This window comes from Talpa occidentalis, unplaced genomic scaffold, assembly GCF_014898055.3.
Source record: "Talpa occidentalis isolate TD23 unplaced genomic scaffold, MPIMG_talOcc4v2.1 talOcc4.13, whole genome shotgun sequence".
In the NCBI taxonomy this organism is placed as follows: domain Eukaryota; kingdom Metazoa; phylum Chordata; class Mammalia; order Eulipotyphla; family Talpidae; genus Talpa; species Talpa occidentalis.
This window is the reverse complement of record NW_023601322.1, coordinates 69286846-69410565: the sequence shown is the minus strand read 5'-3', so window position 1 is coordinate 69410565 and position 123720 is coordinate 69286846. Positions and strand designations below refer to the sequence as shown.

Genomic DNA, 123720 nt, shown 5'->3' with positions numbered 1-123720 from the left:
GCAGTGTACTTCGGTCCTTCTGCTCGCTCTGGCTCTGGTGAATTCTCTCACCCTCCCACGCTTCTGACTGTACCCAGTGCTTGTATAAATAAATATACTAATGGGGGACTCCCTGGTGGCGCAAGGGGTTAAGCACAGCACTATGAAGCTATCCACAGACTCTGCAGCACGAGTTCGATCCCTGGCCGGCCATGGAGCTGCCCACATGGCACAGCAGACCTCTGCTGACTCACCCACTGCTGCCCTCAGCAGTGTATTCCAGTCAGTCTGTTCTGCTCCCCACTCTGTCTCTGGTGAATCCTCTCATTCCCTCACCCTCTGGCCTGTACCCCAGTTCTTGTATGCATAAATAAATCTTAAAAAAAAATTCTAATGGCCCCAACCCTCAAGGGTTGTTATGTCCTTCAGAATTTCGCCCTGTGGAACTTCTGGCACCTCACAGAAAGTACTGGATGTAAGCTCTTAGAACAAAGGCCCTGATGAAGCCCCCAGGGTAGAAAGTATGGCCTAGGGGGGCTGCTGGGCAAGGCTGGAGGATCGGATGACCACAGTACCTAGAAAAGCTAAAAATGTCGGAGGAAGGGAGGAAAGTATGCAAACTGACAGGAGGCAGATTGGAAAGGGTAGAGATGGGGAAGCCAAGACAGGAATCACCCACCAGGCTTAGATCTGACCCCAGGGACAAAGAAAGAGTGGTCATAGGAGGGAGGGGTCAATCCCTGAGTTGCTGGGCTAGGTTAGAGGAGAGAAGAGGGGAGGCTGCTGGACATGGGGTTTGAGCCCCTGGGAGGTGGAGCCCAAAACCACCAGGGTTCAAGGGCACAAGTAGCTGGGGATTAGCCCCTGAAAGGTAGAACCCCAGAGAAAGGAAAGGATGGTAAAAAAAGGAAAAGAGGCGGGCAAAGGAAGGAGGGAGGGAGGGAAAAGGAGCAAGGGCTCAGATTTGTGGAAGGAGTGCTGCCCCTGGGTGAGCTTTCCTCCATCCCACCCAGTTGGAAACAGATACGGGTCAGGAGGGGGTGAGAGTAAGGACCTAGCCCCAGCCTCTGGACCCCAAGGTTGGTAAAATGCCCCTACACCACACTTTCCTCTCCCTCCCCTGGCATCCCAAGGGCACGTCCTCCTGCCACCCTTGAACCAAGCTGGCTGAGAGCTTCCTGAACTGAGGTAGCAGGGGAGGCAGGTGTGGGAGACACCCTTTTCATCTCCCCTGGGATCCTCCACTCAGCAGCCCTCTGAAGACCATTGGCCTCTGAGCAGTTTGCCACTTTCTCTCACAGAAGGGAAAGTGTTAGGGTAGAATTTAGGAGCGAGACTCCCTTGTTCTAGAAAGATCTCTAGAGAGTAGGATGCTGCAGTCTCATGAGAACAGCTACCATACCGCCAGGAAATCAGGTTAGGCCCTCCCTAACCTAAATTCCTTTTGCTGCATATCACACACACTTAAATTCAGATACACCCTCACACCCAGTGTCCAGAGGCTAAGGAGGGCACTGCCAGATCCTGCACTGCCTGGCTCTCCCTGCACATCTAAGTTCCTCCATATCAACAGGAACAGGCTCAGATTGGTCCGTTGCCATGGAAACACTCAGTCTCCAACAACTCGGCACAGGGCCTGGCCCCTGTGGTGCAGGGGAGGAGAGGAGAGATGGAGGATGACAAAAAGAATGGGCGGAAAGCCTCTGGAGTGAAGGCTGGTGGGCTGTATCTGCATCTGGTGACCCCTTGGTGTCTCATTCCCTGGGATCACCAGCCCTTTGACGCCTGGCTCAGTAGACCTCTCTAGATGAGTGGGTTGAGGGAGATGTCAGAACAGAGGTGTATGGAGAGAGTTAATGTGGAGAGTGTGTGGTCACTGCCTGGGTCCCCACAGGCATTGAGAGATAACTTTGCAGTGGGGGCTGAGGTCTAGGCCTATATCCCACGCCCAGACCATCTTGGGAACATTGAGCTTCAGGGCTGAGGCTATCCTAGCCAAGGACCTGGGGCCTGAATCCGCTTCAACGGTCTCCCCCTGCCTTTCTTATGGGTGCCCCCACCTGGAGAAGCTGCTTAAAATAGGATTTCCAGGTCTTGATGTCAGGAAAGTCAGCAGCTCCAGTCTGTGCTAGTTCTTTGATCAAGAGAGCTGAGCCCAACCCTGTTCAACCTGAAAGAGAAGAGGGTGGGCAGAGGAGGGAGGGGCTCTGGGAGCTCTAGGCTGTGGTCCCTGAATGTGTGTGGCATCCAGGATAATAGGACGAGACTGTCTTCAGGTCAAGAGCTCCTGCTGGCTTACCCGCTGCATTAAATTTCAGCTACAACGTGATCATCTTCCTCCAGAACTCCCCCCAGTTTCTACCTCACTGAGCTGATCGAGTCTGCTTGGAGGAGGAGGGTCCCTCAAGTCTTAAGAGCTGTTTGGGTCTTGCCTGAGAGCCTGTTGCATAGATAGGCCCTGTGGCTAGAGGCAGGCATTGGTGGGAGGAATGCCTGCAAAAAGGAAAAAGTCCACTAGGTGGCGCAGCTCCCTTCCAGTGTGGGATTCCCCTGCCTTGGCAGGGGACTTTCCTCCAGTCAGCCGGCTTAAGATTTGGTGAGCAGGTGCCTCATGCTCCACTCTCTGGAGTAGGAGAGGCTGGACACGCACAAAGAAAACATTCTTTCAGGTGGACAGGATAGTTGTGGGTGCTGGAGCAATCTTCCTAAGCTCACACCTCCCTCCCCTTCTTCACAAGGGAGGGTCAGACCCAGGGAGCAGGCACTTTCTTTGGGTGAGCAGGAAAGTTGCCAGGCTGACCTTGGGAGGCCCTGCAGCCCAAGGGGACTAAGGAGAGCCAATCTGAAAAGGCATCAAGAGAAGCAGCTGGAGAGGTACCCAAGAGGCTGCAAGGGGGAGGAAATTTGGGAGGGGCAGCTGGGCGGGATGGAGGAAAGCTCACCCAGCTGTAGCACTCCCTGCATAAGAGCATAAGGACTCGCTAAAAGTCATGGTGGCAGTCCCAGATCTGTCCCAGGTGTCTCTGTCTCCTACTCCTTCCCTTATTTTCATCTGGGGTACAGTAAGGTGGAAAGAGCAAACAAGTCCCCCCACCCTTGAATCCCAGGGTAATTTTGCAGGAGTCAGGGATGGGGCTCTTCAGTGATCCACCTTTCTCTGACCTCTCTCCCAAACTGACCCCACCAGCCCTGCATCCCTAATGAATTACCCTCTCCTTTTGTCCCAGCCAGATGAGTGATCAATAAATAATGCTGCTGAAATATTGATGGTGAGTTTTACACCAGCATCCCTTAGCTGTGCCTGTCATTGGGGAACCCGAGAGCTGACAGAAATGCATCCCCCCACCCCTGGGATCTCATTCCTGTCTCTGCCAACAGAGGGTCTTTCTTTGCCAAGATTTTGACCCGTTCCATCTCAGCCAGAACCATGATTCATTCCCATTAGTAAGAGCGGAAAGGTCCCCCAGAGAGCAACTCCGAGGATGGGGAAGGGTTAACCAAGCAGAGACCCTTGCAGATACCTCTGTCTCCTATGAGACGATGGAGATCCCATTTCTTCTGTTCCATGTTCATATTGGACCTGGCACGTCCAGCTTTCTGAGTAGCAGCTCAGGAGACCCACAGCTTCCCCACACGCAGCAACTGGACTCTTTAGAGCCTGAGCAGAAGGGATTCAGGAGTTCACGGACGCCTCTGGCCAGGTCACTCTTACCTGTTTTTGTTCTCCTTGGAAGAAGAAGAGGAGAGGAAAGGAGGAGGAGGTAAAGCTCTTGAGCCCAGCTCACCCAGGGCCAGCTCCCTTTTTGGGGAATGACAGGTACATGCCAGTCTGTAGATGCAGACTTAGGGCCTTCCTTTAAAAAAAAAAAATTATTTATTTATGCATATAAGAACTGGGATATAGGCCAGAGGTGTGGGGTATGAGGTGGTGAGAGGACTCACCAGAGACAGAGTGGGGAACAGAACAGATAGATGGACTGAAATACATTGCTGAGGGGAGCAGGTGAGACAGGAGAGATCTGCTGCCCCATGTGGGTAGCTCCCTAGCAGGCTGGAGATCAAACTCATGCTGCGAGGCTGCGGATAGCTTCACAGTGCTGTGCTTAACCCTTTGCACCACCAGGGAGGCCCAGACTTAGGGCCTCCCACCTAAGTACTCTTCTCCTGCCTTACCTGGTCAGCTGCTGCATGCTCTTCAGTCTCAGCTTAGGTGAGACTCCCTCATGCCACCCTCTTCAGGTCCCTGTGGCATCGTGCTCTTGCTCCCTGATAGCAAACATCACCCTGTTTCCCCCCAGGGTCATTGGCATGGGTGCTGTGTGTAGTGACTCAGTTTCCTCAGCTTCTACTATGGGGCCTGGTATACAATAAGCACTCAGTATATTTTTGTGGAAAGTTCAAACAATGTCCCTATAGCACTCCTGGAAAAACACCAATCTTTAAACCTCAGTGTCTCTCTGCTGAGCTGTGTGCCTGCACCTGAGGACGGGTGCCTGCGTTGAACAGCAGCTGCCCACATCAGCTTCTCTCGCTCTGATTCCCCTGCATGTGCTCATGCTCACTTGCTCTCCTTTTCTCTCCCTCACACACACAGATGGGAGTCAGCTTTGCAGCCACATTCAGTTCTCACTTTAATTCAAAAGCTAAATTGGGAAGAGGAGCAGCTTCACACTCCCAATTTAGCCTGGGAGAGAAAAAGGGAGACAGCCTGGATGTTGCCAGGGAAAGGAGAAAGTTGGGTCTGGAGTGGGGAATGGTGGCAAATACACCCAGAGCCCAAGGGAAGACAACAAAGCCCCCGCCACTCATCTCCTAAAAATAAATCACCCAGAGCTATGACCCCAGGGTGACTCCTACAAAGCTTTTTTCTATACCTAGAGCAGGGGTTCCAGGCATTACCCCAATCTAGAAGGGAGTGAGGTAAGGAGGCAGTCTCTGGTTATTACAACTGTCCAAAAAATGAGATGTTTTGGTCACTGCTGTTTTGGTCACTGATAAAAGGAAGCTAGTAAGTTCTTCTTAAATCTAACATTAATCCCTTTGTGAGAGCTGAGATGGATGATGAATAAAAACAGCTATTTGCCCACTACTATTCATAGCAACATTATTCACAATAGGCAAAAGGTGGAAACAACCAAAAGCTCCTCAGCTGATAAACAGAATGTGGACTATACATACAGTGGAATATTATTAAGTCGTGAAAAGGAACAGAGTTCAGACACATGCTACAACAGAGATGAATCTTGAAAACCTGATGCAAAGTGAAAGCAGCCAGTCACAAAATTACAAACATTGTGATTCCACTTAGATGAGGTGCCTAGAATAAGCAAAAGCTTATTAGAGGTTACCAGGGACCAGAGGGGTGAGAACAGGATAAGGAATTATTGTGTTATGGCTACAGAGAGTCTGTCTGAGGTGATGAAAAAGTTCTGGGGGGGGATGGTGGTGATGGTTGCACAGCACTTAATGCTACTGAATTATACACTTAAATTGGTTAAAATGGTAACATTTATGTTAAGTACATTTACCACAATAACTTTTTTAAAAAGACACTGAGTCCAAAGTCAGCAAGACACGTCATCCTGCCATAATTGTGCTCTCCACAGCTTGGCCAGAAGGTAAGGGGTCCCGTAAATTGAAAACATCTTCCCAGCTGATAGGAGCAGAAGTGCTGCTTCTACCTGGAGTAAATCCAAGACCACCACCCTTGCCGCTCCCCCCCACCAAGGTTGCTCCCAGGGATCAGAGCTGACCTGTCCTCCCTCTGAGCCCCTTTGTGAGGGTGCTATTCTGGATGAACCCTCTCTCTCCAGTTCTGGGAACCAGCTTCCTCTCAGACACCCATTCAACTTTTCCCAAAAACAGGGTTCACAGATGGGTGGCACGGACAAGGGGATGGTTGAAGGAGCAAAAAACAAATAAACAAAAACACCCTTTCATGCAGCCTCTACAACTACCCTGTTGCCACTGTTCCTTGGGAAATGGATGTCCCTTTGGGCTGAGCTACATGTCAGTAAATTTGGAGGTGAGTTTTTCTTGCTCTCTGCTTCTGACTGGGAGTCCCCAGGGAGAGCAGGTGCTCAATCTAATTAGACTTCACTCCCTTTTCTGGACTCTTGCATGATTTCCCAAATAGTCTCATCACCAACCCTTCCCCACCCAGCCTCCTGCCATTATTTATAAATGGCCAGTTGACTCTGCCTGCCTGGGAAGCTACAGCTGGCTTAGGGGCTCCCAATCACTGTGCCCCCACCCCTCGATAGCAGGTATCACACTGTTGTGATTGTTTGTTGACTTATCGGTTTCCCCCACCAGTCTGTGATCTGCAGGAGAGCACCCTCCTACTTGTCTTGGTGTCTTTAAAGCCTAGAGAGAGTTACTGTTTGACAATTGTTGAATGAATGAACTGAAATGATCTATTCACAGCTCTATCACCCCCATCCATTTTGACTCAAGAGCCCCTTCAGGGTGAAAGTTCTGTCCTCTTCCTTCTGGGACCCCAAAGAACAGAACCAGAGGGTTCTGAAGCCAGATTGTCTGGATTGGAATCCTGGGCTTGCTATTTCCTCATCAATTGGGGGTGGAGGGGTGGGGGTATGGGGAAGGGGAGCGAGAATGGTAGCTACTTCCTAAGGCATTGTGAAGACAAATGCCTGTCAAGTGTTTAACACAGAGCGCGTCAGGTCAAAATGTGTCTTGGGGTTGCTAGGCACAGGGTCAGAGGTAGTGAAGGCACCTAGAGGTGAAGGAAAATCAGAGGAAACAAACATCATGGATATTATTGTTCTTGCTTGCTGCCTCCTGGTGTGTGGGTGTGGTGGAGAGGCCAGTGCCAGAGTGGGGTAACCCCAAGGGCTGTCTGTTGCCTCCCTCCCCCTCCCTCTCCCCCTCAGGTCTGCAGAGCCCCAGCTCACCCACCATGAAGCTGAGCAGCCCCAGCGCTGGGCGGTGGTGAGGGGCCAGAAATAACCAACGTTGCTATTCCTGCCTTTCTGGGCTGGATGAGAACGCTGCCTTTCTAATCTAAACGCTGCTCTAGACTTCCTGCACATCAGTGGGCTCTTATGTAACACTCCCCTCCCTCTGCCTGCCCAACGAGCTTCCAGAGATTTCTGCAGCCTGTTTTGCCGCACTCTTAGCTGGGGGTGGGAGGAGCAAAGAAGTCACCAGCTACAGGCTGGACTGTCCTCTGACCCTGCGATCCAGCCAACCCTGGGCCTTAGGAGAGGGGCTGCCCAGCCCAGGGCAGAGGGACTGATGTCCAAGGGCAGTGTCCTTTTGCATATGCAGGACATTCTGGGGCAGAGAGGATCCAGAGAGCCCTACCTAAGTGTTCACCTCCATCCACGTAGGCCCTTTTCTCTTAACACGTCCTCAATGCCAGCTCCGAGGTTGTTTCATCTCCACGGTGTCTTCCACTTCAGGTCTAATCTAACTCCAGTGCAGGACCTTTCAGGTTGACCCAGCCCAGCCCTCAATTCTCTTAACCCTTCACCCCAACCTTGGCTAAATCCTCCTTAGGCAGCCCCTGAATCCAGAACATGCCAGGCACCCTCTTCAGAGCCCAAGCAATACCCTCTGCTTGAGCCTCAGCCTCAGCATCACTGTGCGTGGGCCCTTCTCCAAACTTGCCCTGCTCCAGCTATCATAGGACTCAGGGTTCTCCTCTGCCACCCAGTTTCCCCAACTATAACTGCATAGAGGCCTCACACTCCAACATTTTGGGGTGATGCATCTCCCCTGTTTATCTCCATGTTTTATTTCTCCCACCCTCTCAGTGCACCTCTGCCTCCCCCATACCTGGCCTCTTCAGATTTCTTCTCATCCTTTAAGACCCTCCCTGGGATGGGAGCAGAGCTGCCCAAGGCTAATTGAAGGCCAGCCCCTCTGTTTCCGGCAGAGCCCATCAGCCGTTGGAAAGTGTGACAGACAACCCAGACTGAACCCAAGAGTCACTTCCTGAGCCCCAAGTTGGCTGCAGCTGTGACAAACCACGATCTGAGAGGCACTTGTGGGTGCTGACGTGGCCCCGGGGCTGAGGAAGAGGAAGCAGCAATGGAAAAAGGGACTTGTTTTCCCTTGAGAGCTGTAGCATGCTCAGCCCTCTGTTGGGTGTCTGATACTCAATGGTTCCCACAGGTTTTCTCCTGGAGCTTCAGCTGCCAAGGCCAAGCTCAGGTCTCACTCACCTCTGCCTCTTCCTCCTCTCTCTTTCACCTGGAACATCTAAGTACAGACCTGCTGACCCTCTGTAGGCCTCTCTTCCAGGGCTTCTGATACCAGTTGTCAAGCAGGCAAGATCTAAGAGTCTCAAATTCAACCCTGAGCACCCATGAGGCCTGGTAGGCACCCAGGCCAGGTGCAGGAGGGCAGAGCCTTCCTTACTCACCCCCTGCTTGCTTCCTTTAGGCCTCAGGCCCATCTGGATTGTTGGTCACAAGTTGGTTGCTCACAAACCCAAACTAAAATGTGACTCCTTGAGGAAGGACATTTCTTTCTTTTTTTTCCTTGTACATTTTGAAAGGACAGGTTTATTAGGAAAAGGAGAAAGAGGAGAAGGTCAATTTTTCTTTACCATGTTCCCCTGGTCACAGCAAAGAGAGGTATGCCATTGGCCAAAAGACAATCCATCACAGATGGATTAACTCAGATGCCCAGCCCTGTTGCTGAGAACTCAGGACAGCAGCAAAACCTTTCCAGGGCCTGCCTTCTCACTAGTTACCCCACTATCACGAGAAGGCTAAGGCCTGTCAGCCTGTGGGGGAATTTGAGCTCACCTCCCCTCACCATTGCTGGGCAGAAGCTGCTTTCCATGGGTGCATACCTTGGAGACAGGTTGGGGTTGAAAAAGCCACCCACTCATCTATGTGATCTATAGCAGTTAGAACAAAGGAGGTGCCCTTGAAGGGATACAGTTCAGCCCTAAACATTTCACTACCTACCCCTTAGCCTGAGGCCCTAAATTGACCAAGGCCAAGGCTTTCCTGTGTCCTTTGCCTAGAATGCTCTCCTTACCTCTCTTTCTACAGTGGATTTCCATTCATACTCTATACCTCTGCATAATGTCATCTCATCTGAGATGCCTTCTCTTGCCTGTCCAGTATGTTACACCTACTATAATCCAAAGTTATACTTTTTTCAAAAAAGATTTATTTATTTATTTATGCATACAAGAGCTGGGGTACAGGCCAGAGGTGTGGGGGGTGAGAGGATTCACCAGAGACAGAGTGGGGAACAGCACAGGCACATTGTCTGAAGTACACTGCTGAGGGGAGCAGCGGGAGAGTCAGGAGAGGTCTGCTTTGCCATGTGGGTTGCTCCCTGGCTGGCCAGGAATCGAACTCAAGTGCTGCAGTGGCTGTGGATTGCTTCATAGGTTGCGCCTTAACCCTTGCACCACCAGGGAGGCCCTATACTTTTTGTTTATATGTTTTTTTAGTTCTGTCTATCCCACTAAATGGTAGTTTCCAGGAGAGAAAAACTACATTTGCCTTCTTCATTGTGGAGTCTAGTCAGCTCCCAGGGACAGAACAAATATCCTACGACAAAGTACTGCTCAGTCCTGACATTCCCAAACTCAGGAACATTGTGATTCAGTTGGTCTAGAATATATCCTTTTGATTTCATCGCTCCATGGGTGATTCTGCTCAGTCAATGTTGAAAAATTTTGCTGTTAGAATTTTTCAGCAAGGAGATTCAGATTAGTTCTTCTGGTCAGTGTCCCTTGTGTTTAAATTTGAATGTTTCTCCCTTTCTGTACAACTTTTCAGACAAGGGTCACTGGGGTTTGCCTGGAGGCTGAGGATGGGTGGGTAGTTTTACGGGTGACCTTGTGGGTCAAAAGCCCCTGAAAATAACACTAGCAACTGCTTATTGACTGCCAGCTGCAAGGCAGGCACTGCACTTTGGGACTTCACAGATGGCAGTTCATGTAAATTTTAGTCATCACAACAATCCCTCCATGTGGGTATCATATTAGCTAGATTTTACAATTTTAAAAAGTGAGCTACAAAAAGCCTGGCCAAAGCGTCTCACCAGGGAGTAGCAAAATGGGTGTTAAGGTACCAAGACCACCCCACCCTTGCCTTTCTGCCCAGCAGGCCTCTCAGTAGCCGTTATTCAAGTCCCTAATGACAGTGGGAATGGGCCCCTCAGCTGGCTGCAGCCACGTGAGATGGGGAGCTCACACCTAGAGCACGGAAGCCCTGGTTCATTGCTGGATTCACTAATTGGATTTATAAGTGCGTGTTGGGGGGGTACAAAAGGATGAAGGCCGAGAGAGTTAGCCCCCTCCTCAAGGCCCCTGATCCCGGATCTCCTGAGGTTATTTGGGTTCACGGAGAGCCTGATCCTCCCCCAACGTGCCCAGCATTGACAGCACCCTCCTTCCACACACACATTCTGCTTTCTTTTGCAATTCAGAAGAACAGCACCTCCCCTACATTCAGATCTAGATAGCGCAGAAGCCTTCCTTTCCCGGAATCCCTATTTTCTTTGGGGTGCGCATTTAACTGCGGGGAGACCCTACAGGGAGGGCTTCCCCGTCTGCATGCTGCTCCCGGGAGACCTGCGGGAATCTTCCCTTCTCTTCCCCCCCCCCCCCCCCCACTAGGCCTGGCTCAGGGAGGGGAGTGTTATCCCGCCCGGAGTCTGGGCGCCTCGGCGGTGGCGGCTCCCCAGGGACTGCAGGGAGAGCCCAGACTGCGGCGCCTGCTCAGTTCGCGCTCACTGCGTCTAAGGCTCCCGGGGCCTGGCTCAGCGCCCAGCACAGGAGCCAGGAGGGGGGGCAAGGAGGCTGTGGAAGAGCCCACTCGGCCTGGGGCCGGGAATATTTAGCTGGAGAGGGGACCTCCAGGGGGCAGCACCAAGCAGCCAAGCAGGTCCTCTCTTTGCGCCAAGCCTGGGGTCCCCAGACAGCCCACAGGAAAGTCCTCTCCACATTCCCGCATTGCCCGCCCTCTCTCCACCTGTTCTGGATGAAGGTGGGAAAGTCTCCCACCACCAGCTCATGGAAACAGGACGCAGGTCTCCCAGGGCCATCAGATTTCCTCACCCGGGGAACGGCCTTTCCCTTTTGGATGGCGCAGAGGGATCCCCAGGCCTCCGCAGCCCCATTCCATTACCAGATGGAGAAGGAGGAGGTGGCCCACGGCAACGCACAGAGGCCCAAGAACCATCTGGTTCTTCTTTCCTAGCCTCAGTTTCCCCGGTGACACCTGGAAAGGCGCCGTGTCATTGGCCAAGGCCCCGCCTCCCTGGGCGGCCTCTGCCCCGGCCTGCCCAGCCGCTCCTCCCCCTAGATCCCACGGTCCCAGAGGTGGGCGGGCGGGCTCTGGATGACAGCGGCGGATCCCCGGCCCGACGCCCTCGCCCCCGCCCTGGTCTCGGGCTTCCCCAGCCCAGTCCCCGCCGGGGAGCCGCCAGCCCCGCGCTGCGCCTGGAGCCCCGAGCCCTCCCCGCCTGGGTGTCCCCCGCTCCTGCGCTCGTTCGGGCTCTCGGCTCCGAACCAAGGAGGGAGGGAGCCAGGGAGCAGCAGGCAGCGACCCGGAAACGCCATATAAGGAGCAGGAAGGATCCCCCGCCGGAACAGTCCTTATTTGGGCAGCGCCTTATATGGCGCGGCCAGATATGGCCCGGCTGCTTCCGGCTCCGGGAGGAGGGGAGGAGGCGGAGGGAAGGGGCGGGGGCAGAACTGGGAACTCCGGAGCTGCACGAGTCCCGGAGTCCCCGGCTGCGGCTTGAGCCCTGCGCTGCCTCGCGGCCTGGGCGCCCGGGGCGCGGGACCTGGCTCTGGGCCTGGGGTGCGGGATGGCGGTGCCCACCGCTCTGGGCGAGGGGGCTTCACGTCACTCCGGGTCCTCCCGGCCGGTCTTGCCATATTAGGGCTTCCTGTTTCCCATATATGGCCATGTACGTCACGACAGGGGCGGGGCCGTACCGCTCCAGACCCTTCAAATAGAGGCGGATCCGGGGAGTCGCGAGAGATCCCAGCGCGCAGAACTTGGGGAGCCGCCGCCGCCGCCAGCCGCCGCCGCCAGCTTCCGCCGCCGCAGGACCGGCCCCTGCCCCAGCCTCCCGAGCAGCGCCGCGTCCACGCCGGCCGGCGGCCGGGGCGAGCCTGGGGAGCCCACCTGCGCTCTCCACAGTGTGCCCCGCGCCCCGCATGTGACCCGGCCAGATCCCCGAGAGTGTGTCCCCTGCAGCTCTGACCCCGGGCTGCGCCCGCCCGCCCCAGTACCAGCTCTCCAGCCCGCCGGTCCGGGATGGCCGCAGCCAAGGCCGAGATGCAGTTGATGTCCCCGCTGCAGATCTCCGACCCGTTCGGCTCTTTTCCTCACTCGCCCACCATGGACAACTACCCTAAGCTGGAGGAGATGATGCTGCTGAGCAACGGGGCTCCCCAGTTCCTGGGTGCCACCGGGGCGCCGGAGGGCAGCGGCGGTAACAGCAGCAGCAGCGCGGGCAGTGGAGGTGCAGGGGGCGGCAGCAGCAGCAGCAGCAGCAGCAGCGCCTTTAACCCTCAGGGGGAGGCAGGCGAGCAGCCCTACGAGCACTTGACCGCAGGTAAGCAGTGGCCTACGCCAAGGATTAGCCCTTCGCCACCATCCTGGCGTCCAGTTTTTTTCTCCAGCGCCTTTGCAGCGCCCCTTTCACCGCAACCGCACTCCTGGACCTCAGGGGTGCAAGTGGGGTTTCCCTTCCAGTCCTCGCACCCTCAGGGTCATGTGTTAGACGGATGCCTGGGAACGTCCGTCCCCACCCCCACCCTCCTTGTCCCTAGCGGTGCGCAGAGGAGCGAGCTTTGTTTTGGATGGAGAGCTGTGGGGCTGCGTGGGTGGGTGGAGGGGGGGTTGTTTTGATGAGCTGGGCTGCGCCCCCACCTCCCTCCCGGGAAAGGCTTGCCTTGTCTGCTGCCTGTCCCCAAGGAAGGACTGTGATCCCTGGCCAGCGATGTCCCCGTAGTCTGGATTAGGGGGGCGCGCACTATCTGTAGCCCATGGGGTGCTGGCGGGAATCCCTTGCCCGCGCAGCTGCTGCTGCGGAGCTTTGGGAGCTGCAATGGAGGGGGATTCTCCGTATTTGCGTCAATTGTTATTGAAATGGGCTCTGCCGTTGGAGCGGGTCCAGGAACATTGCAATCTGCTGCTATCAATTATTAACCAGCTCGGGAGTCAATGGTAGCTGGCCCGACCTCTTGCCAGGCAGCTCTCGTCCTCCTCACCCTCCAGTGATTGCTCTCCAGTAACCATGTCTCCCCCCTCTCTCTCCTGCCAGAGTCTTTTCCTGACATCTCTCTGAATAATGAGAAGGTTCTGGTGGAGACGAGTTACTCCAGCCAAACCACTCGACTGCCCCCCATCACCTACACTGGCCGTTTCTCTCTGGAACCTGCACCCAACAGTGGCAATACCTTGTGGCCTGAGCCCCTCTTCAGCCTGGTCAGCGGCCTCGTGAGCATGACCAACCCACCTGCCACCTCATCCTCAGCGCCTTCTCCAGCGGCCTCTTCATCCTCTGCCTCCCAGAGCCCACCCCTGAGCTGTGCAGTTCAGCCTAATGACAGCAGCCCCATTTACTCAGCGGCGCCCACCTTCCCCACGCCTAACACTGACATCTTCCCTGAGCCACAAAGCCAGGCCTTTCCTGGTTCAGCAGGCACTGGCCTCCAGTACCCGCCTCCTGCCTACCCTACCGTCAAGGGTGGCTTCCAGGTCCCCATGATCCCTGACTACCTGTTTCCACAACAGCAGGGGGACCTGAGCCTGGGCACCCCCGACCAGAAACCCTTCCAGGGCCTGGAGAGCCGTACCCAGCAACCTTCGCTCACGCCGCTCTCTACCATCAAGGCCTTTGCCACACAATCGGGCTCTCAGGACCTGAAAGCTCTCAACACCACCTACCAGTCCCAGCTGATCAAACCCAGCCGCATGCGAAAGTACCCCAACAGGCCCAGCAAGACACCCCCTCACGAACGCCCCTATGCCTGCCCAGTGGAGTCCTGTGACCGCCGCTTCTCCCGTTCAGATGAACTCACCCGCCACATTCGCATCCATACCGGCCAGAAGCCCTTTCAGTGTCGCATCTGCATGCGCAACTTCAGCCGCAGTGACCACCTCACCACCCACATCCGCACCCACACAGGCGAGAAGCCCTTCGCCTGTGACATCTGTGGGAGAAAGTTTGCCAGGAGCGATGAACGCAAGAGGCATACCAAGATCCACTTGCGACAGAAGGACAAAAAGGCAGACAAAGGTGTTGTGTCCTCTTCGGCCACCTCGTCCCTGTCTTCCTACCCGTCTCCGGTGGCTACCTCCTACCCCTCCCCAGTCACTACCTCTTATCCGTCCCCAGCCACCACCTCATACCCCTCCCCTGTGCCCACCTCCTACTCCTCTCCTGGCTCCTCAACCTACCCGTCCCCTGTGCACAGTGGCTTCCCGTCACCCTCGGTGGCCACCACATACTCCTCAGTTCCTCCTGCTTTCCCAGCCCAAGTCAGCAGCTTCCCATCCTCAGCTGTCACCAACTCCTTCAGCGTCTCCACAGGGCTTTCGGACATGGCAACAACCTTTTCTCCCAGGACAATTGAAATTTGCTAAAGGGGAAAAGGGAAATGAGGAGAGAAAACACAGAGACTTAAAAGGACAGGAGGAGGAGAAGGTCATAGGAGGGGGAGCCTCTTAGGTCAAATGGAGGTTCCCAGAGCCAAATCCTCCCCCTCTACTGGACCCTAGGGTCAGAGTGGAAGGTCTGTTGGCCAACAATTCTTCCTGTCCACTTCCCCTTCCTCCCCAGTTCCTACTTCCTTTGAATTCAGCTGCCTGAAACAGCCATGTCCAAGTTCTTCACTTCTATCCAAAGAACTTGATTTGCATGGATTTTGGATATATCTTTTCAGTATCATCTCCATCATATGCCTGACCCCTTGCTCCCTTCAATGCTAGAAAATTGAGTTGGCAAAATGGGGTCTGGGCCCCTCAGAGCCCAATTCTGTACCCTTGTACAGTGTCTGTGCCATGGATTTCATTTTTCTTGGGGTACTCTTGATGTGAAGATAATTTGCATATTCTATTATATTATTTGGAGTTAGATCCTCACTTTGGGGAAAAAAAAAGAAAAGCCAAGCAAACCAATGGTGATCCTTTCTTTTGTGAAGATGCTGTGACAATTAAGTTTTAAGCTTTTTTTGAAACAGCAGTATTCGGTATTAATCAGAGCATGTGTCAGAGTGATGTTCCGTTAACCTTTTTGTAAATACTGCCCGACTGTACTCTCACATGTGGCAAAATATGGTTTGGTTTTTTCTCCTTTTTTTTTTTTGAAAGTGTTATTTTTTTTTTGTCCTTTTGGTTTAAAAAGTTTCACGTCTTGGTGCCTTTTGTGTGATACGCCTTGCTGATGGCTTGACATGTGCAATTGTGAGGGAAGTGCTCCCCTCTAGCCTTAAGGGGGGCAGAGAGTGATGATTTGGGGGGAGGCTTTGGGAGCAAAATAAGAAAGAGGGCTGAACTCAACTGCGGTTCTCCAGAATGTAAGAAAAAAAAATCTAAAAATTTGAAATCTCAGAAGTATATTTTTTTAACTGAAAATGTAAATTTATAAATATATTCAGGAGTTGGAATGTTGTAGTTACCTACTGAGTAGGCGGCGATTTTTGTATGTTATGAACATGCTGTTCATTATTTTGTGGTTTTATTTTACTTTGTACTTGTGTTTGCTTAAACAAAGTGACTGTTTGGCTTATAAACACATTGAATGCGCTTTATTGCCCATGGGATATGTGGTGTATATCCTTCAGCAAAATTAAAAGGAAAATAAAATAGCTGTGGTTGGGTGTGTGTTTCCTGGGCTGGGGGCGGACTCTGTATTATTCCCTATGGAGGGGCTTGAGGGGGCCTTTCATAGGAGCCTTCCCACTGTATGTCAGTGGGGTGAGTGAGTTCGTTGTAAGGACTGGGTAGGGGTCTTCTTAATACTGGGTCTGTTCTTGCCCATTCTGATAGACTGTGGTTGTAGTTACTTAAAGCTCAAGGAGGCCAGAGGGAGGGATGGACATGTGTGGTCACAGATAGTGCTATTTGCCTGGCCCCAAATGTTTGACCAGCCCTGCCCCCATCTTTACCTAGGGTTGGGAAAAATCTGTGTTTTTGGTAATCCCTTGGTGAATAGGGGTGGACAGATAAGGGAGACAGTAACAAATCTAGGGCTGACTCAGCCTCTCCCGTCCATCCTCCATGCCCCCAGAAACCTGAGGGAATTGAAGAAGCCTAGAAGAGGCAAGGGCCAGTTCTCAAGCCAAAAATCCTTCCAGGAAGAAATCTCATTACTTGCCAGCTGGAGCTGTGATCCTTGGCAGCTTCCTGGGACACAGGGCAGAGTGGGTAGGAAGCTGGCTGGGTGTGGAAGTTTCCCATCTAGACCAAGTCTGTCCCCGTTATGTAAGAGGCCTGAGGTGCTAGGTTCCTCTGGCCCCAGTCCTCTGGAAGGGCCCTCATGTCTGAAGACAGATGCTCGTGAGCATCTGCCCGCTCTGTGAGAGGCCTTGAGCTGGCTACAACAATAATGCAGATTGTCGGTTGGGGATACAGAGATGTAAGCCAAAAAATTAAAACCTGGAGTTAGGTTATATAATATGGACAGGCATAGGGCTCTATAAGAGCACAGAAAAGGGCACTCAGCCTACCCAGGAGCTTAGGAGAAGTGGAAAAATTGAGTTGGGAAGTGGAAGGGTAAGTCGGAGTCAACCTGATTGACTTGCTTTTGTGTGTGAGGCAGGGAGGGTGTTGGCTGATTCTTTGCTGGGGAGAGTGGATGGATGGATTACTGAATGGAAACATTACCTCCAACCCTAGTATGAGTCTTCCATGAATTAGTCAGACACCACCATCCACCGGGCAGAGGGATGCAATAGATTTGGTGTCCCAGGATTCCCAAGCCTTGACCCACCTCCCAACTCCTGACCCCCCAAATCAAAAACAAACCTCTATCCAGTAAGGTTATCAAGCACTGGGTGGAGCCCAAGTTAACCTGTCTCTACTCCTCTCTCTGAGGGTCTCCCGGGTTATGGACCCACACCCATTCTTGGGGCCAGGGCAATTCCAGCAAGCTCCTGGCAGTAGTCCAACTATTTGTCTTCTATTCTAATACTTGCTCACAGTATGTTGATCTCTGCCCTTTCCCATGATACCAGACTCAAGCCCTGGAGTGAGGAACCACGCTACCTTCATTAGCAAAGGGCACATCCTTGAGAGGCTCCAGGCAACATTGCCAAGTCCTGATGGGACAATATTTGTGCTGGCACATCTCTTGCCAGCCCCACCTACCCCTCCCCATTTCACTCTAGGCCCAGGAACACAAGTCTATGCCTGTTACACATTCTTAAGACTATCTCACCGCAGACTCTCAAGAAACAAAACATGGCAAGAACAAAATATGAAGGGAGGAGCAAAGGGACTCTCCCTCTGAGCAGAGGCCTCCAATGTTTCTACAGAACCTCAGAATCAGGTTCCCAGGCCACATTCCCAGAGCCTCTGATTCTTCAGACCAGGAAAGAGGCCCTGGAACCAGCATGGTAACAAGCACCCCGGGTGATTCTGAGGCAGATGGCTAGATGAGAAACGGTGCCAAGCCTGCTGGCTGATTTTTATTAGTCCTGTCACCAGGATTTCTTGAGGTTCAAATTGTTCAAATCAAGTTCCTTTGCATTATTTGAAATAGGGCAAGACTAAAAAATGGCCCCATTTTACAGTACTGTGGTAGAAAGAAAAAGAAAGTATTCCTTTTAAGTTTTGCTTCTGTGAGGGAAACCTGAGATCAAGGGCCCAGGGTGGTGCTGATAAAAGCGTTCATCCTTATAAAAGCTGAGGTTTGGGAATGGACCAGGTAGTGTTGAACAATTGATTGCTACCTGGGGACATTCTCTAGAGAGCTTCAGGGATGGGGACTTGGACAGAGAGTGGAATGGGAAGAGGAGAGAAGGGGCGGGCAAGGGGAGGCTTCTCCAGCTAAAGGAAGGTTTAGATTTTAAAGTAAAAGAAAAGATTCTAAGGACCCTTGACGCTTCCTCCTAGTACCTGAGAGGAACTCTTTTCTCTAGAATTTCAGGAATGTTCAGCTTCATCCATTTTGAAAGACTTTAAGCATTCAGGAAGGCCTGATGGTCAGGCTGGGTTTCAAGTATGTGTCCTTCTTCCTTTCCCCTCCTATTGAAGTCCCTCTTAGCCACCCTGAAAGAAATGAAATCAGAAATAGGTACTATAGGGTCAGAGGCCTTCCCTGCTATTTTCCCTGATTCCATTTTAGAAGCTTGAGCAGATTGAGATCACCATGTCCTAAGGAAAATGAGACCAAATCTAGAAGAATTAGATGTTGAGCTAATAAGATTTCTACATTTCACCCATAAACCTTTGGACAACAATAAAATTTTTGTACCCAGTAGCAGATCTAGCCCTCCACTTCAGTAATTTTATTTCCTGTCTCCCTTTTCCCATTACTAGAACTTAGGAGAGCCCTTTGTGTCAAAGCAGGCTTAAGAAGTTGTCTTAGGGGCCTCTCCGGTGGCACAGCAGTTGAGCGCTGGGTTGCGAAGCTGCCCGCAGCCTCTGCGGCGCCAGTTCGATCCCCGGCTGCTCCCCGGCCACCGGAGGAGGGTCCCATATGGCGCACAGACCTCTCCTGCCGCCTGCTGCTCCCCTCAGCAGTGTACTTCGGTCCTTCTGCCTGTTCTGCTCCCTGCTCTGGCTCTGGTGAATTCTCTCACCCTCCCGCGCTTCTGACTGTACCCAGTGCATGTATAGACAAAACAAGCAGACAAATAAATAAATAAATAAACATGCCTCTATTAAAAAAAAAAAAAAAAGAAAAAGTTGTCTTAGGGGCCTCCCTGGTGGCGCAGGGGTTAAGAACAGCGCTGTCAAGCTATCACCAGCTACAGCAGCACAAGTTCAATCCCAGGCCAGCCAGGAAGCTACCCACATGGCGCAGCAGACCTCTCCTGCCTTGCCTGTTGCTCCCCTTAGCAGTGTATTTCAGTAGATCTGCCTGTTCTGCTCCCCATTCTGTCTGGTGTGCCCTCTCACACACACACCCTGTACCTCTGGCCTGCATCCCAGTTCTTGTATCCATAAATAAAAAAAAAAAATCTTGGGCCTCCCCCGTGGCACAGCGGTTGAGCACTGGGTTGCGAAGCTGCCCGCAGCCTCTGCAGCGCTGGTTCGATCCTCGGCTGCTCCCTGGCCACCGGAGGAGGGTCCCACATGGCGCGCAGACCTCTCCTGCCGCCCGCTGCTCCCCTCAGCAGTGTACTTTGGTCCTTTTGCCTGCTCTGCTCCCCGCTCTGGCTCTGGAGAATTCTCTCACCCTCCCGCGCTTCTGACTGTACCCAGTGCTTATATAAACAAACAATCAAACAAATAAATAAATAAATAAAACATGCCTCTATTAAAAAAAAATAAAAATTAAAAAAAATCTTAAAAAATAGAGGAAGTTATCTTAGGTTGTTAGCTCAGCTCCTCAGATCCAAGTACATTATCTCATCTCCCTTTTAGGGAGCTCTCTCCAAAAGCCCGTTCTCCTCAGTAAACTTGGGCTTATTATTATTATTACAAATTTATTGAGGTATAGTTGATGCACAATAAACTCTCCCTATAAAGTATACAGGTTGAGGAGTCCTGACACGTGTACACAGGTGAAAACACAATTAAAACAGTGAACATATACATCACCTCCAAACATTTCCTCCACTATTATCCTTTCCAGATAGACAATAACAAGTGTTGGTGATGATGGGATGTGGAAATACAGGAATTCCATACATTGCTGGTGGGCATGGAAGAAGGTACGATCACTTTGGAAAATGGGTTAGCCATTTCTTATAGTTAAACATATGGTAACCATATGAACCAGCAATTCCACCCCTCTATATCTACCCAAGAGAAATGAAAACACATTTACACAAAGGTATGTGTGTGAACATTTATAATAGCATTCCTCATAATAGCCCCCAAATGGAAACAATCTAAATATCTATTCAACCGGTGAACAGATAAAGAAGAGGTGGTATATTCAAACAATTAAATAACCATTTTTCACTAAAAAGGAATAAAATACAGATGTGCACTACAATATTGATAAGCCACAAAACTGTTACAGTAAAGTTAGCTGCATACTGTATGACTGCATTTATATGAAATGTCCAGAAAGGGCACATCTATGGAGACAGAGGGCAAACTGGTAGGTGCCAGGGGCTGGGGAGAAATGCAGGCACTGATTCATTGCAAATCAGCTTGTTCTTTTGGGGATGATGCACATGCCCTTAAACTGGATTGCAATGCTTGAACAACACTATAAAGGTACTAAAAGTCATTAAATTGTGTGCTTAAAATAGTTCAACTTCATGGTATGTAAATTATATCGATGTCCCCAGGGGCCTTCTCCCCTGCTAATTTCCAGGGCCTATGCTGTGACCAGCCCCAGTGCTGGAAAAATAAAACCCTCTAGGATGGTGGTGCTGACTTGCCCACTGGAAATCAAAGAGCAGGCTCTGTGTGTTGAGGTGGTAGGAGTTGGGGGATGGAAGTCCTCTGGAAATTCTCTCTTGAGATTTATTTTGAGGGAGGGGAGGGCAAATGGGTGGAGATGAACCTATCCTGAAATGTCTCCATCCCTGTGACCAGCTAGGTCAGGTTGTCCACCAGGGTCAGGGTAACAAAACCAGAAGTCGCTGTTTTCACAGAACTAGCAGTGGGTGCCCGCTTTAGAGAAAACCACCTCAGCCTCCTCAGAAACTCATTTCTCCTTAGAACCAACTTCTCATCCTAGAACTTTTTCAAGCCTAGTGACCAAGTTCTTGAGAGCCAAACTGTGCCTCATTATGGAACAAACTAAAGCACGTCCAATGTAGGTCCATCTAGAATTCTTGGAGGGGGTCTAGGAGAAAGAGAAACAAAACCACCCCAACCTGCTGGCCACCTCTGAATCTCTTTGGAACCAACTTTGAATTCCTTCTTTCTTTTTAAAAAAAATTATTATTTTTTTAAAAGATTTATTTATTTATTGACACAAGAACTGGGATACAGGAGGTGTGGGGGGTGAGAGGACTCACCAGAGACAGAGTAGGGAACAGAACAGGCAGACTGACTGAAATACACTGCTGAGGGGAGCAGCAGGCGAGACAGGAGAGGTCTGCTGCGCCATGTGGGTAGCTCCCTGGCTGGCTGGGGATCGAAGTCGTGCTGCAGAGGCTGTGTTGCAGTGGCTGCAGATAGCTTCACAGTGCTCTCCTTAACTCCTTGCCCTACCAAGGAGGCCCCAACTTTGAATTCTTTCAGACTGGTTTCTCAGCATCGGTAATCTCCCCCTGGTGTCTTATCAGAATGAATTTTCAGTTCCCTCCTCACCAATTGTCCATCCCATAATGTCCTTTCAGAACCACCTACTTAATATTCTCAGGTCCACCTGACTTGGCCCATTTGTCAACAGATCTCTGAGGGGCCAAGCACAAATATCCAGAAATACTTTTTCAGTCTCCCTAGAACCAACTGCTAAACTTCATAAAGCAAGCGTTCAAGGTACTCCCCCAAGGGCCTCAGGATTCCCATCAGTTTAATGGGGAAAAAAAAAAAAATCACGCTTATTTTCTTCTTTTGGAAAACATGACATGAATTTTGTTTCTAATTACAAAAGATATGAACTATATATTCACTCTGGTGAAAGGAGAGAGAACAGTTTGATACACGAAGTTTATACATTCATAGAAAGAGAATAAACTGGTACAAGCTTTCCTGAGAGTAATTCAACAAATGTACCAAAAGCCTTACACCAGGTCATGTCCCCTGACCTAGCAATTCATCCAGAACTGCTGTTCATTATAGTATTATTCCTAATGGAGGAAAAGTGGCAACAAATAAATGTCCTATTGGTGATGACTGAAATACATTGTTAAACAATGGACTACTAGGCAGTCATTATAAATCATGTTCTCAAGTAATGATTAAACTGAAAAAGTGCCCACAGTATATTAGTGAGTGATAAAATACACAAAACTTCATATGGATTTATTCCAGTGTTTAACACACAAATATATTAAATGAAAATTTGTTATATCTGGTGGGATGGTGGGAATCATTTTATCTTTTCTACTTTTATATATTTCCCAATTGAGCAGGCATTTTTTTTTTTTAAGATTTATTCATTTATACATGCAAGAACTGGGGAACAGGCCAGAGGTCTGGGGGGGAGGGCAGTGAGAAGATTCACCAGAGACAGAGCGGGGAACAGAACAGGCAGATCTACTGAAATACACTGCTGAGGGGAGCAGCGGGTGAGACAGGAGAGGTCTGCTGCGCCATGTGGGTTGCTCCCTGGCAGGCAGGGGATCGAACTCGGTGCTGCAGATGCTGCGGATAGGGTCACAGTGCTGTGCTTAACCCCTTGCGCCACCAGGGAGGCCCTGAGCAGGCATTTTTACAATTAGAAGAAAATCATTCTATTTGTGAAAGAGGAAAAAAAATAATACTAGGTAAACAAATAATTTTTTTTTGGAGGGGTCTTTATGAAGGGCCACTGATGGAATATTCCACTCCCCACTTCCCTGCCCCTCCTCATCCCAAAGCGATCTTCAGGAGTAAGGTGCTAAGGAAGAATGTTGAAAAAATAAAAGGAGAAAGATTTTCTAGGGAGTAGAGTTTTAGGTTTTCTGCTGAGGGGAAGCATTTGGCTGTTTAATATTTCCTGTAGGTGGGATGTCTGCTGGGGCTGGTAGGATAGAAGCACCAGAGGGCTGTTGCTGGCTTCTAATTTGGGGGGCTGGAAGTGTTTTAAAAATCAGAAAGGGCCTCCCTGGTGGTGCAAGGGGTCAAGTCCCAGCACTGTGAAGTTATTGCCAGCCACTGCAGCTTGATCCCCGGCCAGGGAGGTGACCCACATGGCGCAGCAGACCTCTCCTGTCTTGCCCCCTGCTCCTCTCAGCAGTGTACTTCAGTAGAGCTGCCTGCTGTTCCCCACTCTGTCTGTGGTGAATCCTCTCACCCTCTGCACCTCTGACCTCCACCCCAGTTCTTCTACATAAAAGTAAATAAAATATTTTTAAAAAATCAGAAAGGGGGCCTCCCTGGTGGCTCAGGGGTTAAAGACAGCGCTATCAAGCTACTGTCAGCCTCTACAGCATGAGTTCAATCCAACCGGCCAGGGAGAAACCCACATGGCGCAGCAGACCTCTCCTGACTCGCCTGCTGCTCCTCTCAGCAGTGTATTTCATTTCAGTCAGTCTGCCTGCTCTGCTCCCCACTTTGTCTCTGGTGAATCCTCTCTCCTCCCGCACTTCTGGCTTACACCCCAGTTCTTGTATGCATAAATAAATAAATCTTTTTAAAAAATCGGAAAGGGTTATTTTATTAGCTCGCCAACCTCCCTCAATTATCTCTTGGAGAACTCTTGAGACTTTGCTCCCATCACTGCATCATCTCTCTATCCCCATTGCCAACACAGTACTAGGTTCAAGATCTTTTCTTTCTTCTGCTTATTTCTGAAATGGTATAACCTGATGGTCTTGTCTTTAAGGATCAGGCCATTGGCTTTGTTGTGCCTAGATTTAGTGGGCACATTTCAGAAGGAAGAGCTCAAGTTTGCATGAGTAACTTTCTTGGGGGCACAATGCACACCCAACCATCCAAGTGTGCTGACCTTCAGACACTCAGTCAAACTACTTTATGTCAGGCCCTGAGCTTGTAAAGATAAACAGGACTGAGTCCGAGGCAGCACAGAATAGGCCTGGGGAGATTTACAAACAAATAATTATTGGACAGTGAGATATATAAGAGATAGTATGGAACAGGGAGTACTCAAGGAAAAGGGTACAGGGTATAGAAGGCAGATTGGCAATTTTTAAGAGGATTTGTAGGCAGAGGGAAAAGCAAGTGCAAAGGCAAGGTGACTATGTTCAGGAACGAATGAATCAGTGGTGGTGTGGCCAGGAAACTAGAAGGGGAGGGGCAGGGAACTTGGCTGGAAAGGCAGGTCGGGGCTAGATTTGGAAGGCTGTACTTTCCCTAGAGGCACCAGGGACTAAAGTGGTATTACAGGGAAGGCCTACAACTTGACCTTGTTTCTGCTTCCTGCCTTCTTGGGACGATCTTGTGCTCCACTCCGCTTCCAGTTTAGTCACTGCAATAATAAGTGATAATAACAATAATTCAACTCGTATCTTTCTTTTACGTGTTTTTAAATTTGAGGTGACTCAAACTCAATTATTCACACTTAGCCCGTTTTTCTTCAAATGAGATGAGATATAACTTCTAAATATGTTCCAATCACATGGGTAAATAAGCCTCATAATTTTTATTGTAAATTTTCAAACATTTTCCAAGACTAACAAGGGACTAGAATAATGAGCTTTTTTGGTCTCTATCAGCCAGTTCTACAACTGTCAATTCATAGCCCAACTTTGTCTATCCCTCCATCCCCCTCCCTACTACCACACACTTGATTGTTTTGAAGCAAATTCTAAACATTGTATAATTTCATCCGTAAATACTTCATCATGAATCTTTACATGTATTTTTTTAAAGATTTATTTATTTATGCATACAAGAACTGGGGTACAGGCCAGAGGTGTGGGGGTGGGTGGGAGGCAGATTGACACAAATACACTGCTGAGGGGAGCAGCGGGTGAGTCAGGAGAGGTCTGCTGTGCCATATGGGTAGCTCCCTGGCCTGGGATCGAACTTGCGCTGCAGTGGCTGCAGATAGCTTCATAGGCTGAGTCTTAACCCTTTGCACCACCAGGGAGGCCCTTTACATATATTTTTAGGTTTGAATCAGAACTCCAAAAGACCACTTTTAGAATCTGACTGGTAAGGGGGAATCCCTGGTGGCGCAAGAGGTTGAGCACAGCACTGTGGGCTGTCTGCAGCACTGAGCTTGATCCCTGGCTGGCCGGGGAGCTACTGGTGTGGCAAGGCAGACCTCTCCTGTCTCGCCTGCTTCCCCCCTCAGCAGTGTATTTCGGTCAGTTCGCCTGTTCTGCTCTCCACTCTGTCTCTGGTGAATTCTCTCACCGCCCCACCCACCCACCCATCTCACCCAGGGAGGCCCCATCCTTGTTTTTTTCTGAAACAAATCAATTTATTTTCTCTACCCTAGTCCTTCCTTTTCCCAGTCTCTCAGGTGCTACATCAAATTCTCTCTAACCCTTTCATTCCCTCTACTCAGATTCTGCATTACAAAGATGCAGGAACTGGGCTGACAAAGAGCAAACTCTAAATTGGGAAATGGGATTGGATTCTGAGCTAGAAAGCTCCTGGTAGGTGGATAAAAGGAGACAAAAAAAGAAAGGAATACTCACACTAATAAATCTTTTTTCCATCACATGTATTTTCTGCAATGAACATGCATCACATCTAGTGGTATAAAAAATAAATCAAATGTTTTAAAAATAAAAGAGCCAGTAGGGAAGGAAATAAACCCTATTCCCTTTTACTTTCCAAAGCCCCTTCCTCTCCAGATCCACTGCTGCTTCCTTGACTTGCTGTTCCAGGGAAAGTGAAGTAAAACCTTCCCTCTGACTCAGGATTCCAAGTATTTCCACCCCCACAGCCCTGCAGCGGGGGCAGGAGCACTGGAGTGGGCTCCTGTCACAGAGCAGAAGAGCCTCTGACAAAAGCCGCTGGGAACCCAACACTGGAGAGGCTGAGGCTCCTGGAATGAAATCTCTGGGCTCTGTCCTCTTCTCCAAGAGCAAACTCCCTGAGTCTTAAGGAGACCGCCAAAGGCTGTCCAATTTAGTCACCTTTGCCTCTCATAGGGGAATCTCAAGGGGTGTGGAGGGTAGTGAAGGTCTCTCGAGATTTCCTCCTGCCTTGGCAGTCTGGTTTGGAGCCAGTTGGGGCCCAGGACACATGTTACCTGGGTCCATCTGACCAGGTCCTACAAATACTCAAATGCAAGTCTGAACTAAAGTGAAAGAACAGGCCTTCCCTGGTGGTGCAAGGGGTTAAGATGCAAACTCTGAAGATATCCGCAGCCACTGCAGGAAGAGTTCGATCCCGGGCCAGCCAGGGAGCTACCCACGTGGTGCAGCAGACCTCTCCTGTCTCGCCCGCTGTTCCCCTCAGCAGTGTATTTCAGTCAATCTTCCTGTTCTGCTCCCCACTCTGTCTCTGGTGAATGCTCTCACTCCCCACACCTCTGGCCTAGACCCCAGTTCTGGTATGCATAAATAAATAAATCTTTTTTTTAAAAAGTGAAAGAACACTGCTGGCCAAGTTCTCACCTGTGTAATGAAAACTAGGGAAATGGAGGAGGGGGCAGAACCCTGTGGTCTCAGCCTGTCTGAGCAGGAGCTGGGAAGGAGTGGAGAAGGCTTGGTGGCTGCAAAGCACAGTGGTCAAGGACAAGTGCTCTGGAGAGTCACAAAGATTGGAATTCTAACCCCTCACTCTACCACTCACATCAGTGACCACATGCAAATTCCCTACCTCTCTGAGCCTCAGTTATCACCTGGAGTAAATGGGTACGATGGTTTCACCTCATTGGTTTATGGTAAGGACTAAATGAGTCATGTCTGTAGAATGCCCGGTCCACTCCCATTAATTGGGAGCTGTTGTTACTGAGGAGTTCATAAACCTCAGTTTCCTTATCTCTAAAACAGGGATCACAGTGGCATCTACCTAAGACAGGGGATAAAATGCTATAATAAAAAGTGTGCTTGACATTAATACTATTAATGTAACAGGGTGGTCCCAGGAAAGGGGGAGGTTCCCTGCCCCACCCAAGGGAGGGTGGAGCTGAGCAGGAAGAGGAGAAGCTGCAGAGGAGACGGAGGAAGGAAGGAAGCAGGATGGAGCCAGAAGGAGACCTGGAGGAGGCGCATGGAGCCTAGAGACACGTGAAGAAACTGCGCTTGTCTTTTGGTCGTGGACTGGGTGACACAGATGTGGGTGAGACCTGTGGCGAGGTGACAATGGCAGCTTTTATCTTGATGTTGATTTTGCTCTTTTCCTTCCGGGCTTGTCCAGTTGTTTGTGACCCTTTTCTGTGGGTCCCCACTGGAAGATGCTTTAGACTTGTAGCAGGCTTTGGGGCCTTGTTCTGGGCCAATCCCATTTGGATGGACTTTTACCCATGAGGGGACGGGTAACTCTGGATGCTTCATTTAGAAACTAGACTAGAAACTAGACTCTTTGCCTTACCTGTATTGTTTCCTAGTTTTATTAAAGTTCCTTCCCATTAAAGTCTCCTATGTTTTGTGTTGATGCGGCGGATGGCAGAACCCATTTAGAATAGGCTGGTTTGCGGGGTTTGGGCTGCCCCTCTCCCTGTCCTATAACATTAACACCTCCCTTATTTTACTTGAGGCCACAACCTCCTCCTCCTGCTTCCTTCCTTACCCCTAGTCCAGTTGGCAGGATATGATTCTTCTCTGGTCTTCTTGGATAGAAGAAATGCAGAAAGAAAAATAATCCCTGGAAAAGAGCACATGTGCAGCAGAGCAGGAGTCCAGGGTTCCCTCCCCCACCCCAGACCTGCCTCAGTTTCCCTCCCACCACACTCAAACCCAATGATTTCCTGCTAGTGACTCTCCCTTTCCGAGCAATGCTCTTGCCCAAGGGCTCATTTTAGAGACTTCTATAATCTCAAGGGGATCAGTATTAATCTTCCCCACCTACAAGATGAGTGGCAGTTCGAAGCCAAGTGCTTCCCAGGCAGGGAAAGAAATGGAAGTTTCCTTTTTTCCCTCCGTGCCTCTCTTCGCACCCTCCCTTTTTGCGGGGGAGCTGAATGTGCTCACTCTGGAGGGACTGAGGGAAGCCGGGCTGGCTCTAATGCAATTTTGCCTAGATGAAGCTGGCAGCTGGGAACCACTTTCCCTCTGCTTGCCCTCTGCGGGGAAACTCCATGACGGAGACAAGGCAGCTGGCAGGGGGAAGCCTCAGATTTGAGGATGCAGCACTGCTGCAGTGCCAGGCGGGGCGCCGAGGACCCTGACACCATGGAGAACTGAGAACCGTGCCTCTGCCTTTCCTTCCTGGGACCTCCTAGAAAGGCAATACCGTGGAACCTGCAAGGAAGGATGTCTTTATCAGTAATAAAATAGCAAATACGAAGGAACACAGGACCCAGCAGAAATTAGGGGGCTGGGCACCCGAAGACTGGAGTGCCAGTCCTGATGCCACCAGTGCATGGTCGTATGATTTTTTTTTTTTGTCATGCCCCTTAAGATCTTTGTCCAAATTTGAGTTTTCCCACTTATGAGTGTTCTAGTACCTTCCCCATAGGACGAGTTGAAAAAATATCTAGAAAAATGGAACATGAGATATGGTTAACAAATATTCATTTATTCCACAAAGGGACTGAGGAGAGAGGAAATCACTGGATTCTGCAGGCTTTACGGTTTATCAGTTTATTCTACAGAATTAAGCACCGGGCATCATGCCATTTGTTTGCTGCCTGCTTTCAGTGAAGATGTGTGTTTATCACTCACCATGAGATCCTGAGAGAGGCTTCCTAAATATTCTGGGCCTGAGATCTGGTTTCCCTGGGCAGCTGAGGATTGACAACTCCTCGGGCAGAAGGAACCTGTTCCTCAGTGATCCAATCAGCATCTCCCTTAAGCCCTTAGCTGCCCTCCATGAACCACTCCGTCTTTTGTGCCACTGCAACACGTCCCCATTCTGGGGGAGGCCAGAATGACACAGCTACATGTCACCCTGTGATCTACAGCAGGGGGAAGGAGCTATGTCCCTGCTGGAATTGAAAAACATCCTTGAGGGCTGCAACTTTTACAGGGAAGGTTACCATGCCAACAACAGCCTCCTTGCCCAACAAGGATGAAAGGAAACAAGACCGTGGGTGACACGCATCTATTGTGTGTGTCCACAAATGCCTGGAACCTCTGAGGGGCTGGAAACAGCAGCTCAGCAGGCTGGGGTTGCAACTGAGAGGCAGGAAAATTCAGGTTAGATTAAAGAGGGACTCCAGGACAGGCAGCACTGATGAAGGCAAGGCAGGGCCAACAGGGGAGGATTGGGAAATGTTTTTCAGAGATTGATACCCATCTCTTGTTGAAATGTGTGGGTGTGGTACTGACAGCAGGCGTGGGAGGGGATGGTGTCCTAGATACCAGGTTCTGGCTGTGATGGGAACTTCAACTTCCTCCAGGTTCTTTTGTCCTTGGTAGACAGTCCCGGAGGTCACCATCCTCTGGGGTAGGTAGAGGAGAGCAGCAGGCAGGGAGGGCAGGTCACTGGGGTGGTGGCTGGACTTAAAAAGAGGGGGCATCAGGGCCCTAACATGCCTCTGGTAAAGGTGACAAATCTTGGCAACCAGGCCTTAGAGAGACCAAAGGAGAGATAATTTTCCTCAAGGGAAGCAGGGCTTTCAGGAAGAATGGCCAAGTTCTTAAGCCCTTCAGATCTTTCTCCCCAAGTGGGAACTACAGAGAACATCAATTACGCAGCTACTCTCTCTCTCTCTCTCTCTCTCTCTCACACACACACACACACACCCATTTGATGATCACAACACCCTACACATCAGGACTTATTACTCCGATGAGGAGACAGAGGTTCAGAGAAGGTATGTACCTTTTCCATTATCAATCAGCTGGTAAGGGAAGATGCTGGGCTCAGAACTCGTTCATTCTAAACCCCAAAACCTAGAAGGAAGAGCTCTAGGCCTTAAGGCTGCTTTCTTTTCTTCTGGAAAGATCTCTTCCCAGGCCCTCAGCTCAGTCACAGCCCTTCATTCAGGCTGCAGGAGCAGAGCCGGCCGGGAGGCGGCTAAACGCACCCGGACAGCAGGTGACGCCGCCATCCCCTCCCCCTCCAAACTGTTGGGGTGCCGGGGCGCCGCTGCGCGCCAGGCCCGCCGCGGGGGGTGCTCAGCAGCGTCCCCTCAGCGCTCCCCACCGCCCTCTGAAGAGGAAACCGAGGCTCAGAGACGGAAGCGCGGCGCCCAAGGTCACAGAGCCCGCGCGCGGCGGGGCTGGGCCTCCACCCCGGCGCGGCCAGGCATGAAGCGGGCAGGAAGCCCGGCCGCCGCCCGCAGTGCCCGGGCCGGGGCCCAGCGAGGCGGCGGCCGAGGAGGGGTCGGCGGGGCCCGCGGGCGGGCGGGGACGGGGCGGCGGAAGCGTCTCCATCCCGGGAGGCCGCCCCGCCCCCGGCCCGCCCCCGCCCGCCCCTCGCCATGTATGGCGCTTCCTCCCGGGCCCTACAAGGCGCTTCCTCCCTGCCCGAGGCCCAAACAAGGCGCTTCCTTCCCGGCGCGGCTGGCAGGCGGCCCGCGGGCGGCGGTGGGCGGGAGCCCGCCCTCTGGGTCCGCCCGCGCCGGGCAGCCAGCGGCCGGGGCACCCGCTGCCAACGAGGGGGCGGCCGGCGGGCTGGGAGGTCGGGCCTGGCCTCCCCCCAACCCCAGCGGCCCGGCCCGGCCGGGGCAGGCGGACCTGGGATTCCTCCGTCTGCAGAAGGTCTGAGGTGCCCACTGCTCCCGCCCCCGATTTCGGGTTGATCCCGCTCTCCTCCCCCACCCCGGGCGCAGCACACCTTGCTGGGGAGCCTTCCTCGCGCCCAGCCGGGGCCTGAGGCCTCACCGCCCCGCCCGTTGCATTCTGCAAGTTGGTTTTCTGTATTTCTAGCTCCCTTTTTGCTGTTTCTGTCCTCCCTGCCTTTGTTTAAGCTGGCCCTTCTGCCTGAAACGCTTTCTCCACCCCCATTCTGGTAGACTCACTGCTCAGCCTTCCCTTGCTTCAGACGTCCGACCATATCCAAATCCTTGCCACCCCCACCTCATAGGCCTGTTATGTTCTTTACACGGTATTATATATTATTTATTTATGAGACTGATTTGCTCCCATGATTGCCTAGTTGTTCTATCTGAGGAGGGGGACGAGGAAAAGGAGCCTGTTTTCAGGCCAACCAGTGACTTTTCACCTTCGACGACGGCGGTCCTTTATTTTATTTATTATTAAAGAGATTTGTTTATTTATGCACGCAAGAGCTGGGGTACAGGCCAGAGGCGTGGGGGGTGAGAGGATTCACCAGAGACAGAGTGGGGAACAGAACAGGCAGACTGACCAAAGACACTGCTGAGGGGAGCAGAGGGCAAGTCAGGAGAGGTCTGCACCATGTGGATTGCTCCCTGGTGGGGGATTGAACTTGCGAACTCGTGCTGCAGAGGCTTTGGATTGCTTCATAGTACGGTGCTTAACCCCATGTGCCACCAGGGAGGCCCTATTTTTTTTTTTTAAAGATTTATTTATTTATGCATACAAGAGCTGGGGTACAGGTCAGAGATGCAAGGGATGAGAGGATTCACCAGAGACAGAGTGGGGAACAGAACAGGCAGACTGACCAAAGACACTGCTGAGGGGAGCAGCGCGCGAGACAGGAGAGGTCTGCCACACCATGTGGGTTTCTCACTGGCCAGCCGGGGATCGAACTCATGCTGCAGAGGCTGTGGATTGCTTCATAATGTGGTGCTTAACCCCCTGCGCCACCAGGGAGGCCCAGGGGCCTTTCCTTTAGATCAAGACCTTAACATCTCCATCTGCTATGTACCCTGTGGTCTGGAGGTTCATGTGCCCCAGAACTCTATGTAAATAGTTTGACTCTAGGGGAAGTTAAAGAGGCTCAGGGAGCCTGAGCTGGCAGGTGTACACCAGAAGTGGAGCTGAAGTCTGCAGCAATGCCCACTGAATGCCCCCGCCACTTAGGGTATCCTCTCTTGCTCAGCTGAGGACAGTGGTTTATCTACAACTGCAGGGAGCAGCAAAGCCCCACAAGTCCTCCCTACAGGTCTTCAGGGACTGACACCTAACCTGGCCACATGGCTACCCTGATCTATCTTTCAGGAGTTCAAAGGTCGGAGAGAGGGACCAGAGCTCAGCAGTGACTAAACCAGCAACAGTTCCCTGCTCTTCCAGACATTCAACAAGGCTTCAGCGTCCCAGCTTTGTGCTTGACCAACTTGCGAGTCCTTAACTCTTCTGCTCAGGTGAGGCAGGGGAAAACGACAATGCTCGGACTGAGCTGGCGGGGAATAAGGGCCTTCTAGCCCTAACTAATCTCTGGGCTCAACCCAGGATAAAATCACTCACGAACATCCTGTCTCTGGGGGCACGCATCATATACAAGTATGTGCTGGCACCAAATAACACTGAGATAAGAAGTTTTGTCAGTCTCCTGGGACCCAGATTGACTTGAGTGCCTGTAATTGGATGCGCAGAGAGGAGATGATGAAGGTTCAGGAGTTAGATTTTGAAAAATACTGGGTCTCCAAGTCCTGGGCTGCATACCCAGGGCCTAGGATGTCTCTTGACTTGTTTTCCCACGTAAGGCTAGAGGCCCACAGCAGCCTCTTCTTCCCACCTATGAAGTAGGATTGTGGGTAACGTAGTCCAGAGGCCTAGGTCTCTGGTGCTGGTTCCCGCCCTTTCCTTTCCTTCTCCCTGCTAGCCACCACCCCCTACTGCTTCAGGCTGAGGGCAGCTCAGGGTGAGAAGGCGGTGCTTGCTTCTTGCAGGGCTGGGAGATCCCCTGCTGGAAACCAGCAAGCTATTTATAGCTGAGCCTAGCAGAAGGGGAAGGCCTGAGAAGAGCTGGGGAGCTCCAGCAAACTCCTTTCCAACTACAGAATTTGCAGGAACTACAGACCTCTACTGGGCAGGCATTGTGTTCTCTTCTGAATGAGGGGACTTTGAGCCTCTGAGAGCCCTATAAAGTAGTAGGGATCCTGGGCTGTTCTCTGCCTTGAGAGACAGATGATTACTCCTGTGGCCCTGGGTTCTGGTCTTTGGGGCTCCATATGGTGGGAATATTTGGAATTTGGGTATTAGTAAGCTGAGATTTTGCCAAAAAAGCCAATGTGACCCCAGTAGGACAGTTACCTTGAATATTTTTTAAAGATTATTTATGCATACAAGAACTGGGGTACAGAGGTACAGGGATGAGAGGATCCACCAGAGACAGAGTGGGGAACAGAACAGACAGACTGAAATACACTGCAGAGGGGAGCAGCGGGCGAGGCAGGAGAGGTCTGCTGCACCATGTGGGTAGCTCCCTGGCCGGCTGGGACTCGAACTCATGCTGCAGAGGCTGTGGATAGCTTCATAGTGCTGTGCTTAACCCCTTGAGCCACCAGGGAGGCCCTACCTTGTATTTCTATGCATTTTTCTTCTTACTGTTTTCCTCTGCTTGCCTCCTCAATTAAATTATATTCTCTTTAAGGACAGCAACCAAAGCTTTTACTAATGGCACCAACTGCAGGCTATCACAAACTATCTTGCCAAAGAGGAAACCAACCCCTCCCTACCAAGACTGGGTGTGACTTTTGTTACCCCAGCCACCCAGTCCTCTGCCCCTGTGCCTTTCGCGTCAATCCATCAAATCTTTGCTTGACCGGGTCCACCGCTAAAATTGGGCCCCCCTTGTTGACACAGTGTCTGCCTTAGTCATGACTGTCTCCACTGCCTGGCCCAATAAACAGTTGTTGAATGAATGACTATCATCAACCTAGGAGAGCTAATCCTCTTTGTGGAGCACTTGGTTCCTGCTTCATTGTCACATTTGATCAGTTTCACAGATTGGAAGACAGCTTTAGTTGTTCAAGTGTCTTTCACCAAGATCTTGATGATGGCGTCTGACTTCCGAGTAGCTCTTAGCCCTGGCACTAGGCTGCCTTCATGTCGGCTCCTCTGGTTCCTGAACAGCTAGGTGGGTTGGATGAGGTGTACGGACATGGTTGAACCGGCTCAAACCTTTGAATCTCAAGGATTTCTCCTAAGAAGCTTAATGAGAAAGACCCACTCTAGGGTCCTCCCTGGTGGCGCAAAGGGTTAAGTCTCAGCACTATGAAGCTATTGGCAGCCACTGCAGTATAAGTTCGATCCCAGGCCAGGGAGCTAACCCAGCAGATCTCTCCTGACTCGTCTGCTGCTCCCGGGACTCAGCAGTGTATTTCAGTACATTTCAGCCTGTTCTGTTCCCCACTCTGTCTCTGGTGAATCTGCTCACCCCCTGCATCTCTGGCCTGAACCCCACTTCTTATATGCATCAATAAATAAAAATAAATCTTTTTTTAAAAAAAGAAAGACCCACTCTAGCCTGCCAGAGAGGAAGCCCCAAGCCAGCAGCTGTGGGGCCTGGAGGTGGCAGGCAGGCCCCGAGCCCCGCGCAGCAGTGTTTGGAGGCTCCTGAGATGTTACCAGGACCTCCTAGCTCTGAACCCAGAATTGTTTATTTTCAGTCCTCATCTTCCTTGAGTAACTCTCAGCAGCATTGGACTTACATGTGCTCATCTTTTCTTGGTGTTCTTTTTTTTCATGGCTTCCACACTTTGATGGGCAGTGCTCTGATTTCACCCTTTTCCCTGCCTGGCTGCTCTCTGAGCCTTTGCTCTTCCCTCCTCAGACACTCAGTGTTTCAGTGCTTCATAACTCACCCCACGAAAAAAAGACAAAAGCAAAAAGATTTACCCCAGGACCTCTTTGAAAAACAAATCTGAATTCATTACCCTTCTGCTTAAAACCCCTCAATGGCTTCACATACTCTGAATAAAATTTCAGTTTCTCAGAAGGCCTTTGAAGCGCACCCCAGTCTGATCCCATGGCCCTCTTCCTAGCTTCACCTTCCATCACATTTCTGCTCCAGTCTGCGAGCTTCATCCACAAGGCTCAGCACCTACCTCCTCAAATGTCCCCTCCCCACCTTCCACACTTTCTCAGTCTGTGGGTTGCTGTGATATTCCTCTTTGCCTGTTGACATCTGTGCTCGGTTCAAACACTGGTGTCTTTGGATAAGCTGTCTCTCGGCTCACTGGCCAGGTCAAATCGACTTGTGACCAGTGTGGCCCTCGGCTGCTCATTGCAGTAGGGATTTCACAGCAGTGGGGTGACCCACTAGCTTGGAAGTCTGTTGGAACTGCAACCGTGTCTCTTATGTCTGGGGGTCTAGCACAGTGCTAGGCTGTTACAGGCACTTATTTTATGTAACACATGAAATAAAAACTTCATTTATTTAACAAAATACCCAATTTATTTATTTTGTTTTATTCAAAACATCCATTTTACGCTTGAAGAAACTGAAAGAGAAGGTAATGAATGTGCCAAGGTCATCCAACTAGTAAATGACAGATGGGATGTAAACCCCTGGCTCCAGTGTCAATGCTGTTAATCCCATGCACTTTGCTACTGACCACTTAGTCAGTGCTTTTTTATTTTTTTTAAAGATTTATTTATTTATGCATACAAAAGCTGGGGTACAGGCCAGAGATGTGGGGGGTGAGAGGATCCACCAGAGACAGAGTGGGGAACAGAACAGGCAGACTGACTGAAATACACTGCTGAGGGGAGCAGCGGGCGAGATGGAAGAGGTCTGCTGAGCCATGTGGGTAGCTCCCTGGCCGGCCGGGTATTGAGCTTGTGTTGTAGAGGCTGCGGATAGCTTCACAGTGCAGTGCTTAACCCCTTGTGCTGCCAGGGAGGCCCTAGTCAGTGCTTATTTAAAGAAAAAGGGAAGAAGAAAGGTACTGAGGAGAGAAAGGGACTCTCCCGCTTTCCTCTCCTGGAAATGTGGAATTAGAGATTAAGAATGAAAGATGACATTTCACCAAAATAGATGAATAATGGTTTATAAGCACACAGAAGATGCGGAACTACATTAGTCATTAGGAAAGTGCAAATCAAAACCAGAATGACATCAGCAACGAACAATTCAAAAAGGAAATTAAGAAAACTTTCTGTTTATAGTAGCATCCAAAAGAATGAAATACATAGGAATAAATTTAACCAAGGGAGGACTTCAAGGATTTGTACACTGAAAATGATAAAACATTGCTGAGAGAAATTAAAGAAGCCTTAGATAGATGGAAAGATATCTCACGTGTATAGATTGGAAAACGATATAGTTAAGATGGTGTTATTGTCCCAAAGCAATATAGATTTAATGCAGTCTCTATCAAAATTCCAGTAGCCTTTTTGTAGAATTCGAGAAGCCAATCCTCAAACTCAAATGGAATTGCAAGACCTGCCTGTCCTTCATGTGGTCACATATCCAGAAGCTCTCTGGACCACCCGATTTTGAGTTTTATGGAAACCTTATTTCATAGGCTCTGGTGTTTAAATCACTGATTGGTGATCTGTCCAACCCCCAGCCCTCTCCCCTCCCCAGGGAGCAGGGGGTAGGGGAGAATGAAACCTCCAACTCTGTAATCAAGTCTTTCTGGCAACCAGCCCCGACCCTGAAGGCACTGGGTGACCCAGTCTCTAGTCATCTCAAGACCTAGCACTCTGGACATTCCAAAGGCTTATGAACTGTGTGCCAGGAGCCAGGGACAAGATTAAATATGTCTTACTTTATCACATGCAACAATATGGACGTTTCAGAAAAATTCATATAAGTGAAAGAAATGACGTAAAAGCAACATAGTGTAATATTCTAGTAACATGAAATTTCTAGGAAAGGGAAATAGGGAGGCAAAAAGCAGATCAGTGGCTATCTAGGATGGGAAGGAGGAGCAGGGATTGACTGCAAAGGGGTCCAAAAGGACTTTTGGGGCCTCCCTGGTGGCGCAGCGGTTGAGCGCTGGGTTGCGAAGGTGCCCCCAGCCTCTGCGGCGCCGGTTCGATCCCCAGCAGACCTCTCCTGCCGCCCACTGCTCCCCTCAGCAGTGTACTTCAGCACTTCTGCCTGCTCTGCTCCCCGCTCTGGCTCTGGTGAATTCTCTCACCCTCCCGCGCTTCTGACTGTACCCATTGCTTGTATAAATAAATAAATAAATCTTTTTAAAAAAAGGACTTTTGAGTTGATGGACACTGGATTGTGATGTTTGCACAAGAATATCAACCTTCCTTTTTTATTTTTTCAAAAAAAAAAAAAAGCCAACCCAAGATATATATACAGTGGCATTATAACATATATTCTTATATCATACCCCAATAAAACCTAACAACAAAAATGAGAGCAGGGTGAAACAAAATCGGTGTCCTGCAATCTGAGCGACTTCCTGGCCTCTCAATCAAGTCAGCAACTCATTTGCCTCTCCAAACTCACCTCTCACCTCTCCAGGCTAACCCTGCTCACCAGATAGGCCAGGCACCCCCAGGTAAAGCAGGTGCCTTCAAGAGTGTGGCTGCCCCTGTTGGCTCTAACCCACCTCACTTGTGCCATTCTTTGCTGTCTCTACTGCTGCGTTAATGTAAAGAATAGAGGTAGCAGTGGGGGGGTGTGTCTGGAGGTAAGTGGTTCTCTGAGTATCCTTGCTTAGCTTCTGCACGGAGGCCACTAGCCCACAGCACAGGAATGGGGTTTTATCTGGAGCTGCTGTAAATCCTCTTTTGTTTCTGTCCTATCACAAACAGAATCCCCTCTCTGGGTTCCCCAGTGGGAACTGTTGTCAAATAGGTTGGTCCATTGCACCAGCCCTGGGGACCTAGTCTGGGAAGTACTTGGGCCTCACAGCCATTTAGCTTGGCGCATGTGTCCCACACCAGCCCAGAGCCCTCTGCTTCTCGAGCCCAATTCCTGCCTCCCCTCCCTGGCTTAGCAGGGTATTTCTGTACCTTTGCCTTTTCCCCAGAAAATCCTTGTCATTCCTATTTGGAGAACTTGAAGAGTTGTAAATCCTCCCCCCTCCCTTTTTTTTTTTTTTTTTTGACGTTTCTGCCCTCCTTTCCAGGTTTCTACTTTTCCCTGAGAATGAATTTGCCCTCCAGGTTTCCGTTGGGAAGGAATGGAGAGCCCAACAGGAGCAGCGTCCAGGCAGATTAGTTCAGCAGAGTGGGAGGACAGTAGAGAAACTTAGTTGGGGCTAATTTGGAAGCCCTGGGGCTAGAGAAGCAAGTTAATCTACACACTCAAGCCAACCCTGACTCACATGGAAGTGACTTCAGAGCAGCTTTCATAACCCCACCTGGAAGTTGGCCACCTTCCCCCCTCTCAGCTCCATCTTTGGCTTCAGGCCACTTACCTACTCTCTCTGATCCTCCCTTTTCTCATCTCTAACAAGGAGAAAAGGGCTTAGATGAAGAATAACAAGATCACTGGCGTGTTAAGAGGACTGAAATTGGAGTTGTAACATCAGGTGCTCATGTTGGCTTTGCTAGTTTGCTGCACGAACATGACAGGTCATTATTTTGCTCTCTGGGCTTCAGCTCTCTTATCTCTCTAATGAAGGCCTAGGAATGGTAAGGGCCAGGGCCCCTTCAAACACTGAAGTGATGATTCCTTAAGAAGTAAAAGTATGGGACAGCAGGGGAGTTATACAAGGGTGTGGCTGTAGACAAGATAGAGACACGTCTTTGAGAACAGACTATAAGTTCCCAGGTGCATCTCTGCCTTCTTTCCAACACCCCCAGGGTAGCTCATGAAGCGCGAAGTCAAGGACCCTCCAAGAAGTCCTTGTTCTTGACCTCATCTCACCCAGCACCAGGCTAACTGCAAAGCTGATTTAATCTGAGGACTGTGATAGCAGCTGCTCTCCTGACCCTGCCCTGCTCCCAGCCCCAGTGGCTGCTGCAGCGCGGTTTCTTCTCATTGCAAACTCCACAGAACTACCTCTGCTAAATGCCAACCTGGGCCAAACACAAATTCTTAGTAAAAGCCAAATTTGAAGCATGAGGCCAAGTTTGTGTTTTAAGTACCTTGTGAATCAGTCAGAATTGAAACACTCTTATCACAATGTTCTTTAATGGCTGGTCATGATGAGCCTAAACTGCTAAACTGATGCTCTTATATTTTTCTTCTACATTTCTGAACTTTCGAAAATTCCCTGGATGTTTTACTTACTTTAAACCCCTTGGCACTTCAATGTATATTTCCTAAGAAACAGGGTATTCTTTTACATAAGCACAGTACAATTGCCAAATTCAGGAGATTGAACATCCATTCTTTCATCTATAGTCCACATTCCACTTTTGTTAACTGTTCTACTAATGACATTAAGAGCAGAGGCAGATCCTCCGGGTCTGTGAGGAATTCCATGATGTGTGTACCTTCTTCTCTGACGATGCTGGGTCAGCTAGAATACAGAGTCCATGGGAGATTCTTTTATCCATTCTCAACTGTGGCTGTGTATAAGCTGGGCTGACAGTCAAAACGTGTTGGGGAGGACAGAACGACTAGACAGGTGCCTTCCAGATGTGAGCCAAGCCGCTGGTTGTCTCTGAAAGCACAAGGGTGGGTGAGGTGCCCACCTATTTTCTCAGTAGTACCAGCAACTGTTTACTTCCTTCCTGAAGAATGACCTGCATTTGCACTGCCTTTGGAACCACACTAGTTTGGGGGTCAAATTTTTGCCTCTTAGTAGCTTCTGAACTTGGACAGTCAGATATAAAAATCTTCCCACTTCATTTTTGAGGATTAAATTAGATGATGCATGTGACAGACACTGTGTGGGGTACATGGCAACTGCTCCAAAAATGTGATTGTAGTTACTTTACAGTTGGGTAGCTCAGAGCCCACACTGAGATTTCTGGTCTCTCCCCTGTTCATTCATTCCTATTTCCTGTGGTAGTTTGCCCTCTCCATTTCTCTGATTTTTAAGGGCAAACAAACTGTCCAGGTACCTCTTAATATTTGTCACTAATATCCCTACCAGCAGTAAATTTTTTCCGCAGCCACGATCCTTACCTCTAGCACCACCTCGTGGTTGCCTGCACAATCTCACCCTGGCCACTTCCAGAGGTGGGACTGGTATCAGAGTGCCTCACATCTGAACCCTGAGTGCCAGGTTCTGCACTAGACATCTCATATGCCTTGGTGCATTTAATCCTCACAATTCTTGAGGATTTGGCATCATTACAGGTGGTAAAACTGCTGTTTACGTTAAGACTTCATGTCTTCTGCTACCATGATGCCATCCTGAAAGCTTTACAGCTGGAGTCTCTTTTGATTTATGGTCTTACATTGATAGGGAAACTGAGGGACAGAAAGGGTATTTTGGCTGACATCACAAGCCCAGCATGACAGCCAGAACCAGAAGAGCTCTTTGTCCTGGGCGCTTCACTGAGTTCAAGGATGAGTCTGCCACAGGCAATTTCAGATACTCCTGAGACCAGTTCACCCAGGCAGGATTTCAAACTATCAGAGAAGCCTGGAGATAAGTTGTTTGCACATGTAGCTCTAGTTCCTGTTGTTGAGCCACATCGTCGGCAACTTTGGCACCCAGTGCTCCCATACTCCTTGGCTGGTCTGTTCCTATGTCCCTGGAGGCACAGTCCCATCAGGGTGGAACTTGGCAAATGGGAGTCCCAGTAGGCTCTCAAGTTGGCAACAAGGGAGAAGCTGGCATGAGGCTTAAACTTCGCCTTGGCACTTGGCCCTGAATCCACTGTGCCTGTCTGGGAGCGCCATGGCATGAGAACCGGAGGCAGAGAACAAAAGATGGCAAATGCTACAGGTCCAGGCAGGCAGCATGCACAACAGCCCACACATCCGGCACCACTGTGTTCCCTTCCAACTTTTGACTTCAAACAGCACCTAGGGATGCATTAGGAGGAAAAATTATACCTCTGCCATGCAGAGGCATGTCTGTCCCTTGCCAGAGGATGATTGGGTTTCGTCAAGGCTATCAGCTAGATCAGACAATAAGCAAAAGTATGCTGAAAAAGCAAAGTGACAGAGAAAGTGCCAGTTTTATTAAAAACATTTTCTCAAATGTGAAGTAAACCATGCATAGCCTTGGTTCCTCAACTAGGCTTCCTAGGTTGCCAAGCAGCTCTAATAGGCACCTCAACCTTTGAGGAAAGGAAATAAATCCTTTCCTGATCTCACCCTGGCCTAAAGCCCTGCTCTGGTGGACCAGCATAGGACTTGCTCTTGGATGATGGAATTCCTCATCTACCCAGCACAAGGGGTACAGATCAAGGAGAAAGAGGGCTGTTTCTGCTCATCCATTTGGCCCTTTCTATTCAAATACAACCAAATGTAGAATGTCAACTCTGAATTTACGCCTTGGATAAAACTTGGTTTCACCACCAAAGAGCCACTACTTAACCTACACTTTGGGTCTGTTTCATCATTTATAAGATGGGGCACATGTACTTCCACAGGATCTTGTTACATCGGAATATATTCCAATGTCTTAAAAAAAAAAGAAAAAAGAAAAAAAAAGACAAGTTTCAGGTAGCCCCAGCAACTGGAAATGTCTTCCTCTGGAGCTTAACTTGGGGGTTAGGACCTCAGCCATCCTTTGCATACACCCTTCATAGGCAAATGTAGTGAAGACAACTAAAATCCGAGGCTGAAAGTTATTAACTATGACTAGGCTGACACATGCTTGGAGAGTTCACTCACACTGTCTCCACAGTGCAGAGCTTTCTAGGAATAGGCCTAAAAAATCTCAAGCACACAACGTGTATTCTTAAATATGGTTTAATACTCTTCTCCATTTCTGTACATCACAACACCAAGATTTTGCTGCTTAGGATCTCTCTGTAGAGGCTATAGAGAATGCAAAGGCTATGGTTTTCACCCCCTCTTATTTATGTGTTTGTATGTGTAAGTGTAATACATATCAGTATATATTGATACACACATCAATATATAATGCAATATATATCACCGAAGAGAACACATTGATTAAAGAAATACAAAAATTTGGCATCATTTCCAAACTTAAATAGTAAAAATAAAAACTACAAAAGGAGCTGCATACCCTAAACGTATCATGTGAAACAAGCATTCAAAAATGTAAATTTACATCCAATTTCTCTGGTCTTGTCATATCACATTAGACCCATTTACAATGGCAAAACCCTAAGGTACTGCTGTGAAGAGAGCGTTTGCTCGCTCTTGGGTGTTCTGCAAACAAACAGCAGAGCCCAAAGCAAAAGCCTGTTCCGGTGAAGCCTCCCATGTCGGTGAACACCAAAGAATCGACTTCTCACTGGGGGTTGAGACATCAGGTTATACATCGACAGACAATCATTTGGACCTCAGAGTACAGTGTGAGAATCAGAAGATTTACATTTAAGACATACCCTTCATTCAAGTGAAACAGGATTATTGGAACGATAGGCAGGTCTGCAACCTGGGAACAAGGAGCTGGTTCAGACCAATAAAGCTACAAGTGACTGAGTCAAGTCAGTGAAGAACAGCAGTCAGGCACTAAAGTGTTAAAAGTACCCAATTTGAAAACCAAATGCACCCCACTAACCGATCAGTGTGGGGGTGATACCAATTGACTTTTAAAACCTTTGGTCCTTCAAAGTCCATTTGGTATACTTTTTTCCATTGCTACCACTGGGAACATCCTATACACTTTGTTCACTACCACCACCTCGGGCACACCACGACCTTGCATGTTAGCTGGGGCCAAGTTCCACTTACAGCCCAGCTGTGAAACATAAGCTTCAGGTTTTCAGGCCCACTTTTGGATCCAACATGGTTACTTGGTGCCAGAAGCTGTGTCCCATCCCTTCCCACCCCTGCCCTTCCCACCCCCCTCCCATAATTTCTCATGAGAGGTGCTCGTTTAAGTCCCATATTTGAAACAGATCCTCCAACCCCACCAGGAGGTCAGGGGGTTATAATTACATGCACAGTCATACATGTCTTGTCTGTCGTTCCTGTGAAAACCTTGCAGTTCATTTTTTAAAAATCAAAACATTCACATAATCTCATGCCATCCAACACAAGGAAAACACGACCACCTCCCTTTTACCAAGGATAGACCCAGGCAAAATAAAATATTCTTTAAATTTCTTTGCTTCCACTTAAATTGCATGTTTTATTTCTCCCAATCCCAGCAATAGCACAGAAGCCCCGTCATATCCATCCCAAACTGGTTTCTAGTAGGCTAGGAGAACCCTTGTCAAAGCAATTGATGCTAAGAGTTCCCAAAACCCTGGGCACAAGAGCGCCTGCAGAACAGATGGAAGGAAACAGTGCACTGACCTAAATGCTTCTCATGTCAGTTTGACTTTGCAAAGCAGTTTGCATCCTTGAAACTGACAGTCTGGAGAGGGAGGGGTAGTGAGAGGGAGTGAAGTTGAAATTGCCTCCTATTAGCTCACCCTTTCAACATTAAACAGAGACCGAGAGAGAAATGGTTCCAATATTTCACCACATATATTTCTTCTTATGCAGTCTAAGCTGAGAATGCCATGTAAATGGGTCACTGCGAAATGCAGCAATTTAATTTTTCTCCAATCAAAATAAGAAACAAACCAGTGAGATCTCATTTCTATTAACTTTTGAAGGTTTACAGCAGTTAAAGTATTTTTGCTTCTATGTATGAAGGTTAAAAAAATCATTTTTTTTTTTTTCATAAAATACAAGAGCAACCAATTCCACCATCGAGTAAAAGTAAAAACTGGGATTCTTGTTTAAATTAGTCCAAAGTGGCATTTAGGAACTTAGTTGTAGGCTGCTGCGCTGACACCATGACAAACCAAAGTGTAGGGTTGGGTCTGGTTTTGTTTCGGTTTTCTTTTCAATATCCAATGCTCATGGATTAAGTTCTGGAAACGTTCCAATTGTAAGGCAGGGATCTGTTTGGATTCCACCACGGGTATGCTCCTTGGGTTGGATGCTGGAGGGCGAGGCACGTTTTGCCGGACCCATGTCGACTACCTAGTAGTCATCAAGGTCAAAAAATTCATCATCTCCTCCTTGGTATTCCATTCCCTGGAAATCTACTCGGTACCGCAAGATACCTGTGGAAACAAACCAAAGAATAGATGTCACCGTGTTCATGGGATGGGGCAGGTTCACAGTAATAGCGAGGCTCAATTCCCTTGCAGATGCACAGAAAGCAAAGACAGGTGATGATAACATGGTTCAAACTAAGGAACCTGCAGCTATGTGCTGTCCCAACCTCCTGCCTCAGTGATGATAAACATACATCAAATCTGAAGAAATTTTATTTTGGGATAGCTGGGAAAGGTGCTGGCCTGAAACCCTGGCTTTAAATTTACTTTTCTGATTTTCTACTCACCTCCAATTCCACCAAATCCTTTCACAAATTGAGATCCTTCTTGGGACTTATCTGTGACAATTTCCAACGTAGCTCCAAATTTTTTGTAGTTGTTAGCAAACCATTCCAGTAAGGGCATGCTCTCAATTAGTTCATGTTCTTGTCCTGTCTACAGTGATCGTAAGATGCAGAAACGATGGGTTTAGACTATACCAAAACTTAAAATCCCCGACTCCCCTGACAGCCATCATTCTTATTCTCCCTCTCCTCTCATCAGGGTGCATATTAAAACACTCTAAGTGAATTCTGGTCTCTGGTCACTCAATTCTAATGGCATAAAAATTTGAAGTCCTTCCTAAATTCAGAATCCTAGCCTAAGAATGAAATGTCAATATACACTTAGCAGTTTTTCAACTTATGCTCACTGTGTTGTCTTTTGAAGTCAGGCTGTTTATAAAATGTCTCTAGGTAGCACTCGTTCAACAGCCCAGAAGAGACATGCCAGAACTGCTTTGGGGAACAGCCTTGTAAAAAAAACTCCTTCAACACAGAATTTGAAGATACTAACATTTAATGAGATCTCTACTGGGCAGGTGACGCTGTAAGCTGGAGTGATGCATTATGACCAAACCACAGAAGTCATTTCAATAGCAGAGCTGATAAGATTAAGTGAAGAGAGAGCGTGTTTCCTAGGGCGGGAGCGGGACTGTCCAATAAAACCTACCTCCCTGATATTTCAAGGATGAAATGTTTTTTTTCCGGCTGTTTAACTACTTTAAAAGTAAGGCATTGCAATAACCATGACTTTGTGTTCTTCCTTGGGATCAGACCAGTATTTGGCAGACAGGAGCTCACCATTTTCCAATGCCTCCTCCCTCCACCCCACTCCCAAGTACAAAAGCAAAGAGAGGTGATGATAAAATGATTCCTAGACCTATATACACTTTGCTACCAGAGCCTTAAACATCTGGATTTGTTTCATTGCATGTATCACAAAAATCAAGAAAACAATCTCATACCTCTTTGTCTGTGAAATGAGATTTATCCTTCTCTTGTTCTGGAGTAAGATAGAGAATTTTCTCCTCTGTAGTATTGGGGAAAAAATGTGTTAATCTGGTTCTCACAAAAGAATAGGTGTAAGTCCCACGAGATGAGGTAGGGTTAGAGAAAAGGGATCATAAACTTATTCTATCAACCTTATTTTCATAAGCCTGTCAATCAGCATGCATAGAGATATATTGTTTTTGTCACAGGGAAACAATGAAGACATCCAAGACACAGTCCTTGTCCCCAGAAAACAATCTCAACCAGGCATCAAGCATTTCAAACAGAAAAATCTATGCAAGGATGTGTCACACACTAGAGAGGAGAATAAGGTACACAGATCATCTGCTTTCTGACTACTCCTGAGAACAACCATCTTGCCCAAATCTCCAACCCAGACTTCCAGAAAACACAGGTCAGTAAAAACCAGCAATCTTATTTTCTAATTCTCATACCTTCTGTGCCTTGGCAATGAAGAACATATCTCATTATATCCAGATTTTCATAGACTATTAGAATCTCTACAGCTCCCATTTCTAAAGCCTTTAGTGTATCTTCAACTCCAAAACAGTACTTGCCCGTGTCCTGGCTGATTTCATCAAAGTATCGCCCTGTGATTAGGGACAGATCACAGTAAGGACAGGGATCAGTTTCCTTTGTAGATATACAGAACCCCTCTCCCCAACTCGATATCAGAAAGAGACAAAACAAACAAAGCTAAAATTTGATTGAATGCCAAAGTCAGTGAAAAAAATCCCAGCATTAGTTGAAGCTCCAGAAATCAACTCTCAAGAAGTACAGTTGGGCCAAATACTTAGCCCTGTGGAAATGTGTACATGCTCAATTAAGTCACAAACAAGACTCAACAATGGGCAAATTAATCTTTAAATCAGGCTTTCTATTCATCACTGTCAAGGGATAATTAACATGGGAAATAAGACTTAAGTGTGGTTCTATAGTCAAAGGGAAAAAAATAGTGGAAATACATACTTAAGTGTCTTTTTTCATATATACAGTTGTGTACATGCATACATATACATGAGAACAATTCACAGACTAGTTAATTGTTTTTGATACCTATTAATTTCTTCTCTTGAATGAATTTCACGTTAGAGAGGACTTCAGTAGATAATTCAATAGCTTGGTTAAATCCATTTTCACCACCATAGGATATATCAACTAATTTTAAAACTTTTGATTGCAACCTCTACACAAAGAAAGAGAGAAAGCATCATCAGTAACTCAAAACACCTTTATCAAGACCCACTAACTCTGAAGGGCTTGCATAACACAGCAACATGATCACTGAAGTCTAAAAGGGGAGGAACCCAATTTACTCATGAGCTGGTCTCAGTGGCCAACAATTGCTAGAGTAAACTTCCCCAGCCAGTCATTTCATACTCTAAGAGGTCAACTCATGAAGTACAAAAGTTTCCTGTAAATGAAAGGAAGAGGGGCCTCCCTGGTGGCGCAAGGATTAAAGTATCAGCACGAGCAAGCTATCGCCAGCCACTGAGGTATGAGTTCGCTCCCTAGCCAGAGAGCTAATCCACATAGTGCAGCAGACCTCTCCTTTCTCACCTGCTGCTCCCCTCAGCAGTGTATTTCAGTCAATCCACCTGTTTTGCTCCCTGTTCTGTCTCTGGTGAAACCTCTCACCGCCCTCCCCACCCTCCCATGGCCTACCCTCCCCATTCTATGCATAAAAAATAAAATAAACCTACAAAAAAAAAAAAAAAAAAAAAAAAAAAAAGAAAAAAAAAAGTAAACGTACTGTTTAAAAAAATTAAAAAATAAATGAAAGGGGAAACTGTTGGTTGCTTACATATAAGTAACGTGGCAGAAGACAAAATGAAACTTCTACTTTACCCCCCCCAGAAGAACACCCTAATGTGCTATAGCTTAATCTATTTAATAAACCAAAAGGTCTTTCAGATTAAATGCTTGAGGGCTAATCAGCTCTATAATAAATCTCAGAGTTTCACTCCTTTATTTATTTCCAGAAATAAATGCAAGAAAGTCAGGAAAACCAGCTCCCATTTTCTCCAAAATCAAACAAGTTTTAAAGTCAATTATGGCAAACCATTAAACCAGTAGTCTTCTAAGGTTTTTAACAGAGAAGCCAAGTCACTGCAAAAGGAGAAAAGATGTGCCTACACCAGATGTGCTGAAAGGACTCACTTTTTCTATCCAGAGACATCATAGAGCACTTCCTTCTCACTTACCTGGTCAAACATGTCAGATTGACTTAGTTCAGTTTTAAAATCAGCTGATCCAGCTAAAACGAGACCAGCCACATTCACTTTGTCCCCAGAAATAAACAGCTGCACAGCCGTCTCAGCTACTTTCCGAACATAGTTATGTCGCTTTTCCATTCTTAAACGCGCAAAACGCAAGGCTGACTGACCTCCTCTACCTTTGACACAAAAAAAGTGGTGAGAGAAATAAGGCAATTAATAAAGAAATACAAGATGCTTTGTTAATTAAGAAGTAACTAAATAATTATGTTATCATCCAAGAAAAGACAAAGGGAAAAATGATTATTTTGGGGCCTCCCTGGTGGTGTAGGGGTTAAGTCTCACGGCATTATCATCACTATGGCCTGAGTTCACTCCCCAGCCAGAGAGCTAACCCATATGGAGCAGCAGACCTCTCGGTCTCACCCGCTGCTCCCCTCAGCAGTGTATTTCAGTGGATCCACCTGTTCTGCTCCCCACTCTGTCTCTGGTGGGTCCTCTCACCCCCTGTACCTCTGGCCTACCCCCCCAGTTCTTCGATGAATAAATCTTAAAAAAAAAAAAAAAAAAAAAGACTATACTGTTATTTTGCATAAATTGTTACTCATTTTCAGAGTGACTATAAATTCTCATGGCTAAAAGAGCCATAAACACCAATGAGTCATGATGTTTCTCCCATGACCTGGATTTAACTCCCCCCTTACTATACTATTTGTTTCCTTAATGCTAGACCCAAAGCAAAGGGGCTTGTATTCTCTATTACCATGTTTCTTTGGGAGATCCACGGTGAATTTGTGCAGAACTTCTCTTGTGTTTCCTTGGAGTGTGCCAAAAAGTGCACCACTACCATCTATTACAATGAAGCCAAATTTGCTATCATCAGAAAGTAGTGCTGTAAGAGCCTGAAAAACACAAGAACCACACAATAAAACCCAAAGCTTGGCCAGGGTCATGACAAAAACGGAAAGAATTTTCTTTATTCCCACTCAGAATAATACAAATACCAAAACAAACTAACACCCAAAACTATGTTATAGAATGATTTATAGACTTCAGCTATAAATGTTACCTGTGTGAAACAAATCTGAAACTAGTGGAAAGGGAAAAAAACAAAACCCCAACTATATCTGTGAATTCTTTCAACATGCCTCGCCTGGGTACATGAAAACAGAACTAATACATTTACAAGGCTCAACTTCTTCCTAGTTACTGATTTGGTTTAGACTGATAGTAGTGTATGGAATATAACACTCAAATTATAAGTCTAACGTTTGTTCTGAAAGTTGAATTTCTGTTATCAATAATAACCCCAGTATTAATGGGCAGAGCTCACGATGGTAAATGAGTATATCCTGACAACTCTAGTTTCTAAGTACAAAACCCAGATACAGTCTATAAAAAAATCTTCCAGCTTTGGGCCTCCCTGGTGGTGCAGGGGTTAAAGTCTCAGTGCTGTCAGGATACTGCAAGCCACCACAGCATGAGTTTGATTCCCGAGGTCGATTCCGGCCAGGGAAATGACTCACATGGCATAGCAGACCTCTCCTGTCTCACCTGCTGCTCTCCTCGGCAGTGTATTTCAGTAGATACGCCTGTTCTGCTCCCCTCTCTATGTCTCTGGTGGGTCCTCTCACCCCCTACATCTCTGGCCTACACCCCAGCTCTTGTACGCATAAATAAATGTTAAAAAAATAAATACTTAACTCTATTTTAAAAAGTATCATAGCTAATGATTGAGTTTTTAATGGGGGTTGGGAGGGGAGAAGCGTATCCTCCCGTGTTAGTTAGCATTATATCCCCAAATTTCAACCAAGAGCAAATACTGAAATAGCCTTAGGACTCAAACTGATAGAGGCAAGTTTTCTTGATGGAATTTAAATACTATCAGTTTGGCAGATGACTAACTGCTAGGTGACAGTCTCTTAAGAAATAAGAAATTATTACAGTCATTTCTGAAAATAGCTCCTTCAAGAATTGACTAGAAAGCACATTAATCATTAAGAATCAATCTTTAACCAACCTGTGCTTAATAACTGGCATTAAGACATGTGTATTGCACTTGTTAAAATTCTTGCCTTATGTAACGATCTGTTGGGTAGCTTAACTTGGGTTGTTTTTTTTTTTTTTGAAGATTTATTTACGCATATAGGAGCTGGGGTGTAGGCCCAGAAGTGTGTGTGTTGTGTGTGTGGGGGTGGGGTGAGACCATTCACTAGAGACAGAGTGGGGAGCAGAGAAAAGAGAGGTCTGCTGAGCCATGAGGGGTAGCTCCCTGGCCAGGGATCAAACTCATGTTGCAGCAGCTGCCAATAGCTTCATAGCGGAGACTTCACCTCTGCGCCATCAGGGAGGCACCTAATTTAGGTTTTTAACAAGGGTGATAATTAGGGAATAATAATCTTATCCTTAATGAAAATGTGTAAATATCCTAATTATTCTGGAATTAAAATTGTGTTGTGCAGTATGCTACCTTCATTCTAGTTACTGACTTATCAGTTAAAGCCAAAATAAACAATGTTAGCAAAATCAAATGGTACCTAGGAAGAGAAGTTAAATTTTAGAAAAGCCAATGAAACTAACTTAATATATAAGCTGAAGCTAAATAACATGAGTACTAGGGACTGTTGAAATCAACAAGGTTCAAAATCTGCTTTCATCAAACCAGACACAGGTAAATGGAATAAGGTGGTCAAAAGCCTCCCTAGTGAAGCTTCTGCCAGAAAGAGGTTGTGAAAGCCAAAACAACAGTCTCACCATCTATGCAACCTACCACCATCCAACTAGAATTGGACTTTCTGTCAAGTTAGTAAAACCATCCATTGTAAACTGTGCTGACAAATGTCAGTTCTAATTCCAGTATAGAAGTTTTTCCCCTAGGTTGATGAAAGGCAGAAGACTGAACTAGAAGCCAGCTGTGAATTCCTGATTGTTCTACTGTTGACTGATTTAGGTCACTCTAATGAGGTTTTCTTTCCACCCTTAAAGTTCATCTTATGGCAGCTTTGTCAGTCAAAAGTTTCATAGGGGAAAAAAAGCTCTTCTAGTCCTGCTACTAAAGAGACTACAATTGTGAGCAATAAACTAATGGTGCAAGGAATATAGGCAAATACGGGTATACAGGGAGAGGAGAGGTCAGGTAATCATTGTTTCTTGTTCTCTAAACTCAGCTTAGCACTTGCCTCAAAAATGCTGAATAATTATGTCATTCAGAGTCACAATGTAAATTCTTTTATATTTTATATTCTTTTATTCTTTTATATTTTCAAATATAAACAGAGCCAGAGATTTGTGAAGTGATACAATAATTTAGAAAACAATCTGCAATTCCTCAAAAGACTAAACATCGTTGAATTTCCGCTTCCAGGTACATACCCAAGAAACTTGAAAATATAGTCACACAGAAACCAGTATACATATACTCAAAATAGCACTATTCATAACAGCCAAATGGCAGAAATGACACAAGCTGATGACTGGCCAAAATGTGGTACAACCATAAAGAGATAAAATATTGCAAGTATGTGTCAGTAAAAAGGGAAGGAGTACAGATACATACCACATTAAGGACAAACCTTGAAAATACTAGGCTAAAGGAAAGAAGGCAGTCACAAATAGTCACCCACTATGATTCCATTCATATGACAAATTCTAAGCAAATCTATAGACACAAAAGAGATGGTAGCAGCCTAGAACTGAAACATCTAGGGGGGAGAATTGGGAGAGATTGCTAATTTGAATGTGGTTTCTTTTTTGGGTTATTCTTACCTCTGTATGGAATTTGTTGTCACACAAATACAATGATGTATTAATTGGTTTGAAAGGTTCAAAGTCAATGTTGACTTTCTTTTCCTTTCCTTCTTCTGTTACAATTGTACCACAGTAAACAACCAGGCCATTTGGAGGTACTGCAAAGAATACAAACAAATTTCTCTACTTAAACCCGCATCTAATTATTTTCTTTCTTTTTTTTTTTTTTTTGGGTCATCTTTATTTTATTATTAATTTTTTATGTTTCATGATGTCCTTTTATTTTTCACTTTTTTCTCCTTTGGGAAAAGGAAATAACTTCTTTGAGCAGTATTTCCATGAATCTATACACATGAAAAATGTCTTTTTAATATTGTTATTAATTTGTCATTGTCCTTTTTTAAATTTTTATATTCCCCATACAATTGCAACCCCCTTATTTTGACCCCATTCTCTCCTTTCCTCACCCCACCCCTTAATTATTTTCGATAATAGAAAATGTTTCCAAGTCTATTGTCCCTGCCCCTTTAAATCATGATTTAAATAAAGAAATATTTGTAAATCACTCAAGCATAATTCTTTCCCTGATTTTGAAACGCCATTTTGAGATGTTTTCAAAAGGAGGATTTATTCATTTAAGTACAGTAAATACTACTTAACTTAAAAACAACAACAACAAAACCTTAAAAAGACGGGCAGGGGAACTCCAAGGCAAAAGGGAGGTTGCCAAAGGCTGGCTGAAGGAAACACCAATGAGGGGCAAAAGCATCACGGAAGAATCAAAGTTGAAAATATAACCATGACAAAGTAGAGGAGGCATATGATTGAGTTCCAAATTACCTTTGTTATAAAGTTTGAGTCTTTGTTGTACAGATGTAATGGCTCCCAGGACTGAAAGGCGGTTTACTCGTGACTTAATGTTAGATGCAGTTCCAAATTCATCTGCTAACATTTTTGCCACTCGGGAAATCTGGTCTTTGGGCGGAATGATCAATGATATCATGCTTGTGCCATTGCTGTGGAATAAAGAACATTGCAGGTTCAAATACCAAATAAATAAATAGTTTTAATTCATGCTTTATCATAAGTAAAGGGAGCTAGATGGAGATGTTCCCAAAATAACAGAACTATATCACCCTTAAGGTAGCTGGGATGGTGAGAGTTAAGACTGTACCAGTGTAATCAAGTATATCCAGAGCTAGAGCAGTGTTCAGAACACACAGTGTGCTCACTCATTTGAATGAGTATTAGCTATGGAATATTAATTATATAAAGGCAGGCAATTCAAGACATACTTTTGAAACACTTCATTTCTCAGGGATTAAGAAAGAAGCTTTGATAAAGGGGTGACAATAGGCTAGAATCTGACAGTGAGCCCATGGCAGAGGCTTGGAATCTGACTGTTCTGCAGTGGCAGATGCCATCACAGGATGATGCAACAAGCTTTCCAAAATCTAGGGAAAATACTACTTATTATTACCCTGTTTCCCATTTTTCTTTAAATTACAGGCTCACCTTTAAAATCTATAATCACTAACTTAGCACCCTAAATAGCTTAATAATGGGAAAGGAGAATCTTGGAATATATGCTAGGAATCTTTTGTAAACTCAACTCTACACTGATGCCAGCAACATCACTTGTTAGTCACACATTCTCAAGACACTTATTAGCACCACTAGTTAATAACTATCTTAACTCAACATTCCTATTTTTACAAGAAACAAATAAAACAACATTATCAATTTGTCACTAATCACTAAGATAATGCAAATCCAAACACAAAACTGCTTCACACCTATTAGGATAACCACTAGCAAAAAAGACCCTCACATTCAAAATTCTGAAAAATAACAAGTGTTGGTGAAGATGTGGAGAAAGTAGGACCCAGGTGTACATGGCTGATGGTAATGTAAAATGGTACAACAGTGTGGCAGTTCCTCAAATAACAAAGACAATAAATTGTCTATCAATCCCATTTTCTGTAATTATACCCCAAAGCTTGAAAACTAGGAATCATATAGGTACTTGTGCAATAAAGCACATTAACAACATTTCACAAAAGCGGAAAGGTTGAAACTATTCAAATGTTCTTTAGCGAATGAATAATAAAAGGTCAGATAGATACAATGGGATATTATTCAGCCTTGAAGGAAATTGTGACACATGGATGAAACAAACACATGCTAAGAGGAGTAAGCCAGCCATAAAAGGACAAATACTGTATGATTCCCCTTGTATGATGTATTTAGAGCAGTCAAATCTAGAAATGAACAGAATGGTGGTTGCCTGTGGCTGGAGGGGAAATAGGAATTTGTTTTTTAATGGGTATGTATTTTCCGTTTTACAAGATGAAGGGTTCTTGAGATTAGCTGTACAGTAATGTGAAAGCACTTAACACTACTGAACTGAATACTTAAAAATGGTTAAAATGGTAAATTTTGTTAAGCAGTTCTTAGTTCTTTACCGCACATTAAAACCATCTGAATTCATACTAGATGACTTTTTAAAAATGGTTCCTTTAAAGTTCCATTCCTTAAGGGGCTTTTCTTCACCTTTGACTTTCCAGTTTAAGAAACATAAATCACAACAAACTCTCAATACCCAAACAACAACGAAAAATTACTATTTAAAACACTGGATTATCTGGATGCAGTGGACTTCACCAAAAAGAAAACTGGTGACTCAAAGACACCATCGAGAAGTGAAAAGACAACTTGCAGAATGGGAGAAAAAAATTGCAATTCATACATCTGACAAGGCACTTATATCTGGGATACGTAGAGAACTCTTGTAACACAGCAACAAAAAGACAACTCCTATAAAAAAATGGGCAGAGGACTTAGACAAACTTTTCCCTAATTACTGAGTCTGCATAATTTCACAATAGCCCAACACAACAGAATCTCACATATCCAGTGTCCAGTAGAAGGCGGCAAGAAAAAGAAATTATAGGTGGGTACAATATTAAGCCAAAGGGGCTTATGTATCAAATGACTGATAAAGAAGGGAAGAGGCTCAGGGAAAGGAACAACGACAAAATAAAAAAAACTATTAGTTTTATAACTACAGATGTCTGAAATCTGAAAATGCTTGGGCACACCTTCGTATAGCAAAACTAATTTCACAAATGTCTATCACTGTATTTGGTTTTCCTTAGTATTAGCACTAGAAACAGGCTCATTTATAAGCGGCATGCTGTGCCCTCTGAAAGTTTTCTACCAGTGGTAAATTCCATAGGTATCAAGGAAGACACATTTTCTTTATAAGCAGACAAAATGACTAGATCTTCCACTATCAAAATATACTGTCATCAGATATTATATTGGGCAAATCCACCACAGGTGTTTATACTCAAAGTCTAGAAGGCTGGTTTATAACCTTTGTGGTACTTTAACCAAAACGCTGTAAGATGACTAATGACAGCACAAGGTAAATTATGGTGTGTGCTCTGCTGCCACCCCTTGGATCCGGGAGCAAGTACTCTAGCCAAACCAGAGACTAAAAGGAACATGGTAAGCACCCCCAGTTGTCATCACAAACATAGGCAAAATGGTCAGAAAACAAGGTTGCTTCCAAAGTATGGTTTCTATAAAATAAAATCCTACAAACCACAAAACCTGATCCATAGTTATTTCTTCATCTATATCAATAGCAGGCCTCTATTCAAATCAGCTCAAATTTCAAACACAGTACTAATACACTAGAGTGATTCAGAATAACCCCTGGCTCAAGTATATACACATTTATATTGTAAAATGGACCACTATGTAAAATGTTTTTATTTTAAATTTCATAGTACAACTACACAAAAGGAACTTCTCTAAGCTAGGACAAGGGAAAAAAAGAATCAAAAGATCAGTTGCATACAATTCTGTGGTCACATTCAAATTTCTCAACTAGATGAAAAAACAATTCTCAAAAGACATCTATTATTATTATTATTTAGAAAGCTCCTTACAGTCAATGTTCTTTGAGGTTGTAGGTGCCATCTACCTGTCTTTCTCTACAGAGGATTTAAGTTATGTACATAATATCACAAGAAGGGGGAGGTGAGGAAGGCAGGTACATCTGACACAGGGTTTGTCAACATATGCACATGCATAATATGAAAATATACATGATGGGGAAAACAGAAAACATACTTCTGAATACAATCTTTACAGGCTTAGCTTGTTTTCAGAACAACAATTCTCCAGAGAGCATATTTCTCTACAGGCTCTTGGAAATCTTTAGAGACTAAGGGAGCTATTTCTCAAAAAGGGTGCAGTTTTTGAAAGTTGACATGCTCTGATTTACAGAGTAGTTTCCTAGGAGATGCAACTAGCCAACAGGCCATCAGCAGGGAATGGAAATGTTAGGGGGAAAGGATGTCCTGAGCTAATCCCATACAGGCTTTGTGGACTCCACCCCCACTCCAGACCAAAGTCATCAAGACATTGGGAAAGACAAATCCCGTCACCATCAAAGGGAAAGTGGCTGGGACCTGAGGGTGGAGTTAAGCAGCCAGGTTGGGTATAAAAAGCAGACACGTGGGCCTTGGGGGGCTTGCTCTCTCGGCTAGCCTCCTGGCTTCACTGCTCCTGGCTCGTGGACAACTCTGAGTGCCATTTGGGATTCCAGATCGGTGGATCGGGTAGGACGCATTTAAAACTTTGTCTCCCATTTTTCTCCCTGAGCTGCACATTTCCTCATTTGCCCTTCCCTTGTAAATAAACCTTTTATTAACCTTTCGTGTGTGCCTGCAGTAGAGAATTGATAAGTCCTTTTAAGCGCGCAGGTGAGGACCCACAGTCAGGCACCCCCTTTTGTATCGGGGCTGCGCTATAACAGAAAGAGAAGGGGCGCCACTAATAGAAGAGGTAAAGAAGCAGAGCTCAGAAGAGAACAGGCACCAACAAATCCAACATTTGCAACTTAAGAAAAGTTGGGACAAATTACCTGGTGAGGCCAAAATGCCTAGAGGAAATCCTTAAAGCAAGATAACCACTGCAGGACAAAGTTGTGACCTTAAGATAAGCAGCTATTTATTTTCCACTGCAGACAGGTTAAGAAGATAAGCATTTCTTTAGCAACCTTGCCCAGAGGTGGTTGACAAAACCTTACAGTTTTGTCACAATATTCTAAGAACAAAGTAGGTAAGACACCTAAGAACATAATCTTATTATAGAATTCCATTTTTTTAAAAAAATGGTCCCAAAGTGTAGCTTGCCAAAATGTCTTGACATATATTTACCAAGGTGCTAAACCTGAAACACTAAGTTTCAGTCTCTTACTCCTTTTGAATTTTGACTTAAAGTCAAAAAATTCCTTTTTTTTAAAGTTTCCTTTTATGCCTCTCCCTATATGCTCTGGGGTGAAACCTTAAGTTTCTGAATTCATCTTTATTATGATACCTGACAGGAAGAAGAGGCAAGGATTACTAAAGGGATGATTTCTAACTTTAGAGATGGATGCTACTTTATAATCTCTGATGTTTTTGTTTTATATGTTGGGTTTAATACAAGCAGATTAAAGTTTTTTCCAGGGAAGTTCCCAAACCAAATCAACACTCATTTAACCTCCAACAAGTCATCAAAGTCGTTAGACCAGTTTGTGTAAACATCAAAATAAAATCAAGGAAGTGGAATATTTCATTTTCAAGTAGAGCAAACGACCCACAGGGGAGAATGAGAAATGAAGTTCTCACTAAGGAGTTGCTTGCTACATATATGGACTATAACCTTCTTTAATTTTTAATATTTTTATTCACTCTTGTGCTTTGTCACAATTACCACTTTTTCAAAATCAAAAGGCTCTCATTCAAGAGCCATTAATCGTGAAGTACAGCAATGAATGATTCACAGGCAGATCGTAAAAACTGGCTGACCAACACACAACAGACAACAATGTGCTGCTTAAGGCTTCCGGGTCTCTGCTCTCAGATTTCTTGTTATCACTTTAGGGATACTGTCCCTTATCACAGACGGTTCACTAAAACTTCCACCAGAGGACTAACATCTGAGAATAAAGCAGCTGGGAGACAGGAGGAAGAAGTAGTTGTAAATAGACTAAATACAGACAGTAAACAAAACTAGACAAAATTCAGGAAGGAAGAGAACTTAAAGGAACAGCTGATAGTTATCCCTTCCCTCAGATGATAGCTGCAGCCTTTGGATGCCAGGGGCTTTCTGATGCAGCCCCAAACAGGAAAATGTAGGCACTCTTTGACCTGCAAATACCTTATCAAGGCTCACCATCAATATTCAAGAACACTACAGAAAGGTTAAATGGGAAAAACAAAACACATGTGGTTGCGACAGGCTTGTCTATCCTCCAATATGCTGGAGAACCCCAGAATCCTTGGCAAGTTTTCTAAACATGTAAAACAAATGCTCAGATACAAAGAATAAATAAATATAAATTATCCTTTCACTCTATTCTGATGCAATAACTCTTGAACAGGGAGAATGAAGACAGTGACTAATACATCTGGGAGTCTCAATTTTCAAATAGAATCCAACAAATTCTGTTACAGGGCAACAAATCTGACTGTGAGTCTTCACCTATGGGCTTAAAAGGGACTTACAATAAGATTCAACTGCAGGCACACACAAAAAGGTTAATAAAGGTTTTATTTACAAAAAAGGTTGGAAATGAAAGGAATAGCTGAGGAAAAAAAAAAAAGGGACAAATTGGTGAATGCGTGCTACCAGTTCCACTGAGCTGGGACCCCAATAGCACGCTGAAAACAGGAGAACCCCCCTCACCCCAACCCTAGATGTCCGGTTATATACCAACCCTGGCTGCTTAACGCTACCCTCAGTTCCCAGCAATGCTCCCTTTGGTGGTGACATTATAGGATTTGTAGTCCTCAGTGTCTTGGATCTCTTTGGTCTGGGGTGAGGGTGGGGTCCATAAATCCCTCTGGATCGCAAATTCTACCGCACAAGGTCATAGGATTCTATTTTTTTTTTAAAAAAGGGCAAGTGTCTAACATTAATAGCAGGTAGTACAATCTCACTAAATGTTAACTAGATGGAACTCCAGATTCTTGTCCCCCTTACTCCCTACCCTTTAAAAGAAAAGAGTTAGCATTACAACATAGCTAGAAGTAGGAAGACAAAAAGCAATGTTAGTTCAGTTGAAGTCTTACTTGAATCTGAGTAGGCCCAAAGAGAGAAACGACTAGATTATGGTTAAGTGATGATCACCTTAATCAGATTATAGGATCTGCCAAATCTTCCAACAAAAGAAAGAAACCAAAAATGCAGTTCAAAACAGCATGGTCAGAACACCAGAAACACGTCTTTGTAATTTATCATAAGGGAGGAATATAGAAATTCATTCCTCTCCAAAATTTTATTTTTATTATTTTTAAAAAGATTTATTTATGCATACAAGAACTGGGGTACAGGCCAGAGGTGCAGCGGGTGAGAGGATTCACCAGAGACAGAGTGGGGAGCAGAACAGACTGACTGGAATACACTGCTGAGGGCAGCAGCGGGCGAGTCAGGAGAGGTCTGCTGCACCATGTGGGTCACCTCCCTGGTCAGGGATGGAACTTGGGCTGCAGTAGCTGTGGATAGCCTCATAAGCTGTGTCTTAACCCCCTGCGCCACCAGGGAGGCCACCTCTTCAAAACTTTAAATGGTTACATGAAAAGTGACTTTATCTCACAGTTGTGACATGGGTTTAGTATTTTGATATTACCCATAGTCAGTTCCTTCAAAGATCTGACCTGTTTTCTCTTCTGCCCAGTATTCAACAGTGAAAAGGCACTTAGTGTGTACAGTAGGTCTACTTTAGGTTCTTGAGGGCAGAAATCATTTTAGCATACACTGGATTCTCAAATATTTGATGAATGAATAGTTAACTCTATATCAGAAAAGGGCCTTCTCTATAAAGCTCTTTCTAAGCAGCTCCGGAGATTTTTTCTAAACCACCAAATAAAATGCCAATTAAAAATGATTTTGTTAATCTCTGCAGAGGAATTAATATGTGCCTAAAATGACTAACTGTCCCTCCATTAGCATCCTATCCTATTGTTAGTCTTTTTACCATAAAAAAAAAATCAATACTTTCAGAGTACCTTCCTTTGCAGCCCTTAATTTCGTTTCTTCTCACCTACTTGCTCTTCGCTACCAATATCATCTATGATGCAGGTGAGAGGTAGATGGAACTGCTTTTTTATAAACACCAAACTAGGAGGAAACTAGGAGGATTCTGTTACTAAGCAAAAAGGTCAGACAAAACTTTCTGAAATATTGTGCACTCCACCTGGGGTCAGATGCCAGTAGCAGATATGTAGAGGACTATTTATGAGAACTAAGAACTGAACATTTTGAGACATTAAAGGTACCCTTTATCTTAGAGAATAGAGTAACTCAGATGCCCCAAAAATTTTCAGCAAAAAGTTTACAAAGGTTCAGTGGAGTGTTTTATCCTCAAGAGCACTAAGATTACTCACATATACATCTGGTGGCATATCAGCTGCTTCTACAATCACAATCATTTACTTTGTCTTAAAAATTATAACAATGTCGGGCCTCCCCTGTGGCTCAGTGGTTGAGCGTTGGGTTGCGAAGCTGCCCGCAGCCTCTGCAGTGCCGGTTCGATCCCCAGCTGCTCCCCGGCCACCGGAGGAGGGTCCCACATGGTGCGCAGACCTCTCCTGACGCCCGCTGCTCCCTTCAGCAGTGTACTTCGGTCCTTCTGCCTGCTCTGGTCCCTGCTCTGCCTCTGGTGAATTCTCTCACCCTCCCGCGCCTCTGACTGTACCCAGTGCTTGTATAAATAAATAAATAAATAAATCTTTAAAAAAAAAAAAAAAAAAATTATAACAATGTCACAAAATTAACCAAGTGGAATATTCCATCAGGGAGTAGCAGAAGGTGGAAAATTTTTCTGTGTTGTCACAACAGTGCAAAGCCAGGAAATATCAATTACACCAGCATTAGGGACCCTACAAACAAGAAATTCCACCACACTTCTTTCTTAACCACTTTGCAAGAACTTTTCAAATAAAACAAAAGTCATAGCTTTCCTCTTAATCTTCTAATACACAAATCAGCTTCAGGGAAAGCACTAAAAATCAAGTTATTTCCCCTCACCACCCCCAAAGCTCGTTAAGAATAGAGATGTTTGGTACCCAAGTCCCTCCGTTATCATTGGTTCCTTGGTCTCAGCACACTCCCTCCCTCTAGTAAATCACAAACCTCCTTGCACAAGAGTCACGAGTCCCTCTTTTCAGAAGAGAATGGGAGATGTTTCTATTCAGCAAAAGAGATATTAATTGAAAAGCAAGGGAATGTGGTTAAGGTAGGATCATAAGCTCAGAAATGAGAAAGTGGAAAACAGAATTTAGCACTGTAACTTACTAGGCATTCTGCACTTCAACATTTTCACCCATGAAATGCCAATTACAGCTTTCCTCACACAACCATTCTGAAGAGTCAAAATGTATGCTATTCAACTCATCTTAAGAAAAACAGTTTTGTTATTGGACCAAGAAGTATCTCCTGAGCCATGAATCTCTAAGGGTCTTTCCTGAGGGTCCTCCTTAAATAAAGGCGAGAAGATGTCAGAAAATGGGGTAGTCAGAAAAGAAAACCTTTTTCCAGGGATAAGCTAAAAATATCCAGAATTATTAAGAAATTGTTTGGGGGGGCCTCCCTGGTGGCGCAGCGGTTGAGCTCTGGGCTGCGAGACTGCCCACAGCCTCTGCAGTGCCAGTTCGATCTCCGGCCACTGGGCGAGGGACCCACATGGCGCGCAGACCTCTCCTGCCGCACCCACTGCTTCCCTCAGCAGTGTACTTCAGTCCTTCTGCCTGCTCTGCTCCCCGCTCTGGCGAATTCTCTCACCCTCCCGCGCTTCTGACTGTACCCAGTGCATGTATAAATAAACAAATAAATAAATCTTAAAAAAAGAAAAAGAAAAAAGAAAGAAATTGTTTGGGAATCAGTAACAAGTACGTTTTCATTATCTGCAAACTAAAATTTAAACTGAAAGGCAAACTTGCATTTGCACTACCTTTAAGCTAACTGTGCTGACTTTACCAATAAGGTATCACATGGGCAATAATACCCTGAAAGCTCACCAACCAGCAACCAACAGAAAGCATTTGGATCTAATTTCAGGCTAAGTGGTTTGTAATAAAGAGTGAATTTCAATTACAAGTTCTAAGTTGTAGGTCAGTTAGAGCTCCACTTCATCACATATCAGCCAAACAATGCTATTGCCCAAAGCAACATTTTTCGATACTTGCCTAGCTTAGAAAATCTGAGTAGTCAAACAATCTCTTGGTTTTTGACAATATCAAACACCTCATTCAGGATCCTTGTTAGCTGCTTACAGCACACCCCCTTTAATATGTGCTGAGTTTTTTTTTTTTTAAAGATTTAGTTATTTATTTATACAAGCACTGGGTACAGTCAGAAGCGCGGGAGGGTGAGAGAATTCACCAGAGCCAGAGTGGGGAGCAGAGCAGGCAGAAGGACCGAAGTACACTGCTGAGGGGAGCAGCGGGCGGCAGGAGAGGTATGGGCGCCATGTGGGACCCTCCTCCGATGGCCGGGGATCGAACCGCCGCAGTGGAGGCTGCGGGCAGCTTCACAACCCAGCGCTCAACTGCTGCATATGGGGCTGGAAATGGCTTCTAGTATCAGTTCAGGGTTGTGTTTTACACTATGTTCTCATTGTATTACATATTTTCAAAATGTCTAGTGTCAAACTCATAGTGGGTATTTGATAAATGCTATAAATCAATGGATTAATAGTAAAAAAACATTTGTGGGTTTCATTTTTCACATACTTCAATATAAGTTGGGGGGGGGGAAGGACGCACCTAATTTAGAAGGCCACACACACATCGGGGAATAGATAAGCTTTTGCCTATTTGGGATTTGTCTATTTAAATGAGGCCTTTTAGAGGATCAGATAAAAAATGGGAAAACAGAAGAGTAAAGGCCCCAAACCTCCAAGTTGTATGCACGACAAGCAGCTGTCAGGCATCTAAAAATGTAAAGTTCTTGGAAGTGGGTAGGAAGGACAGTGACAATAGTAAAGGCAAAGTATACACTAGATGAAAGCTTTATGTCTAAAAATACTCATGTTAAAATAAAGCTATGAAACAACTTATAAAAAGGATAAAGCAAACAAATACATATTAAGGCACCTATTACATACCATGTTTTAAAGTAGATGAAAGAGAAAGGGCTGGATTAAAGCACAGAAAGGTTGATCAATCTACAAAATGTAAAAGAATAAAGTCAGCTTATACATTTGTATATATGAGAGATTAATAATGAAATTATGGCTTTTAATCCAAATCAATTGTTTTGGGGGAGCTTGAAACCATTCTTTATCCTACAACAACAAAGAGACAACCGATCAAAAATGGGCAAGAGACCTAAATAAACACGATTGTAAGACATTCATATGGTCTATGGGCACGTGAAAAATTGTTCAACATCATTTATTATAAGGGAAATGCAAACCAAAACTACAATGGCATACCACCTCACCCCTGGGAGAATGGCCTGTATCAAAAAGAAGAGAAACAACAAACATTGGCAAGGATGTGGAGAAAAAGGAATACTCCTCTACTATTGGTGGGAATGTAATTTGGTGGAGTGTCTGTGGAAAACAGTAGACACCTCAAAAAAAAGAAAAAGAAATCCCTCATGATCCAGCAATATCTCTGTCATGTTTTTACCCAAAGAATATGAAAACACTAATATGAAAAACTTATTTAGTCCTAAATTCATGGCAGCACTTTTCACAATCGCCAAGCCACGGAACCAACCTAACTAAATACCCCTAGATAAATTGTGGAGGGCCTCCCTGGTGGTGCAAGGGGTTAAGCACAGAACTGTGAAGCTATCAGCAGTCTCTGAAGCAACAGTTCCATCCCCGGCTGGCCAGGAAGCTACCCACATGGCGCAGCAGAGCTCTCCTATCTCGACTGCTGCTCCCCTCAGCAGTATACTTTTCAGTCAATCTGCCTGTTCTGTTCCCCACTCTGTCTCTGGTGAATTCTCTCAACCCCCCTCCTCACACCTCTGGCCTACATTCCAGTTCTTGTATGCATAAATAAATAAATCTTAAAAAAAAAAAAAAAAAAAAAGAAACTGTGGAAATACACTCAATACTCAATGGGATGAAAGAGTGCCTTCTGAGACAACATTGATATGCCCTGAGGTGATTATGCTAAATGAAATGTCAGAAGGTGAAACACAGATATTAGACGGTTTCACTTATCTGTGGAATATAAATAAAAAGACACACTGGCAAAGTATACAAAAACAATCTTCAGGCTCTGTGGAGGTTTGATGGAGGACGAGTGAAGCATGTACACATAAGGAGAAATAAATGTAACCCCAAATTAATGTAGAGATGTAAACAACTGACCAAAAAATGAGAAGGATTTATTCTATTTTCTTAATCTTCACTTAGATTTGAGGGGGGAAAAAAAAAAAAGACAAAGGGGAAGTTTTCATTCTAATAGTAGGTTGCAAAGTGTGTCCAAAGGTATGAGATAAAGCTATTACCAGAGACGACTTCATCATGTTCTCTGAGGCCAGTGCTCTTATGAGAAACCTCATAATTTCCAAGCTGCTGGGAAAAAACTCTTTGAATCTCCCTAATTCCTTCTCCCCCTCACTAAGATAGTAGGATACTGAAGAATTACAAGACACCTACAGAATGTATCCTAGGAGAAGGTTCTATTCTGAGATCCCTGGAGAAATTTTCCCTGTCCAAGTTCTCAATTGGACAGTTCCAGCAGTGGGCCTGGGGAAAGAGGTCATTTTTGCCTTGATTCTTCAAATAGGATCTAAAACCATTCAGTCAAGCTGTAAAACAGACATTTCAAGTTTTCTCATAACCAAACATCTTTCTAGCACAAGATGTGCTTTGAGCACATTCTCATACTCAAGCTCATAGAAAACACACCCTCTGCTAAAAGTGAGTGGGGCCCTAACCTGCACTGTACATGGTGACATGGTGGTGCAATTAGGCTCTCCTGCTTACCTAGGGCATTGTCCAGATTAATCTTTCCTTCCCTGCAAGACTAAGTATAGGTGGTATGACAATGAGAAGTCTGTCAAGAGTTGAAATTCAAAGAGTAACTGTTCACTGGATTCAGTGTATAGAACACCACGCCAGTATACAGTGACTGTCAGGACTAGTGCTGAATTGAGACAGGCAGCCTATGACATATGGGGTGAACTGAGGACCACTCCTATCAAACACACTCCTATTTTCCCTTCTTCCCTTTACTACTGTTTTTCTCTCTCTCACAGTTCAGAGTGTTGTGGTATCTGTAGTCTGATCCCTTAAGAAGAGGCCACCAAGACCCCTGTAGTTAACTGTTCTACACTCATTCTCTTCTCAGGAAATCAAGTATTTTAATTTTTGACTATTCTCTCTCAGGGTCTTTTACCAGTATAAATATCAGAGGCAGAAAGGAGGTGGGTGGTTCAAGCAGAAGAGAGGATGGAGAAAATAAAACCCTCCTGAAGAGCTTGAATGCTTTGGTATTAAGTATAAAAGACTACAAAGTATCACTTTAGTTATAACCAATCCCTTAAAGATACAAAGAACTAAAGTAAAGTACCTGCAGTTTCACTACTTTTAAGAACATTTCAAGTACTATACACATGAATGTTTTATAAATCAACAAGTTTCACTTGGGAAAGGTATCAAGCACATTTATCCAAATCATATTAAAAACCTGTCCATATTACGCATCTATAAGATTTGAAAAAACTTATTTAATATCTCAAAAAATTAATTAACCTTTAATTATAAGTGAGTAGTTTTGTGGAGATTAAAAAAGATGGTTATGTGGAATCCCCCCGTATTTATCAGGACTTTTCAAGACTCCAGGGGATGTCTGAAAAACAGATAGTAGTAAACTCTGGGTATGTTTTTCCCATACATATTTATGATAACATTTAATTTATAAACCAGGCACAGAAAGAGATTAACAATAGTAAAACAGAACATTTTTAACAATCTGCAGTGACAAAAGTTATGTGGATATGATTTTTCAGAATTCCTAACATTTTCAGATCATGGTTGACTGTACCCGAAACTGTGGAAAGCAAAATGGGGGAAGGTGGGGTAAGGAAAGGGATGATGTTGGTCTTTGTCCTGACTTTTGGCAGGACTAGTAAAATCCGTAGAATTTCCTATTTCTTTCTTTTTTGGGTCATCCATAGTTCCTTTGGAGCAAACCTAAGTTTATGCTAATTAGGTGACTTAGGTAGGAAACCTAAATAATCTCAGGATGAGATTAATTCCCAGAAAGACCAAGTGATTCTGTGGGATGGAATTTTCAGCCCCATTGTGGAACCTGGGGGGTAGGGTTGGGATTGTAGATTAAACTATTAAAAACTCTTGAATAGGATTTAATGAACTTCTGGGTTGGTAAACCTTTCAGGGCCTCCCACTATGTACCTTTTCTTTTTAAAGATTTATTTCCATTTATCTATACAAGCACTAGACACAGTCAGAAGCGCGGGAGGGTGAGAGAATTCACCAGAGCCAGAGCGGGGAGCAGAGCAGGCAGAAGGACTGAAGTACAGTGCTGAGGGGAGCAGCGGGCGGCAGGAGAGGTCTGCGCACCATGTGGGACCCTCCTTCAGTGGCCGGGGAGCAGCCAGGGATTGAAACGGCTCTGCAGAGGCTGAGGGCAGCTTCACAACCCAGTGCTCAACTGCTGCGCCACCGGGGAAGCCCCCACTATGTACCTTTTCACCTGTATCCTTTATAATGCAATATCCTTTGTAATATATTACAAAGCAAACATAAACCTGTTTCCCCGAGTTCTGTGGGCCATTGTAGCAAATGGCTGAAACTGAGGAGTCATAACAACCTCCAATTTACAGGCTGTTGGTGAGAAGTAGGGGAGGCCTGGTCTCACCTTGTAAGTGGGGTCAGTCTTGTGAGACTGAGTCCTTTACTTTGTGGGATCTAATGCCAACTCCAGGTTGTGTCAGATCTGAATTAAATTACAGGACACTTAGCAGAGAACCGGAGAATGCTTAGTGTGGGGGAAAAAACCTCACACATCTGGTATTCAAAGCAGTGAAGAGTCACATCACCCCACACCAAGAGTTATGTCTGGGGATAAGAAGTCACGGCCATATAATTTGTATTTCGTTCAGAGTCAAGATCTCTTAAGTTATTTTTAACCAAACAGTAAGCTTTAAAAATGCTGAAGGACCATAGACCAAATAAAGTTTACAGAACCATGCTGATCTTATTTGACTGTGCCTGCATTTTATCTGAAATATACAAGGTTCCCTGCTGAAGTTAAGTGAAAAAATATTGTAACACTCACAGACATAACTTAGCTCAAACTAACCTTGTCTGTTCCTTTGTCACATTCACCACTGCCCATGACCAGGACAGGCTATGATTATTTCTTTATCTAAAAACTATGAAGCTTCCAACACTATTTCTGGGGCTACCTCATGCCGGCTCAGAAGACACCAGAAAAAAACAACAACCAAAATTTCCCACCTACCTTTCCTCTAACATATGTTCATCTGCTTTAGCTCCTTATTCAGAATAAGGACAAGCACAGCTCCGTTCACATGGCCCTAGTTCCAGTTTTGGCTTATATATACATATGTCCTCATTAAACCAACTATAGAGAATATGCCAGAAGCAATCATAAACTGGGAAGAACTACCACTAACTTTAAGTGGCACGTATGTAGAGCAAAAAAACCGGCTGATTATTTTCCGAGCACATCCTGAAACTAGCATTCAGTCAGGCTTATATGAAACTAAATAGCACGTTCCACTCAACTTAAATTCAGTTACATGTAATAATCCTCAACTCAGAAAATTAAGTATGATGCTGGCTACAAAAACTGACTCCTAGTCAAGTTCTCCATTTTAGACATTTTGGCTCCCACAAATGTACTTCTAAGACAATAACATAGTCTGTTATAAGCTCAGATTACAATTTGAGTAAATCCAGTCTTACAGTTTTTTGAAAACATAAAACAATTCCATTGTCCAATAGACTACACTGGTTCAAATCCTGGACTCTGCTACATTCTAGCTCTGTGACGCTTTGGAGAGTAAATTATTTAATCTCTCAGCCTCAGTTGCCCTGTCTATCAAATGGTGGCTGTTGTGAAGATTAAACGAAGTAATGTTTGCTTGACACAGTGTCTATATTATACTAGTGACTAAGGGCTCAATAAATTATCATGCTCTGTAACTTCAATATTTAATTAGTCAATTTTGCAGGAGGTTTCTTTTAAACCTACACTATATTTGGGTCATATAAAGAAGCAATCACATATTGCCTATTTCTATTTTAAAATTACTTTTATCCCAGCATTACTTAGTGTTGTTTAAAACCAATGAATCTGACTCACATGCTCAGAATTCTACACTGCTGTGACAGGCCAAAGAAAACAAACGAACCCCCAAAACAACTTCATTTCCGGGACAATTCTATTAATTCACCACTCCACTGCACTATCAAAGTGCTAATAACCGTGGTTCAACTCATTAGTTTTCTCTTAAAACACACAGGTTGCACCCAAACACCAGCAAATAGATTTGTTTGCCATTCAGTTTATCTTTAAAATCCATTAATTTGCCCCAAAAATATTTCAGAGTGATGTAAAGAAGGTAGAACATTTCTTACTGTATATTGATAAGTGAAATAGCCTGATTTTAATATAATTTAGTCATAAAAAAAGCTATTCCTGAAAAGGAACTATTACGTATTGGGGAACATGAGTCCAACAGAGTCAACTGTCACTCCCTTACTGATGCCCACAGATGGCTGAGATTTTAAATTTTCGAGATGTATCAAGATACAACCTCTGAATAAAAGCAAACCAGGCAATTCAGAAGAAAACTCTCAGTTATTTTATATATCTCAACTCTGTCCAAAATTTTCAAACTATGGCTGGGAAGAAAACTTATGCTTTACACTAATTAAAGAGGTGGAGTCTTTGCAAACTTTACAGAGGAGTATAAAAGTTTCAAGTGGCTAGGCAACATGGCCAGGAAACAATTTAAGAATATTTCCTTCACTAGGCAATAGAAAGGAATGCTCTTCCTTAATAAACTGTGTTATCAATGTTGTGAATTTGTATTTTTGTCTTCCTCAAAGAATACATGTAAACCTCCAAATTAAAGTAACTCAAGAGAACAAATATACAGGTTACATCTCACTTAAAACAAAACAGCAACAATACAATCTATATGAAAGTCATACTCTACTAAAGGATTCAAGTAACACAACAGAAAATCCCAGTGAAACAAAATAACCTGGCTAATTCCTGGTAGTGCACTATGATGGGTCAAGACCTATATTACCCCTTTTGTATTACACTGTCACATTTGGGAAACAATTACTCATTATACCATGTGGCATAGAACCATCTGGGTTCAAGTTCCCATAAGATTATTAATTAGGTCTAAATAGTCTATTAAATTCAAAGAAAAGCAACCTAAAGAATAAAGAGTAAGTTGTAACCTCCAATTCATATTAGAGTAAGAAAAGCCCAAGTCACTGGATAAGGCCAAACTTTCAGAAGTTACATTCCTTAGCAAAACTGTCCTAATTTATTGAGAACGAAACACAAAAGCAAAAGCAATCTGTTAACCCTGAGCCTTGTGAGGAGTTAAGAATACCCTTTCATTAAGTAGTAACAGAGTTTGAGGGGATGGTGATCCTCTAGTTGCTCGCTGCAAATGACTGACAAAGGACAGACCGGGACTGATAGTCAGAATGCCCAATTCTTGTGCTGAAAACAACTTTCAACATGGCCTGGGGCAAGCCACTCTGCTATTCTAAGAATGCTCAGACACAAAAATATGTAATGTTCCAAACGCATTTTTTTGGGTCCACATCCTGTAAGTAAAAACTTCCTATAACTAGGAAAACAACAAAATAAATAGAAAACAGGAATGCCATCGACACACCTTCCTAAAATCACTAATCCTTCTATTTTAATATAAAAACAGTATAATGTTACGATCAGTTTGTAACCAGCCTACCTTCCTACAACAGACACACCCCAATTTCTCACAAAATTTAGAAATAGAGACTGAGAGTCGACCTAATTCAGCTCTGAACGCCAACAAGCCTCAGGGCAAAGGCAACTCTCCACATAAGTTACAGAGAGGGGCAGCTACAGAAACCCTGTTCTTATAGCTCAAATCAAACAGCCACATAATCTGCGTTGCTCTTGGGCAGTATAGATTCATAAAGTAAAAGCTCCCTTATTCTCCCACCCCGCACACGCTGGCATTTTCAATTTACAGGTAGGTCGTGAAACAGCTAAAACCAGGAAGCTCCATGGAAGTCATCTTAAGACAGCTGCTAAAATCCACAGGCATCGGGGAAGTCAGAAAGAGGTAGTCCCTGACCACCTAGTCTTTCCTGCCCGTCCAAACTTCACCCACACACACGGGTATCAGAAGGTCGAGAGGGGGAGGCCATTTTAATGAGGTCTGACTGAGGAACAAGAAGAGAGGAAATCAGGGAAGGGCGTTCGGAAAAGAAGGCCGTGCCTTCTCCCCCAACATCACCCGAGTCAGGTGGGCAGCACCTGGAGCTCAGAGGGAGTGGCTGCATTCAAGGGCCTGGGAGGGGTACAAAAGTAACAGCGGTCCACCACGACTGGGTCAAGTGGTTCGAGCCCCGCGAGTGCGGCCACTTACCCCCAAGCGGGGGGAAGGACACTTTCTTGGGCCAACCGGGCAGACGCTCGCCCCTGAGTTGGGGGCTACCACCCAGAGGTCCAGAAGGCGGGAGTTAGCTAGTGCCTGGTTCTCCTCATCCGGCCATGCGGCGCGGGGGCGGCCATCGTGAGGGGTCCGGGAACCAAGAGGGCACGGGGGGGCCGGACGCGGCGCTCACCCGCGGGCCGCCTCCAAGCTCTTGATGAGCTTCTTGATCTTCCAGATCTCCACGTTCCTGTCGGCAGCACTGGGGTCGTCCGCCATCTTCTCGCCTCCTCCTCCCTAGAGCGGCCCGGCGGGGCCCGGAGACACCAAGACCACAGAGTTAGCGCCGCCGCTGGGGCAGAGCGGCTCCCTTCCTTGCCACCCCAGAGAGGCCCTCCTCTTCCCGCCCGGGCGGCCCGCCGCGGTAGTCCCTGGCCTTTCCTTTCCCCGGTTTACCTAAGGGCCCAGTCCTGGGCGGCAGCGGCTGCTCCTCCCCGGCGGCGGCTCCGCGGCGGCGGCTCTGACGTAGGACACCGGCTCCCTCTCTCCAGGCAGCTGCATGTGTTGCAATCCGCTCACATGGGGCCTGTGACATCACTTCCTCCGCCAGAGGCTGAGTGGAAGTCGGCGGGCGGAAGGGAGGGGGCCGGTGCGGAAGAAGGAAAGTTCTGCGCGCGCCGCTACTTTCCATTGGCTCTCGGCTCAGCGTCCTACAATGAGCCTGCCGATTGGCCGCAGCTGTGGCCGCGCTGCCTTGTGAGGTAAGGCCAGGGGGCGGGGAGATACACCTTTCTTCCGGCCCGGCAAACCGAGAGAAGGAAGCGGGCGGAAGCCGGTGGCTCTCGCGATGATTTACTGAGAGCCCCGCCAGACTCGAATGGGGGTGCTTCTTAAAGGGCGAGGCGAAGGAGGCGACGTCTTTTCTGTCGCTCTCACTTCCGTGAAGTGGACGCCTGAGGGTCTGCGACCCGCGCCTGGCAGCTCGAGCTTGGAGTTCGCGGTTTGAATTGAACGTGAGAAACCTTAAAAAAGTGCCTCGCACCACGCGGCTTCAGAGTTGACGGAGCGCTCCGACAGGCGTGCGTCACGCGCGCCCTGACTAGAGTTCAGACTCCGGGTGACCGGCCTGATTGGCTAAGTCTCCCGGTGTGGTCCGGACCCCACCACCAGCAGGGGCCAAAGAGGCGCGTTCATTCTCATTCAAGCCAATCTGGAATCTCTCTGGACCTGAAACTTTGAAGAGGGGCGGGGAGGGAAGACCGCAGCGACCGCCTGAGGTGAAGACCGAGGTATCACATCCCACGTGTGCCTCGGTCCGAGCTACCTGAGCTGTTGAGGATGGAATTGGGGAGAATGTTTAGACAAATGGACAGGTGTGTGAGTTTGTACTTTGCCTTTCTGGTAGGCTATGTAGTCGGCTAGGTAGCCGACTCTTCACCTCAGTTGGACTCTTCTCTTCACCTCAGTTGGACTCATTCCAATATTTGCGCCCAAATTGTGTACCAGACCCGGTTTTCCAGAGGGCACACAGGTGAACCAAGCCGGTGACAGCGCCTACCGCCTGGAGCTTGTGGTTGAGTTTATAACCGTCTGTGGTTTTTTGCTTTCGTGTAAGAAAATAATGGCACAAATACGCAAGTACTTCACTGTGAGAATTTCATGGAAGGGGAGCCCACTCGGGAATGAGACCCAAAGGGTGAGTAGGAGTTTGTCAGGAAAGAGCATAGCACCTGTGAGGAACTGCAAAAAAGCCAATATGCTGAAGCTGGGTCAGGGATGGGAAAAAATGAGTTGAGAAGGAATCGAGACAGATCCTGTAGGGTCTTGAAAGCCAAGTTTAGGCGCTTGGCTTCTATCAATACAATGGGCAGCTGACGGAATTTAAAGGTCATAGGTGACACGAAGTTATAGTTTTAAGGATTTGGAGAGACCAAAAGTGAAAGGCTGGAGACCACTGTGGCTGCTGCAGTAATTCTTGTGGAAGAGAGTTGTGTCTTAGACTCTGGTGGTGACAGTGCAAATGGAAGAGATTGGGCTATGAGAACTAGAATAGATGAGACTGGATGAGTGGACTGAAGGAAGAAGAGGAAGCTCCCATGCTACTGAAATGGTTACATGTACTGAGATGCGCAGGCTTTGGGGGATGATTGAGAATTTCATGTTGCACCTTACTAAGCTTAAAATTGCTTTTAAGACTTGCAAGTGGTGATGTCAGACAATTGCATTGGTGTGGGTTTTGACTGCATTGTCTATTCCACACCTTGGAGAGAGGAGTACTATTTTCATTTCAGGGACGGGAAAAGTGTGGCAGAAAGATAAAAAGGATTTGTTCAGAGGGTCACTGCTAGTTTATGGTTTCAGACTCCATGTTCATTTCATCATGAAGCAACCACATTACCTGTCTTCCATAGTGTCGGGGCACAGTCATTATTCCTGTAGGACAAGTCTCCCCCAGCAAATGAAGATGGGATCTCTTCTTTAAGTTCCATTTTGTAATTTTTAGCAATACTCACTTATTATATAATAGTTATACTTCTGTGTGCCATTGACTCGACTTGGTAATGACCTTTTAAAGATAAATAGTCATAAACACTGTTTACTGACGGGGTGTATACCATGTTCTGAGTTTTTCCCTACTTAATATACCATATTGCTTTGATGTAATTTTCCTGCTCATTTTTGTTTATGTTTATAATGTTACTTCAGGTCCATACTTAATAGCTTAATGGACTTTCTAGACTAGCTCACAGGCTGGCTTTTCTGTGTGATTCATGCTGAAGCAAGGTGACATCCCAGATAGAATTGCTGTTTGTCAGCCTTTAAATCCTTGAAACTGGGCCTCCTTGGTGGCGCAAGGGGTTAAGCACAGTGCTGTGAAGCTGTCCCCAGCCTCTGCAGCATGAGTTTGATCCCCAGCCAGGGAGCTGCCCGCCTGGCACAGCCAACCTCTCCTGACTGGCTTGCTGCTCCCCTCAGCAGTGTATTTCAGTTGATCTGCCTTTTCTGTTCCCCACTCTGTCTCTAGTGAATCCTCTCACCCCCGCCCCCCCCCCGACACCTCTGGCCTGTACCCCAGTTCTTGTATGCATAAATAAATAAATCTTAAAAAAAAAAAATAAATCCTTGAAACTTGGCGATTACCAAAATAGGTAATGTGTTTCTTGGAATATTTTGGACCCAGGCAATTTTCAGTAGAGCCTGGTTGCTATACTTTCCTAGTTGCTGCAAACTCATCCTCTATGCACTTTAGAATTGGAAATCAGTATGTTAGAAGTAAAGGCATGGGACTTTAGTAGAAGAGATTTCAGAGGACTAGAGCAGCAATGCTATTTCATACCTAAACAAAAGGGAGGCTTCTTAAATGGGACCACAATCAGTGTCCAGGACAAAGCTCCTGTGATAAAGGGTGATAGAGATTTTTTAAAAATAACATATGGTGAGAACAGTCTATATAACCACTGGGCACAGGTTGTTCTCTAAAAATGGAAGGAATTTTGAGTACTTGATGGTTTCAAGACTTCCTCCTCAGTGCTGACATTAGGGAATAAAAGTTAAATATTGGGGCATAGTTGACATTCCTGTCTAAAGGGGGAGGGAAGGAGAAGGAATGGATTGCTTTAATGTTGAAATCATCAATAGTAGCTTGAAAACACAGGGGCTATTAGGTGCAAAATGAAATAATTGGTTGCTGATTGGGAGGCCATTTTAAAAGTAACCAAGGTGAAGAAGGCAGAGAAGGAATGGTTGTAGAATGGTTTGCTAAGGGCTGTTTATACCTTTATAACTTTGACTCTTTTTTTTTTTTTTTAACCTTTCACTCTTTTGGAAGTCTTTGGGGTTGTTGGTGAGACCTATAGAGCGAGGCAGCCTAAGGTTTGAACATGACTCTGCCCCTTACCTTGGGCAAATCACTTTTGAAATCCATAAGAATCTCAATTTTCTCATCTGAAAAGTGAGGATGCTTACTATTTTGTGGGATTTGGATTTAATAACTTACATAAAGTGCCTAGTACTTTTCCAGCAAGAATAGGTCATCAGGGAGTGCTCTCTTTTAGTTTCTCCTAATTTATTTCATCTTTTTTTGAGTATTTGAGGTACTCCTTAATGACCTGAGATTCCTTCCATCAATAACCAACACTTTACAAGGTTTCCCATCTCCATCAGTTTTGTACCGGCTTAATGTTTCTCCTAGTTTCTTGTTGCCATCAACCTTAATTAGGCTGGTTTGGTATCTATTTAGCACAGAGGGTCTCCATCAACTTGACATGCGAAGGCTCTTCACAGTTGGATGCAAGCACACAATGATGGGCTTGGCACTTGCTAAAGCTTTGGCAAGTAAATGAATTCCATGTGTTTGGCTGTTGTGAATGAGGGCAGTCCTCAGCACCTCTTGAAAAGCTGTTTGTTCTTTTACTTTAAAATTTTCCCTTCTTTAAAAAAAAAATTGAGGTAACATTAATTTTTTAACACTGTATAGATTCCAAGAATACATTTTCTCACCGTGTCCACCACCACATCTCCAGTCACCATCCAACACCAACCAATCAACCCCTTCTAACCATTCTCATCCTACTCCTTCCTCTCTTTTAACTCTCATTCTGTTGTCAGAGTATATAGGAGCTTGTTTTCATTTTATTTATATTTCACAAATGAGTGAAGTCCTACAGTATTTGTCTTTCTTCAGATTTATTTCACTTAGCATAATCCTTTCAAGGTCCATCCATGGCACCTGAGTTGTTTCCATATTTGGCTGTTGTTAATTGTGCTGCGATAGACATTAGGGTGCAGATGTCTTTTCTGGTTACTGTGTTTTTTTTTTGACTTGTGTTCTATCTTTTTTTTTAATGGATTTATTTATTTATACAAGAACTGGGGTACAGGCCAGAAGCGCAGGAGGGTGAGAGGATTCACCAGAGACAGAGTGGGGAGATAGAACAGGCAGATCTACTGAAATACACTGCTGAGGGGAGCAGCGGGCCAGTCAGAAGAGGTCGGCTGTGCCATATGAGGGTTAGGTCCCTGTCTAGGGATCTAACTCAGGCCAGTAGCAATGAAAGCCCTGAGATTTAGACCCTAGGCCACCAGAGAGGCTCTCTAGTTACTGTTTTTTATATTCTTTTGCTAAGTACCCTGAAGTAGGACTATGGGGTCATATGGTGTAGGGTAAAGAAAATATCAGGCTTTTCTGCCCTTCCGCCATCAGGATAGATGATGGATCCTTGTCCTGAATGCATGCCTGATGGCGGGCACCTGGAATAGGGTGTGGGCATAGGTAGATGGAATTCACCTGGGCTAAGACTGTGCTTTTAAGGGCGGCGTCACGGGGGGACGCAAGCAGCAGGAGCAGCAGCAGCAGTAGCAGCAGTAGAAGCTGAAGCGGAAGCGGAGAAGCAGCAGAAAGAACGCCAGAGAGCCCAGATAGAGTGAAGACTTGCTGGGGGCTGGGAGGCCTGCCAGCCTCCCAGCCCCCCAGCCAGCACCCCTGCCTGCCATATGCCTGGTGAACCTCAAATAAAAAACCTGCAAAACTACTGAGGACTCTGACTCCTCCTTTACCCGGTCTGCATGGGATCAGAAGACCTGCACTGTATCCAGTCCGGCCCCTTACATATGGTAATTTTATTTTTAATTTTTTTAAAAGATTTATTTATGCATACAAGAACTGGGGTATAGGTCAGAGGTGCAGGGGGTAAGAGGATTCACCAGAGACAGAGTGGGGAGCAGAACAGGTGGATCTACTGAAATACATTGCTGAGGGGAGCAGCAGGTAAGACGAGAGGTCTGCTGCACCATGTGGGTCACCTCCCTGGCTGGGCATCAAACTCATGTCACAGTGGCTGGCAATAGCTTGGTAGCGCTGTGTCTTTAACCTCTGAGCCACTTGGGAGGCCCTGTATTAAATTTTTTTAAGGTGCCTTCATACTGTTTTCCATAGAGGCTACACCAATTTGCGTTACATTACTTTGTACACAAACAGTATATAAAGCTTTCTTTTTCTCCACATGCTTGGCAACATTTCTTTTTTTTAATTTTTATTTATTTGTTCATTCATAGAAGAACTGGGTGTAGGTCAGAGGTGGGGTGGGGGTGTGAGAGGATTCATTAGAGACAGAGTAGGGAACAGAACAGGCAGGTTTTACTGAATACACTGCTGAGGGGAGCAGTGGGGGAGAGTCTGCTGCACCATATGTGGGTTAGCTCCCTGGCCAGGCATGTAGCTCAGGCTGTAGAGGTTATAGCACTGAAACTTAACCCCTCGGCCACCTGGGAGGCCCAACATTTATTTCTTGACTTTTTGATAATGAAGATTCTAACCAGTGTGGAGGGAAATCTCATTGTGACTTGATTTGCATTTTCCTAATGATGAGTGTTATAGACCATCTTTTCTAGTGTCTGTTGGCCATCTGTTTATTTTCTTCGATGAAATGTCTATTTAGATCCTCTGCCCATTTTTAAATTGGGTTTTTGTTGTTGAGTTGTTTATATATTTTGCATATTAAACCCTTGTCTGATAAATGGTTTGCAAATATCTTCTCCCATTCAGTGTGCTATTTTTTCATTTTAATGATGGTTTTTTTGGCTGTGCAGAAGTTTTTTAGTTTTATATAGTCCTATTTGTATTCTCTTTCATTTCTCTAGCTTTTGGAGGTGAATATATAAAGATATCACTAAGACTGATGTCAAAGATCTTTTTACCAATGTTTTCGTCCTTGTATTTTATGATTTCAGGTTTTATATTAAAGTCTTTAGTACATTTTCATTTGATTCTAGGATATGGTGTAAGATAGTGGTCTAGCTTAATTCTATTGTGAGGTAATTTTAATGTTCATTACCTCTAGTAGCAATGCCTTCCGGAGCCATAGAGTTAAGTGGAGCTTGATCTTGAATGTACTGGAATCATCTCCTCTGTCAGGCAGGGAAAGAGCCTCTTCTGCTTTCCTATACACATCTGTTTGGAACATCTAACACTGCTTACTTTGTTATTCTCCTGAAGAAAATGAAGTTGGGACTAAAGATAGAGCAGATCCAAAGTACAATTCTTTTTTATTTTTTTTAAGATTTATTTATTTATGCATACAAGAACTGGGGTACAGGCCAGAGGTATGGAGGGTGAGAGAATTCACCAGAGACAGAGTGGGGAACAGAACAGGCGGATTGACTGAAATACACTGCTGAGGGGAGCAGTGGGCGGGCAAGTCAGGAGAGGTCTGCTGTGCCATGTGGGTAGTTCCCTGGCTGGGGATCAAACACTTGCTACAGTGGCTGTGGACATATTCATAGGTTGTGTCTTAACCCCTTGTGCCACCAGGAAGGCCCCCAAAGTATAATTCTTAGAGATATTTTTCTCCTGGTGGAAAGAGGTTCCCGGTAAAATAGGTTTGGGATTTTTTTCTTCTCTTTAAAATGTTATATTACTAATTGTTAGAAATTTGGAACTTTTCAGACGAGAAGTTTAAAATGCTGACCATTTATATAAATTATATTCGTAGAATGAATGACTTTCTCCTAGGTATCTTACTAGTTTTTTTCTGTGTGTTTCCCTGCCCCTGATCCATCAAAGAGTTCCATATAAAGTTCTGTTGCTTAAAAAGAGGGAAGAAAAAAATTTGCCTAGGGAAATGAAAAATAGAAAAATTTTTGGATTAGACTATCTCTAAGTGCTTATAACTTCCTAGAGAAGATGGAAATCACTAAAGGAATGTCTGCTCTACCCTCAAGCTCCTAAGTGTAATGAATTTGAGGAATGCAGTTATGTAGATTTTATCCTTAAGAAAATAAAGAAATCTTGCTGCAAATAAAAGCCAATAAAGAAGACCCAATCTGTAGCAGTTCAAAATAAAACTCACAGAATTTAAGATTTGTGTAAATTGACATAAAACATAGTTGCTTAACAATAGAATGTTAGGTGTGTGAAGGTGACTTGAAATGGGCCAGAGTAAAGTATCATTACTCCACTGTGGACACCCAGAGGAAATATAACTCCTTAGTGGGAGGGAAGACTAAGGAATGACAGCAACTTCCTCTGGAAAACCAAACATTGTTACATGAATTTGTAGTCTTGTTAGATTAAGCACATCTTGAATATTAAGTGCTTTACCCTAAAATGATTTCCAGCTTTAATCATGCACATAGGGAACTCTTTTTTTTTTCTTTCTTTCAGTTCCAGAAATTTTCTCTCTCTCTTTTTTAGAATCCCTGTTCTAGGGAATGCTACTAGCTGGAATAGGTCTTCCTGTTTTTCCATGTAAGAAAAATTAGCAGGGAGCCATTGAACCATTGCCCTTGGATCATTTGCCCTGGGAGGTAAGTGATTAGTATTTACAATGATTCTTTTTGTATTCAATAAAGATACTTGCAAAATAGCTAGACAGATGCTAATTTTTTAGTTTATATTCATAAATATTGTGCACTCGTGTTTTGTCTAGCACTGGGAAGAGTGCTGAAAAACGTTAGATGCAATGCAGTCATCATTACATTTTTGATCATTTTTAGAAGGAAAAAGGGGACTGTTAAACAAATAGATAACAGTATAAAATGAGATGTCACTGTTTTTAGGACTGTGGCAAAAATGAGTAAAATAAACCCGAAACACCTTGTCATATCAATAAGAAAGGAAATTAAGAGACTACAGGGGTCTTGTAAGAACTTTGAGTCAATAGGAAGAGGTTCACACCAGGGAGAAAGTGAAAACAGTTTAAGTGTTAATAAGAACTTCAGTGACGTGAAACACATAAAGTAAGTTACAATCCATGAGTTCACAGTGACAACCATGAAATTCATTGATCTCACCTTTGACCCAGTTTGTTCAAAAAATCAGTAAAGAACCCTTTTCCATATGGACTGTCCCTTGTGGTAGGTAGGTACTTGGTATGAGGGGAAATTTCTCACTACAGAAAAAAGTAGAATAGTGTACCTTTAATGAAATTGGAGATCTGGGTAATGATCATTAGTGGCTGCTGATATTACAAAAAGACCAACCCCTCTGATGGAAGTAGACACCACCTAGTCTTGTCAAAAAAAAAACTGAACTTAGGCAGATGACATCACAAGAATGTTAGATGACTTCACAAGAATGCAATCAATAAAATGCAGGTTGTCCAGTGGTTCAATTTCTTCAAGAAGTAAATTGCAAAGCATGGAAAAAAAAAAAAAAAGGCAGGGAAACCTATAGATTGAAAGGAAAGGGACTTAAGTGACCTCTAACCAATATAAAATGTGGCCCTTTTTACAACAGTTGTAAAAATTAAGAAACAACTGGAAAATTTGAACATTCAAATGTTGCTACTAAAGAGTTGTTAAAATTTTAAAGATGTGATCATGACATTGTTATATTTTGTAGAATAAAATATGATTTCTGGAATTTGCTCCCAAATAGACCAAGGGAACATAATCCAAGGCGGGGGGGAAATATAATAAAAGATATAAGTTGCTGAATTGGGTATTGAAAAGGTAAAAACTAAGACTGTAAGAATTTGTGTGAAGCAGCCAGGGTAGGCTAAGTGGGGAAGACTTCATGGAAGTGGGGAGATAATGATGCCTGAGAAATGGCAAGGGAACAGGGACTGGAAGACATGACTTGAATTGAAGCTAGTTAGATAATAAGATAGATCGGTTTCCCACTTAGGAAGAAATCTATGGTTCTTAACCCTTTTTGGTCAAAGTCTTATCAAGAAGTGAGTAAAAACAATGGGTCATTTCCCCAGAAAAATGCTTTTATAGCCTTGATTTTATAATCAGTGGTTTATGGACAATCTCCTCCCACCCCCTCTTCCTCACCAAAGCTTACTTACTAATGTGAATTCCACACACCACAGCCTGTCACCGCTGCCCCAAATCTTCACCCTTTGTGTCAGGGGCTACAGGAACCTGTGATTTTGGTGAAACATTTAATTTCCCTGTTTCACTATCTCATCAGTTCAAGCTTGTAATATTAAAGGCTGATTCAGCACAGTGCTCTCTTTAGCATAAGAGAGATTTGTTACCTGACCTGCTGTAGCAGAAATGGGTTTAATGATGGTGCATTGTATTAGGTTTAACAATATGAAATTGTTCTGTTTTTGACCTACTGAAAAGGCTATTTCAGTGGTTCTTTCTGTAATTGCTAAATTACCTCCTTCATGCTGTTCACAGGTTGAGTAATATAGGTCGCCCTATAGCTCTTCTGTCTAGGGCTCTCGTTCATTTCATTGTTCTTCTGATACTAGAGGACAGGAAAGGGAGGAGGCATAGCCCTTAACAAAGCAGCCATAAGACTGGAGAACAGAGTACCAGTGGTTTCTAAAATAGTGAAGGGTCTTTGCTTGAAGCAGTTTATTTCCAAAATTTGAGTTTTCTCTTCACGTCCCATCCTTTCACACACCATTATAATTGCTTTATATTTTTATTGGCATGTTATACTTAAACTACCCCTACAGATTACTTATTAAAGATATCTTTATAATGAAGAATTGAGAATCAACAGAACTGATAAAACAAATGCCATACGGTCTTTGATATGACCCTAGATTAAAAAAAGTGTTGAGACTGTTTCAGGCAATTTTAATATGGGGGGGATTAAAATTCCTGGTTCTATTAGTTGTGGAAACATATGCTGATTTTCAGTGATACACACCTGAAAATGTTACAATGCAATTTTATCTCAAAAATAAGTTTATTTTTAGAAAATTCAACTTGAGTAGTTGTGGGAAAAATGTTTTTCTTATAAGATACATCCTGAAACATTTAGGTTGAAGGGTCATGAAACTTCTACATGTGTATATACATACGTGAGCATGTATATATATGTTTATACACTTGTGAAATATATACATACACAATACATATGATATACACATCAACATATGCATTATATGCATCACATGACATTTTATCTCATGTGCACACACACACATTGTATACGTACACACATGTACACACATACACGTGTTTATACATATGTATGTTTATGCACATGTGTATAAAGTGCATAAAAGTATGTGTGGCAAAGTGCTTATTGAATCTACATGAAAGGTGTAGTTCTACATGAAAGGTATGTAGTTACGTTCATTGTACTAGTCTTACAGCTTTTTTAAGGTTAGGTTTGCAATTTTCAAGACAGTTCAGGAAAAAGTTTATTCCCTCTAATATATATCAGCATAAGGTTCTTCAAGATCACATAGAATGGGGCCTCCCATGGTGGCACAGCAGTTGAGCACAGGGTTGCGAGGCTGCCCGCAGCCTCTGCAGCGCCAGTTCGATCCCTGGCCACCAGTGAGGGTCCCACCAAAAAAAAAAAAAAAAGATCACATAGAATGAATCAGCAATAGAACTGCACTGTAACTGGGAAATAAAAGATTGCACATTGATTCGGATCACTAGTCTCCCCTCCTTTGCTGGTTGGGCCAAACTTTAGGCCACATTCTTTAATGTCTTCCTTGGATTCTTTCTCTCTTTAGAACACATTTTTTTTTTTCAATGAGGTATAATTGATGTGTTCCAGTTATGTTTCAGTGTTTGTATATATTGTGAAATGATCACAGTAAGTCTGTCACATATATTTTGGATAATTCTCCTAATCAAGAACTTTTACTAAGTTCTAGTTTCTTGGTTTGGTGTAAATTGCCCCTATTATTCTTGACAAGTTGAGACTATAACTTATACATGAACTTAAAAAATTAAGGGACCATAACCTCTGAAATGGAGAAACCACATCACCCCATTTTATTAGACAGTGGGATAAAAGATATGCATGTTTTTGTGCAGCCATGGCTATGCACATTGGGGAAAAAGCAGTGAGCAAGTTTTTGTCCTCATGTAGCTACATTTTGGTGGATGTCTTATTCCACTTGGGTTGTTTGTCACAAAATAACACAAATTGAGTAGCTTTAAGTTACTTATAACTTATAAACAAGTTATAAAGCAAGTTTTCAAATTCAGAGGCAGAAATCTTGAGATCAGGGTGCCAGATTGGCCAGGTGAAGGACCTCTGAGGCTCTGTCCTCACACGGCAGTATACAAGGGATGGATCTTTGGAGCTGCATAAAAAAAGACCCTAACACTGGTAACCCATCACTTCTCAGAATCCCTACCTACCTTGTGATACCATCAAGCTTAAGGGGTTCAATGTGTGAATTTCATGGGGGAAGGACAAAATTAGGTGGTAATAATTACTATGACACAAAACTAAGGATGGGAAATGAGGGACTATTTTATGACATTTCAAATCCTTTAAAAAAGCAAGAAATAACCCAAGTGGAGAAATCTGGGGTAAAGACTCTTCTACCAAGGGCAAAAATAATAAAAATGGAAGGTAAGAGAGCAGTGAAGGGCCAGTTTATGTGACTCCAGGTGTTTTGACAATGCTGTGGGGAAATGCCAAAGTAGCAAGGATGTAGTTTTAAGTGGGGTAGACACCTTGGAATAATCAAATAACTTACACTTGAGTGGCAAGAATCGAGATGACCCTGGATGTACTGTGATGGTTGTGAAGGTGTTTTTTGGGTTCGAGCAACCATAAAACACTTGTTCCACAAAAGGGAGAGTATAACTGAATAATTTTTATTTTCCTTTAAAAGCTGTTTGTGACTGAAATACTGTTATGCATTCACTACAGGTGAGGTAGAGCTTGAGAATAGTAGCTATGGATTCCTACCCAGCAAGCAGCTTTCTCCCTCCCTAATGGGATCCATTTTGTTAATATGTTTGACTCCTGTCCCTGATCCTGAATCTTTAATAAAATCCAATTCTTAATTGGAGTGCTTTGGAAATCCTTGAGAGGCTTAGTTATCACAATGGCTGGGGTGGTATAGAGGCATTTAGTTGGCAGTGGTGAATCAGAAGCTAATTATCGTCCAAAACAACACAAAACAAATCCTTCGTAAACAATTGCTGCATATCTTACAAGGGTCCCACACCAAGTGTTCATGTGGCTGAAAAGTTGAGCCTATTAATATTTCATACAAGTCTCAAGAAGTGTTTATGTAGGTGTTAATGAAGACAATTTTCCAGCAAATCATTCACATTAGAGCAATGCATTCTTTTCTAGGCAAATCTGATGGTGTCTAAGCTCATGTTCTTGATTAACAGACCATTTTAGACATGGCATGTAACGATAACTCATTAAGTATGAGAAGTCTGTTGTAAGCCTTTTAGGAAGACAAGATAGATGCAGTCACCTTTCTGCCTGGCAAGCTGTCAGCATATGATAATTAGAACTGTGTCAGAATTTGGGACAAGGAAATTTGCTGATGAAAAAGCAGAAATTAAAAACGGTTTCTGGTATGAGACACTGAAATCATGTAAAACTTAGTATGAGACATGTTTCTTTATTGTTAAGTCAATTCTGTTTAGAATTTTTGCTGTTTGGACCTGAAAGCTGTTGGAGAAAAGCCCGCATTTTCAAATCTCAAAAGATTTAAAAGGCAGTTCCAATATCCCCAAACAAAGGTGGGACAATATGAAGGGTAGACACTACTTAGAAGTGTTATTTCTTTGTGGGAACAGGGAATAAACATACCATGTTCCTGAAGAGAAATCTCAGGGATTCATCCCTCACAAACCAAGAGATCAAGGTACTTCTTGTGTTTATTTTTTTAAAAAAATCCAGAATGGATCAAAAATAAGATACAGGTGCCAGACAGGCCAGAAGGTAGCTAGAAAAGTATACCTTAAAAAGGGAGCCTTATTACCTTGTCTTAAAAGCTGTACTCAACGCTTAATTTTCCAGTGACTTAGCTTCCCCTATTCAACTCCCAACATGGTGCAGCTGTTTGCCTTTGTGCAAGGCCTCAGTTTAAGAATCTCATGTACACACATGCTGGGACCAGAGTACTTCTCAACTGACAAGATCTCATTCCTATATGGTCTCATTTCAGGTTATGACTGACTACCCTCCTTGTGTGTAAGATGGTTCCATCCCTTGAAAATATGGCTACATTAGCACAAAATAATGTAAGTCTTTATAATGATCAATAAATCACCTTCTTTCCTTATACATGCAGCTGAAAATAATGACAGGCTAGGGACAGAACATTGTGAACGTTGTACTGTTGGAATTATCACTCATTAGATGATGATTAACTAATGGTCACTAAATTTACATATTAAGGAAATTATATATAGAATACTGCAAAAACACAGTAAAAGACTGAAATCTGCCTATCTCTGCTCAGGAAATCCCTTCACTCCCAAGCGTTATAGTATGTTGTCCTTTCATCTCCCAAGTTTACAGCTATTACTGCTTCTCCTCTTTTTGATCTTCCTTTTGTTCCCCAGTGCCAGAACTTCCAGAGCCTTCTCGCTCAGATGCCATCTGTTAAAAAAAAACATTTGAGATAATTATTGTTAATATATTTTTCATTAGGGCCAACATTAATAGTAAGAAAACATCAGATTTATTGTTAGGGCCGAACATTTGTTCTCTAGTGAACTGAAAATGCAGAAGCCATATCCAGTCTATTCCACTCTCCCTCTTCTAGTCTATGTTGGTGGTTTCTGTGACCCTTTTTTTGATCTCACCCTCCCTTCCAAAATAGTGAAGACAACAGGATGGATATCCAGCTGCAGTACTAGTGCCACATTTGGGTATGCAGGGAGTCTTCAGCGACAGTAACCAAGAGCAGTCATACTAAGGATAAGTGAAGAGCAAAATAATCATTGGACAGAATACCCTTGGGCCTCTGTACCTTTTTGTATGCCATCTCGAAGAGCTTCAGTGATGCTTGCTGTAGGGAGGATGCGGCCTGCCTTATATTTTCTCCTGTTTCACTATCTTTTCGAGCCAGGAGCTCTCTCATTTTGGAAATCTCTTCTTTTAGCTTGTTGCACTTTAAAACAAAACAAAACCCTCATTTTTTCCAGGTTTCTTATCCCATTACATGTAGTAGTAATGTTCAGAAATTTTTTTTTAATACTAAATTCTGTCAAGCCCCACAAAGAAAAATGAACTTCACTGACACTGGTGACAATGCCTCCCAACTTCCTGAACTATTTAAAAGGAGGGCTCACCTCATCAGCAGGCAATTGGTCCTTGAATTCTTCCATCTTAGTTTCTGTGTCATGAATGATTCCTTCAGCCATATTAACTGCTTCAACTCGTTCCTAAAAAAATCACAAGTGTAGTATGAAAAAAGACTTCCCAATCAACCATTTGGCTGGATGTCCTCACTAAGCAATACATGTTAACTGCTGCATATAATTAGAGGTCATACATACAGAGCTCAAAAATTTTTAGAGTCTGTAAAGATATCAAATATTTAGTGTAACATTAGAATTTTGATATGTGGGTCTCCCTGGTGGTGCAAGGGTTAAGCACCGCACTATGAAGAAATCCACAGCCTTTGCAACACAAGTTCAATCCCCGGCCGGCCAGGGAGAAACCCACAAGGCGCAGCAGACCTCTTCTGTTTCGCCTGCTGCTCCCCTCAGTAGTGTATTTCAGTCAGTCTGTCTGTTGTGTTCCCCACTCTGTCTCTGGTGAATCTTCTCACCCCCCCCTTCCCCTCCCCTGCATCTCTGGCCTGTACCCCAGCTCTTGTATGCATAAACAAAAAAAATCATTTTTAAAAAAAGAACTTTGATATGTAAGACTAGTAATTAAGACATTTCACACATAACAGATTAAGACAAGACAGATGGAAGAGATAAAGCATCAATGACAAATGCCCAAACTCCAACCTTCATCGCCCAGACAAGAAGGCAGAAACTAATTACCTTCCTTCGTCGGTCTTCCTCAGCATACTTCTCTGCATTTTTAACCATATTTTCAATATCATCTTTGCTTAAACCACCAGAAGACTGGATCACAACTATAGTGAAAAGAAGGCATATTACTTTCCAGATAAAATTGTGTCTTCTGCTACTGTAGTAAGAAGAATACTCCTAACTTGTAATAGTCAATCTGGATGTGAATTACAAAAAGATCAGAAATACCCTGTTGTCCTATAGGAGGAATCCAAGGGTCTGAAATATACAAAGACCAAATTCTTAATGCTTGGTTGTTCTGGGGAATAAGTACGCTTGTTAACGTGGACCTGGTAATCGAAGAGAAAGGGGACAAAAAAGGGCTCGTTGTCTTCCCGAGACTGAGAGAAAAGACCACACAACTTGGGCCTCCTTGGTAGTCTGGGGTGTAAGTCTCAGAGTTATCACTGCTACGAACTCAGTTCAATCCCCAGCCAGGGAGCTAACCCACTTTCGGCTTAGCAGACTTCTCCTGTCCCACCTGCTGTTCTCCTTAGCAGTATATCTCAGTTAATTTGCCTGTTCTGCTTCCCATTCTGTCTCTGATGAATTCTCTCACCCCCTGTACCTGTGGCCTATACCCCAGTTCTTCTATGGTGGGGAGTGGGGAAGGCAGGGAGGATGACACACACACACACACACACACACACACCAAAGAGGTCTATCTAAGTTCCCAACAGAGACATTCCAGACTCACTCATCTCACTCTGTTGAATAACAGCACTTACTCTGTTGCTCACGTCCTGTACCCTTATCTTTGGCAGAGACATGTACAATCCCATTGGCATCAATGTCAAATGTAACTTCAATCTGAGGGACTCCACGAGGGGCTGGGGGAATTCCAACCTAAAATAAATATCTAGATTAAGTGTCTCTCACAAAGGGATCCAGTGTTCTATTTCCACACCTATATGTCTCTTAGGAAAAACAAATAATACTACCTACACTTAATAAAGGCACAAAAATACATTTATAGATGAGGGTAGTAGTTTCATTGCAATCTGAAATAACATGGCTCACAGTGAAGTTAGTTATAGCAAGTAACCCTATATTGTGTGTACCCGAGGACAGTGAACGAGAGAAAACCTCTCATCATTGCTGATCTCACCGATAAGCAATGCTGACAAAGCAGTAACAGCATCAAATAGCACTTAATAATCAGGAATTTTTCCTAATCAGCATTATTTATCAACTTCTTGGTGAGTTCCTATAGCACAAGGAACAAGCAAGACTTTCAGGTAAAACACTACACAGTCAAGATAACAGGTTATGCTGGTGTATGTCAGCAGTTTATGGCAAAGTTATTAGGGGTTAGAATATAATCAACTTTACAGTAAAAGGAAGAGCAAAATATTCAGGATTCCTGATACCTACCAAAGTAAACTGTCCAAGAAGTTTGTTGTCTCCAGCCATCTCTCTCTCACCCTGACAAACTTTTATCTCCACTTGTGTCTGTCCATCAGCAGCTGTTGAAAACACCTAAAAAGAAGGAAACTTCCTGGATTAGCAGTATGATTAAACTGACACCCCTTATACAAAGTGCAAGCCAAATAAATTCACCCTAATGTATATTTTATTCAGAACAAAGACATGTCTTTGTAGGGAATAGGAGTAGGATTAGCACAGCAAAGGGCACATAGTAGCTATTGTTTCAACTAAGCAAATGCACTGGACAATGATGCAGTATTACAGAAGGCTTTGAGAAGGAGTGAAAAAGTGAAAATTGCTGGTATGGGGAATTGGGTCAGAGACTGGATATGTGCTTTGTGCTCAGTCACAGGAAATCAAGCATACTTCTTTTCAGAATGATGTGTTGTCAGTACATCACAGCACAAATAAAGCACAGATACATTTGTCAGAAAAATGTCAAAATTGGGAAAATCAGGAAATAATTCTTACTCCCAAACCATGCTTTTCTCTATATAGTCCTACTTGATATCTCAGAAACTCCGATCCTTTGTCCCTCTCCCATCATTTGTCCCTAAAACAAGCTCATTTCCCTTGTCTTAGTCTTTTTATTGTCTTTGAGAACAGAAGAGTACCAGAAACTTGCCTTTTAGGGCAAGGAGGGAAAACTATTGATGCTTTCCCTATAATCACCACTGCTGGCTGGCAGGTAAAGACAACTTTTCCAGAACAAAAAGGAGAAAAGAAAAAAAGTCAAGTTTCTTACCACCAACATTCAACAAATGTGGACTGCAAAACAGTTAAGTGAAGTTTTATAGGAAATGCTCACAAAATTACAATCAGTTCCCTCACAAATCTCTATCAGAATGTAGGGAGGGGTAACTTACCTGGCTCTTCTTGGTTGGAATAGTGGTGTTCCTGTTAATAAGTTTGGTAAAGACACCTCCCAGAGTTTCAATACCCAGAGACAAAGGAGTCACATCCAGGAGCAGCACATCTGTGACATCACCGGCTAATACACCTCCCTGAATGGCAGCACCAATGGCCACAGCCTCATCAGGATTGACAGCTTTGCTAGGGGCTCGGCCAAAGAGATCCTGCACAGTCTGCTGAACCTAAGCGTCAAGAAAAAACCTGTCACCCACCACTCAGAGTGTCTGAAAAGAGAATACATCTGAAGACCCCAATAAACCCCACTATATCACACTTCAGATTCAAGAATGTAAACTATTTCATAGTTGACTTCTTATTATCTACATTTATGTAGGTAACATATATTTTACTCATGTAAGCATCTCATTCATAGCTCTTTTAAATTTGTGGAGACTTGCCTAAGTTTTGTTATCTGGTTTCCCAGAAAAGAAGGGTGAATGGCAAAAGGATCTAGAAATTGTATAATCTAAGTTCTCTTCTACAAATCAACAACCAACCTAAAAGAAGCAGTGATAATTCAACAATATTGGTGGGTAGTGTGGGGCATCTTCTTACCTCCTGATTATTTTACTAATAGCTAGGAAGTAGGGTTAGTTGAATAGCATTTGTTAACAAAAAAAGGTGTCATATGTCAAGATACATGTTATATGCTCCAAAGCCTCCCCTTTTTTCCTCAGGGTTATTTTGTACATATTTTCCAAACACTCCAAAGGTAAAATTTAGAAAATCTAAAGGCCCAGATACTCTTATTTAAGCTTTAAGGCAAGAATTGCACCTTCAATAGATTTTGTGCTCAGTCATTAGCTTTCCACACACCTGTCTTCAGAATGATGTGTTGATGAGTAAAATGCATCATTGCACAAATCTTTGTGGAAGAGATGCAATTAGAAATCTTCTATGTTGCAGATATTTCTATAGTTGCCCCTGTGGTCTAGTTAGTAGCACCAAATTTTTTAGGTCATCCCTAAATATAAAATTCTTTCAAAATAAAGTCAGCTTCCTCCTTGCTGTCACCCTGAAGATATCCTGCCCTTGCTAATTCTTTTCCTTGTACCCTTTAATTTATAAAAAGAGGTGGTGCAGCGGCTGGGTGCTGGGCTGCGAAGCTGCCCGCAGCCTCTGCAGCGCCGGTTCAATTCCTGGCCACCGGTGAGGGTCCCACATGGTGCGCAGACCTCTCCTGCCGCGCCCACTGCTCCCCTCAGCAGTGTACTTTGGTCCTTCTGCCTGTTCTGCTCCCCGCTCTGGTGAATTCTCTCACCCTCCAGCGCTTCTGACTGTACCCAGTGCTTGTAAATAAATAAACAGAAAACAAACAAACAAACAAACAAAAAAAAAAAAAAAAAAAAGAGGGTAAAAAGAGCTTGGAAAAAAAAGATCCATGGGTACAAATCCACCCCTTCAGGTCACAGTGGCAAAAAGACACATCATCATTTCCCTACAACACAAGCCATTTCTCCCAAGTGTTCATCACGGGTCCATACCTTGGGCATCCTGGTCATGCCACCGACAAGGATTACTTCTCCTATATCACTCTTGCTGACTTCTGCATCTTGCATGGCTTTTTGGCATGGGGCAATGGTCCTCTTGATTAGATCAGTCACAATTCCCTCAAACTGAGCCCGGGTCAGCTTCATATTCAAATGCTTGGGTCCAGAAGCATCCATCGTAAGATACGGCAAGTTGATGTCAGTCTAGTGAGGAAGCGGGGAAGACCAGTAGTAGAACACTGAAGGCCACAGGAAGGGTCAGACTTACTTTAAATGAACAGCCACTGAAGACAGTGACCCTTAAGACTTAATCTCTCATGTTCCCAGAGGTAAATACTACACAGTCTATTATTAACAAGGAAAAAATGGAGTGGGGAAGTAGGACAATTCTTTTTAAGGAGATGGAAAAACTGTCTTGACAGTATACATACATTAAGAACCATGCTCCTGTTTCTTTTCACCCAGCTTAAAAAATTTCACGTACATGAAGATAAACGTCAAATGTTTATGCTCCAAATAACCTGTCACCAAGCTAGAGATTTTTAAGTTTCAGGAAGACAGAGAGTTGCAACAGAAATGCCAATGAGAACTACAAGGACGGTCTTTACTGCCACCACATCCCCAAAGACCAACAGTAACACTGCTACTGCCACAGCAAATCCTGGCATAAGGCATGGACCAAGAATATTTAACAAAACTCATCACTAACAATGCAAAAACAGGGGCTCTGGGGGATGGACCTTCAGGAACAGCACTGCCATGTGCCTCCACCTCCAACCTCACATCAAAGCAAGACCAGCAAGGAATAAAGACAGTGGAAATCAAGTTCTTAGCCACCTTATCCAGGTGAAGTACAAGGAAATGTAAATGTTTAATAATCAGAATTAACATATCTTCTGTACAAACAGTGACACTAAATACTGCTTTAAAGATTACCACTGACAATTTCCTTCTTCCTTTACAAAATGTTAAAGTGAATCAGAAAACAATATATCTAAATCAAAGTGATACAACAGAATCTTCTATGACTGTGGAAATGTTCTTATCTGTGCTATTCATTCAATCCAGCTACCATCTATTTATACCTGAGCACTTGAAATATGGCTGCTATAAGTGGCCAATGGAACTTTATTATTAAATAAATAACCACATGTGCTGCTATTGGTGTAGCTGTACACACTAAATGACAATCTGAGAAACAGGACTCTCCACCCTCCAAAGTCAGTTCATGACAGTTTTGCTTCCCCCCACCCCCAATCCAGCCATGTATATCTCACTACCATACTCTAATTCAAGTTCTTCCTTTCCTTACCACCTCCCAACATAGTTCTACATCCACTCAGGCTGCCCTCTGCCCCGAACACACATCTACCCATCCCCAAATTCTCCATTCCACCTCAAAGTGCTTTTCACAAACCCAAATCTGACCATGTTACTGTCCCCCAGTTAAAAATGCTTCAGTATTTTGTATTCCTTTATCTCAGAAGAGACACAAAATCCCCAGTCCATAAAACCTGTAGCCATGTTCCCCTTGTCTGCCTGCACTCCAGCTACACTGGCCCTCTCATGTCTTTATCCCAGAACCCGAGTTACTTGACTCTTCATCTTTTCCTGATCAACTCATCTTGCATAAGCTCTCCCTGCTACATCAAAACACCTTGGTCAAGTTCCTCTGTGTTAACAGTGCCTTTTTACATTAATAATCTTGCATTTAGGGCCTCCCCCGTGGCGCAGCGGTTGAGCGCTGGGTTAGCGAAGCTGCCCGCAGTCTCTGCAGCGCCGGTTCGATCCCCAGCTGCTCCCCGGCCACCGGAGGAGGATCCCACATGGCACGCAGACCTCTCCTGCCGCCCGCTGCTCCCCTCAGCAGTGTACTTCAGTCTTTCTGCCTGCTCTGCTCCCCGCTCTGGCTCTGGTGAATTCTCTCACCCTCCCGCGCTTCTGACTGTACCCAGTGCTTGTATAAATAAATAAATAAATCTTAAAAAAAAAAAAGAATCTTTAAAAAAAAAAAATAATCTTGCATTTAGCATACTTACTGTTCACTACATAAGCATTGTATTTAGTAATCCCCAAGTCTGTCTTATGTCATTTTATAGATAAGAAAACAAACATTAAGCAATTTAATCCAAGGTCACATAGCTAAGAAGTGATGAAAACAGGAATGTGAAACCAGCAGCTGGCTTGCAGAGCAGTTCATAACGTCTACATTACTTCTGGTCTGACATTTATTAATATAATGTTCTAATTAATGTTCATCTCCCTAAACCATATCATAAATTTGAGGTAATATATACTTCCAGGAGTTTTTCCTACAGATTTACCATCACACATGCCTAAACATTATGCCCAAGATGATCAATACACCTTGCTATAGTAGCAAAATGCTGAAAAACAACCCAAATGCCTATCAGTATGTTTTAGCTACATTAAAGCCAACCAATGACGCCCATCTCCCCTCCTGGACAAAAGGTGTCCAACCACTGGAATTTTAAACTATCTTCTAGTAGTGCCACATATTTCAACTCAAACTGTAACCATTGTGTTGCAAAATTCTGCCACTCCATTATGATAGCTGGGATAAGGGAACACAATTGGGAACACCATCAACATCATGAATGACTAATCTTGTCATTCTTCATAGCTACAAAAAAAACAATGACAGATTTCACTGAAGGTTAACCATCAATACAATGTCAGTTGCTATAAATACATCTCCCCTTCCTAGGGTGGTGGTCACAGGTCCTGCTTCTCCGCTCCCACCTAAGACCCCACAATAGATCTCTTGCCCTCCATCTTAAGTTTCTGATCCAGACCTAACTAACATGTTTTATGCAACTTTGTTCTTAGTGGTTAAGGCAAAGTTAAAGTCTCCTGTCTCAGAACTGGAGCAACACAGGTTGACACCTTCAATAGATGCTGAGCAATATGATGGCCAGAGGGAAAGTTGTATGGGTTATATAGATCTTAGCCCACAGCCAAGTTTCGCAGCTCACTTTCTAGACTGTTCTTGAGCCAGGAAAATGAGCACTTGAGACTCACACAACTGCCTTCAGTTATGTGAAGACAGTAGCAATTCGGAGTCTCTTACTATTTCCAGGCTAATAGTTCTAACTTTGCATATTGATTTTTAAAATCAGTATGTCTTTAAGGCAAGGAAGTATATCCAATTCATTTAGGATTTAATATCAGTTGACAAATTTCTGATCATTCATTAAAAAATATACTGCCCCTTTATTGATGAAAAGGTTTTACCACCAATCACAGAACTGTTAGTAGACCCATTAGAATATGCTATTCAAATAAACTCAGGCTGAAAAGACCTATCAAAACTGCTTGGGTATATTCACATCTCACCTGCACCGAGGAGGAGAGTTCACATTTGGCCTTCTCAGCAGCTTCTCGAACCCTCTGAAGTGCCATGTTGTCTTTGGTCAAATCAACCCCCGTCTATAAAATGAAGATAGACGTGCTATTAATAGTGAGATGATGTATATCATTTGAATTTCAAAGGTAAGTTTTAACAACACAAAATAGAGCCATATCATTACAAGGAAACATAAATCACTTATTACACCTAATCTGTAGGGAAAACAAAATTCTAAAAAAGGCATCCGTGCTTAATCAAAGAGCTGAACTGAGCTCTTATCTTTCCAGAATTCTAGTGTCCAGTTTCCATGATTCCTTTTCCAATTTTATAGCCCTAGTACCATACTCTCAATCTTTTTTTTTTGTTACCAATGCAAGCTATAATAACAAAAGTTTGATCCACTCATGACACTGAAAGACAATTACTTCAATGTGCTATCAATGCTGTTAAGGGCAAAAAATTACAAAGCAAACTCATCTGAACCAAAAAAATCCTCGATATCTGAACGTTAATCACACATGTAACTAACCTCTCTTTTGAACTCCTTCACAATGTGCTGTAGTAAGGCCTGATCAAAGTCTTCACCACCTAGGAAAGTGTCTCCATTGGTGGACTTCACCTCAAACACTCCTTTCTGAATTTCCAGGATAGAAATATCAAAAGTCCCACCACCTAAATCATATACAGCAATACTAGAAAGAAAAAAGACCTTAAGGAACGAAACTTAACATAAGCGTATAAATTCCAATAACCAAACAACATAAACCTGATTATTTCCCAAGTGTAATTTTTATGAAATTTGCTAACTGCCTAAATGATGCATGTTAAGTAAACCTAATAACTACAAGTAAAATACAGACAACATGTTGTGAGGTAAGCTCAAATTTTAATAGCAAAATTGCCAGTTATTCAGCTGCTCTTGGATGAATGTTTGGGAATATACATGTAAAAGGGGAAAAAATGACCTATACCCAGTAAGTTAAAAAAAAGTGGTTTTGAAAAATGAATGAAAAACACTTGGCATACTCTCTTAAAGGAGATCAAGGAAGTTCCACTTCTACATTAAATATAAAGCCTGATCATTAAAATTAAGAACATAAAGTGTCAGAAATGGAGGTTGAATTTATTGCACAAACTTACATTTTGTCTTCTGATTTGTCTAGACCATAGGCTAGAGCAGCAGCTGTGGGTTCATTAATTACCCGAAGCACATTTAGTCCAGCTATTTGGCCAGCATCCTTAGTGGCCTGGGAAAAAAAAAGAAAAAAAAAAAAAAACAAAAAACATTTTCTACCCTTATGCTACAAACAGCCTTAATTTCTTGAATAAGAATTCTAATCAAACTCACCTGTCTCTGAGAGTCATTGAAATAAGCTGGGACTGTGATCACAGCATTTTTTGCTGCATGCCCCAAGTAATTTTCTGGAAAAGAATAAAAAAATGAGATAGGGTGGGGCCTCCCCAGTGGCGCGGCGGTTGAGCGCTGGGTTGCGGGGCTGCCCGTGGCCTCTGCGGCGCTGGTTCGATCCCTGGCTGCTCCCTGGCCACCGGAGGAGGGTCCCACATGGCGCGCAGACCTCTCCTGCTGCCCGCTGCTCCCCTCAGCAGTGTACCTTGGTCCTTCTGCCTGCTCTGCTCCCCACTCTGGCTCTGGTGAATTCTCTCACCCTCCTGCACTTCGGACTGTACCCAGTGCATGTATAAACAAACAAATAAATAAATAATACATGCCTCTTAAAAAAAAAAAAAAGTTTCTTAAAAAAAAAAAAAAAATGAGATAGGGTGTTACATGAAACAGTAAGAGAATTTACTAATGTAACCTAATAACCCTTCCCACCTTCTTGATGCCACAGATAGCAAACACCAGTTTTTGAGTATGGGACCTAATATGTAGTGAGCTTGTAGGAAAACAATGCAATTAAAGACACTGATTTTTGAAAAACCACGATCTCACCTATAACACTTTAGTCAAAGTTCACCAGTTACCATGATCCACTTTTAGACTTAAAACAGTCCCTACTTTCTATCACAAAGTTCTAAGCCTTACCTAACAGACACAAAAAGTTAATGTGTAGTATTTTGGCTTTCAATATGTAACACTATCCCTCCCCCACTGAAGAAACAAGCCACCTTAGGAAAATTTAGAAGATAAATTCAACCTGCAGGAAAGATCAAGTAACAAAAGTTTTGCCATTCCTAGGATTTCTGTGTAACAGAAAAGACTCATCCAAAGGACACTAGGGTCTGGAAGTTAATGATCTCAGAGGAATCATCCACTTCTTCAAATTTCCCCAGATGTGGCCTAAAACCTCTCACCTGCAGTCTCTTTCATTTTCATCAGCACAAATGCTCCAATCTGACTTGGTGAGTAAAGTTTTCCATGAGCTTCTACCCAGGCGTCGCCATTGGAGGCACGGACAATTTTAAAAGGAACATTTTTTCTGAAAGACAAAAAAACTGTATTTGAAAAAATGCCACTGAAACTACAATGAAGAGGTTAGCACAACACAAGCATCTGCCCATTTCAGAAGATCCACTGACAACAAATGAGAACTCCAGAAATTCTTCAACGAAAACCTTTACAGAGCAAATTAACAGGTAAAAACTACCTGATGAAAGACGAACTTTCTTACTTGCCCCCAAACAAAAAAACCTATGCAGCTGCCTTGGAAAATGATTAGTTACCACAGGACCCGGCAATTCCACTGCAATAATATCTATCCAAAAAGAAAGCATGTTTACATAAAAACTCATACAAAAGTGTTTATGGTAGCATTATTTACAATAGCTAAAAAGTGAGAACCCAAATGTCCACTAAATGACAAATGGATAAACGAAGTGTAACATATACATCCATAAAATGATGTTGGAATGAAGTAGTGATACGTGCTATATTAAATGGATAAACCTTGAAAACCTACCTGATCAACACAAGGAGGCCATTATTTGCCTTCTGGTATATTTGCTTCTATATCTGATTTACATGATCCAGAATATTCTCATTTTTCACATACTATATATATGTATAACAAAGACTCATGTGTGATGGTGAAGTTTTTTTTTTTTTTTGAAGGAACCAGCCTTTTGGCAGAGGCAGGGCTCATTTAGGGGCAAGGTAAAGTAGTCCAGGGATCCTGTTGAAACGATTCTTGTATATATGTCCTTTGCAACCAACTACATTTCTGCTATTACTCACATGTCTTTTTGAACTTCAGAGTCGTCATATCGCCGGCCAATGAGACGTTTGGTGGCATAAAATGTATTGTTTGGGTTGGTGACTGCTTGACGCTTGGCTGGCATCCCAACAAGTCGCTCACCATCTGCTGTAAAGGCTACAACTGAAGGGGTGGTTCTAGCGCCTTCAGCATTCTCCAGCACCTATTCTCAAACATAGAAAAAATGAGATTCTAATCACCACTGGTGTCTTTAATCATTTAAGACAAAACAGATGCTTAATCAGAAAATGAACGTTCAAGGAACAGCCCCAATGGTTATACTTTTCTGCTCTGTGAATGCTGATATAATAAATACTAGTGGAGCCAGGAGCTATTTCTAGTTCCTTGCTTTGAAACATAACTAAAAACAAAACAGGCAGAGCCAAGTCTTTCATACTCAATGTTGGAACAAGGGTATATTTCCTTCTATGTGGAAAATTAAATATACTCCTAATTTTTTTTTTGTGTGATGGCTACAAGTTTCAGGGATATTAAAAAAGGCCAGGAAGCAATTCAAGAACCCTAGGTGCTCTAAATCTTGAGAAGAATCCAGCAGGAAAAAGATCTCATGTGTAGAATAAGGAGGCCGCAGGAGGATCAGCATCTATGATAGCAGCAATCTCCTAAGAACATACTTTCCTTAGAATGTGGCCTTTGCCTTACATGGAGCTTTACATGCGTTGAGATTATTCCTGTACCTCTAGCCTTGGTTCAAATGACTTACAAAAATTTCGACTCTTAAGTAATCCACCATGCAAGTCATTCCAATGGATCCTAATGATAAGTCTTAACTTTATACTAGGACTTGCTTAAGTCCTGGCAAGTTAAACCCATTCAGTTATCTGCACCAATAAAATTAAAAATAAAAGTTCACTTCGTAAGAGTTTGAAAGCAACATCTAAAATCAAAGCTGACATACCTTATCTAAGCCAAAGGACATATTTCTGGATTGGGTACTAGCTACCACTGTGTAAATTAGAGCCCCCAATTATGCTCACCTTTGCTTGTTTTCCTTCCATAACTGCCACACAGGAGTTGGTAGTACCCAAATCAATACCAACAACTGCTCCTTTGATTGCTTCTGATCTACAAGACATTTAAAACAATGCTTTGTTACTGTTATCTTAATGGAAAAAAAAAAAAAAAGAAATTCAATTCTTTGAGTGCAACAATCACAAATGCAAAGACCACAACTTTAGAGTCTAATATTTACTGTGGATAGAAAGGAAGTGAAATTATACTTACGCATAATCCCGCCTTGACACAATTCTGAAAGCTTCATGACTAAGGCCATTCCAGCCATCCTAAAAGGGAAAAAATACTCCATTAGCCAATCAACTATATATGAAAACATGGTCTTGTTCCAATTCTTCTCAAGAACACATGGAGGCTTGAGACTTTTACTATTAAATGGGTGGCTGTCATGCATAAAGTATACAGACAGGAAAGAAAAACTATTTCACGTAGAGAAGGCATTATATAACTGAAACAGTAACACCATCTATATAAATTTCCCAAGTATATAAAACTGTCTTTACAACAGGGTTTCTTAACCTTGGCACTACCCATTTTTTTTTTTTAAAGATTTATTTATTTATACAAGCACTGGGTACAGTCAGAAGCGCAGGAGGGTGAGAGAATTCACCAGAGCGGGGAGCAGAGCAGGCAGACTGAAGTACACTGCTGAGGGCAGCTTCGCAAGCCAGCGCTCAACCGCTGCGCCACCGGGGAGGCCTGGCACTACCAATTTTGACCCAAATCTTTGCTGGGGTTAGGGGTGCAGGGGGGAAGGACTGGCCTGTGCATTTTAAGATCCCAGGTGTCAACCAATAAAGGCTAGTAGCACGGTTCCTCAAGTTATAGCTACCAAAATTATCTCTAGGCATTGCAAAATGTTCCTTGGGGAGTCAAAAATGGCCCTGATTGAGAATCACTGTATTTCAAATTACTTTCGGATACTTTTCATTGTCAGGAGCTATGTGTGCCTTAATCCTACTCTTTTCATACTAAAGGTATAGATTTAAAATATTTAGAAGCCTTTCCTCACTTGCTCCCAAGCAGTTGCTTTAAAGATTTAAGATTATTAATCCTGTGGAGTCACTTTAGGGGGAAAAAAAAAACAAACCAACCACAACTCAGGAATGGCCTCTAGCCAGGATCAAATATCTTTTGTTACAACCTAGCCTCAGGATACTTACAAGCCTTCCTTTAATTCCACGTGAGTGCAAAAGATACAGTTCCTGTATTTTTCATCTAGTAATAATGATTGACCCTCTATGGCCTTTTCCTGGTCTTAGTTTTCAGAAATAAAAAGAGCAAACAGTATTACACGAAAGATTCAGGAGAACTAACTACAAAGATATCCAAAACAGGAACCCCCGCGCTTGATTTCCAACTTGCTATTGAGCTGCTTTTCTTCATTTCATCACAGCAGCGGGGTCCTTACCTTGTGTTTTACTGAAAGGGCAATCGTCCTTCGACTCGTACATGAAAATAAAAACTACAATAGGTTCCTTCCCAACAGACCGCGTCCTTCGCCCCCAAGGCCAAACCGCTCTATTACCCTCAGAACGGATCGTCAGGGCCACTGCCCGCTACTTTGAGGAGTAAAACTCTAGGATCGCAGAGGGGTGTGACTCAGCAGGGCCCGAGAAATGGAGGCAAAACCCTGCATTAGGCCTTGAGCCGACAACGCTGATCACTAAAGTCCCGTTCGTTACCTTCCTCCCCTCCAGATCGCTCGCGGAGAATTCTGACCCCTAAGGACGCGACTGCCTCACAGAGGCCCAAGGCCTTACATACATGGGCGCAGGCCTGGCGCCTCCTTACCTGGTGGCGGGCCGCTTTGGGGCCCCGAGAGGCTGCGGCGCCGACGAGACGGGCTGCCGCGGCTCGGCTGGCGCTTATCATGGTGGCCAGGGGGAGGGAGAGCGAGGCAGCAAACAGGCTGTCGGACGGCCGGGAGCCGCGCGGCGAGGTGGTGAGAGCGCTTCTGGAAACCTCCAACCACGTGGGGTGGGGGGGCGGGGGTTGGTGGCTGGGACCTGGAGGCCCGCTCTTCCGCTAGGGCGCCGTCCCCAGTGCCTGACCAGAGACTACCAGGCCGCCGCATCCAGAGCCAGGGCGTACGGTTAACACTCTCCGCCGCATGATGGTTGGTAAAAAGTTGCCCTTTAGTTCCGGCGGCGACGGGTCTGGGTTCAGTGAGAGCCGAGGCTTATAGGAGAGGTATGAAGGCAACACGTTGGACAGCCCCGGTCCTCAGCAGTAGGAGAGACTCAAGGTCACACGGGATAAATTGCGAACCGATCAGGCTCCTTGCGTCAGTTACTTGAGGGGAGGGGTCTGTTGCGTCTGCGCGGCTGGCATTCTTCTGAGGGCCTGGGGCGCATGTGCGAGGGAGTGGCGGAAAACGGGGGTGGAGTCTAGCTGCAGCTCTCATTGGATGCCCCGGCGCACGTGAGTTTGGCCCGAGCGTTGCCCCGGGCGAGGCAGGGCGCGCGCAGAGTCCACGCGGTGACTCCCCGTCCCCTGACCCCGCCTAGCTCCGCTTCTCGCGCAGATCGCCATCTTGTCCCGGGGCTTTGTTTGGTGGAAGCGTCAGGCCCAGTAACCTTGTCGCTTTGCTCCATCCTTGATTCTTGGCCGCCTTTTCTATTGCAGTAATTTGAAATGCGTGCCGTGTTTTACCGTAGGGATACCAGGCAGCCTTTATTCACAGCATCTGCTCGCCTTTTCCTAATTATAGTGCACACATGAGGCAAAAAGTCCTTGAACTCGGGCTCTCCCCGGCCATGTGTGTTGGGCCTTACTGAGGCTTCTCGGGCTCGTCTCAGGTCTTGTGCTGCTTGCTGGGACAGGCTGTGTGACATGTACCATGTCGGTGGACTGCTGTGGTTTGAGATTTTTTAAAAAACGGACAACGCATTAATTCAAATGCCTGTCCTATGTCAGCGCTGTTTTAGGTGGGACTACAGCGAGAGTCAAACATCAATTCGCTGATTAGATGAGAGTGGGATGGAGCTTGATTTTTGAGATGAAGCGGTTTTCCCCTTTCTCAAAAGAGAAGGATGCTACACTTCGCAGTGGTGATCACTGCGAAGAATTGTGAAGGAAATGTTGGGGAGAGTTTGGAAGGAAAAGATAACTGAAGTTTACACTCTGCGGGGTTGGAAGTGAGAAAAAAATAAAAGCCAAATATTGGTTATAGAGTATTACACAGATTTTTTTTTTTAAAGATTTATTTATTTATACAAGAACCCGGGTACAGGTCAGAGGCGCGGGACGGTGAGAGAATCCACCGGAGACAGAGCAGGGAGCAGAACAGGCAGACGCACTGAAGAAACTGCTGGGGGGAGCAGCGGGCGAGGCAGGAGAGGTCTGCCGCGCCATGTGGGTAGCTCCCTGGCTGGCTGGGAATCGAACCTGTGCTGCAGAGGCTGTGGCCAGCTTCACAGCATGACGCTCAACCCGCTGCGCTGCGTGGGAGGCCCTACACAGATTTTTTTTTTTTTAAGTCAGCCCCCCTCCCTTTATTTAAGTGGTAGCTATTACTGTGTTATCCTTACTCTCATTTCTCACTCTTTTTTAAATTCCTTTCTGAAGCAGACTTTTCAGCGCTCATCAAAGTTACAGGCTAGTGACTCCTCTTTGTAGAGGTTTATGTCCTAAAGCAGTATATTGATGCAAAATAACCTAGAAAGGAATGACAATATTAAACGTTGAGACAAATTCGAAATTTTTACATGCTTACAGTTGTATGACAGGGAGAGGAGAGGGCAAGAGGAATAATTAGGTTCTCATTCCCTCTTCTTTGAACTGCTTCTCTTAAGATTTTACTTTTTTCTTTCTTGTTGCTTGCACTTACAAGTGACAAAGAGCTAATCAAAATAACCCTGGAATCAAATGGTGTTGGGTAAAAAGTGTTTGAGACCATAATATTGTGCGTACTTGAGGTTCCCGTGGTTTAGAGGAGCATAGCAAATACTGGATTTGACCACAAGGGGGATGTGGTAGCTCTAGATAATTCAAAGCAGGTGCCTTAGAATGGGGCTGTATTATACAGGAGGGCTCCAAATAAGGTTGTTTTGTTCAGCCTTTCTTAGTTGTAACCTTGAGAGAAAAAAAATATCCCTGCTCTTACTGGAACCATTGTGTGGGATTTGAACGTTCTCACCTTGTCTGCCTGTGTTTTCATGAGGTACTCAGGTTTCCTCCCACGTCGGAATACGTGTGTGTCTGTTTTCCCTGTGTGTGTGTGTGTGTGTGTGTGTGTGTGTGAGAGAGAGAGAGAGAGAGAGAGAGAGATTGTGTGTGTATACATGTACACATGAGATGGAAGGAAGCCCTGTCCAGGGTTGGTTCCTGCCTTGCACCCTGAACTGCTGAAGTAGACTCTAGCCACCTGGAATAAGTGGGTTGGAAAATGAATGAAAATGAATGAGTACTAAGTATTGTTTAATATTAGAAGTCTTTGGGGCCTTTATTTAAAAGTTTGGTGATGTTTTTGTGACCAGGAATCAACTAGGAATTTAATTCTTGTTTATGTCAATTAACCCATGCTAAAATCAATTTCCTTTATTTCATTTTGCTTAAAATCAGTTTCCAAAAATCTATCAGATGTTAAGTGAGGATTTAACTCTGCTTGCCAGTGTGAAGGACAGGCTTCTGGACTGCTTTGCAAATTTACATGGCCTGTAGTGTGAAGGCTTGAAACGAGACTGAATCTAAAAAAGAAATAGGGTGCAAATGAGTAAGAATGGAAAAAAAGAGCCACCGGCAGGTGGTATAATTCTCCACCACACAGCACTGTCTGCATTTCATTTCTGTTGTCATGTCAGTGTCACACTGAAAAGTGGAAGGAGCTGGCACATAAGTTGCATGTGGGTAAATATTTACCAAACAGAACCAGTGACTGTCCAATACCTGTGCATACTGTATTTTAAAAATTGTAACTAATATGATTGTTATTTTGGCATATTCAAAGACAGTAAACTAGTTTTGATATTTATGTATTTAACTCCCAGTCACTAAATGGAATTGTTTTACTAGTTAAGTGTTTGCTTAGCAGCTAAGTGCTTTCTTACTTTTATTTTTTTTAAGATTTTTATTAAGGCATACAAGAACGGGGGTACAGATCAGAGGTTGAGAGGATTCACCAGAGACAGATTGGGGAGTAGATCAGGCAGACTGACTGAAATACACTGCTGAGGGGAGCAGAAGGCGAGGCAGGAGAGGTCTGCTGTGCCATGTGGGTAGCTCTCTGGCTGGGGATTGAACTCATGCTGCAGAGGTTACTGATAGCTTCAAAGTGCTGTGCTTAACCCCTTGCACTACCAAGGAGGCCCAGTGCTTTCTTACATTATCTAATGGATGCTCACAAGAATGGGCTCAGGTAAATAATGTTATTGATAGTTCCGTTTTGCAAATTGGCAATTAAGTTTTCCGAGTGGCTTCGTAAGATATATGGGTCACATGGCAACTGAGTGGTAAAGCTAGAGTTTGAAGCCAGATTGTCTGACTCTAGAACCTACACTATTAACCACTAGGCTCTGCTGCCTCTTAGCCACACTGGGTCTAATTTTTTACTTCCTTATATAAAGAAGATGTGTTTTATAATATTGGTCTTAATACATTACTAGCAGTAGTTATTTCAATCAGTGGAATAAAAGTGTTCAAAATATTTTTTCAATGTTTTAGATTTCAAGACAACTATAGGGATACCTTGGTAATATTGTGAATGTGGTTCCAGGCCCCCTCAATTAAGTAAATATTGAAATAAAGCCAGTCACATGAATATACCGAGTCATATAAAAGCCATGCTTACATGATGCCATGGTATGTCAAGCTTGCAATAACATCATATCTAAAAAAATGTATATACCTTGGTTAAATGTGACACAGTGACACAAAGTGAGCACATTTTCTTCTATTGGAGAATGGCTCAATGCTGGGTTGTCACAAATCTTTGATTTGTAAAAAATGCAATACCTGCAAAGCACAATAAAATGACATATGTCTCTACAAAGAAAGTTCAATCTGTAATATAACTCATAGGATTAAGTTTGTATTTTTAAAGCAAAGTCTCTTTAGCCTGGTGACTCAGATGACGTTTTATTCAGTTTTCCCAAAACGAATATTGTGCTGTGGCTTCTTCCATCTTCATGAAATAACAATGTGGCATATTGCAGGAATTTGTCACTTTTGTCCTCCTTGGAATTTTTCATGTACCCGAAGCAGATTTCAGGAGACATATCCCATTTTGGCATTAGCTACACTTTGTTGGAGAACATTACATGGTATTATTCCACTCAAGCCAGATCCAACAGAGCTTGCTCCAGTGAAACACAGGAAGTATTATGTCAGTTGATATCTCTGGACCCATGGATGGTGACAGTTAGCAGGTTTCATTTTGTTTTGAATGCCTGTAACCCTCCAACCTGCTGATGCTAGAAAAGAGAAACAGAGGATAACCCTGAAAGACAAGTAAAGCAGCAATAAATCAAAATAAGATGTCACTTTGATTATATAGGACATTTGCATTCCAGTGATAATACTCTCTTATTGGACGGGGTAAAAATCCATCAGTTAACTTCACTCTGGATTTTTGTTCAGGTTTGGAAAACATTAGACTGTTGATTAGGTAAAGGACCTGTGTGTGAAGTCTCCATTTGGGGAGGGTTTGGGGATTAGTAGTACTGATAAAATCGTAGATTTACTCTTCATGAAGATCCATTTGAAAGTTAATTCTTAAGGATTTAGGAGTCTTTCTGAAATTTTTAACTTAAAGGACCAGAATTTTTTTTTTCAAGATTTATTTATTTATACAAGAACCAGGGTACAGGCCAGATTCGCGGTAGAGTGAGAGGATTCACCAGGGACAGAGCAGGGAGCAGAGCAGGCAGATGGACCAAAAACACTGCTGAGGAGAGTAGCAGGCGAGACAGGAGAGGTCTGCTGCTCCATGTGGGACCCTCTCAGGCCGGCTGGGATCAAACCGGCGCTGAAGAGGCTGTGGGCAGCTTCACAGCGCTGTGCTCAACTGCCTGCACCACCAGGGGAGGCCCTTAAAGGACCAGAATTCTAATTTTTTTTTAAGATTTATTTATTTATTCATACAAGAATTGGGGTGTAGACCAGAGGTATGGGGGACATGAGAGGATTCACCAGAGACAGAGTTGGGGAGCAGTACAGGCGGATCTATTGAAATACAATGCTGAGGGGAGAAGTGGGCAAGACAGGAGAGGTCTGTTGTGCCATATGGGTTAGCTCTCTGTCTGGGGGTGGGGGAGATCGAACTTGTGCTGCATTTGCTGGCAACAGCTTGATAGTGCTGTCTTTAACCCCTGTGCCACCAGGGAGGCCCTAATTTATTCTTTATCCGCATTGTATAGTGAAATAAACCCTGACATTGTTGAGCATGAACTTGGGTTTTAAAAATATAGAAAGAGGGGCTTCCCTGGTGGCGCAGGCGGTTGAGTGCAGCGTTGTGTAGCTGTCTGCAGCTTCTGCAGTGCCAGTTTGATCCCCACCGGCCATGGAGCAAACCGCATGGTGCGGCAGACCTCTCCTGTCTCGCCTGCTGCTCCCCAAAGCAGTGTATTTCAGTCAGTCTGCCTGTTCTGTTCCCTGCTCTGACTCTGGTGAATCCTCTCAACCTCCCGCACATCTGGCCTGTATCGCGGTTCTTGTATAAATAAATAAATCTTTGGGGAAAAAATTGTCTTTTAAAAAATAAAAATATTCAGTCAGCATAGGATCTTTATCAAATGCTTATAGACCACTCTGGCTCACATAGCCTCTTCTTCCTATCTCGTCCACACTCCTAAAGGTACAGGATTAGTGAAGTTGTGTTGGCTATTTTTTCACTTTTCCTGCATTGCATGCTCTCTCTATGGTTTCTAAGGTTTCTCCATGGTCTAAGGTTTCCCACCCCTGTTCCCCACCCATCAGGAGAGAGAGTGCCCAGATTCCCTTAGATAGTAAGAATTTAATTGAAGCCTACTTGGGGAAGTCAAGTACCCCTAGAGCCAGAGTTCTGGTATTTCTAGTATTTTTCCTACTGGGTCAGGCCCAGCAGGACCTGGATGTAACACCCAGTCATTATCAGCCCTCCCCTCAGAAACAGGCTTCTGATGTTCCTATCGGCTCTTACTCTATCCTTACTATAGCTTGACTTCTTTATGCTTGCTTCTCTTATTCTTTTATTACAGTAATTCTCAAACCTCAGATGTATCAGATTTCCTGGGAGACTCTTTAATCATTCCATTACTACAGATTCCAGTCATGTAGGTCTGAGATGGGACAAGGAATCTGCATGTTTAACAAATTCCACAGGGGATTCTACTTAGAAATACCCCAAGCACCATGGTGTTTCCTGGTCTCCATACTTTTTCATTACACATCCCTGTTAGAAAAATAATTGAGGGCCTCCCCTGGTGGTGCAGGCAGTTGAGCACAGTGCTGTGAAGCTGTCCACAGCCTCTGCAGTGCCGGTTCGATCCCGGCTGGTCAGGGAGGGTCCCAGATGGCGCGGCAGACTTCTCCGGTCACACCCGCTGCTCCCCTCAGCAGTGTATTTCGACAGTCTGCCTGTTCTGTTCCCCGCTCTGTCTCTGGTGAATCCTCTCACCCTCCCGCGCATCTGGCCTGTATCCCGGTTCTTGTATAAATAAATCCTTTTAAAAAATAATAAGAAAAGAAATTATTAAAAAAAAGAAAAATAATTGAGCAGACACTTCCATTATGGATATATTTATGTCTTTATAAACTATATATGTATTTATATGGTGCTATTATTAATCACATGTAAAAATAGAAAATAAAAATGGAAAAGATAAATGAAAAATCACTAGAATATTTCTTTCTTGTCCCCAGTTATCCTTAGGACTGCCTGTACTACCTACCCTTGCTACTTTTCTGTGTGGCTTGAAGGACACTATCCATGTGGAGTGCCTTTGTTGGGGCAGAGTAAAGGCACAGTAAAGTGCCAAGTTTTCTCAAGGGTCACTGGTTCAGTGATAGACCCAGTCTTTGGTATTGGTATTGGTGCCAGCTCCTTGTTTTATTGAATTATCTGTTGGGCTGGGAAGGGAAGAGTAATGTTGTGTGTGTGTGTGTGTGTGTGTGTGTGTGTGTGTGTGTGTGTGTGTGGCATGATGTGACATAAAGCAGTTTACCTAGAAGGAACCCTGTGACCCTGTCTTCAAGGGAAAGGGGGATCTGTGAGTGTGACAGCTGCTGTGGGTTTCAAGAATACCTAGCTTCCAACATAGAATAATGATCTGTTTCCAAACCTGGCAAAATGCAAGGGTGACTCCACAGAGGCTGGGAATGGGAACACCATGTGTGTGTTCTCTGCAGCTTTGCATGATCCCTCTGAAAGAAGTCTCTGCTCCGGGCTATTATATCAGAATGTATGTATTTGTGTCTCTGTGTGTGGTGTTTGTCCACTTCTGTCTCATTCCATTTACATAATAGTACAACTCCCAGGCCTGAACTGGGGAGGATGCTCTCAGGAATAAAGCAGCCAACACAACACCAGCACCCAATCTCCTGGAGAATAGCATCTGTGTATGAGTGGTCGAGTAGGTTCTACAGGTAGCCTAATGAGAAGTATAACTTAGTCCTGAAGCCTAAGATAGTTTTTCCATATGCATCTGCTGTGTTCTTGGATATATTCCCAGTGGCTAAGTAGGCGTCAATTCAGTGATGCATAATTGTGGTTCTTTGATATTGCTTCCTTGCCCAAGGGCACCATTTTGTGAATAGAGCTTTATTTCCATGAGGTAGAGCAACCACACTGGGACAAGCAAACGTGAAGTAAGATTAGAGCCTGAAGTCAGAACTGGGCAAATTCCCCACACATTTCAGAAACCAAGGAACTTAATAATTAGTTATTAAAGGTGGAAGTAGGTTCCCCACATGCCTTTTTTCAAGTAACTTTCCTACTTGAAGACTTTATATTTTCTTTTGTGTGTGTGTGTGTGTGTGTAGTGTCACTTTTTTTTAATTTATTTTTTATATCATTGTTAATTTTTTCTTCTTTTTTAAAGGTTAACAAAAGGTTTATTTACAAGGGAAGGGGAATGAGGAAATGTACAACTCAGGGAGAAAAGAGGGAGATAAATTCTTAAATGCGTCCTATCCGTTCTGCCAACCTGGAATCCCAAATGACCCGGTGAGACCAAACCTGCCTGTCCAAGAGCATGAGCCAAGTGTAAATAAAAACATGGCTAGTTTTTAATTACAAACAAAGAGAATGGCTGCTTAACTCCACCCTTAGGTCCTCACAAGTTCCCTTTGGGGATCCTGGGATTTGTAGTTCCTGGTGTCTTGATGGAGTGGGGGTGGCATCCACAAAGCATGTATGGAATTAGGTGAGGACATCCTTTCCCCCTAACAATTCCCCCCTTTCACTTTTTGCCACCATTTCCATGGTGTTGAAGATCAAATGTATGGATGCTGGGGTACAGTCTCAGATGAAAATTTTTCTCAGGGTTCCCATTGGAAAGCAAACCAGGACTGTTTATATTTTCATCTTTCTTCTGTTGCCTTAGATATTTGAGTGCTGGTGTTCTGTATTCTCAGAGGTCAGAGAGGGAAGAATGCCATTTAGAGAGCTCTGCAGAGGAGAGGGACTGATACTTCTTGACTCAGAGCAGTTAACAGCCATGTGTATTGTATCTATTTCCTGAGCAGGGATATTTGAATTTTTTTTTAGAATTTCATTGCTTTCATTTAGCTTTATACTATTAAAAATCTCAGGCCTCCCTGGTGGCGCAGCAGGTTGAGCGCCACACTGTGAAGCTGTCCGTAGCCTCTGCAGCAATTCCCGGTTCGATTCCCTGCTGGCCAGTGAGATACCCACATGGCGTGGCAGATCTCTCCTGTCATACCTGCTGCTCCCCTCAGCAGTGTCTTCAGTCCGTCTGCCTGTTCTGCTCCCCACTCTGTCTCTGGTGAATTCTCCCACGCCTCTGGCTTGTACCCCAGCTCTTGTATACATAAATAAATCTTTAAAAAAAAAAATCTCTAGGCTGCAAACATCGTGTTTTTCCTTGTCCCTTTACCTTTATTCCAGTCATCATGTGTGCTTTTTTTTTTTTTAAAGATTTATTTATTTATGAGTACAAGAACTGAGGTGTAGGTGAGAGGTGCTGAGGGTGAGAGGATTCACCAGAGACAGAGTGGGGAACAGAACAGGCAGATTGACTGAAATACACTGCTGAGGGGAGCATCAGGCGAGGCAGGAGAGGTCTGCTGCCCCATGTGGGTTACTCCCTGGCTGGCTGGGATTGAACTCATGCTGCAGTGGTTGGCGATAGCTTGACAGAGCTGTCTTTAGCCCCTGTGCTACCAGGGAGGCCTGTGTGCTTACTATTTTTGTGTTGTGCTTTTTATTCTTAGCATTATCTTATCTAAAGATAATAGCTTGTTATCCTAGTCCCACATATGTGCCATTTTTAATGGCTGTCTATATAATATTCTTTTTTGAGGTTCATAAGTTTATTCTGCTGAATCCTTCATGCTTTTACTTTTTTGTTTTGAAAACAAGCTGCATTTCAGCATTTTCTTTTCTTCACTTTGAGGGTGTACACAACAAGCCATTAGGCATACCAAGGTACTGAACTATCTTCTCTGAAGTCTATGTCTATGGGTCTGGCTGCACTACTTGATGGGAAATCTCAACAAGAGTTCTCAGACACCAAACTGGGGGAAAAATTAAACTGACAAAGTGCTCAATATTTCCAAAGAGTCACTTAGGTTCTGTCTATTACTGCAGCTTTCAAAATGTAGACACAGTTCAGTGCTGTGATTAAAGTGACTTTCACTGTTAGCTGCTTGGTTCCTGTAAAATATTGTGGTGGGCTTTAGCTGGTTCATCACTGGGGGGTAATGGTTAGCTAAAGCTATTTTTCTCCAAAGGGCCAGTTATTATTTCTTTAGTTTTTCTCCAAAACTTCAACTTTAACAGGAAGGAGCCATAAATTCTGTGACATAGCTGCCTCCTTTCTGTCTTGGGAGTTATAGACTGCACATATAAGACAATTCATGTACCTCTGCATAATGAGCTGAGTTTTATAAATCATAAATCTTCACCTAACATGCAGGTAGTGTTGGTTGCCAGGTTTAGAAAAACCGATGTAGTTGCCAAGTTCGTGAAGTCGTAAATCATTCTTGCTAAGGTAGCCCAGAACCATGATGTCTTCTGAGGCAGACCAATTTCAAGGTGGTTGTTAAACACAAAAATGTGAGTCTCAATGATTGTTTTCCAAAATCAGATGCACTTTTTATTTTAAGAGTAAAACCAAATTACCTATCTTTTTTTAGTTGAAGTCAGTTTCCAAAGACCTGTCACCTTTAAAGAATTGAACAATAATATTGTTTCTTCCTTGATCCCTGGATTCTATCAGAAATATATCACAAAAATACATAACCTGTTCATTTGCAATCCAGATCTTTGATGTGCTGAAAATGAGATTCAGATGTTTCAGTAAATCTTGAGGCACATTATTAGGCATGTTTGGGGGTATTTTCTTCTTGTGCCATATTTCACATGGCTGGTAGGCTAGCATAGCCCCTTTCACGCTGGGAAGGATGGCCTAAGGGTGAATGACCCTGGGACAGAATGCTCAAGCTGTGTAGTATGAATATGCACCTGGAGGTTCCCAGGCTTTATCCCATGCTAATGTTTTTGGTGAAAAGCCTTCAGAGAGCAAATTGAACTTTTGCCTGAGGCCATTAGGTTTTTCTAGGGATAGTTAAATGTCTGTGTCCATATGTGGGGTCTTTAGCACAGGACCGTGTACTAGGTGACTTGTGACTTCTCGTTAGTGTACCTCACAAGTCCTTTTGAGGTGACTATGTAATTAACTATTCCTCCTGTGTTCATCAGGTAGGTAGCCTAGCTTGGTTAAAGATCACAGGAGTCATTTCCAGGCAGAACATCTTTTTCACTGAGTGAAATCAAGTTTTCTTCTGTGATGTGATAATCTTACTTAACCCTGGCTCCCAACTCTGAGGCTTGGAAATAGGCCCAAACCTATCAATGAATTTGCAAAATCATTATGTGATCCCTGTGATTTAATCAATCTTGTAAAGAAAATTCTGGGAGGCTTTCTTCACCAACTTCTTTTTCACTCCCCCTCATTTGCCACCCACACCATAAACTCACTGGTTCATTATGCCTCCACACTTTGTGCATACTTTCCCCACTATCTGGAAAGCTCTTCTCTCTCTTATCAGAACTTTGAGCTCCTACTCATCCTGTAAAACCACCTTAAATCTCACCTTCTTGTCAAGACTTCTTTGATTTCTCGGGGCAGTGCTTATCACTTAAACCTCTGTTCAACTATACCATTTATCCCCAGTTGTTGTAACAAATCAGGAAGGATTTTAATTCTTTATCAGCATGCCCATCCCTCCCACTAGATTGTGAGCATCTCAAGGACCAGCACAGAGTTTTATTCATCTAGGTATTGCTACCATATCTGCCACAAAGTAGAAATTCATTGACTAAATCCCCTTTATTACTATTATTATTGTCATTACCCTGCCTACCTGAGCACTAACATACAGTCTTGGGAGAGAATACAGCTTTTTACAGTTGTATTTCATCATAATTTATGGATGCTAAGACTAACTCATAAAGCGGGAATTAAAGAATTAGAAGGAATTTCAAAGGTTATATGCTATAACCACCTGGATGATTCTGGAGGGATAGTTTACATCCCTCAGTCTCCTATAGCAGTACCTAAGGGTGGAGAGTGACATTCAAGGAGAAACTTCCTGCATTCTCAATGTGTCCTAGGATTTTCTATAGATTCTTGGTAGATCAACTCCTGATCTTTATTCTTGTATAATATCTGTAGGACTTTCATGTCTTCATCTTTTTATTGCAATCATTCTAACCTAAGTGCCATCCTTTCACACTTGAACTATAGCAGTTACAGCAGATATGAATCTTAGTTTATAAATTCATGTGTGGAGGAAGTATCACATTTTATTTACATTGTTAAATAAAAATAAATGCCATTTATGTGTTTCTATTCCATCTGGTTGGAGGGAAATTTAACCTTACTTATTTCTCCTCTGCAGGTTTGAATTGCAGCTCCAGGATCTCATATTTTGCCATGGGGCTGGTGGGGGCTTTGAGTTGTTGATTATTGCTGAGACACCTGCCGTCCCAACCATTGCATCATCCCTTCAAGTCCCAGGACTATGGCCCTGCTCATTATCCTTCAGTGGCAGGACTCTGGTGAGGCTGTGAATCTTCTGCCTAGGGTCCTTTCTCCAAGATGCATCAGACTGTCACTCTCCTTTAGGGTCTTGTTCACCCCTGAGGTGCTGCCAGGGAGCAAGGTCTGAGTCCCCCTGTTCCAGGTCCCACAAACTCATCTTTATTGGCAACTCAGGGAAATCTCTTCCTTGTTTATTTGGAGCGCTCCTCTGCATAAAAAATAAGCAAACTGACTAGAGGGGCAGCTCCAACTTGCATTCTATGGACAGAAACATAGAACCAGGAGGCCTTCTGCCTCAGCCCTCAAGATTCCATGGGCATACTTCCGCCGGTGTCACTGGCAGCCAGGGGGTGCTGCACGTGGGGAGCCAATCCGGGGGCAATCTGGGGTAGCGACCCTGGGTAAGATTGGGGCAAAGCGTAGGGGGAGACCATATGGGGCGCAGTGACAGGGCTCTCTTCGTGGCCGACGCTCTCAGCTTTGAACGGCGCTGGTCGCTTCTGCATTCTGGGATCCGGGGCGGCGAGGAGGAAGGATGTGTCAGCTAGGAATTGCCATTGCTTAACCGATTTACACTCCAGTCTGGATTTCGAAGAAACGCCCTTATGGACGTCCGGTTACCGCTTCGACCCCAAGCGTTAAGTAACCACTCCAAAATTGGTTAGGACCGTGACAAAGATTCTACAGAAACCTCAGAAAACTTGCCAGGTCTTCCTGGAGTGCAATCCAGATCCTGGAATCTTGACTAAAGCATTTGTTGAAAGTGGTCATAAAGTGGTTGCCCTTGAAAGTGACAGTACTTTTATTCCACATTTGGAGTCCCTACAAAATAATCTGGATGGAAAACTACAAGTGGTTCACTGTCACTTCTTTAAACTGGATCCTAGGAATGGTGGAATAGTGAAACCTCCTATTATGATTTCACATACGCTTTTTAAGAATTTGGGAATAGAAGCAGTTCCTTGGAAAGCAGGTATCCCATTTAAAGTAATGGGAAGCTTCCCAATTAAGAATGAGAAAAGGATACTTTGGAAAATTTTAGATGACATATGTTCTTGTTCTTCTATATTTAAATATGGTCGAATAGAACTAAATATGTTCATTAGTGAATCGGAATATCAAAAACTCATGGCAAGTCCTAGAACTGCACCCTTCTATCAACCTTTAAGTGTGCTCTGGCAAGTAGCTTGTGATATTAAGCTTCTGCATGTGGAGCCTTGCTCATCATTTGATCTGTGCACCCAAAATGGGATATTGGAAAAGTCGGGTTTTAGGGCGGCCTTAAACCAAGTACAACAACGAATCTGTTTTATTCGATTGACTCCTCGTAAAAATTTATTCACAGAATACTTGACACCTATTAACTATGATACCTTTTTTCACATGACGAAGCAGTGTTTTGTAAAGCGCAGTGCCAGGCTATTGGACCATTTACCTTCATTGAGTCCAATTGATACAAAGGACCTACTGAAGAGACTAAATCATTTTGCTAAGTTGAGAATAACAAGAATGTATCCTAAAGACTTTAAACAACTTTTTGAAACTATAGAGTGTTTCGATGAATATACCTGCAAATGGTTATATGATGACATCATGGAAGAGGTATCCTAGTAGGAAACCACTGTCAAGAAAAGCAGGAGCCATTTATTTATTTGGAAATCATCGCACAAATGAAAAAGCTAATTCAAAAAAGCTCACATGCTTTTTTTTTTTTTTAATAGAGGCATGTTTTTTATTTGTTTGTTTGTTTGTTTGTTTTGTTTATACATGCACTGGGTACAGTCAGAAGCGCGGGAGGGTGAGAGAATTCACCAGAGCCAGAGCGGGGAGCAGAGCAGGCAGAAGGACCGAAGTACACTGCTGAGGGGAGCAGCGGGCGGCAGGAGAGGTCTGTGCGCCATGCGGGACCCTCCTCTGGTGGCCGGGGAGCAGCCGGGGATCGAACCGGTGCTGCAGAGGCTGCGGGCAGCTTCGCAACCCAGCGCTCAACCGCTGCGCCACAGGGGAGGTCCAAGCTCACATGCTTTTAACAGAAGATGACTGTTCAGATTTTATGAAGGCCAAGTAGATAATTTCTTCTAAAGTTGATCCCATTAGTATTGGATAAAATAATGACTTGTTTTATTTACAACTGAATAAAATGAAAACTTCAGATAATTTTAAATTTGATCAGGTTGAATTTGTTTTGTTTTAAATTCCTATCTACTGTAAACATACTGATGAAGTTTATTTTACTTTTAAAAATCCTTTCATGCCAAACATCTTACATTGTATTAATTTAACTAGTACACTTTTATTGTTAATTTTTGCTCCTCCTGAGGGGCAAAAGAGTTTGTATATTATGAAGCTGAGAGAGTAAATAAAACTAATTTTGGTGGCAAAAAAAAAAAAATAGATTCCATGGGCACTTCACTTGTTCCCTCCTCTGATCCCGTGCTCAGCCCTTTCTGGCCTCCATTTGTGTTAATCCAGCAATAGGGAACTAGCAGAGAAGACTCCAGAATCATCCAGGTGGTTGTAGTGTATAACCTTTGAAATTCCTTCTAATTCTTTAAATCTTTGATCTATAATTTTATGTGTTTATTCTTAAATAGCATTTAAAATTCCCTGTTTCTTCCTGATCCCTTCAACCTCCTCACATAGGCCTCTTTCCTGCTTGATTGATAGGTTTACTCCAGTTACAGAGGTCTTGCAAGTCCTTGCTTCTGCCTTCACATCTGCCCTTTTTTCTCCCTAAATCCCTCTCTATCAGCCATTTTCCTAACCCTACTTAGCCTCAGGTCCCAACTTAAATGTCACTTTCAAAGGCAAACTTCTCTGACCCCAGGCTAAATTAGAATCTTAACCTTCAGGCTAGCCATACATATTATCTTCCTTAGCACTTTGTGCACTTATGTTCATTTAACTACTTTTTAGTAAAAAAATGTTTAGTGTTTATCTTCTCTGGTATTTTAAAAGCTTCACACATGCAGAGACTGTCTGTTCTTTTCCAAATGTTATTCTGTGACCTAGCTCAATGCCTGACAACTATAGTAGTTCGGTAAACACTCATTGACTGCCTGATTCTGCTTCCCATCTCAATCATGCATTTCTTCTGCTATTCATTCATGCATTGGTTTACTGCTGCTTTTCTGCTATTTATATATTTATGCTTCTTTGCTTAATTTTAGCTGTCTCAAGTTGAACTTTCCTGGAGGGCAGAGAATCCATGTATATAATTTTCTCTGTGTGCTGCTTTCTTTGTGGGTGTATGTGTGTGTATCTCATCCCCTTTTATCCTGCCCCAGACTATAGGGAATGAAGTAAGGGGTCAAATTGAGAAGATGCTACTAAGGAGGAGACGGAAACTGTCTAGATGACTTCTGATTCCCTACAGTAGCCCTGAGGATGGGCAGGGTGTAAGGACAGGGTATTGGGCATATACTGTAGGAGATTAGAAGGAGAGAGAAGAGGATGCTTTGGGAAATTGACAGAAAAGGGGCGAAGTGAGCAGAGCTTGAAGACATAGATAACAAGGACATCAGAGTGCTGTTAAGCCAAGAACTATTAGCTCTGAAAACAGCTCCTCCTGTTATGGCTTTCATGGGGATTTTATTACTTTTATAAGAAAGGTAGAGGAACTTTTACCACTGTGATGAGAACGATGACATACAGGATTCATGGGATGTAATCATAAAGAGATATTTTGTTTTCAGCTCCCACTGTTTTTTTGGTTAGTGATAGTCCCTAACTGCTCTTGGACAAATATTTTTCTTGCAGAAGTTAGGAAGGCCTATATTCACTTTCTATAGTGCTTTGCTTAACCCCTTGCACCACCTTGGAGACCCAAGAAAGTAATTTTTGAATAAGAGTAATTAGTATCTTTTTCTCTTCCCCTTTTAAGGCAGCTTAATTATCTTCATCTATAAAATGTGCTTTCATCCTTCCCTTGCCTCAGTAAAGATAGATAAAGAAGAACTTATGAGCATAAAGATGATTCTGGATGGACCACCTGCCCTGGGGAGTAGTTAAATACTCCGCAAGGGAAGCATTTTTCATAAAGAAGGCAAATAGGGATGTAGGGCTTGATGGAAAGAAGGAAATAACAATTCACCAGAGTTTTTCTAAGCTCCGTCCTAACTCCTCCCCCCTCCCCATCTTGGTTTGGAGTTTTTTTGTTACATATAGGTCAGTATTTTAGCTCCAAAGCAGTGCTTGCCCAGAGCAGACACAGAGCCTGCCAGAGAGATCAATAATCCTTGGCTCTGTGTTTTCGCTGTATTCGTGTCTGTGTCTTGATTTAAGGTGGGAGGGGTAGATGTCATCAGTTTTGACAAAATGGCTGAATATCTTCACCCTATCATGATGAAAAGGCACCTTGTTCTCCAGTTCAGAGCCAGAGCCTCCCTTGCAGGAAATTCATAGGCTGTAGCCCAGAGCTGCTGTCAAGCCAGCAGATGGAGCAGCAGTCCTTCTCTGTGTGCTTCTGGGCCTGCCTGGGCTGGTGTGCTTGGTGATGTGGCGCCCAGCTCTGTGCCAGAGGGTACAGAGAAATGAATACAAATGGTTGCACCCTGTTGCCATAACTGTTGTCCTGTCTGCAGAGGAATTTGGTAAAATATGTTCTTAGGGAAGCTGTTGTTTCTGTGGGCTTCTCTGGCATTACTGCAGAAGCAGTTGTAAGCAATGAGTGCTTATGTACCTGAGATAACTGTACAGTCAGTATAAGGGAGGGAAAGATACAGAGATCACTGTCAAGACCTGGGCAGTGAGGGGATATGGCACCATCTCCTCACCCGGAACAACATTGAGGAAGATGCAGGAATATAACCAGTGGCTGTTGGTGGGAAAGCACAGCTTTAAGAGGAAAGCTTGGACAATGGAGCTGAAATACCATCTGCTGAAACTCAGTTTTCTCTGTTTGAATTGCAGCCACTGGAGTCCCTCTTACTAAAATCTGTAGATCACTTAAGATTGCTAAAATTACTTTGGGGACCAGCAGTAGAATTTAAGCTTTCCTGAGATTACTTCTTCCTATTTTCTGTCACCCTCTCGCATAGCTGGGTGTATAGCTGCTCTTAATAAATCATGGAGGCATGACTGGTGCTCTCATTAAAACTCTTGCCTGCCGCTCTCTGGCCTCCAGGACCCCATCTATGAGGTAAGGTCCCCCTTACCTCCTGGCACATGAACGGAGATGGGAAGGAGATGGATTCCTACTCTCTAAGGCCAGGGCCTATGATTTCTTCTATCTAAAAAAACCAAATTCAGAAGTGGGGCCGCTTGGGGGACTAAGCAGGATAGCCTCTGTAATAGAAGGCCTACCCACTGAAGACTGCCCTGGAAACCAGAGGGGAGGCCGGCCTCCTGGATGGTCCTGTGTCCAATCCTGAAGTGAGGGGAGTCTGGGTGCTTGGTTTCTTAGCTGCAGAGTGGGTGGCAGGCGCAGACTGCTCTTCATTGGGAATCCAGAGGTGTCTGGCAAGTCTCTTGGCCACAGGCCTCCCTGGAGCCTAAGATCTCTTTGAAAAGAAGAAAAGGTTCTAGGAACAAGAAAGTTGCTGCTCTTGGTAAAATAAAAAAGTTGGAAGGAAAGAAAATGAGACTACCAAGGGCTGAAGAGAACTGTCTGCGGCTGAAGAGAATGTTAATGGCTCTGCTCCTGAGCTTCAAAGCCTAGTTGGATAGGATCACACATAGGCGCCTCTGCTGTCACACACAGAGTGCTCACCAAAAACTGAGACCTGATTTTCCCAGGTCAAGAAGCAGCGCTTGCTGAGACTGAGAACCCAAACCTGTTGGGAGATCCTAGACCTGCTGAGCCAGTCAAGGTTTTACTTGTCTCTTCTGCATCAGTCAACAAATGGGATGCTAATGCAACTTACCTGCAAGGGAAATGACTCTTGTTGAATAAATCTGGCAGATAGTTGTCTCCTTTCCCTGTTTATGCAATGGTAGGTGCTATGGGCTGAATTGTATTTCCCTAAAGTTCACATCTTAGAGTCCTAACCCCCCAATGTAATATTATTTGGAGAAGGGCCTTTGGGAAAAAATTAGTTTTAGATGAGCTCTTTAGGGTGGGACCCACAATACATAATTAATACTCTTATAGAAGACACCAGGGGGTATCCTGTTTCTTTCTTTTTTTTTTTAAGATTTATTTTTATTTATTCATGTATAAAAGAATTGGGGTATAGACCAGAGGGGCAGGGGGTGAGAGGATTCATCAGAGACAGAGTGGGGAGCAGAACAGGCAGATCTATTGAAATACACTGCTGAGGGGAGCAATGGGTGAGACAGGAGAGGTCTGCTGTGCCTTGTGGGTCAACTGCCTGTATGGGGATCAAACTCACATTGCAGTGGCTGATGATAGCTTGATAGTGCTGAGACTTAAACCCTTGTGCTACCAGGGAGGTCTGGGTTTCCTGTTTCTTTCCCCACACACCTCTCCCCGCCTCCATGTCCCATGTGAACACTTAGCAAAACAGTCATCTGCAAGCCAGGAAGAAAACTTACCAGAATTCAAGCACACTGGCACCCTGACTTCAGATTTCCAGCCTCCCTTTTTTGTGAAAAAATAAATGTAAGTATCCAGCCTGTGCTATTTCGTATGGCAGCCACAACTGACTGTCAGAGTAGCTCTGGTGAATGCTGTTAGTATATTACCCGAATCCCCTTTATTATATCAGTATCTAATTCCCCAGCTGCTAAAGGGGTTCCAGTGGCTCTCAGAAGTCCCCTTCACCAAAAAACTGCTCTTGGTGAATGGAAGATTCCTTCTGTATCTCCCCTGTAGCTTTCAGTCAAGGGGGTACAATGCCCAACTTCTTTACTTCAAGGAAGGATTATTCTTTGGTCTATCCATACTCCAGGTTTCCCTCATGGGATCAGGATGAGGCTGAACACAAAGCTGCAACCACATCCTTCTTTCCTACCATTTCCTGCTTCCTGTATTCTCTTTCTCCAGGCGCATACCTCAATAAGTCATGTGACCTACATTCTATCTCAAGCTCTACTTCTAGGAAATCCAATCCAAGGGCACTTCTCCCAAGTGGCCAAGTATTAAGCAACTGAAATGACTGTACTTTATGAGTAGAGTGATGGTGATTAACATCCAATAATAATGAAATTAGGAATATCAGTCCTTATTCATATGTCCAAAAAGTATAGAAGAATAAAGGTCCGCTAAGGAAAAAATAAAGATGTGTTCTTCTAACAATAGATGTCTTCTTCAAGCATCTGGCAGACAATTGTGCTTTTCTTGCCAACAAGGATTTAAACTGTCTTGTTAGCATAGAGCCACAGACTGAGGTTCCATGTGCTTAACTGACTGTGGAAGCATCTTGACTGCAAGAACCCTTGAGCCATGACTAGACAGCAGAGTCAGTTGGACAGGTCTCTGCTCTAATGGGGAGCTATCCAGATTCTACATTTCACTGGAGAGGTTCCAGAGTTCTCTGAAAGAATTCCAGCTCTGGCCCAAAGAACTGCCTGCTTTGATGGGGGTCTTCAAGTACCTAGGTCTCGTCACCCCTCTGTTACATTTTCTTCTGCCTGTTGGCTATGTGCTATTTTGTTCTTGGGAGATTTCTTTTTTTCACTCTTGTAATAGTTCCTTTTGGTTTTCCTCCCTCTTCCTCTTCTGTTCCCTACTTTTCTCTCTAAACCAAGGCTTTATCATTATAGATTTGGATCTGTGAGATTGTTTCTGGTTCTGTCTTTGGAGGATATAGATGGATTCATATAGTCTCTCATGCCTCCCCAAGAGAATTCCTTTCTGTTTCTGGTAATCTCTTCAAGTTTAGTTTTCTTTCCACTGGCAGTGAGTATGGGAAAGGATGGCACAGATGGGAGGAGAGAACTCTCTCCTGACATGCTACTCACTGACATACCTTGGTCTATCAATTTTGACAGTGGATCCAAGGAAAATGTGTGAGAAAGCAAAGTACATTCTTAGCAAGATCATCCCAAAGACATAGGAATATAACTCTTTAGCAAGGACTTACTGGAGTCATTATTACTGGGTTCTCAGATGCATTTTTGCTTGAAAAACATACAAAAATTATGTCATGATTTTTCTGACAACCCAAATGAATGAGAGTGGCTCGTGATCCTTCTTTTAAAGAATTTTGGTATCCCATGTTTATCTCTAGAGGTGAAAGGGAATCTGGATAATTCTTTCCAATTTCCATAACTTTCCTCCCAACATATTTGGTGAGAAGGAACAAAATACAGGTAGTATAAGGACCTTATCTCAGACAACTGAAAGGAAGCTATCTGCTTTCTTCTCAAACATCTCCAGCAGAGGATAGACTTGTTTCAGAAAAGCTAAATCCATGCGTTCAAAAAGTGCATCAAGGTGTAGACTAGTTCTATCACTTATTTTGCCGCTGCCATATTGCTGAATTCTTAGACAAGCTTTCCATACATGGCAGCCAGATGACCACCAGCAACCCCAAACATGTGCTCCCCAGAGAACTCACCATTTCAGAGGGAGAGAGCACATGTCTTTTCCCATAGCTCCTATAAAAGCCAAGAGAAGAGGGCCTCCCTGGTGGCACAAGGGGTTAAGCATAGCACTGTGAAGCTATCTGCATCTACTGTAGCACGAGTTCAATACCCGGCTGGCCAGGGAGCTACCCAGATGGGGGAGCTGACCTCTCCTGTCTCTCCTGCTGCTCCCCTCAGCAGTGTATTTCAGTGAATCTGCCTGTTCTGCTCCCCACTCTGTCTCTGGTGAATCCTCTCACCTCCTGCACCTCTGGCCTATACCCCACCCCAGTTCTTGAATGCATAAATAAATAAATCTTAAAAAAAAAAAAGCCAAGAGAAGATTGTGATTTGGCATGGTTTGAATTGTATGTCTTTCTCTAGCCCAGTTGTTGTGCCCAAGTGTGCTGAGTGATTGGATGAGCTTCTCCTTAACCCTGAAGTTAGGGGCAGAATGTGGGCTCTCAGACTTGGAATAAATAGGGAATGGAAAAGAGAATGATTCCCTAAGAGACCACATGAGAAGGAACATGTGTCCATTACAACATTGTCTATTCTCTGATTGTGGAGTACAGTTAGCTCATGCAAATGAAATTTGCTTAAGAAACACAAATTACGGTTCATCAGTCAGTTATGAATGACGTTATTGATAGACTCAGGTGTGAAGACAAGTTCAGTTTAAGAAATTATAAAGTCAGAGGGCATCCCTGGTGGCCTAGGGGTTGAGTCTTAGCATTATCACCACGATGGCCCACCTTGACGACCTGAGTTCAACCCCCAGCGTGAAAACTAACCCACATGGCGCAGCAGACCTCTCCTATCTCACCTGCTGCTCCCCTCAGCAGTGTATTTCAATAGATCTGCCTGTTCTGCTCCCCACTCTGTCTTTGGTGAATCCTTCACCCCCTGCGCCTCTGGCCTACATCCCTGTTCTTCTATGCAAAAATAAATAAATAAATTCTTTAAAAAAAAAAAGATCAAATCAGTCCAGCTGGTTTGAAGACCCCTTTTTTCTTTTATTCAAAAGGGCAGGTTTATTATAAAAGGGAGAGGAGAATAAAGGATACTTGCATAGACACAAATGGGCAGAAAGAGCTGCCCCCAAAGGGACAGGTTTGCTGAAAGAGAGCACTGCATAGTCACAGGCAGGCAACCTTGGAAGGAGAGCTGCTTTGTAAATGGAAGTCTGTGAAGAGAAGCATCAGCATGGTCCCAGGGCACAGACAGGCACAGGAGGGCTGCTGCCCTGCAAAGGGAAAAAGTTGGCAGCGAGGAGCACCTGCATAGGCACAGGCTGGCAGAAGGATTGCTGCCTTGAAGAGCCTTCTAATTATAGTGTCCAGGGAACCAGGGTGTTGGAGAACCACAAGATGGCATTCTTGCCATGAACTCCTCCTGACACATGGTGGCACTAAGTTAATTTTGTAGAATGGCTTTTCCAAGAATTACAATTCAGACAGAAAGCTGGGAGAACCGAGAGCTGAAGGCTGACATCTGTGCTTTGTCAGAGTTTTACTCTTTGACCAAGCTCTGCTCCCACAATTTGCCAGATTACATGCAACTGAAACTCTAGGCTTTTCTCCTATTATAATTAAAGTTGTTATTTCTCCTCTAAATAGCAGGTAAAGTATCTGACTTGCTAATAATTCGCGATGAAGGACAGGGCGGGTACCAGATAGCAATGACAGATAATGCTTATTTCAAGGCCAAAGTCTTTGGAAACAGGCAGTGTTCCTCTTGAGGGTGGCTCTTAGACTTTGTGACATTACAGTAAATTGTCATAATTATGGAGAAATGTCAGAAAGATTGTACAATTGGGCTTTTAAATTAAAGCAACATTTCCTTGGATACTTGCAGGCTTTGAGAGATGTGTACTGAGTTACCCTTATCACTGTCCTCCCTTCCATCCCTACCATCCTTCCACATGCTGCTTGTGTGATTGGTAGGGAGGTAAGTATCAGTGTGTGCTCTAGGGAAACCTGTGATCTCTCAGACTAAAAGTTGGCATTCAACAACCTGGCTTAGGCACAATGTGGAAATGAAAAGATAAAAACTTGAGATATGTGATGGGGACTGTAGTTTGGAATAAATGGGTTCAGGCCCTCTGCCCAGCCAGCCTAATACTATAGCTGTTGCTGCATTTAATGGATGACTCCATTAGCATCTCCTTGGATGGAGGAAGGCGGCAAGAGAGAGGGAGAGAGGGAGGGAGAGAAGGAAAGATAGAGTTGAATATGTGTGTGTGTGTGTGTGTGTGTGTGTGTTGTGGGAAACTGAAAAAGTTTAGATATTTCCTCCATGTCCTCTCGGAGCCTTTACTTAGTTATAAATCTATTATGTGGCCTTTTTGGCTCCCTAGGGTATTTTGTGTGGTTCCCTTAGTCTGTGAGCCAGCTGAGGTTTCGACAACTGAGGTGGGTTGAGAAGGGTAGCATTGGAATAGGTTAGAATGAGTCAAACTACCTGCATTCTCATCCCCTCAGGATGGGAGGGGGATGAGAGGGGACAAATCCTTTCCTCTGTAATAAGGAAATGATAGGTATTGGAATCCAGAATATAAAAACATGGAGGATTTGGGGGTGGCCTCTGAGAGATTCTGTGATAATGCTGGTGGGTGAGGAAAGCGGAGGGTAGAAGACAGTTGAAGTGAGTTCCAGGTTTCAAAAACTGGTTCTGAGTGAGAAGAAACTGGTTTCCAATTCAGGAGGTTAGGAGGTGGTGGTATAAAGAGGAAAGCATGGGAATAACCTGTCATCTGCCTGAGGGTCTTAGCTAGGGCCAGGCTAGAGAAGGATGACTCTACTCCTTTAGCATAGGGGCTTCGTCCTTACTTTACTTGCTTTCCCAAAATACTGAACGCACAGTGGTAGGTGCTCATAGGAAAAAGTTCTTATCACATGCCTCTGACCATGACTGAAGAATGAGACTCAAAACTTATCAGATAAGGGGCCTCCCTGGTGGCACAAGGGGTTAAGTTGCAGCACTATGAAGCTATCTGCAGCCACTGCAGCATGAGTACGAGTTCGAGTTAGAGCTGACACACATGGTGCAGCAGACCTCTCCTGTCTTGCCCGCTGCTCCCCTCAGCAGTGTATTTCAGTACATATGCATGTTCTGCTCCCTATTCTGTCTCTGGTGAATCCTCTGACCCCCCGCTCCTCTGGCCTGCACCCCAACTCTTTTACATAAATTAATAAAACTTAAAAAAAAAGTTTATCAGATAATCATGGTGCCTGAGACTTCCCAAGTTTTCAGTAGACAGTGAATACAAAGGCTAGTAACAAGCAATCACATCTCCACTGAGGGATTTTCAGCTTTAATATCTTCCCATTCCAGCCTTTTAGCCACTGTCAGACCACATCAGGGCAGAATGTTGAACCCAGCCCCATCACAGCTGTAGGGACCCTCCCAGAGGAGAGTGTATGAGGAGAGTGGGCAGAGCAATTCTGATCCAAGGCTTTACTCCTGGCATCCCTTAATGCCATTATAGCTCACCTCTCAAATGTAAATTACAGTGTCAAAGCTAGGTTTTTGGGGTGCTATCTACCCACAAATCCATAGAATTGAGTATGACCTGCACAGAGAAAAGTTCTCAGCCAAGTAAATTTTTTTTTAAAGATTTATTCATCTATGCATACAAGAACTGGGGTACAGGCCAGAGGCATGGGGGTGTGAGAGGATCACCAGAGACAGAATGGGGAGCAGAACAGGCAGATCAACTGAAATACACTGCCGAGGGGAGCAGCGGACGATCCAGGAGAGGTCTGCTGCACCATGTGGGCCCCCTCCCTGGCCGGGGATCGAACCCTTGCCGCAGTGGCTGCAGACAGCTCCACAGGCTGCGTCTCAACCCCTTGCGCCACCAGGGAGGCCCATCGGCAAAGCAATTCTTGAGTGTACTGACTTGACCCTGAGTCTTGGGTTGACGTAAAGGCCAGAGTGGAGGGTACAGAGAACATGTGTTAACCCATGTAACTGTGTGACCATGAGATATTACTTGAGTTCTTTAAACTTTAGTTTTTAATCTCTAAAATGGGGTTAATTCCTTCTTTGGAGGGCTGTTATCAAAATGAAGCAAGGTAATACGCATAAAAGCACTTTGGAAAATGCTGTATCGGTGGAAGGAATTATTTTCCTGTTCCTTCATTCTGTCTTCTAGATCCAGAGACCTCTCCCTGGAATGTATTAAAGCTGTCTGGATCAAAGTAGGCATCTGGAAAAATATGTGAGGGCAAGGAGAGATGAAATAAAAGATGAAGGGAAAAT

The 123720-nt window shown here is 44.2% G+C and overlaps 3 protein-coding genes, 1 long non-coding RNA gene and 2 other non-coding genes across 10 annotated transcripts; 2 read left to right on the top strand and 4 right to left on the bottom strand.

Moving 5' to 3' along the window:
- The first annotated feature begins 11958 nt into the window (after window positions 1–11958).
- On the top strand, window positions 11959–15832 carry EGR1 (early growth response 1). Its single transcript, XM_037508230.2, has 2 exons — window positions 11959–12543; window positions 13255–15832. The coding sequence occupies exons 1-2, from the start codon at window positions 12243–12245 to the stop codon at window positions 14577–14579; spliced, it is 1626 nt and encodes a 541-aa protein (XP_037364127.1). The 5' UTR covers window positions 11959–12242; the 3' UTR covers window positions 14580–15832.
- Window positions 15833–30399: 14567 nt separating this feature from the next.
- LOC119243425 (uncharacterized) lies at window positions 30400–54565 on the top strand. 3 transcript variants are annotated; one of them, XR_005124706.2, is made up of 4 exons: window positions 30400–30442; window positions 31826–31968; window positions 45141–45346; window positions 53483–54565. It is a non-coding gene; the product is annotated as an uncharacterized LOC119243425 (long non-coding RNA). The 3 variants fall into 3 exon arrangements; XR_005124705.1 differs by lacking the exon at window positions 53483–54565 and having other exon boundaries at window positions 45141–45537; XR_008551435.1 differs by lacking the exons at window positions 45141–45346; window positions 53483–54565 and adding an exon at window positions 38327–38585.
- On the bottom strand, window positions 42680–70202 carry ETF1 (eukaryotic translation termination factor 1). Of its 3 annotated transcripts, none has more exons than XM_037509205.2 (11): window positions 70065–70202; window positions 69802–69905; window positions 51756–51931; window positions 50934–51073; window positions 47932–48070; window positions 47157–47347; window positions 46009–46138; window positions 45387–45542; window positions 44907–44971; window positions 43909–44056; window positions 42680–43627 (listed from the first exon to the last, which is right to left on the bottom strand). In XM_037509205.2, exons 2-11 carry the CDS (start codon window positions 69885–69887, stop codon window positions 43545–43547), a joined length of 1314 nt encoding a protein of 437 aa, XP_037365102.1. In that variant the 5' UTR covers window positions 69888–69905; window positions 70065–70202; the 3' UTR covers window positions 42680–43544. The 3 variants fall into 3 exon arrangements, with proteins under 3 accessions (XP_037365102.1, XP_037365103.1, XP_054550322.1); XM_037509206.2 differs by lacking the exon at window positions 70065–70202 and adding an exon at window positions 62083–62142 and having other exon boundaries at window positions 69802–69827; XM_054694347.1 differs by lacking the exons at window positions 69802–69905; window positions 70065–70202 and adding exons at window positions 62083–62142; window positions 63447–63467.
- A 12951-nt stretch (window positions 70203–83153) lies between these two features.
- On the bottom strand, window positions 83154–98753 carry HSPA9 (heat shock protein family A (Hsp70) member 9). Its single transcript, XM_037509204.2, has 17 exons — window positions 98573–98753; window positions 96989–97047; window positions 96742–96829; window positions 95725–95906; window positions 94845–94969; window positions 93877–93950; window positions 93669–93775; window positions 93058–93220; window positions 92516–92608; window positions 89153–89362; window positions 87623–87850; window positions 86703–86807; window positions 86057–86174; window positions 85299–85393; window positions 84594–84686; window positions 84272–84412; window positions 83154–83898 (listed from the first exon to the last, which is right to left on the bottom strand). The coding sequence occupies exons 1-17, from the start codon at window positions 98651–98653 to the stop codon at window positions 83821–83823; spliced, it is 2040 nt and encodes a 679-aa protein (XP_037365101.1). The 5' UTR covers window positions 98654–98753; the 3' UTR covers window positions 83154–83820.
- On the bottom strand, window positions 87094–87161 carry LOC119243852 (small nucleolar RNA SNORD63). The gene has a single exon (XR_005124854.1). It is a non-coding gene; the product is annotated as a small nucleolar RNA SNORD63 (small nucleolar RNA).
- LOC119243851 (small nucleolar RNA SNORD63) lies at window positions 88457–88529 on the bottom strand. Its single transcript, XR_005124853.1, has one exon. It is a non-coding gene; the product is annotated as a small nucleolar RNA SNORD63 (small nucleolar RNA).
- Window positions 98754–123720: the final 24967 nt, after the last annotated feature.

Excerpts from the sequence above, each read along its gene's own strand:
- EGR1 (XM_037508230.2), top strand. The coding sequence starts at position 12,243 with ATGGCCGCAGCCAAGGCCGAGATGCAGTTGATGTCCCCGCTGCAGATC. Across the intron at positions 12,544-13,254 it reads CTACGAGCACTTGACCGCAG|AGTCTTTTCCTGACATCTCT; the intron begins GTAAGCAGTGGC and ends CTCTCCTGCCAG.
- ETF1 (XM_037509205.2), bottom strand. The coding sequence starts at position 69,887 with ATGGCGGACGACCCCAGTGCTGCCGACAGGAACGTGGAGATCTGGAAG. Across the intron at positions 51,932-69,801 it reads AGCTTGGAGGCGGCCCGCGG|CAATGGCACAAGCATGATAT; the intron begins GTGAGCGCCGCG and ends TTTATTCCACAG. Across the intron at positions 48,071-50,933 it reads ACAACAAATTCCATACAGAG|GCTCTTACAGCACTACTTTC; the intron begins GTAAGAATAACC and ends TGTGTTTTTCAG.
- HSPA9 (XM_037509204.2), bottom strand. The coding sequence starts at position 98,653 with ATGATAAGCGCCAGCCGAGCCGCGGCAGCCCGTCTCGTCGGCGCCGCA. Across the intron at positions 86,175-86,702 it reads TTCTTGGACAGTTTACTTTG|GTTGGAATTCCCCCAGCCCC; the intron begins GTAGGTATCAGG and ends TATTTATTTTAG. Across the intron at positions 84,413-84,593 it reads ACCAATTGCCTGCTGATGAG|TGCAACAAGCTAAAAGAAGA; the intron begins GTGAGCCCTCCT and ends TTTGTTTTAAAG.